Source organism: Panicum virgatum, chromosome 5K (assembly GCF_016808335.1).
Source record: "Panicum virgatum strain AP13 chromosome 5K, P.virgatum_v5, whole genome shotgun sequence".
NCBI classification, from domain to species: Eukaryota; Viridiplantae; Streptophyta; class Magnoliopsida; order Poales; family Poaceae; genus Panicum; species Panicum virgatum.
The window spans coordinates 3,312,794-3,455,001 of record NC_053140.1 but is presented as its reverse complement, the minus strand read 5'-3'; the positions used below and the strand labels follow the sequence as shown (position 1 = coordinate 3,455,001).

Here is a 142,208-nt window from a genome sequence, read left to right as displayed (position 1 = left end):
TGACAAGGGCATCTGTGTGTGGGTAGTTGATGAGGTTGACATCTTCTTCGGAGAAGGTGATCGGAGAGTGTGACCACTGGGTTCTCTTGGTTGGACCTTCGGAGACGATGCAATAGACTTGCCTGAAGTAGTCCCTGCGCTGCCTCTTATTTTCGAAGTCCAGGGTGGAACCTCCGGAGATGGGCATGATCATAACGAAGGATGGTAGTGCCGCGGGTTGGCTATTTACGGTTTGGTTTTCTTGTTTTGGTGGGTGGACTGGGGGTGGTGGTAGCTGCTCTTGAGTTGGTTGAACTTGGGTGGTGGGTTGAATGGTTTGCGTTTGAGGGTTTGGCTGCGGCTGCCAATTGTGATTGTAGTTGTAGTTAAACATAGTTGGACGGTATGCTTGTGTAAATGTGGGTGGTGGAACGAACGAATGTTGCGCGTACTGTATTTGTTGAGGTTGTGGAGTCTGAGGCCATGTAGTGTGCCCAACTAGCTTGGCTTTTTTCTCGGACTCCATTCTGTCAAGAGTCTTCTTCTTCTCCGGGCACTGGTTTGTTCTGTGGTCGGAGTCAGACCTATGGAAGTGACAGAAGAATTTTTTGGGATCACGCGAAGGTCCACGACCTCGGCCCCTTCCTCTGCCGCGACCTCTGCCTCGTGCCCCGGACGAAGTTTGCTTGTCGTTTGAGCGTTGGGGTTCCGACTCTGGCGGTGTTATGAAGGGACCGAAGGTTATCTGATCCTCATCTTCATGCGAAGGTTCCAGAGGTAAGATGAGTTGGTGAGCTGACTGCTTCTCTTGCTGCCATGTTTGCTGGTTGTATTTTTCTGCTTGACGCATGATTCTTCTTTGCTTGACCCTTCTGCGGTGGTCGGCGTCTGACTTCGCGTACTTTTCTGCTTCTGAATAAAGCTCCTCTAGAGTCCTCGGAGGCTCTCTTATGAGGTGGGAAGCAAGCTGGCCAGGCAAGAGACCCTCGATGCATTTCTCTATCGCATCTTTCTCTGGGAAGTTTGGAATTTGAGCCTTCTTTTGGACGAACCTCCGGAAGTAGTCATAGAGAGGCTCACGGTCATGCTGGGGGGCATTTGAAGTATTTCACAATGTTGGTAGTGAGCCTTCTGAAGCCCTGGAAGTTCTGGAGGAGCCTTCCTTTCAGCTGATACCAGTTGTTGATTGATTGCTGAGGCAAGTACGAGTACCAGTTGGCCACAGAACCTTTGCAGGCCATGACGAAGGACTTGGCCATGGTGGAGTCGTCACCTCCGGTCGAGGCAATGGTTGCTTCGTAGGCCATGAGGAACTGAGTTGGATCTGTTGTAGTGTTGTACTTGGGGACCTGTGTGGGCTTGTAGTCGAGCGGCCATGAAGTTCGCTGCAGAGCGACTGAGACTGGCGAGGTCGGGTCAAATGGGAGGTTGACCGGTGGTGGCCTTTGGTTTTCATTATGAGCGAAGGCTGTCTGGAGGATGACGCGGTTTTCTTGCTGGGAGGAACTTTCGGGCATTTCTTGGTATGCCCTCTGCAAGCTCTCAACTTCTGCCTCCATCTCTGCTAGCCTGCGTCTGGCCTCGGCTAGCTTGTTTGCCTGGTCCAGTGTCCTCTTTTTGGTGGCAAGCTGAGCTTCGATGTTCTTTTTCTTCATTTCAAGGGCCTTGAGCTTGAGTGTTGCTTCTGTGAGTTGATGAGCTTCGGTGTTTTCAGTGTTATCAATCGGATCTCCATGAAGAGCAGATTCGTTGGTGATGTCTTCAATTCGTGGGTTGGCTCCTTCGTGCTGCGGTTGAGGGCCATCGAGGATACGGCCAGGCTCAGTGGAGGTGCTTGTGGTGCCGGCAGTGGCTTTCTTCTTCGCTGGGGCCATCGTGGGTTGTCTTTCGAGCTGGAACGGTGAACGCCGCTGTTGGGATCTTAGCTTCTTAGATGCCCAGACAGGGAGCATGAACAGTATGAAGATGGCAATGAAAATAGGTGCTCAATTCTCCAATAATAGCCAGAAAATTCAACCATTTACACTGTGGGGGAGAGGGGGCTATTTATACCCTTAGGCTTTGGCCGGCTTTTCCTAAACTGCCTCCTTCCAACTCATTTACAGCTCACTTATAACCAATTTCAGGGTAAAATTACAAGGTTAGAGGTGTACAACTCCGACCTTCTCACGTATTAAGGTGTACAAACCCGACCTTCTCACGTATTCACGTTTTACACGCACGCCTGCACCAGGCGAAGGCTTTCGTTTCCTTCGGGGAGCTCCGAAGGCGATCCCTTTACCCGAAGGTCCTGGTCTTCGAACTTGTGCTTCTGAGCAACCGTTCGTCACCTTCGGCCGGACGAAGGCGATACCCTTCGTTACCGAAGGTTTTGGTCTTTGAGCTTGCGCTTCTGAGCAACCGTTCGTCATCTTCGGCCGGACGAAGGCGATATCCTTCGTTACCGAAAGTCTTGGTCCCTGAGCTTGCGCTTCTGGGCAACCGTTCGTCACCTTCGGCCGGATGAAGGCAATATCTTTCGCTACCGAAGGTCTTGGTCTTTGAGCTCGTGCTTCTAGGCGGCCATTCGTCATCTTCGGCCAACCGAAGGCGATATCCTTCGTCTCCGAAGATCCTCCAAACGAGTTAGAGAGCATTTCCGAGGGTGAGGGCTTGACCCGAAGGTCCAATCCCCAACACTCATCACCTGTTCCTGAATTCCCGGCGTCCCCACTTCCTACGGCCCTACCTGCATGCACATCCTGATTATTGATTTTTTTTTGCGGGTATCCTGATTATTGAATTGAACCCAGCTGTATTGAATGGAGTAAACAAAAAAAAAAAGTTTAAAAATCTGAACCAACTCGAATTCGGTTGAAATTCTCCCCAACCCAAACAAGCGGCTGTATCGAGAATTTGTGATGCTGCAGATCGACACACAAATGGATTCAGAAAATCAGAAGTAAGCGGGCGCGCACAGGCACAGCACAGCGATGGCTCACTGGCCTGGGCAGACAAATCGGAGTGGCGCAGTCGCCCTGATCCCGCTCGTGATCACGCAAGAAACCAACGTCTTGGACGCACGCGACACGAGCACAGCCCAAGCGCCCCCGTGGTCGGCTAGAGAGCCATCCAAAAACTAGGTCGCGAGTCACGAAGCTGTGCTGTTGGCTACTTCTTCTATCGATCCACCCGTGGGAGAGGCCGAGAGGGAGACCGTCCGTCTTGTCTGTCCTCTACTGAACTGAGCCCAACTCAACTACTCGGCAACGCATCACCACCGCATGCATACGCTTCTTGCTCACTGCTCGATGCGGCGAACGGATTCTCTGAAGCCTGAAGCAACAAGCGGCGGCCATTGGCAACCGGCGTCGCTGTCTCGTACGTGTGACTCGATTCAGCATTACGCAACAACAAAATGGTCGCGGCGGTTGTCTGTTTGATCTACTATTAGATGGCAATGGTCCGATCATTCCGGCCACATTCAAGATCGATGCTTCCCGAGTTCCCTTTCCTTGCTTATGGTGTTTCCTCGCATCGTGCAAACTGTGGCCTCGTCCTCTTCCCTCGATCGTCATGTACGTGCAAGCTTTCAAGTACACGAACGAAGTAACAGATCGAGAACGACATGGTACGTGCGTGCGTGTGTGTGTAAGAATGAGCGTGTCAGGGTCGCTACCTTGACCTACTACATACTACCGACTGCTAGCTAGCTGTTGGTTGCTGCTGCTTTTAATTTGCCACCGGATCTGATCTCCATCCATGGCCGTCGGTGTCGAGAGATTGCGTAACAGCCAAAGCTACCTGCACGTCGCCACCTTTGCGTGCCAAGTCGCCGTATGCCTCCAAATGCACACACACATGGCCATCCTACGTGGGCACGTCAGAGACCTTCTAGTTTTTCTTTTCATAACGTTAAAATACGCATGTATCATATTGGGTTTAGCAACAATAATTTCGCAGGATGCTACAAAAATTCAAAAGAAAATGCAGCATGTTGTCATCTTTTGGTCCAGTCTAATCAGTCCGTAGTTACATACTGGTCCCGGTTCGTTCTGTGTTGGTTCCTCAAGAGACCGGTCCAGGCACAGACAATGCAATGAACAAGCAGCACCGGCTCTTTTTTTCTTGCAGAGATTGATCATCTCCTGCATTCTGCTCGTCATCATCTATCCCTGTCCTTCTTGGCCGTCAAGATCACCGTGGACACTCGATGGGCTAATAACCATTTTCTTCTGACGTGAAATACAGGAGAGGGCATTGCAACGACCCATCGCTGTACAGCATGGGGACGTTCTACTTGTTGTTGAATAATCAAATTGTAGCCACCAAGGAACACCCAAAGTGGTTGCCTGCCCTCCAAAACAACAGAAACTAGCTAGTATGCAGCACCATCGGCCTCCTGGTCCTTTCCTTCTCCAAGGCACTGAATGGTGCATCCACACATCTGCTACTATTTTATATGGGCATGCCTGGATTGCCTGCTCATCTTCTGTATTATTTTTCTTTCGCAAACCGCTCATCATCCTCTGTATGAAAAGAATCGAGTAATTTTTTTCTCATGTTTTTCACTTTTAAGAATTTTTAGAATTCATCCTTGTTGTTGCAGGTTATGTGAAAATTAAACTAACAGTCGGGGTTGTATAAAAGTTGTCTAGCTCATGCAGTCAGGGATACAGGAGAAGAAGAGGGTGCGGAGGTGGAAGAGAAAGAAGAGGAGAGTCCACCCAATTGATAGTTGTATCTTTTGCTTTTTTTATTAAACCATTATATACATTTTTGCTCGAGTACTAGTATAAAACGCACGTGTACAAACAACACACAATCCAGCTAATGCAATCAATTACACATGTGTATATGCATGCTTTGCAAGGACAGGACCTGTTCCTAAACTCGCAGCACTGACTGATTAAAGCACATTATTATTTTTTTTGAAGAACCGGTAAGAGCACTGCCAAATCATTTAAAAAGAAGAAGCAGAATTTATTAGTTACTTAAGTCAATGTTACATAAAACAGGGAGCACTCATACTCAGCAGTGAACAAAACTAACATAAAAAAATTACGTGGCGCTCAGCGCTCTCAAAGTTGCTTACCTTGATGATTAGTTTAAGCCCAAAAGCCAGCTTGACTTGATGATTAGTTTGGTATAAAATCAGAAATTTTTGGAGGCATGATATTCTTTTCTGTTTCATAAGACCGTGATGGGAACACTCACTAATCATGCCCTCCTTTCGTGGAAGAGGAGAATAAGGCGCATTGCTAGTCTTTTATATGTCGCGGCTGCTTTGCATTATCATTGGTCCATTATTATTCGGGTCGCATGAACTCTATCAAATTCATGTCATCGTCCCTCAAATCCTGCATGCCATTACTGAATTAGCTCGTGCTACCTTCTCCTTTTCTTTTCTTTTCTCAGCTGGCGCGTGCTTGCAGTTTTGAAACCTTCATCCCATGTATCCTTGTCGCTCGTAGCCACCCTGCATGGAAGTGGACTTGGACACTTGGTGAATCGAACTAGATGGAACTCACCCTGCAAATGGTGTGGGTTCAAATAAATTTAATGGATTGGATTTTGACTTGGAGTGTATTTGGGTGGGTTGAAATGAGTTATATAGTTAATAGAGTGGGGTGGAACAAGTTCTATGCAAATACGGGTTGGATTGGATTGGGTTCGGTTGAAATAGATTCTTTGTGTAGAGTCGGACCCTGAAATTAAAACATCGCGTTCACACTATAAAATTTTATTGAAATTGACCGAAATTTGTTGAAAATGACTCAGTATGACTGGCAGCTACTCTGTGCAAAGCAGTGCGGCTAGACCTATATGTGGCCATGTGGGTCTCATGTCAAGAGCCGGACCCTGAAATTAAAATCTCACGTTCACACTATAAAATTTTATCAAAATTGACCGAAATTTGTTGGACATGACTCAGTATGACTGACAGCTACTCTGTGCAAAACATTATGGCTAGACCTACACATGGGCCCCATGTCAAGAGCCGAACCCTAGAATTAAAACCTCGTGTTCACACTATAAAATTTAATCGAAATGGGCCGAAATTTTTTGAGATGACTCAGTATAATTGGCAGCTACTCTGTGCAAAATAGTGTGATAAGATCTATATTATAATTTTTTTTGAGAAACGGGTTCTTGTTGGGTTGTAACCATAGTTTGGCTAATAGTTATTACATTATGAGCTCAAATGTTTGGGTTGGATTAGTGTGTGGTGGTGGTGGTTTGAGGTTGAGTGGGTTGATATAATTTCCCTCATGAGAATGGGGTGACGTGGGTATAGTTTGGATTCCAACCCTTTGCAGGGTGAGATGGAACAACGCAGATGAAATGATTGTATGGGAAAACAACTGAAGATTCAGAGAGCACCGGCCCCTTCTGCGCGGCCCTGAACTTTTGCGTGTTGCGTGCTGCTGTAAAGCGGAAAAGTTGGGAGCAGGCGCTCACCGCATCCGCATGAGCCGGGCGAGCTTCCACCATGCAATGCGTCGTGCCCATCTCCATCTCCACACCCCCTCGCTCCTTTCGCCAACACGCGCATGATCGTGGCACGGATCGGCACTGCTGCAACTGCTACCGCGACCACTAGCAATGTCCGCATCTCGGCAACTGTTCAGAGTAACCATTTCTGAAGACGAGCATTCTATCTGGCTGCCACTCTGTAAATGCAGTGTTCAAAACCTGAGCTCTCTGGCCACCTCATCCAGATCAACGCAGAGCTTTAATGTTGGCGGGTTGGTATGCATCACGAAAAGTGCACACGCAGCTGCGTCCACCTCCTTGGCCTCAAGCTCTTGGCCTTGCCTTGGTGAAGACCCGATCTGATCTGGGTACAAGGGCAAGGGGAGTTGGACCAGGCCGGCCTACCAGAAAAGTGACCGGTGAATCAAGCAAGCTAGCGCCCGGCACTGAGAGGCTTCTGCTCCCGATCTGAAGCGCCCATGCACTGCAGTCAGTTGCGATGCAACCCTGGCAAGCAGGCGTGCACGCCGCAGGCCCCTTTGCCTCCGGCAATCAGCGCCCAAAGAGCAAAGCGGCAGCGGCAACTTTTCCTTTTGCCCCCGCAAAGGCGCAAGGAACCAGCCATCATCGCGGTCGTCGCTTGCCTCGCAATTCTACCCATCCGTCGCCCATTTCTGAAAGATGGGCGATCGATCAACCCAATGATGCATCGGTTGAGGGGGCGTTTAGTTCCTAGAAATTTTCACCTCGAAATTTGTGTCTTCCCCTTTAGACACATGCATGGAGCGCTAAATATAGTTAAACAATAAAACTAATTGCATAGTTTAGATATACACGACGAGACGAATCTTTTGAGCCTAATTAGTGCATAATTAGCCATAATTACTACAGCAACCCACATGTGCTAATGATGTAGTCAAAGACTTCAAAAGATTCATCTCACAGTTTTCAGGTGAGTTTTGAAATTAGTTTTTTAATTAGTGTTCGAAAAACCCTCTCGATATCTGGTCAAACCGTTGACGTGACACCTAAAAAAATTTTGATTTGGGAACTAATCGGCCCCTGGAAACTGGACCGAGTGGTGCTAGATGCCAGTAGCAGCAGACAGTGGCTGGTCCTGGCTCCAGACTCGATCCTGAACTCAAGGAGCTTGACCAGGAAGCTTCCATTCCATGCATTCGCTCTCTGTTTTTGAACGGGCATGTATTCTCTTTTCCTTTTTGCAGATTGCAGGAGAAGACAAAGGGTGTGTTTAGTTTGCGAAAAGTTTACGAAAAAATTGTTGTAGCACGTTTCGGTTTTATTTGGCAATTATTGTCCAACCATGGAGTAATTAATCTCAAAAGATTCGTCTCGTCATTTACAACCAAACTGTGCAATTAGTTAGATTTTTTAACTATATTTAATACTCTATGCATGTATCGTAAGATTCGATGTGATGTGCGTCAGTGAAAAATTTTGAGAACTTTTCGCGGAACTAAACACAGCCAAACAAAAGAACAGTGTGGCACCACAAACTCAAAGGCCCGGTTCCCACTAGGATTCATAGTGCACACAAACCGAGAAAAAAATCTTGCATACATGAAGTGCTAAATAAAGTCTATTTGCAAAACTTTTTTAGGGATGAGTATAACTTTTTGCGACGAATCTAATGATGGTAATTAATCAATAATTGACTACAGTGATGGTACAGTAACCATTCTCTAATCACGTTGTTAAATGCCTCATTAGATTCTTCAGGATTCCTAGCGCAGAGTTCTGGAGTTAGTTTTGTAAATTGGTTTTATTTAACACCGTAATTAGCGGTCAAAGTTTCCTAGTACTCTCTAGTACAGAAAACCAAAGAGGGCCAAAGCGTTTTCTTTCCTTTTTTTTTCCAAAAGGTTTCAGAGATTCAGCCAGCCTGCCCGTTGTTTCATCTATCGTCTTTGCTCTTTAGTGCTACGAATACGTACCAGCAGCCTACCTACCGTATCTGGGAACCCGATTTTGTTCTTTCCGGATACAGAGACTGATGATGAACGGTACTTCTTTGGTAGCAGCCTGTGTATGCAGCTTCTCCGATGAGGATTGGGGCTTGGTGGCTTGGATCACGCGTGATTCAGGATCATTCAGCGATGGTAGCAAAAGCATGAATCATGATCCACCTCTCCGTTTCTACTCCTTTCATGAGTGTTATCCGCACGGCGTTCTAAGGCAGATCGTAATAAGGTTGATTAGCTGGAGGAAAAAGGGTCTCGGATGACCGCAGCTTTGTGGTTAACTTGTGTGAGTTCTGACGGACTTTGCTTCTGAAACATGTACTTATCTGAAAGATTGGTACTGAGTACTGACGATTTTTTTACCTGCAGGTACTGACGAGTCAGTGTTGGCACTCGTCTGCCAGAAAAAAAGATGAAGATCAAGGAATTACGGGCCCGGCCCATCAGCCGAAGAGAAGAAGCCTGCTGCTAAACTGAAGCTCTTGGGCCGCAGGCCGATGCATGCGGATGGTGAGCCTTTCTGAGCCGCCCTGGGCCTGTCGTCAAGCTCGTGTGGATCGATCGGGGCAGACTACTGTGTTTGGAGAATTCTATATATCTTCCGAAATTTTTTTCCTTATCCATCTTCCTCTGTTTGAGATTCGTGCAAATAATTCACATCGTTAGATTTTCATAACCCTAACACACACTCTCCTGCCTCCTACACCCGCCGCCGCCACCGGCCTCCTCCACCTTCGCCGCTGCCTCCGGCGTGCTGTCGCCCCTTCCTCTGGTGCGCCGCCGCCCTGCTCCTCCACTCCGATGGCGCCTCCGCCCCGCTCCCTTGCGCCGCCCCCCCTCTCCCCTGCACCGCCGCCTCCGCCCCCGCTCCCCTGCGCCACCGCCTCTGCTCCGCCTTCGCTCCCCTACGCCGCCGCCTCCGCCTCCGCCTCTGCTCTACCTCGCTCTACCGCGCCGCGCCCCACCGCCTCCGCCATGCTCCGTCGAGCCGCGCGTGCGCCGCCACCGCCCCCACGCGCGGGCTCGCCGATGCGTGTCGCCAGCGGCCGCCGGAGCCGGAGAAGGATCCAAGAGAAGGGTAGCGTAAAAAAAGATGAAGAAGAAAAAGATAAGGTTTAGATGGGCTTTGGTGCGCTGAAAATTTCAACTTCTATCTATCTTGTAGAAGATAGATAGGAAGCCCCACTGCGTTTGGTGGTGAGTACGTAGCCCACTGGCTGCCAGAAGCTGCGCGCGGTTTTTTTATTTTTATGTTTTTTATTTTTATTTTTTACATAAATATATTTTCGATTTGGAATTTTACAGAAATATACCCCGGCCGCCCCGTTGCCGGGCGGCCGGGACCTGGCCGCCCGGCAGCCGGGCGGCAGGGGCATATCCGCAAAAAAAAGAAGAAAAAAATTGCAGACAGGTCCCTGGGGCCGGTCGCCCGGCAGCCGGGCGGCCGGCCCCCCTGGCCGCCCGGCTGCTGGGCGGCCGGCTCTCCAAGGGTTGGCTGGTCCCCCACCCCTCATTTGCATCACTACAATTCCATAAACAAAGAAAAAAGAGAGAGGGAGGGAGAGAGGCGAAGCCCTGCCGGATTTTCGAGCCGGCGACTGCAGGTAACCAAAATTCTTCTACGCTATACAAATAGCATGATTGTGTGTCCAGATATGTCGAGCAATTATTTTTGTTGAAACAGTAGATTAGCAATCAATTTAATATCATGATTCTGTGTCCAGATATATCGAGCAAGCTTCGTTTTCAAGTTCATTATGGTGACGGATATATTTCTCATGATGCGTATGGAGTAGATTTATCAGCTTTTGAACGAAAAGAGTGCGGAATAGATAAAGCCTTAGAGAGGAGTTTTGGTTCCATACGCAAATGGCTTCACGAGATATTCAATGTGAATCCAAAGACTCGTTTCCTAACCGTTTAGAGTGTGACAAATTGGGAAACTGAAGGGGATTTATGGGAGTTGATGCTTATAGCAAACACCGAAGAATGGCGGACTTACATGCAAGCAGCTCTTGACCGCGGGTGGCCTCTTGCAATGCTAATTCAGATTCACCAGAAGGCAGCCCATTTCGGTGAAGGATCAACAAGTACATCATCTCATATGAACCAAGCAGTGGAACAAGAAAATGAAGATCAGAACATGCATGTCACAGAACCTGAGCCGCAAGGTATAGCTGATCAGGTAGGAGAAAAAGAAGATCAGAACGTGCATGTCATTCAACCTGAGCCGCAAGGTTTAGCTGATGAGGGTGAGCGGATACCTGGAATTGTGGAAGCTGTACAGAATGAAGACCAAGAGGCTCGAATGATGGAAGAATGTGGGGACCCATCAGACGATGAGGACTACCCGTTGCTAGGTGAATGGAGAGGCAAGGGTTTTGGAAATCCAGTGATACAGGATATTAGGAGTAATGAGTACGAATACAGAGAGAATGAGGTTGTGCAGGGGGCAAAATATCCTAGCATTGAAGCTGTGAAAGATGCTGTGAAGCTTTGGGCTATATCGTTGAGGAAGGAATTCAGAGTTGTCAAGTCTAGCAGCAAAGAATATGAGGTGAAGTGTGTCAATGGCGATTGTACATGGCGAGTACATGCCTACAAGGGTAAGTACAAGACACACTGGGAGTGTCAATTGTTACACCACATACATATAGATTAACTACTGTTGCTCAAACTCACCGTAACATCACATCCACTTTTGTTGCTAAGAAGATGTATGGTGTGATTCTTGACAAAATTGATTATGAGCCAAAATTGATAATTAGGGACATCGACGACCGTTTTCAATACAAAATCAGCTATGCAAAGGCTTGGCGGGCAAAACAAAAGGTGTTTGAGATGAGATTTGGCACATATGAGGCACATATGATAACTTGCCTCACATGCTGTCAGCAATTGTGCAGAGAAAAATCAAAGACTCCACATGTACAAGATGAGAAGTGTTCATGCATTTAATAGAGTTTCCACTGTACGCTCCCTGATTATATATATAATGGCTGGAAGAACAATCCAAGAACACAGAAGAGAGTGGTAACTCAAAATTCATATCTCACTGCAAAAACTGGAAAGTGTACTGAAAATAGAAGGGTAGTTACGAATCATAAATTTTCGGTTTGGAATACATTTTTGTAAACAATGCTACGATTACAAAGCAGAGGCCTAAGGCATTCGTACTACTAGATACTTGAACAATGAAAACCATGGCATGTGCAAAACGATAACCTCGTGTTGTGAGTAAACCTAACATGCCTTAGGAATAGTAAAATACCGGGATTACATGGTGGTGCTTAACTGAGTGCACCGGGGATATTTTCCCTTCCTAATAGCTTCATACCCTACTTCCTTAGCACGGCGGGCCCTCTCTCGCTTCCTCTCCCTATCAGCTTCACGTTCCTCTGCCTTCTGACGTTGCACTTCTGCAATCCTCTTCTGAATATCTTTCTAGTTTTTCTTGCGCTTCTCCTCCATCTGTTCTTCATGCAGCATTCGTTGCCACCTTTGTGCAGCCCACCTTGCTTGACGCTTCACGTGGTCCTTATCCTGCTGAGATTGCTCGGTGTCTAACCACTGCACGAAATCACATAGAGGCGGTGGAGTCTTTCCCCAAATCATGTTAGAAGTCATTACTAGATCAGAAAGTGACAAACTATGATAGTGTTTTGTAGTACCTTTGCTCGGTCCTTGCCGTAATGCTTGGGCGGGTCGTACTCGTAATTCTCGCACATGAAGAATCTCTTGCCAAAGGCGTCCCCCAAAACCCTTGATTTCATTAGTTTGCACAAGGATCCGCAAAAACACATAGGCACCTGGACTCCTTGGGGGACTGTTTCCGTCACCTTATTCCATGGAATGTAGGTGGATCCTGAGGATGCCATGGTGTTCAGCCATGGCAATCACAAGTGAGCAATCAGATTGCTAATATACTATATCAACGCTAATCATTATCAGTAACTATACCTAAATGTACCACTAATCACTCCTTATAATAATTAAACTGATTGCTAAATTATTTTCTAACATTTTCTAAAAAAATTTCTAACATTTTCTATAATTTTCTACAATTTTCTAACATTTTCTACAATTTTCTAATATTATCTTGCATTTTTTTTATTTTCTAATACTTCTCTAACAATTTTCTAGTATTTTCTAATACTAAACCTAACACTAAATGTAATATATCAACGCTAATCACTATAAGTAACTGCATCTAAATGTACCACTAATCACTCCTAACAATAATTGAACTGATTGCTAATCTACTATTTCAAAAAAAAATACAACATAATCTATTTATAAAATGTAGAAAATTTTAGTTACCTAAAGTCGCCGCCTTGAAAATCCGACAGGGCTTCGCCGCTTTGCCTCTCCCTCACCCCTCCTCTCCCTCCCTCTCTCTTTTATTTTTTTCTAGATTTTTAGTAAGCCAAATGAGGGTGAGGGGCTGCCAACACCTTAGGGCTGGGGGCCGGCCGCCCAGCTGCCGGGCGGCCAGGGGGGGCCGGCCGCCCCGCTGCCGGGCAACCGGCCCCAGGGACCTATCTACAATTTTTCTTCTTCTTTTTTTTTGCGTTTAAGTCCCTGCCGCCCGGCTGCCGGGGGGCCAGGTCCCGGCCGCCCGGCAGCGGGGCGGCCGGGGTATATTTCTGTAAATTTCCAAATCAAAAATATATTTTTGTAAAAAACGGAAATAAAAAATAAAAAAATAAAAAAACCGCGAAGCTGCGCTGCATGGAGCCAGCAGCATGGGCGATCCATCAGCTGGAGCCCGCGGTGCCCTGCAGGCTGCGGCACGGCCTAGCTGTGCGCGCCCTGTAGCTCCATGCGGCAGGCAGGCTCCGGCCATCCATCCATCACTGTTGCCTGGCGTGCAGCTGCAACGGCAGGCCTGGGCCCTGTTTGTTTCTCCGTAGTACTACTAGCACACATTTCCCAAGAAAAGAATCTTCAATGCATGGAGTACTAAACGAAATTTATTTGCAAAACCTTTTCACGGATGGGTGTAACTTTTCACGAAGAATCTAATGATAGTAATTAATCGATGATTGGCTACAGTGATGCTACAGTAACCATCCTCGAATCGTGCGGTCAAAGGCCTCATTAGGTTCGTCTCGCGAAGTAGTACAACGCTGTGGAGTTAGTTTTGTAAATTATCTTTATTTAGTACCCCTAATTATTGGTCAAAGTTTTTGTGCTACTTGTGCTAGGGCAAACTAAACAGGGCCCTGATCCATCGCAGCAGCGGCCCAAAGGCTGCTGCACCGCAGCCAGGCCTGATCCTGCACGGCGGTCAGGGCGCTGGCACAAACCCCGTCTACTGTGCCCGCCTGCCGCGCCTCACTCCCTTTCCAACGTTCGACACCGACCGCCTGAGGTGCTTGTCCCGTTGCTCTTGAGGTCGTCGTCTTCCGTTCCGTCGAACCATCGGCCCGAGGAGGAGGGTACCGGACCGCGGGAGCCATACGGCGGGTCTGGTACTGGTAGGTCCCGTGTACATACACACGCCAGTCGCGCGGCCGGCACAGCGCGCCGATGGGTGCCCGTTTCTCTAGCACTTGTTTTTTTCCAACTTCTCTAGCAGTGCCACCCAGGAGGCCAGCACTGCCACCCAGGACGTTCGTGCAGCACCCCCGCACGTTCGGAGCCATGGAATGGAAACCGCGTGCGTCGACGCGCGCGCACGTATGGTACAGGGCCCGTCCGGCCACGAATCCATCCACCGGACCAGATCGCCAGTTCGTATCTCACCAGGGTCCGTCCGTCCTGCACGCGGTCGATGGGGACTGGACTGGGGGTCGTTGGGGGCTCGGACGGTGGGGCCCGGCGGTCGCGAGCCAGCAGCGGCACCTGCCGGCGGGACGCCGAGTAGAGTTCGGTCCCGCACCGTACGACGCTGGTTCCAAGTCGCCGAGCGTCCGATCGATCATCCATCCGTAACTCACTCAGCAGGTCGTGCCTGTCTGACTAAACCTTCCGACCCGATTCGATCCGTGCAGAGAGTTTCTCGATAACTCGGAGGAAAAGATTAGGTAGCGAAATGCCGAAATGGCTAGCACGGGCTGCTTGGTCTCGGGCCGCCTGGGTCGGAGTGGGATTCCGGCGAGGACAGGGAGGCGACACGGCCACATTCCACAAGTTTGAAAAGAAGAGAACAATGGAGAACCAACCAACCATCGATCCATGGCTTCCAGTTTCTGCATCCCATCGCATCATCGGTGAGGGAAGCCGGTGGCCAGACGAGACCGAGACCTGACGCGCCCAATGCCGAGACAGGACAGGACTGTTGAGAGCGACGGAGCGAGCCGCGCCAAAACGAACCACCACCCACCGGCCACTGTACAAGCGTCCAAAAAAGGCTACTTCCTACTGGGGCCTACCCGCTACTTGGCGCTCTCTACCGGCTAGGCGCTCGCGAGGCGGCGGGCTACAACCTACAGGAGCAGGACGCCCTCCAGCAGGGGCCCGCCGCAGGCCAGCAGCCGCGCCAGCCACTCCTCGTTGGCCTCCCCGCCCGGCCCTACCTCCACGTCCGCCACCGTCGGCGCTTCCGCGCCGGCGCCGCCCCCCGCCGCGGGGACGGGGTCCGGCCACGGCCACGGCCACGGCCAGGGCACGGGCGGCGGGGGCGGCGCGCCGGCGTGGGTGTCGACGGAGGCCATCACCGTGGACGCCTCCGCCGAGAAGGACGGGCCGCAGCTCTCCTAGTTGCCGTTGATGGTCACGAACCCGGGGCCGGCCGGCGGCGGCGGGGACGGGGACGGGGACGGGGACGCGGCGATCTCCGCCTCCAGCCACCGCATCACCTCCGCCACGGCCTCCTCCGCGATGCCCTCGCCGCCGTCGCCGTCCTCCCCCAGCAGGCGCAGGTCCTTGTCGCCCTCCGCCGCACCGTCCTCCGCGCCGGCGTCGTCCTCCGCTACCTCCCCGCCCGCGCCGCGCTTCCGCTTCCGCGCGCCGGCGTCCTCCGCCTCCTGCACCTCCTCCTCCCCCATCTCGCGCACGTACGCACGACACGGCAACCGCCGGGCAGCGGGAAGTGGAGGCGGACGCGGGGAGTACGCGGTTGGTTGGCGGGGGTCGGCGCGGCACACGGCTTGGAGTTCGAGTTCGAGCCCACGAAGCGGGCGGCGTTAATATAGCCGGCGCGGCGACGTGGCGGCGCGCCCCGTGCCGTCGGATCGGCGACGTGGGTGGGAAACGGACGCTCCCCTTGGCCCCGTCCTTGTCGTACGCTAGCGAGCGCTTTGCATTGGGAACCCGTGCCTTTCCTCGGTACGGCTTTGGACGCGAGTGCCGGGAAGGCGGCGGCGGCGGTGGTGGGGTGGGTGACGTCCGACGAGAAGGGAAAGTCTTGACCGGACCAGACTGGCCGGCCACTTCACAGTGACCTGTGCGGGGGGGGGGGGGGGGGGGGGGGGGGGGGGGTCTGGGTGGTGCGTGCCAGTCAGGTTGCTCCGCCGCGAAGCCTTGCCGAAAACGATCCGCCGCGTCGTGCGCCGGGGCTTGGTGGCAGCTGGCAGGTGGCCTGATTTATTGCGGTGCGGGGTTCGCCGCGAGGAACGCACCGCACCCGTCACCGTCCCCGTTCACCGGCCGGCCGGCCTGACCTTTCCTCTTCGGTCCAGAAACGGAGCGCTAGCCGCTGGCGCTGCGTGCGCATTCATGGGCGGCGACGGCACGGCAACAGCTTGCAACACGTCCATCCAGGCAAGCAGTGCACTACTCGCGGTAGCTGTGCAGAGCTGCTGCTTTTGACCGTGAAGAACCATGTCGAGAGACCCGAACGGTGGTGACTGTGACGTCGCCGTCCAACCAGGCAACCACCGCGTCGCCGTCCGCTTCCGGCGAGGCCGGTCACAGGGCCGCGCGGCCGAGCTCGCACGCCCGCAGATCCGGGAAACCGACGTGGCGAGTCGCCCAGTCGGAACGGCAGCGCCTTTTCCTTTTTTCCCCCTCCTCCGTGTTAGAGCTCGCAAGCATGATCAATGGTCTGCCTTGACTTTCAAAAAAAAAATGGCCTGCCTTGCGCTTGCGTCGTCGGAGACGACCCGGAAGCTTCCCGGAAGGTGGTGGAGTGAATCTCGGCCCTGTTTGGTTTATAGTAGCATGAGTATTCTTGATAGGGATTGTTCCGGGAATCGGCTCTGTTTGGTGGTGCTAGGTTAGGCCTTGCAAACGGATTGGATGTTTCGGTGATGTAATAGATGCTTTGTTCTAGTTTTGATAGGGATTGCTCCGAGAATCGGCTCTTGCTAGTTCTTAAATCTCTGTTTTTTGTTATGGTTTAATTACCTGTTATACTCGCTAGGCCTAGTTACGTGTAGGATGTTCCGATCTAGCGGTGAAGCTATTACTGTCGTGGGTTGGATTAGCTAGATTCAATTGAAGCAAGTTTTCATAGTTATTTACTTTATCCACTGATATCTGGATATACAGATCAGATCTGACACCGGGACTTGATCGGTTCTTTGAAAGCCGATGCAAGAGTCGTCCCGGGGAGTCGACCACGGCTCGGACTAATATTTACACGTGTTTGTGCATGCAGGCAAATCGTTTAAAGCACGTTCGCACCTTCCTGATCAGGTATAGGTCAGGTGGCACGCCTTACATTCTTCGGAATCATCGGCGTGTGCCGGATTGCGGGCCGTTGTGCGAGGAAGCAGTGCCTGGCAGCACCCCGGCGACCTCCCGGCTCTTCGTGTTGCCTGTCGCTACTCGCCGGTGGGTTTTGACCGACAACAGCTGGTCCGCGCGGCGGCCGCTGTGTCCACTCCGGCCCCCTTCCCGTCGCCCTCGCCGGGCTCGGGGAGCGCACTGAGGCAGCCCTCACCGACGGCTTCGGAGGAGGAAGTAGGAAACCTCGCGCGCTTGCCGTCGATCTCGCCTATGTCTGCAGCGGTGGCGGCGGCACGAAGAAGTGGTCGGCAGTGTGGATGGAGCAGGCGGCGAAGTTGGATGGCGACGCGGCAGGCGAAGCCGGCGGCGGATAACTACACGAACTCGAGCTAATCTTGAGAGGAGCTGGGCTGGGTGAGGCATTTGCAGGCTGGCTCGCTGTAGTTGGGCTTATATTTGAGCCCTCAAAATTTGCAGCCCACCTCCCAAATGGAGAAATATGGGTTTTATTTGAGGCCGGCTGGAGATGCTCTTAGCCTCATATGATGCGTGCGTACGCGGACTGAGCGGCCGCTTGCGCGACTTGACTGGAGGAGCACGTCTGCAATGGCAGCATCTTATTCCCGACGGCAACGGCAGGCTAACTGCCCAAGGGCTTGAGTCCAAAATTGAGGAAAAACAGTTTCGTCTCTGTCTGATTTTTTTTTTGAGGGGGACGTCTCTGTCTGATGATGTGATGTGGAGGAGATGGGGTTTTAACTTGGGAGAGAGCGGCCCACTTCCAGTTTCCAGGCCTCTTCTAATGCTATTATGGCTCCTAGCAAGGCCCGGCCCAGTAGACTTGAGCAATTGGGCCTATTTTTGTGCACCCTCTAGTGGGCTGTCAAACAAAAAAAAGAATTGCAACAAAAGCCCCGCTGCCACTGTCAGCTCCACCTAATGATAATAATTAATCTAAGAAAAGCTCCAGCTAATGATGAGTCTTTAACTAAAAAAATTTGGGCACTGTCAGTCAGCTACGTCATCCAGCTAACCTATGAAGCGGACTTTTCACTGGCAAGCTCAGCACCTCAGGTCGCAACCCGGTGGTGCAGTGCAGCGGCGCAGTTGCTGTCCAGGGATGGCGACCATTCTACGCATCTCAAGGCTACTCCCCCATCTGATCTGGCCATCTCTCCCGAACACAACGTGGTTAGCCGCTGGTGCAGTGACGCTGTGGTGTGTGAGGCTGCCTTTCCCTTTTGTCGCTTGGGCGTGTTGGGGAAAGACGACGCAGGCAGCTTTAATGATCGTGTTGACCTGTAGTTAAGGGCTCGCCGATCCCGATTAACCAACCCTCGTCAATCGCCACGCACCAGTAGCTAGGGAATTCGTCTTCGCTAATCACAATGGGGCCTTTAACCCTACTGTGCTCCCTTTGCTTTGTTTTCTCCTAGTAAACTACTACTACATGACCAGTGTTTCTAGAACTAGCTAGGACCGAAACTGGCGACCAGAGGCGGGTGAATGAGAGCCGATCAAAATTTCTCCGAAATTCGAATCGTCGGCCTACGTCCCAAAATCACCGCAAGCCCTCCAACCCAGGTCAGTGAGAATAGCTATAGACCAGCTATCTCAAAGCAGAAGACCCAGGTTGCGGCGCGGAAGCAAAGCAAGTGAAACTTCACAAATTGCAGCACAGCACACACAGACCGCTCTGACCGGTGTACTGGACCGGTCTGACCGGTCGGGCTGGAAATTTTAAACTGCAGACCGGTCTCTCCCAGTCAGCCCGCCAACAAAGCTCCAAATGTCAAATCTCGAGCAAACGAAGTCTAAATCCAACGAAACTTGGAGGAAAGCTTCGTAACTACCCCGTGAACATATCCCCAAAGGATTTCACCCAAAAGATTCACGGATCGAGAGAAATCAAGGAAGGATCAAAGAGGATTGGGGTTTTCTCAAGAACACGAAATCGCCAATTCGTGAGAACTCTCGATTCCAGTAGGTTTAGCACATGGCTAGAAGGATTAGAATCGTCACAAAGAGTCCATCAAACCACGAATTCAAGGGTTGATCTCCTCCAAACAAAAAACACACCAAAAGAGGAGAATTAAACCCAAAACGCAAGAGAGAAAGGGAGGACGAGATGCTCAGCACACACAAGTGAATCTCAAACAAATTTCATCCATTAATCACCGAGGAATTCACATATACAAAGGCTAGAGCCATCCGCCCATCATCCACCCACTAGATTGAAGAGAATAGCTATAATCTAAACTCTCTTTGCGTTTGAAGCGTCCCCTCATAAGAGAAGACTTAAATGTGATACAAAGCACCAGTCCCACGAGGCTGATGCCACATTTATTACATCAGATGGATAGGTGAGAGACCGTGTCTTCCAGGTCTTCATCTTCTCTTCCAAGTCCTCTCATCCTGGCAATCCATGTGCGTCCTCTTCCTTTAGTCGGCGGGAAAAATCCCATAGGAGTCCGCTGGAGGTGATGTCTGTAGATCATTCGGAGCCGTCGCAGGGCCTTACGGGCGGCTTTCCGATAGGTATCCGGGAAACGGAATCCAGTGGTGGAGATGAACCAAGGGTCCACATCAAGGTAGCGGGTGCTTCTTGCTATGAAGATCATCAGGTCACACCGAAGAGTGCCCTTGGAGTCATACTCCCGGTAAAAAAACTCTGGCGGATCCACAACTCCAATGCGTTCCAGGCTGAGTATCAACAACTTAGGAAGGCCGGGCTCTGCGAAACAGATTCCGCCGATCCATCCATTGTCAGTCATCTGGAACAGGGCAAGAACCAAGGGTAAGTGCTTGTGTGAGGAAAGGATTAAGGATAGAAAAGTCCTAAAGTGAAAGGTCCTGAAAACGGGTTTCGCTCCTAGGGTCACGTCGTATGGCCAACCTACGGCTCTGATATCACCTAAAGCGTCCCCTCATAAGAGAAGACTTAAATGTGATACAAAGCACCAGTCCCAGGAGGCTGATGCCACATTTATTACATCAGATGGTTCAAAACCGTACAAACTTTGGAGGACACTCGATACAGATGATAATAATAATTAACCAGGCTACGACATAACACCAGACCGCGAACCACATAGGGTCTACTACGGGCTCAGAGTACTACGACAGCGGAGGCATCTCAACAGGGCCGGTTCCACAGGCAAGGTTGGGTGTAGAACGATAATCCTACTCGGCGTCGTCTGGTACGAAGTCTGGGTCTTCTTCTGTAAAAAGTAAGAGTGGGGTGAGTACAAACGTACTCAGCAAGTCCAACCACACCCACGGAGGGGGTTATAACAGAATAATATGCATAGGAAAAATCAAGGATAAGGTTACGATTTAATTTGCAGAAAAACGACATTTTATGCAGGGGTTTATTTTGCAGAAAACCTTTTAGAAATCAGTTTTGGCATTAACACGGAGTTCAGGTTTTAAAACTGCTACCGGACTCCCCGTCCGTCGTAGCACATGGCACAACTGTCGGACACAATTCCAAAGCAACTCACACCAGCCCATCCCAATGAAACACTAGTTATGTGACCACACCATAACTCGCCCAAGACCGTGGGCACGGACTATTCGAATAGATTCTTAACTCTGCAGAGGTGTGCAACTTTACCCACAAGTAGGATACCACAACTCGAACACCGTCGTGTCGGTGTAGATCCCAACATAGCCATTACCCACCATAGCTAAGCCTGACTAGCCATCACGGGATGCACCAAGGGGTCATTGACCGTTCACTTAGGTATAACCGGGCATAAGTCACTCGGGGTTTATCCCTTTTCCTTAGTCACCCGTTGCTCTCAGCTCTCCTGATGGCTACCACACCAACTAGTGGGATTTATGCTACGCCGTTGCCCATTCAACGGTCGAGTGGTTTGCACGATAGTGGAGTTAGGTGAGATGACACACCAACTCGGTCCTTAGACACGACAAGATGGATATCTCCCTTCTTTGCCCTGCCACACAGGCATAAGCACACCAGTCGGCAATTCACACAGAAATGCCGTCCATCCCGTCCATACTCATCTTTCGAAAATCCACGTTTTATCCCTTCCCACACGCACACATTTTCTTTATAAAATAAATTATGTTATGAGTAAAGTCCTAAGCGTTCTAATATCGATTAACGTCCAAGCAAAATCAGACATTAATCTATGTGGTCAAGGAATGGTCATCACAAATCAAGGGGTGGCTATCCAACCGTGTTTTCATGCAAGTAAAACATATGCAACCTTTTAAAACAGGCCATTGGGTTGCGTTTATAGAAAACTAGGACAGAAACATGCATCAAAGGATGGGATTGAACTTGCCGTCTTCGAAGCCTTCTGGGATGTCCTGTCCTTCGGGCTCGGGGTCGTGGAACGGGTCCTCGTTCACCTGCTCACAGTACTGCTCGCTGACGGGCTCTCCTTCGTTCACTCCGTGGTCTACAACGCACACAAACAAGCACACAATCAACACACAGAAAAATAAAGATTTGTCGTCGAGCTCGAAACAGGGACACATAAAATATAGGGCATGGAGTGATATTTTTGGGTGTGCCTCTAATGGCATGGTCAAAACTAAATTAAGAGAGGCGTGGTAAAGTTTTGGGTAGATCCGAGGTTGTTAGGCGCATAAAATGATAGGTCAAGGGAGCGTTTAGGACTTAAGTAGGGGTCCAGGGGCCTAATTGTAATTAAGTTTAAGAAGGTAGGGGCTTTGTTTGAATTTTGGAAATTCCTTGGGTCATTCTAAGAAAAGTCGGGGGTTTATTTGTAATTAGTTTCATATAGTTGCAGGGTCTTTCTTTAAATAGGGGAATCATGGGGCTTCTTTTGCAAAAGAGTGAAAGGGTCCTAAGATAAAAGAAGAAAAGCCCAGGGGCCTTTGGGCAAAACTGCCCTGTCCTCCCCTTCCTCCCGACCGAAACAGGGGAGGGGGAACAGGGGCGGCGGCGGCGTCTGGTCGGCGGCCCTGGGCCGCGGTGGCGCATGGGAAGAGGGAAGAGAGGGCCAGGCGGCGCTAGGGGTCGATTTCCCCTTTCCCATTTAGAGGAGGGGCCCTGCATAGGGGGTTCTGGCGGCCATGGCCATGGCGGCAGGCGGCGGCCGCGGGCAACGCCGGTGGGGGCAGCTCGGAGGGAGAGCTTACGGGGGAGAAGGGAGAGGGAGGAGCGAGGACTCCTTTCCCCCGCTCACCTTGGGCGGATGCGGCTCGAGGAGGTGGCGCGGCTAGGACCAGTGAAGGGGCGGCGGTGGCGAGCGTGGAGGCGGCGGCGCTGGAAGGGCAAGGAGGCGGCGGGCGGTGGCTCGGGATATGAAGCTCGAGGGCGACGCGAGGGTCCCCTTTATAGGGCAAGTGAGGCGGTGGAGGTGGGGGCAAGGCAGCGGCGACGTCAACGGCGGCGCTGTGCTAGGGTCGCCGACGTCGGCGCGCGCGGTGAGGCGGGATGTGACGCGTCGAGGAGGCGGCGACCGGCGCAGGCGGCGCTGTTCGGGCGTCAACGGCGGGCAGCAGCGGCGTGGGGCACGGGGGTGCAGGGCGTGGCGTGGCCGGTGCGCGCGAGCGCGGCCAGACGGCCGTGGCGTGTGCGCGTGGTCGGGCCGATGCGCGCGCACAGGGGCTGGGTGGCGTGGTTCGGCGCGCCGCGGTGCGCGCGTGCGCGTGTGCGCACGGAGAGGAGCACGGAGTGCGGGGCAGGGAGCAAGGCGGTGGCGGGCGGCGCGGCGGAGCCGGCGTGTGCGCCAAGCGAGCTGCGGCCGAGCGTGGGCGCGCGCACGAGGGGGAGCGGGGCAGGGCAGGCCGGGGTGCGCGTTGCGGCGGGCGCGTGTTCGCGATACCGCGACGTGGCGCGGTCGGCGTGCGCGGGCGTGGCACGGCCGGGGCGCGTGCGGCCGTGGGGCGAGTTCCGGGGCGAGCCTGGTGCGCGCGCGGCGAGCGGCGCGCGGGGGCGTGCTCGGGAGCGGGCCAGCGCAGAGGGGGGGCTGAGCGGGACCGGGCGGCGCTGGAGCGGTCGGGCGAGAGAGAGAGGAAGAAAGAAAGAAAAGAAAATGGGAAAAAGAAAAAGGAAAAGAAAGAAAAAAGAAAAAGGAGGGGAGAGGGAAATGGAGAGAGAGGAAGGGCGGGATTAGCGCCGACGCGATGCGGCACCGGCCGGCCACGCGCGACGGTCGCGTGCAACGAGTGCAGGCGGGATTCGCGGCGTGGTCTTCGGCTGGTCGGCCACGCGCGCGTTGCACGCAGAGGAGGATGGGACAACGGGTGTTCGGGACAGAGAAATGGTTCTCGGGATTTAGGGTTTAGGGTTTTTGAAGGATCTCGAGCTCAACGATGAAACACCACCTTAGCGCATGATTTATTTTAGTCAATTTTCGGGATGTTACAAACCTACCCCACTTAAAATGAATCTCGTCCTCGAGATTCGGCTGGTTCCTGAATAAGTGGGGAAATTCCTTCTTTAGAGCGTCTTCGCGTTCCCAGGTCGCTTCTTCTACACCGTGTCTGCTCCACTGGACTCTGCAGATTCGCACTTCAGAGTTTCTAGTTCTTCTGGTAACATTATCTAGGATCTTGATCGGTATTTCCTGGTACCGTAGATCTGGCTATAAATCTATTGTTTCTACTGGCACGTGTTCTGCCTCGGGTACCCTCAAACATCTCCTTAGCTGCGAGACGTGGAACACTGGATGTATATCTGACATTTCTTCTGGTAGCTCCAGACGGTATGCTACTGTCCCAACTTTCTTTAGAACTTGGTATGGTCCAATGTATCGGGGAGCCAGCTTTCCCTGTACCTGAAATCTTCGGGTTCCTCGAATGGGTGACACCTTGAGATACACGAAATCTCCTGGGTTGAAATTTACTTCCCGTCTTTTCTTGTCGGCATAACTCTTCTGCCGAGACTGGGCCGCCTTTATCTTTTCCCTGATCTCGGTGACTCTTTCTTCCGCTTCTTTTATGAGTGCGGGCCCGACTAGGGCACGTTCTCCAACTTCTGACCACATCAAAGGGGTCCTGCATTTTCTTCCGTAAAGAGCTTCGAACGGCGACATGCCCAAGCTTGCTTGATACCCGTTGTTGTATGAGAACTCGGCGTAGGGTAGACTCTGTTCCCAATCTTTGCCGTAAGTGAGAACACATGCTCTCAACATATCTTCCAAAATCTGATTTACCCTTTCTGTCTGACCATCAGTCTGCGGGTGATAAGCGGAGCTAAAGTCTAGCTTGGTGCCCATGGCTTTATGCAAACTCTTCCAAAATCTTGAGGTGAACTGGGTCCCTCTATCTGAAACAATCCGACTGGGCACACCATGCAATTTCACTATATTTTCCACATAAAGCTTGGCTAGCTTCTCTCCGCCGTAATTGGTTCGTACGGGTATGAAATGAGCTGATTTAGTAAGTCGATCCACTATTACCCATATGGAATCGTGTCCTTTCTGGGTCCTAGGCAGACCCACCACGAAATCCATTCCTATCTCGTCCCACTTCCAAACCGGGATAGGTAGGGGTTGCAACAATCCTGCCGGCTTCTGGTGTTCAGCTTTGATTCTCTGGCAAGTATCGCAATGGGCGACAAATCGTGCAATATCTGCCTTCATCCCATCCCACCAATATTTCTGTCTTAGGTCCATATACATTTTGGTGGATCCTGGGTGGATGGAGTAGGCCGAGTTATGGGCTTCGTCCATGATTATCTGTCTGAAGTCTCCCTTCTGGGGCACACAAATCCTATCTTTATACCATAACGTTCCCTTATCATCCACTCTAAAGTCTGGTGCCTTATTTTCTCCGGTCTGTCTCTGGATCTCCATCAGTCCCTTGTCCGATCTCTGGGCTTTCCTGATTCTTTCTTCTAGAGCGGATTGAACGTTCAACACTTGGCTGGAGCCTCGAGGGACAATATGCACGTTTAATCGTGCCATTTCCTCTTGTAAATGGTCATTCTTGGGCCCGTAGGATTTCCGACTTAGGGCATCGGCTACTACATTGGCTTTACCTGGGTGATAATGAATTTCCAAATTATAATCCTTGACTAATTCCAGCCATCTTCTTTGTCTCAAGTTCAAGTCTGGCTGGGTGAAGATATACTTCAGACTTTTATGGTCGGTGAAGATTTCGCACTTATTTCCAATCAAATAATGCCTCCAAATCTTAAGGGCGTGCACTACGGCTGCAAGTTCTAAATCATGGGTTGGGTAGTTCTGCTCATGAGACCTGAGCTGACGGGAAGCATATGCAACGACTTTCCCATCTTGCATTAGTACACAACCCAATCCTTGTCGGGACGCATCACAATAGATGACAAAATCCCGATGAATATCCGGCAGGGTTAGCACTGGGGCTGTTGTCGATTTCTGCTTCAACTCCTGGAAGCTCCTTTCACACGACTCCGTCCAGGTGAACTTCTTCTCTTTCTTGAGCAGTTCTGTCATGGGCCGGGCTATCTTAGAAAATCCCTCAATGAATCTCCGATAATACCCAGCTAATCCGAGGAAACTTCTGATCTCACTGACATTAGTTGGTTGCTGCCAATTGGAGACTGCTTCGACCTTCTCGGGATCCACTGCTACTCCTTCCGCGGTCAAGATATGACCAAGGAAAGCTACTTTCTCCAGCCAGAACTCACACTTGCTGAATTTGGCGTATAGCCTATGCATTCTCAGCTTCTCTAGAACTACCCTCAGGTGTTGCTCGTGCTCCTGAATACTCTTTGAGTAAATAAGTATGTCGTCAATGAAGACTACGACAAACTTATCTAGCTCGTCCATAAACACTTTGTTCATGGGGTTCATGAAATAGGCAGGTGCATTTGTCAGTCCAAAAGACATCACCGTAAACTCAAACTGACCATACCTGGTGACAAAAGCTGTTTTCGGGATGTCGCTTTCCCTGATCTTGAGCTGAAAATATCCGGACCTGAGATCAATCTTTGAGAAGTACTTGGCTCCTTTTAATTGATCGAAAAGGTCATCGATCCTAGGAAGGGGGTACTTGTTCTTGATGGTGACTTCGTTTAGTGCCCGGTAATCTACACACAACCTCATACTTCCGTCCTTCTTTTTGACAAATAGAACCGGGGCTCCCCAAGGAGACGAGCTTGGCCTGATAAAGCCAATTCGTTGTAGTTCTTCCAGCTGTTTCTTTAATTCTGCTAATTCTGAGGCTGCCATCCTATAAGGTCTCTTGGCTATAGGGGCGGTTCCAGGAACAAGATCAATGACAAATTCTATGTCCCTATCTGGTGGCATACCGGGAAGTTCTTCGGGAAAGACATCGGGGTACTCATTCACTACAGGGACTTCTTCCAAGGTCTTGGTTTCCATACTGAATACCATCGGGTTTGCTCCATTTTCCCGGGTGTGGCAGGTCACTCGGACTCCTTCCGGGTTCGTAAGGTGTACTACCTTGTCAGTACATCCTATGAGGCCATTGTGTTTGCTTAGCCAGTCCATTCCGAGGATCACATCTATCCCTTCTGACTTAAGTACTACTAGGTCCGCTAGAAATTCTACCCCACTTAAATTGATCCTTACCCGTAGACAACCCAGCTGACACCTGATGTCTCCTCCGGGCGTCCAGGTTAATAGGGGTGTTTTTAGTAGTACTGTAGGTATTTTATGTTTCTCCACAAAACTCGAAGATATGAATGAGTGTGATGCTCCAGAATCAAACAGTACTGTTGCAAGAGTTGAGCTGACTAGGTACTCACCGAGTACTACGCCCTGGGCTCCTTGAGCTTCCTGTGCGTCGATGTGGTTGATACGGGCTCGTCCAAAAGACTGCTGAGGTTGCCTCTGCTGGTTGTTGTTGTTGTTGCTGTTGCCGCGGAGGGGTACTCGGTTGGCACCGGTCAGCACTGGCTTGGGTCCGTTCACTGTGTTGGAGAAAGCTGAAGTAGCTGGCTTGTTCTTGGCATAAGGGCAGTCGGCGATGAAATGCCCTGTCTCTCGGCAGTTGAAACAGGCCCTCACATTGCTGTTGTTATTGGTGACCTGGCTTGCATTACTCTGAGGGGCCCTCATGGTGTTCTGGCTCCTGGGCTGGGTGTTAGGGGCCCGTGGTCCTGTCACTTGAGACTGAGTTTTGTACTGCATTGACGCTTGGGACCTTGGTGCGTTGTAGCTGAAGCTTCTGGGCTTCTGAAAACGATCTTGCTGGCGTGACTTACTCTCCAGGAACTTGCGCTTGTTCTCTTTTCTTTCCTCAATCTTAGCCCTCTCGGTGAGGATTGCCTTGTTCATCAAGGTGTTGAAATCAGGGTAGATCTGAGGAGTGAGCAGGGTCCTGAGCTCTGGGCTTAGTCCCTTCTTGAACATATCCTGCTTCTTCTCGTCGTCGTTCACTTCATCTGGTGCATATCGAGACAGCTCCATAAACTGGTGAGTATATTCTTCCACCGACATACTCCCCTGCTGAAGTGCGCGGAACTCATCTGCCTTGCGCTTCATGGTGGCCGAGGGGATGTGATAACGGCGGAACTCCCTCACGAATTCATTCCAGGTGATGGTGGAGGCATCTCTGGCAGCAGCGCAGTAATTCTCCCACCAGGCTAAGGCAGTCCCGGTGAGTTGATGTGCAGCCAGAAGAACTTTATCTCGATCCTGGCACCCAAATGGCTCGAGCTTCCTCTGGATCACGCGGAGCCAGTCATCTGCATCCAAGGGGTTGCTGGATCCAGCAAAAGTGGGTGGCTTGGCCCTCAGAAAAGCTGTGAGCTTGTCATTAAAGGTCTGCTCTCGTGGCTGCCTGTTCTCTAGAGCATTGGCCAGTGTCTCCAGTATGAGTCTGGTTATGGATTACTTGTGCCAGGTCCACGAAGGGTGGTGGTGGTGGTGGTGGCAGCTGTGCACCAAGATTTTCTCCTCTGCCCTGACTCACTTCTTGTTCTTCCTGAGGATGGTTTTGCCCGTCAGGGTGTATTCCTGCATCAGCAGCTGCAGGGTCCCTGACGCGGGAGGCCCTTGTGATGCTCCGGGAAACCATCTGCAGAACGAGTGGATTGGGACTAAGATTAGGTGATGTTTAAGTTGTTTAAGTCGTATTTTTGAAAAGGCAGTATCTATTTACTGCCGGCAAGCACACAATCAACAAGCAATCATCACAAACAACAAGCACAAGCAACTTTATTACAGCAAGGGTGGTACAACAAGGGGCAAGGCCAAACGCGTACTACACGACCGGGTACACAACTACAAAAGAAAAGGGGCACAGATCTTCTTCGGACCACACGGCTTCATCCCTTGACGGTCGCTAGCACTTTAGGCTGACTCATCGGCTTGAGTGGGTTCCTCCCTCGGAAAGGAACTCACGACCTCCGGGGAAATGAGTGGTCCCGGTTCGCCATCCTCTAGACCTCCGTTTTCCCGGGGTTGCGTTGCGGCTTCTCTTACGGCGGCGGCCGTAGACCTTCCAGGATTCTCGGGTGGGGCTAGTGGGTTTCCAACGAGTGGTCCCCATCCTATGACGGGCGTTCCGAGCAGAACATGGTCTTCTCCTATTGCCGGGACTGGGGTTCCACTACTAGCCCATTCTTGCATACGCCGGTCTCGGGCTTGCCTGAGGCTCTCCTGAGCAACTGCTTCACTGCTGACCGCTGCTGCGGCTCTTGCCTCGGCTTGGACTGCTCGGATCTGCTGCAGTCTTAGCGCGAGCTCTGCTTGCTCGGCTCGATGGGTCTGTTCCCTCAGCAAGTTGGCTTGCTCGTCAAAGAGCTGATCCAAGGAGGCTAGGTAGGTAGCTACTTGGTACAGGAGGACTTCTTCATGACGGCGCCGTTCCAGGCTTCTCATTAGAGCTTCCCAAACTGGTGTCCTGATGGCTGGTGGGAAGAACCTCATTGGTGTGGGGGTGAGGTGTCCTTCGAAAATCCGGCACAGATAACGAAGTGCTTTTCTGACGGCTAGGGGATAGGTGTCCTGGTGCCTAAACCCTGTAGCAGTCACTCGCCATGACTGGATGTCGGGGTAGCGGTCACTTCTGGCGATGACTAGGATCACCCTGCAGCGGAGAGTGCCGTGATGCTCGTACTCTCTGCTGTAGTACCTTGGGCGCTCCGTGACTCCAAGGCTTTCCAGGGTGTTGATCAAGAGGCTGGGGAAACCAGGTGCAGCTTGGCAGTCCCCCTGGGTCCAACCTTCCTCAGCCATCTGAAAATAAAGATATGGTGAAAAATTTGCACAATTATTTGAGGTACACAAAGGGGTAGATGGTTTTTATTTATGGCATCATGGGGGGGTACAACTTCATGGGTACATGATTATTATTAGAGCAAAGGTCCTAGCTTGGAGACAACTCCTATCATGGAGACTCTTCCTCGATCCTAAGAGGGCGCTTCCTCAGTGGGAGATACTGATCCATCATGTCATCCTCGGTCTGAGTTCCTTTATCCCAGTGGGTTTCTTCAGGTTCTTCTTCTTCAGTTTGAGTTCCAACATCCCAATGGGTTTCCATGGGCTCTTCCTCTTCGGCCTGAATGCCTACATCCCATTGAGCCTCTTCGGGTTCTCCTTCTGCGTCTTCTTCTATCCATCCGCCTATTCCCCAGCGAGCCTCGTACCTCCGCATACGAGCTTGGAGAGCGGCTAGCGAGTCCTCGGCGCGTGTGGCTCTTGCCCGCTGTTCTTCCAGTTCTTCCTCTTTTTCATCCATTTGGACTTGGAGGGCGGCTAGGGAATACTCGGCATGTACGGTCCTCGACCGTTGTTCATCCAGCTCCTGGGTTGCCTTTTCTGCTCTGTGGACTTGCTGCTTCAGTTGTGCTGCTTGCTCGCGATAGAGCTCATCCAGGCCGGTGAGATAGATGGATAGGTGAGAGACCATGTCTTCCAGGTCTTCTTCTTCTCTTCCAAGTCCTCTCATCCTGGCAATCCATGTGCGTCCTCTTCCTTTAGTCGGCGGGAAAAATCCCATAGGAGTCCGCTGGAGGTGATGTCTGTAGATCATTCGGAGCCGTCGCAGGGCCTTACGGGCGGCTTTCCGATAGGTATCCGGGAAACGGAATCCAGTGGTGGAGATGAACCAAGGGTCCACATCAAGGTAGCGGGTGCTTCTTGCTATGAAGATCATCAGGTCACACCGAAGAGTGCCCTTGGAGTCATACTCCCGGTAAAGAAACTCTGGCGGATCCACAACTCCAATGCGTTCCAGGCTGAGTATCAACAACTTAGGAAGGCCGGGCTCTGCGAAACAGATTCCGCCGATCCATCCATTGTCAGTCATCTGGAACAGGGCAAGAACCAAGGGTAAGTGCTTGTGTGAGGAAAGGATTAAGGATAGAAAAGTCCTAAAGTGAAAGGTCCTGAAAACGGGTTTCGCTCCTAGGGTCACGTCGTATGGCCAACCTACGGCTCTGATATCACCTAAAGCGTCCCCTCATAAGAGAAGACTTAAATGTGATACAAAGCACCAGTCCCAGGAGGCTGATGCCACATTTATTACATCAGATGGTTCAAAACCGTACAAACCTTGGAGGACACTCGATACAGATGATAATAATAATTAACCAGGCTACGACATAACACCAGACCGCGAACCACATAGGGTCTACTACGGGCTCAGAGTACTGCGACAGCGGAGGCATCTCAACAGGGCCGGTTCCACAGGCAAGGTTGGGTGTAGAACGATAACCCTACTCGGCGTCGTCTGGTACGAAGTCTGGGTCTTCTTCTGTAAAAAGTAAGAGTGGGGTGAGTACAAACGTACTCAGCAAGTCCAACCACACCCACGGAGGGGATTATAACAGAATAATATGCATAGGAAAAATCAAGGATAAGGTTACGGTTTAATTTGCAGAAAAACGACATTTTATGCAGGGGTTTATTTTGCAGAAAACCTTTTAGAAATCAATTTTGGCATTAACACGGAGTTCAGGTTTTAAAACTGCTACCGGACTCCCCGTCCGTCGTAGCACACGGCACAACTGCCGGACACAATTCCAAAGCAACTCACACCAGCCCATCCCAATGAAACACTAGTTATGTGACCACACCATAACTCGCCCAAGACCGTGGGCACGGACTATTCGAATAGATTCTTAACTCTGCAGAGGTGTGCAACTTTACCCACAAGTAGGATACCACAACTCGAACACCGTCGTGTCGGTGTAGATCCCAACATAGCCATTACCCACCATAGCTAAGCCTGACTAGCCATCACGGGATGCACCAAGGGGTCATTGACCGTTCACTTAGGTATAACTGGGCATAAGTCACTCGGGGCTTATCCCTTTTCCTTAGTCACCCGTTGCTCTCAGCTCTCCTGATGGCTACCACACCAACTAGTGGGATTTATGCTACGCCGTTGCCCATTCAACGGTCGAGTGGTTTGCACGATAGTGGAGTTAGGTGAGATGACACACCAACTCGGTCCTTAGACACGACAAGATGGATATCTCCCTTCTTTGCCCTGCCACACAGGCATAGGCACACCAGTCGGCAATTCACACAGAAATGCCGTCCATCCCGTCCATACTCATCTTTCGAAAATCCACGTTTTATCCCTTCCCACACGCACACATTTTCTTTATAAAATAAATTATGTTATGAGTAAAGTCCTAAGCGTTCTAATATCGATTAACGTCCAAGCAAAATCAGACATTAATCTAGGTGGTCAAGGAATGGTCATCACAAATCAAGGGGTGGCTATCCAACCGTGTTTTCATGCAAGTAAAACATATGCAACCTTTTAAAACAGGCCATTGGGTTGCGTTTATAGAAAACTAGGACAGAAACATGCATCAAAGGATGGGATTGAACTTGCCGTCTTCGAAGCCTTCTGGGATGTCCTGTCCTTCGGGCTCGGGGTCGTGGAACGGGTCCTCGTTCACCTGCTCACAGTACTGCTCGCTGACGGGCTCTCCTTCGTTCACTCCGTGGTCTACAGCGCACACAAACAAGCACACAATCAACACACAGAAAAATAAAGATTTGTCGTCGAGCTCGAAACGGGGACACATAAAATATAGGGCATGGAGTGATATTTTTGGGTGTGCCTCTAATGGCATGGTCAAAACTAAATTAAGAGAGGCGTGGTAAAGTTTTGGGTAGATCCGAGGTTGTTAGGCGCATAAAATGATAGGTCAAGGGAGCGTTTAGGACTTAAGTAGGGGTCCAGGGGCCTAATTGTAATTAAGTTTAAGAAGGTAGGGGCTTTGTTTGAATTTTGGAAATTCCTTGGGTCATTCTAAGAAAAGTCGGGGGTTTATTTGTAATTAGTTTCATATAGTTGCAGGGTCTTTCTTTAAATAGGGGAATCATGGGGCTTCTTTTGCAAAAGAGTGAAAGGGTCCTAAGATAAAAGAAGAAAAGCCCAGGGGCCTTTGGGCAAAACTGCCCTGTCCTCCCCTTCCTCCCGACCGAAACAGGGGAGGGGGAACAGGGGCGGCGGCGGCGTCTGGTCGGCGGCCCTGGGCCGCGGTGGCGCATGGGAAGAGGGAAGAGAGGGCCAGGTGGCGCTAGGGGTCGATTTCCCCTTTCCCATTTTAGAGGAGGGGCCCTGCATAGGGGGTTCTGGCGGCCATGGCCATGGCGGCAGGCGGCGGCCGCGGGCAACGCCGGTGGGGGCAGCTCGGAGGGAGAGCTTACGGGGGAGAAGGGAGAGGGAGGAGGGAGGACTCCTTTCCCCCGCTCACCTTGGGCGGATGCGGCTCGAGGAGGTGGCGCGGCTAGGACCAGTGAAGGGGCGGCGGTGGCGAGCGTGGAGGCGGCGGCGCTGGAAGGGCAAGGAGGCGGCGGGCGGTGGCTCGGGATATGAAGCTCGAGGGCGACGCGAGGGTCCCCTTTATAGGGCAAGTGAGGCGGTGGAGGTGGGGGCAAGGCAGCAGCGACGTCAACGGCGGCGCTGTGCTAGGGTCGCCGGCGTCGGCGCGCGCGGTGAGGCGGGATGTGACGCGTCGAGGAGGCGGCGACCGGCGCAGGCGGCGCTGTTCGGGCGTCAACGGCGGGCAGCAGCGGCGTGGGGCACGGGGGTGCAGGGCGTGGCGTGGCCGGTGCGCGCGAGCGCGGCCAGACGGCCGTGGCGTGTGCGCGTGGTCGGGCCGATGCGCGCGCACAGGGGCTGGGTGGCGTGGTTCGGCGCGCCGCGTGCGCGTGTGCGCGCGGAGAGGAGCACGGAGTGCGGGGCAGGGAGCAAGGCGGTGGCGGGCGGCACGGCGGAGCCGGCGTGTGCGCCAAGCGAGCTGCGGCCGAGCATGGGCGCGCGCACGAGGGGGCGCGGGGCAGGGCAGGTCGGGGTGCGCGTTGCGGCGGGCGCGTGTTCGCGACACCGCGACGTGGCGCGGTCGGCGTGCGCGGGCGGGGCACGGCCGGGGCGCGCGCAGCCGTGGGGCGAGGTCGGGGGCGAGCCTGGTGCGCGCGCGGCGAGCGGCGCGCGGGGGCGTGCTCGGGAGCGGGCCAGCGCAGAGGGGGGGCCGAGCGGAACCGGGCGGCGCTGGAGCGGTCGGGCGAGAGAGAGAGGAAGAAAGAAAGAAAAGAAAATGGGAAAAAGAAAAAGGAAAAGAAAGAAAAAAGAAAAAGGAGGGGAGAGGGAAATGGAGAGAGAGGAAGGGCGGGATTCGCGCCGACGCGATGCGGCACCGGCCGGCCACGCGCGACGGTCGCGTGCAACGAGTGCAGGCGGGATTCGCGGCGTGGTCTTCGGCTGGTCGGCCACGCGCGCGTCGCACGCAGAGGAGGATGGGACAACAGGTGTTCGGGACAGAGAAATGGTTCTCGGGATTTAGGGTGTAGGGTTTTTGAAGGATCTCGAGCTCAACGATGAAACACCACCTTAGCGCATGATTTATTTTAGTCAATTTTCGGGATGTTACAGCGTTGGAGTCCTTGGCCCTAACCTAGAGCAGAGGCTGGGAGAAGGAAAAACTCAGAGAAAACAAAAGACTCAAGAGACTCAACCAGCCACGGGCTGGTGGGGGTATTTATACCCGGCTGCTGCGGCCAGACCGGCCAGACCGGTCCAGGGGACCGGTCAGACCGGTCGGGTCAGCAGCACCCTGCTGTACAGCTTCGATCGATGGCGGAGCTTGTTTCTTCGACTCGAAGTCTTTGCTACGATGCCGCCACGTCGACGAAGATCCGGTCCGCGGTTTTGGAGGGTCTGCGAAACCCGGGTAGGTGGCCGGTTTTGAGAAAACCGCCAAAACCTCACGCGCGGGAAGATTCCCGCCTCCACGCCGTGACCCTAGACGCCGTTCCCGCCTCGGCCTTCTGACGGCCCTAGACGCCGCCCGACGCCCGTCACCTCCTCGCCCGCAGCGAGGCCCTAGACGCCGTCGACGCCCGTCGCCTCCGTCAGTCCCGAGACCGACGCCCGTCACCTCCACGACTTGGCGTCTTCAACCGCCGTCCGCCTCCTTGGTTTTGTGGCGCAAACCAAGAAACTCGCCTTCCGTCGCCGCTTGCGCCCTCGATCCAGGAGTGGACGCTACAGCTGCCGCTCGGTCCGAGCTCCGGTCCAGGCTGCCCTTCACCGCCGTCCACTGCACGGTCCATCGGCAACAGCACCTCCACGGCAGCTCCCCGTCGACACTCGACGCCCGTGTACCTGCAATCCAAAGACTGACGAACACCACCGCGAGGAAAGCGTGGAGCCTCAAAACCTCCTCCAAAGCCTCGGTCCCGTGGTCCATAGCCGTACTGAAAACGACCAGGAGCACGACCGGCAAAACGACCACCCGCTGGAGCACGGTAACCACCACCGTCTCCCTGACCTCCACCTACACGGCGCGCCCTAGCATCTCGCCTATCACCGCGCCGAGAAGGACCATGCACCCGAGCAGAGTACATGTCCGCATTCCGTCTCTCCTGCTCTCTCCTCACAGCCTGCTTCCTCTTGAAGCAAAACTCCTCCAGGTGACCTTCCCTGTCACAGAACTCGCAGTGGTACCTCACCTCACGCTTGGGAGGTGGAGGCCTAGCTTGCGGACGGGGAGGAGGAGCCCTCTTCTTCTGGGCAACCTAGGCTGTGGCAGCAGGGAGCGTGTCGAGGGGATTCCTCAGCTCATTGGGCTTTGGAACCCAAACCTGCTTCTGTGGAGGTGCTTTTTGTGGTTCTTTCAGCACACCATCCGCGGGGTCAACAAGCGAAGACTGTGTGCTCGTGCTAGCAGTGTTTCCAGCAGCCTTGCCAATCTTACCATACAACCTGTCAAAGTCTGACTTCGTGTATGTGTAACCGACCCCAAACCCATCACCACGCTTGAACTGCTTAATCATCATGTGCAACTGCGGCTCACTGCTAGAAACCCAACTCAAAATCGCCTTAAGGTATGTGTTCTCATTCTCCAAGTTGGCTTTCTCTACCGCAAGATTATCCAAATCAGAGATCAAACCAGGATAGACAGAGCAGTCAATAGGTGGGCTAGACTCTACGATCTTAGTCTTTCCAAAAGACTTGATCAAAGCGTTCTTCTCCTCTAGCTCCAACCTAAGCGTGGGACAAAGCTTGCAAGCACCAAGCAAAGCAAGCCTAGATCTAAGCTCCTCTAGTTCACAAACAACAGTAGCAAACTTGGACTGCAAAGAAGCTAGATCAGACTTGAAGATAGGACACTCATCGCATTCAAGCACAACACTGACAATAGGAGCGTCCTTGACAAGTTCAAGCTCATGTTTGGCCTTGGCTAGCTCGTGAGACACGTCAGAAAGCGAAGTCTTAGCAACATCTAAGTTCGCGACGTTCTCATCATGCTTGGCACGGAGAGCAACAAGATCGTTCATGTGAGATATGCAACCAGTGCACTCATCCTCACTAGATTTCTCCCTAGCACAAGCCAGCTCAGCCCTAAGCTTTCTACGCTCTCTAGCTGCTTCCTTAAGCAGCCTCTTCTGGTTGTCGAGAGCGGCGTACAACTCCCTAACCTCTGTATCAAGCAGGTCGATCGTGGAGTTTACCTCTGAATCGCTCTCGGATCCAGGAGAAGAGCCGGAGTGCGTCGGTGTAGCATGTCCACCACAAGATGCACGAGCACCATCGGCTTCGCCCGCCATGGAGCAGAAGCTCTTGCGCCGACCGGCCGCCAAGGAAAGGCCGATGAAGCCGGTGGCTTCCTTGTCCCGCTTCTTCTTCTTGTCGTCGTCGTCAGAGGTCGGTGAAGAAGAGCGGTCGGTGTCGGAGCTCTTGTCGAGGTCGCTGAGCTGCGCCAGGAAGGCCTTCTCCCGCTTCTTGGCCTTGTACTGGAAGCGTTTCTTGAGCGACTCCTTGTCGAAGCGTCCTCCCCGGTCACGACTGCGGTGCTTGTGGCGCCGACGCTCCTTGTTGGAGCCTCCCTCGTCGCGGTGGCGGTGGCGGTAGTAGTCGAAGGAGTTGTTCTGGCCACTGCCGGACTTTTTGGGGCAATCAGCGACGAAGTGGTTCAGATCGCCGCAGTTGTAGCACCCGGGGTTCTTCTTCCTCTGCCTGTTGTGGTAGACGCGCTGGAACTTGCTGATCAGGAGGCACAAGTCGTCGTCGCCCAGCGTCTCCAGCTGCTCATCTGAAACAGAAGGCAAAGAGGCAAGAGAAAAGCCAAGAGCATAGTTAGCGTTAGAGCTCGATCCACCTGGCCCAGTCACAAGAGCGACGCTCTTGGAAGGAGGGGCACCATTGAGCTTGGCTCGTGTCTGGTTATCCACCTCCGTGGCCTTGAGCTTGCTGAAAAGCTCATTCACGGTCCGAGTCTCATAGCCTGCAGACTCAATGATCGTGTTCACCTTGAGATCCCACACAGAGCGATCAAGTGCGTAAAGCAACTTGAGGGCCTTCTCGTGCTCTGTGAACTCAAGGGTACCAGCAGATCTGTTCGCATTGACCTTGTTCACAATCGACTGAAAACGACTGAACATCAGGTCAATGCTCTCACCCGGCTCCTGTGTGAAGTTCTCGTACTCACGCCGGTGAGTCTCGAACAGTCTGGCCTTCACCTGAGGTGTACCCTCGTGGTAGTTCTCAAGGCACGTCCAAATTTTATGGGCTTCCTGAAAACCCTGGACGCGTGAGAACTCCGCACGAGAAACGCCAGCGAACAAGACATTGACGGCCTTGGCGTTAGCCTCGTGCTGGGTCACCTGGAGCGGTGCGGTCCGAACAGCAAGTACCTCGTAAAGGTGGTTCGTGGTAATCTCCCAGACCTCGGCTCTCATGCTCTGCAGGAAAGCTCTCATGCGAACCTTCCAGTAGGCATAGTACTCGCCGGAAAACACCAGGATCTTACCAAGACTCACCATAGTCCTCAAGTGGTTTTCGAACCGGTTAAGGTATTGAAAACCTCAACCAAGCTCTGATACCGAAATTCGAATCGACGGCCTACGTCCCAAAATCACCGCAAGCCCTCCAACCCAGGTCAACGAGAATAGCTATGGACCAGCTATCTCGAAGCAGAAGACCCAGGTTGCAGCGCGGAAGCAAAGTGAGTGAAACTTCACAAATTGCAGCACAGCACACACAGACCGGTCTGACCGGTGTACTGGACCAGTCTGACCGGTCGGGCTGGGAATTTTAAACTGCAGACCGGTCAGACCGGTTGCACAGACCGGTCAGACCGGTCTCTCCCAGTCAGCCCGCCAACAAAGCTCCAAATGTCAAATCTCGAGCAAACGAAGTCCAAATTCAACGAAACTTGGAGGAAAGCTTCGTAACTACCCCGTGAACATATCCTCAAAGGATTTCACCCAAAAGATTCATGGATCGAGAGAAATCGAGGAAGGATCAAAGAGGATTGGGGTTTTCTCAAGAACACGAAATCGCCAATTCGTGAGAACTCTCGATTCCAGTAGGTTTAGCACATGGCTAGAAAGATTAGAATCATCACAAAGAGTCCATCAAACCACAAATTCAAGGGTTGATCTCCTCCAAACAAGAAACACACCAAAAGAGGAGAATTAAACCCAAAACGCAAGAGAGAAAGGGAGGACGAGATGCTCAGCACACACAAGTGAATCTCAAATAAATTTCATCCATTAATCACCGAGGAATTCACCTATACAAAGGCTAGAGCCATCCGCCCATCATCCACCCACTAGATTGAAGAGAATATCTATAATCTAAACTCTCTTTGCGTTGGAGTCCTTGGCCCTAACCTAGAGCAGAGGCTGGGAGAAGGAAAAACTCAGAGAAAACAAAAGACTCAAGAGACTCAACCAGCCATGGGCTGGTGGGGGTATTTATACCCGGCTGCTGCAGCCAGACCGGTCGGGTCAGCAGCACCCTGCTGTACAGCTTCGATCGATGGCGGAGCTTCTTTCTTCGACTCAAAGTCTTTGCTGTGATGCCGCCACGTCGATGAAGATCCGGTCCGCGGTTTTGGAGGGTCCGTGAAACCCGGGTAGGTGGCCGGTTTTGAGAAAAACCGCGAAAACCTCACGCGCGGAAAGATTCCCGCCTCCACGCCGTGTCCCTAGACGCCGTTCCCGCCTCGGCCTTCTGACGGCCCTAGACGCCGCCCGACGCCCGTCACCTCCTCGCCCGCAGCGAGGCCCTAGATGCCGTCGACGCCCGTCGCCTCCGTCAGTCCCGAGACCGACGCCCGTCACCTCCACGACTTGGCGTCTTCAACCGCCGTCCGCCTCCTTGGTTTTGTGGCGCAAACCAAGAAACCCGCCTTCCGTCGCCGCTTGCGCCCTCGATCCAAGATGGGACGCCACAGCTGCCGCCCGGTCCGGGCTCCGGTCCAGGCTGCCCTTTACCGCCGTCCACCGCACGGTCCATCGGCCACAGCATCTCCACGGCAGCTCCCCGTCGACACTCGACGCCCGTGTACCTGCAATCCAAAGACTAAGCGCACGATCACACCGCACGGTTGACAATTACACGATCACACCGCACGGTTGACAATTAACCCATCACAAACAGGATAGAGTACTCTGGTTTCTCACTAGCACTGCCTATAGTTCATGCGTCTCCCTCCCCACAGGTCACGTCACGTAACGCACAGGATCGAACTGCTCTGCTGCCCCAACCTCACTGTCCTCCACATGACAAAGCAACCATGATTTGATATCTTTTAGTATTTTTTTATCTACGTATAAATTTTAGTCAAACACTGGCGAGATCAGGCTCACCGACACTTCCCAATTCCCTACTGACCCCCATTGTGTCGCTTGCTTTGCCCATTACATTGTGGCAAATTGAAAATTCAGACCAAAGCTTTGTTCACTTCATCTGCAAATTGAATGATAAACACACAAAAATGGGGAGAGTACAGTACTAGAACTACACTTGCATGTCACTACCAATTATACATTCGGATAATTTGGATTACATAGTTAAAGTAACAACAAATCATCAAATTGTACTGGCACTACCAACAAGAAGGTGAAAAATAAGGAAAAGTACTAAAAAAAAATGAACAAATCGTTCAAGCCTCACACTGCAGAAATCATAGCCTCCTCCTTTCGCTTCACCGCATCACTTCCTGGCTTCGCTCCCGGCTCCTCCCCTCCCCCGTCAACCAAATTTTGGTAAAATTCAAACACAAAAATTTACAACCACCGACGTTTGATTCCTGCTACGGTTTCCTACTGGAGAAACTTCCTTCAATCAACGTGAAAAGGCAAAGCCACTTTTTTTTTTACCCGAAAATTTTTGCAATGCGGCTCCTAGGAGGTTGGCGACGTGACTAGAAGGTCCACTTCCAGATCTTGACTCGGATCCTGACCTGGCACACGCGCGCGACGGTGGCCGCCGGCGCGGGCGGCGCCGGCGCGTCGTCGACGGCCGCGGGCGCAGGCGCGTCCGCGGCGGCCTTCGCGAGCTTCTTCTTCTTCGCCGGGGGAGGCGGCGCGGGCGCGGTCACCTTGATGCCGTCGCAGTGCACCCGGATGCCAATCTTCTTGGTCTTGAGCCCGCCCACCTTGACGCCGGCCTTGGTCTCCAGGTCGACGGTGATGGGGAACTCGCCGGACTTCTTGATGTCGGAGCTGGCGGTGGGGTCGATCGCGAGAGCGGAGGCGGAGACGGTGGCCTTGATGACGGTGATGTTGCCGGCGTCGTGCGCGAACCCGGACACGGAGGCGTCCCCGAGCGGGACGGCGTTGGCGGCGGTGGCGGCCGTGACGGTGAAGTCGTCGTAGAAGTAGACGAGCTTCTTGTTGGGGTTCCTGGCGGTGAGCGTGACGTCGATGGCGTCGGTGACCGCGGGCGCCGTGGCGGTGGAGGAGACGCTCAGCTTGGTGACGCGCGCCACGGTGAGCGTGAAGGCCGGGCGGTGCGGGCGGTACAGGAGGTAGAAGGCGCCCCCCACCACGGCGGCGATGAAGGCGAGGAGGAGGATGATGAGGACCGTCCAGAAGAAGCAGCAGCAGCAGCTGAACGGGCAGGAGCGCCCGCCGCGGCCGCGCTTGGCAGGCCCCTGCTGCGGGCGGTAGATTGGCCGCTGGTACATCTTGGGCGGGCCGCCGGCGCCGTTGCCGGCGGCGGCCGGGGGCTGCGGGGTGGGCTTGCCGTTGGAAGACATTGCCGCCGCCGCTCCGCTCAGCAAGCCGCAGGGGGGATGGGCGAGCTGCGGTTCTTGGAGGGCGCGGTGTCACTGCGACTCCGTGACCTTGGCGGTGAGGTGTAATGGAGGAGAGAGATCTATAGGCGGAAGGGGAGACGAGGAGGAGGTGGAGAAGGTGAGGGAAAAAGGACAGGGCACCTCACGGATGGTTCGACCTCACCGAATCATTTGTTGCTGGCTTGCTGTTGCTGCCGCTTACCTCCTGATTGGTAGCAGGTATTTCCCCCCCGGAATTTTTCTGCTGCCTTGCCAAACCTGGAGTATTTGTAGCTTTATCGCTGTACTATTATAGTATTCTACTGCAGTAGCATCAAGTTTGGTTGGGCAAGTCAACTCAGCTTATTCTGCTGATGCGTTGCCTAGTCAAGTGTTGGGTAAAATATCATCAGAATGAGACAGTTTGGTAAAACTGAAACATCGTCTGAAGAAAATGGTTTGGTAAAACTTGCCTTCGAAAAATCGTGTCCCAAAATCTTGATGACATTCGAGTTGTTTCTTCAAGATCAACCTGTCGAAGTGGTGTCGTTTTTATGTTCTTTCAGCGTGCTCGGCAACAGGAGCAGAGCAACTTATATCTGTACGAATTAAGTTTCCAAGGAGGGAGACACGGCACCAATGCTTGCTGTTGAAGGTAAACACTGCAAGCACCAAAGTGTGTCTTCACCTCCAAAACTTACTATAAACTGTAGAATTGCAAAGTTTCTCTTGAGTAAATGAAAGAAGAAGAAAAAAACAGAGAGAAGTAACCATCCCTGTGTCTCTGTTTGACCTACGGAGCGCAGAGCCTAATAGAAACTCCATGTGGAGCTGAACCAACAGCCACGTGATTTGTGTCTGAGCAGAGATTTCTGGGATCAAGCTCCCAATTAGTAACAAATTCCAAGTCCAGGGATGCATGCCCAATTTGGCCAACTAATTAGCACGAGCGCCTCTCACTCTGCTCGAGCTGTCGAGCGGAGCCGTGCCAGTGGAGCGCGTCTCATGCGCAGCCCGCTGGTCGCCCCCTCCTGTCATTCCACTTGCACCTTTTTGTGTAGGAGGTGGTCCGTGGTCAGGTGGAAGCACGCATAGTACATTATTTTGTATCAAAACTCAAAAGAAGAGGGGAAGAAGTTAGCTATTTTTAAGTTGTAATTTCCCAAAATAGATATCATCATTGATCCATTGTCAATTTCACAAATGTTCAAAAGCGCACGTTTCGTACTACTCCATCTGCAAGAATTAGTCGAGTTCGAGCTAGAGCTACGTCAAGGCCTAGTGTCTACTTAAATCAATTTATTTTCAGTTTAAACTTAAAATTGATATTGAAGGATCGGAACGGTCGGAAGTGAAATGAGAGATTTTAAAAAAAATTCTCCTCGATAAGAACAAAGCCAATATTCCGAATTCAGTCAGCTGGCCCAACCCATCCTAGTATATATAGGCGTCTGATAAATGTTCAAAACACCTTCACATGAAGTACACAACCCAAATATCCCTTAGGATAAAACCGTTTAAGTTTTTTTTTCCGGAGCACCAGATGGATATGCCGCCTTCACGACTTCGCTTCGTCTAGACGCAAACTTCGTGATAATGCCACGTGCTCTCCATCACTGCCATCTGGCCGCACGGGACGCGTTTCTAGTTTTGATGGCCAAACCGATGAATCTGTCATCTCCACTTGGTCGCCACTCAGCCCAGATATCGACGTGTGTTTGGCTTCCGGTAATTTCGAGTAGTTTGTACGTATAGAATTTTCCTTATGAAAATTAGCACGGTTTATAAAGCTCGCCGTGCCCCGCGTATATAAATGCAGTCAGTGTTGAAGGGGTAGTTGAGCCGTATCTGAAATTAATGGAAGAACCGAACAAGAAGGTAATCTCGTGCTCCTGCCTTCTACTCGGATCCTTCCTATGAATTCAATGAGCATGTCACGTAGTAGTATACGTACAAAATTCAATGAGCACACACCCCCTCCCTGCTTGAATTCACATCAGGGGATGCATGTCTTGTTTCCCAACTGTTTTTATTTGTTTAGAACGCAGAGAACACACTGTTAGCCCTGAAAATGTTTTGTACGCGCAAGAACTGTGTTTACGCTATCATTAGTTTTAGTTAGTGTCAAGTTTTAATCAGACTGATGATTAAGCTGAGCACTACGTGTATCCGGAGTGCTGTAGGCCAAGCATGAGGGTCCGTGTGCCCGGCGTGTCCAGGTCACGTTTGGCGCACAATCCAGCCAGCAGCAGGACACGCTTACGTACCCCATCAAGGCAGCAATCACCGTCGCACTAACTACCGGAGCGAAAGCGATGCAGGCTAGGGAAGAAAAACATCTGGCTGTGTTTAGATGCGAAAAGAAAAGCTGAAAAGCACTGTAGTACTTTTTGTTTGTATGTGGTAAATATTGTTCTACCATAGGCTAACTAGGCTCAAAAGATTCATCTCGCAACATACATTCAAACTGTGCAATAAGTTGTTTTGTTTACCCACATTTAGTGTTCCATGCATGCATCATTTACTATATTTAATGTTTCGATGTGATTTCGATGTGACGAAAAGTTTGAAAACTTTAAAAACTACACACAGCCCTTCTCGCTTTGCTTAATTTTGTTGCCTCCAATCCATTGTCAGGTGCCGCAAGCAGCTGGGGTTTCTTGCTGGTGCGCCGTCCCCTGCAGTCCAGCTGTGGCATGGCTGCTCGTCACCTGCTCGCGCCTGAAAATCGACGTCAAGAGGTACTACTGTATTGGTTGCTAATTGCGACCTCTAGTGGCAGCTACTCCACCATTTTTAAACATATACTCCATCCGTTACAAATTATAGGCCGTTCAATTTTTTTATTTTAATTTTGACCACTCGTCTTATTTAAAAATTTGTACAAAATATCATTTCTTTTGTTGTGGTTTGTTTTATCAATACAAGTTCTTCAAAAATAATTTTTAAAATATCACTTTTTTGTTATGGTTTGTTTTATCAATACAAATTCTTTAAGAATGATTTAAATTTAGTTATGTTTGCATAAATTTTTTGAATAAGACGAGTGGTGAAACTTAGTGTCAAAAAAGTCAAACGACCTATAATTTAAAACGGATGGAGTGTGATATCTAGGACAAGTTAATTAGTTCAATTTTAAAATAACTAATTAACCTGTCCTAAAAAAATGCCCTAACGATGGGAGGAATATTACGTACTAAAAGCTAGTTGGGGCATTGCGTATTTCATGCATTTTGCTCAATCATGTGGTGACAAATGTTATCATATATAAATGACCAACAGCTAGTGCGGATGCCCTATTTAGCTTTGTATTGCTATTGTATCCATGATGAACAACGAATCTGTATGTTAGTGACGTCTTACTTGAACTGCACCAAACGCCGCTGTTTCAGTACACAATTAGAGTGGCAAGTTTGGTTTCAGTATCCATACCAAACGAATTAGTATTCGGCAAAAATAAATGTCGCGACTACCGGAGAAAAATATGGGCAGTTCTGTTTTTTAGAAGAAAAAAACTTGTCCTAAAGATGGGAGGAATACTACGTAAAAGCTAGTTCGGGCATTGGAGTGCATTTCATGCCTTTTGCTCGATCACGTGCTGACAAATCTGACATACAAATGAACCAACAACTAGTGCAGAGGTCTTATTTCAGCTCTGTATATTGCTCTTTTCTCCATGAACAAAGAATATCTGTGATAGTGGCGTGTTGCTTGAACTACACCAAACGCCGCTGTTTCAGTTAAACTGTTTCTTACAGCTGTAGCCCCAAAGTATTTGCACTTGCTTCGATGAAAAATGCTGAAACACCAGATACACTGAGGGTCCATTTAGTTCGCGAAATTTTCTGAGTTTTGACATTGTAGCACTTTCGTTGTTATTTGGTAATTAATGTCCAATTATAGATTAATTAGACTTAAAAGATTCATCTTATACTAATCAGTTAGACTATATAATTAGTTATTTTTTTAAATTAGATTTAATACTCTATATATGTGTAAAAACATTTGATGTGATGAGTACTGTAGAAAATTTTTTGGGGGCGTGATACACCATGCATGGGCAACCTATATATCCAATCCCTGCAGCATCGCATCGCGGAGACGAAGGTCCATGGTTGGAATTGGATTGAAACGCTAGCTCAGCAGGACAAAACTTTTAGCAGACAAGTAGCTTGACAGACATGGCAGCCTGTATGTGCCGTCTCACAGTCAAACTCGGCAAGCAAGCAGTTGTTTCAGCCATTACGATGGGACTAGCAGAACTCTACAAGCAAGATAGCAGTTGAGGCTGGACAGGGGAAGCAGTGACACCGTGAATTTTTTTTTTCAAAAAAAACGAATGCATGTATGGAGTACTAAATGAAGTTTATTTGTAAATTTTTTTTACAAATAAATGTAACTTTTCGAGACGAATCTAATGAGTCAGGTTCCATCATGATTGGCTACAGTAATATTACAGTAACCGTGTCTAATCATCCCCTAAACGAACGGCCAAATGACTCATTAGCTACAGTACTGCTACAGTGTCATAGTTGTTATAGCAGAGGTGATTTCGCAATTAAATTTTATTTAATATTCCTAATTAATGGTCAAAGTACTGAAAAAATTTTATAAAAACTTTTTCAGGGGCCATCCAAACACGCCCAAAGACTGTGGGGCCGCGACGAGAGCAGGAGGAACAAGGCAATGCTTTGGTACCCTTGGTGCGGGCGATGATGCTCTCTCTCGTAGCAAACTGTTCCCGTGAATCTTGCTCATGTGCGCTTCCAGCTACAGCCTATGGAGAGAATGTTTGCACTTGCTTGGGGGAAAATGCTCAGACATTTGCCTTGTCAGTTGTTCATACAGTTGGTGAAGGCGTGAGACACATCAGATACACCATGGGCATCCTGGACCACTTCACCAATTTCTGCAGCATCACATCACGGAGACGAAGGTCCATGCACGGTTGGAATTGGATTGGAACGCCGGTAGCTAGCCAGAGAAAACTTAGCAGACACGTAGCTTAAAACATACAGGGCTGGGCAGGGCAGCCTCACTTTTTGTAAGGTTCTGTGGGAAAGCGGCTCGCTGTTCATTCAGCTGAATAAAGCGGCGTCGAGAATATGCAAAGCGGCCAGTGTAGATATACGAGAATAAAATAAAGCGGGACGCGTATGCAAATAACCAAGGGAAAGCCATCGTTGCCAAGTAGAATCTTGCAATGCGCACGCCTGAAAACGAAGAGAGTGAAGAGTGCTAGATGCATGATAGAGGCATGGAGCTGCTTAGTTTTGCAGGCAGAAGAGGTAATTAGGGTTGGAATCAGGATAAGCAACCAGGCATATGTTTCAGAGTGCGATCCAATGGAGAAAAGCAATTCCCGGAGTTAGTTTGTTTATCACAACTGATTGCAAAGCAGGAATGCCACACATGCTGCGGTTACTGTCAAGAAAAGAAAGTTGATTGGCCCATGGTTTCAGTTTCCTATCATATGGTTCCTGAGAGCATCCATCCACAGCAGTCTAGCTAAAGATCAGGAGAATCTTTCGTAAAGTGGCATCCTGTTGACGATCGTGCTAAAGTTGCGGCAACAATTATCTCCATTTCCATCCATCCCTCGTGCGACTCTATATAGCATCCGCTCCATTCCTGAGCTTCACGAACCACGGCGAGAAGCCTTGTCGATCAGTTGTTCATAGCAGCCACGACGACGAACACCGGCCTTACTTGGCGGCGCACACTGCACCATGGGCATCCTGAACCACCTCTCCCACCTCTGCAGCTTCACGGAGACGAAGGAGGCCCTCAAGCTCCGGAAGAAGCGGCCGCTCAACGTGAGAATAGATCATCATCATATCTGTGATAATTCTCTAATTAATTTGTGTCTCGATCTCCATCGATCGTCTGATGAACTGCTTGTTCCAACTGACAATGCAATGCAATGAACGAAACCTGCAGACGGTGAACATCAAGGTGAAGATGGACTGCGAGGGGTGCGAGCGGCGGGTGAAGAGCGCCGTCAAGTCGATGCGCGGCGTGACCAGCGTGGCGGTGAACCCGAAGCAGGGGAGGTGCACGGTGACGGGGTACGTGGAGCCGGCCAACGTGCTGGCGCGGGTCAAGGGCACCGGCAAGAACGCCCAGATGTGGCCCTACACGCCCTACAAGCTCACCTCCCACCCCTACGTCGGCGGCGTCTACGACAAGAAGGCCCCCGCCGGCTTCGTCCGCAGCGCGCCGCAGGCCATGGCCGACCCCGCCGCGCCCGAGGTCAGGATGATGACCATGTTCAGCGACGACAACGCCAACGCCTGCGCCGTCATGTGACCCAGCACCGATCAGCCGCCGCCCGGAGACGCCGCGCCGCGCCACCGCGCCTGCGCGCGGCGAATCACGCGTCTTGCTGCGGGAGCAAAACACATGAATCAGTGGGCCTTTTAGAAATAAATGTTGTTAATTATGTAATATATTTTTGTACTAAAGCTATTTGGAGACATAAATGTTATTAATTTTTTTATGTAAATTTAGTCAAATTTAAAATTATTTGACTTCTCACGAAGTGTTAGTTATATTAATAAGGATTAATTTACATATAGATCCCGGATTGCGATCAATAATAGCGATCCAATTTAGAGGCGTTTTAAAAATACTTAATCCGGTATTTTACAAAGGGTTCTCGTGAGATACATGGGTCTACAATACATATCTCTCGCTCCCGTCGTCTATCTCTACTGGGTATCGTGAATCTAGGGTTCCACGACCCGAGATTTGATGACACACGACATAGAAGGCCCCAACTCATCGCCGGCGCCCTCCGTCTCTCGCCGCCTCCACCGAATTTGGGGATCTAGGGTCCAAGGGAAGAGGGAGGAGAGGGAGGAATGGAAGCAAACGCCGGTTAGGTGCAGCCCGATTCGAGTTAACGCGACGTGCAGGGGCAGAAGTGACAATACGAAAGTACACCGACTGCAGGTGGGCTAGAGAGCATTTCAGCTGTACAAAATGATACGAATTGGTGTATTCGAGAATTGTAATGGCACTACGCTAAATAGGTGGGGAACATATAAGATGCAAAATCAATTTTTTCTTGCAAACCGTGTAAACTTCAATCTAAATCACTGGATCAACTTCGAAGAGCATGAGGGATTGAATAATTTTACAATTAATCGTGCGTCTCTAATCACATTTTTGCAAATCCTTTTTAATATTGATCCGGTGGCCCGTGAAGTTTAATCGTAGAAGCGCGCCGGAGCAGCCCGCGCCGCCGCCGCCGCCGAACTCTGCTAGCCCCGTGCCGGCGCGCGCCACGGGCGAGCCTCCGTTCGCCATTCGCACGCCTACGCTCCCTCGGCCCCCGCGCGAGCCGCTCACGGCCAAAGCTCCGAAAAAATCGGGACTTCTCCGTCATCGCCCCCGACGCGCCGCCGGGTCTTCGATCCTCTCCGCAGCGCCACCGCAGGGTGGTCCTCGTCGCGCACTCGCGCTCCTCACCTCCGAGACGGAGCCATCTTCCCCGAGCATCAGCCACCTGCCCGTGTCTTCCACCTCTAGACCATGCGAGATTGCGAGGCCTGCTTCTCCCCAGTCTAATCCACTGAAGAGCACTGAAGAATCTGTTCCGTGCCACTGTGACCCGCATACCGAGCATGGCGAGAAGCGCCGCCGCCCGGCTGCTCGCCTGCTCCGCTCGTCCCTTCCTCCCTGGCCACCATCACCACCACGCGCGCCGCCCTCTCCTCCTCCTTAACTCCCGCTCCTCCTCCAACCTTCCCCGCCCATCGCCTCCCCGAGATCCCGGCTCCTCGCTCTTCCATGAAATCTCGGACCTGGTCGCCTCTGCTGGTAACGGCGCAGCATTACAGCCTGAAATGAATGACGAGGCGTGTCGTTATGATCGCGGAGCCGTTGCTGTGCAGTGCGCGGAAGGTGCTCGAGGAATTGCCCCAGAGAGTGCGACTGCGGCTTCCAGCTCTGTCTTGCGCAGCATATCCAACATGGGCCACCAAGATGGCCTTCCTGATGACGGGAGTCAACCTTCTGACACTGCCGGTAGTACAGTAAATCATGACACTGACAATGTCAGTGAGTCTGTGCACAGGATCATGGGAGTTCTCCGGTCCCAGGTACCCGGATCGTCCATGGAGAAGAGGCTGGAGAGCCTTGGGGTTACATATACACCGCAGCTTGTTAACATGGTGCTGAAGAGGTGCTTCAAGGTGAGGCAACTGGGGTTCTGGTTCTTCCACTGGGTGAAACGACTCCCGGGGTTCCGCCACACAACAGAGACATACAACACGATACTCTACATCGCGGGTGAGGCGAGGAGCTTTGCTATCATGGAGGAGCTGGTAGGCGAGATGGATAGACAGATGTGCACCAAAGACATCAAGACACGGACGATCGTATTATCCAGTTATGGGAATGCAGGGCATATTGGCAAGATGCTGTCAACCTTTGAAGCGATGAGGAAATCGGGATCCATCGAGATAGATAGTAAAGTCTATAGGAAGGTTCTTCATGCTTTGTGCAATGCTCAGAAGCCTGAGCTTGCTCTTGAGTTCTACAAGGATATGCCCAGGAACATGGAGGTGGGAACTGGCACTCTTCGACTTCTAATGTGTTGTCTTGCAACATCAGATAATGCTGCTGAAGCTGTCTGTTCTATCAGAGATGATATGATTAAGGGTATGAAGCATCCAGAGGAATACTGCTACATGGAAGCTCTACGGAGCTTTTGCATCGCAGGAAAGGTAGAGGAGGCATGGAAAGTCTTTCAGCAGATGAAGAGAAAGTCAATGGCTAGTCCATCTGCATTTCAGAACCTCCTGAGAGGGCTCTGCAAAGCAGGAAAAATGGCTGAAGCTCTGCAGATCATAGAATACATGAAAGGTACATTAGGTATAAACAGTACAGCATTTGCTTTCCTCATCGATGGCTACCTGAGAAAAGGAGAGCATACCAAGGCACTTGACTTGCTGCGGGTAATGGGAGAGCATGGATGTGTTCCATTGGTATCATCTTATACTCAGCTCATGCAACACCTATTTGCAATTGATCAGTACGAAGAAGCATGTGGACTGTTTGAAGAGATGCTGAAAAATGGTGTCGAACCAGATATTGTTACATTAACAGCATTGATTGGTGGGCATGTTCGTAGCGGACATATTTCTGAAGCATGGGATGCTTTCAGGAATATCAATAAGAGTGGTCAGAAACCCACATTGAAAGCCTACACTGTGTTCATCCAAGAGCTCTGTAAGGCTGCCAGACCCCTTGAAGCTGTAGAACTTCTGAAGGAAATGCTGGAATCTGATTTCAGACCTTCGCAGGGAACTTTCTGCCGGGTAATTTCTGCTTTACGTGACAAATTTTATTTGGAAGAGGTAAGTAATGTTGAGAGGATTTGGGCATCTTTTAATCTGCGAAGCTCTAGAGATGGTCCGCAATTCAAACCATTGGATTGCATTGACACTGTTGATAAGTCTCGGAGGCTACACAAGTCTAATCCAGAAGATAAAGAACTGGGATTGGAGTTCATTGACTATTCTTCGGATCAAAATGGCAAGCTCTCCGGTTTCAAGCTTTCTGATGACACACATAAGAAAGAACAAGAACAGGACTACACTGATGGAGACGTCGAAACAATATGTCAGATTCTGTCATCTTCCGATGATTGGGGCTCAATGCAACAGGCACTGGAGATGGGATCAGTCCATTTCAGTCCTAACCTTGTTGATGCCATTCTGAAGCGTTGCAAAAGGAATAGTCGTGCTGCTTTGCAATTTTTCTCATGGGTTGGGAAACAATCTTACTACATGCCAACAACAAAAACATACACTACAGCTATGAAACTTGCTGGCTCTGCAAAAGATTTCAAGCACATGCGGTATCTTTACAGAGAAATGTTAAGGACTGGATGCTCCCCAACTGTGGATACATGGAATGTCATCGTCTGTCAGTATGGCAATGCTGGTCTGTCTGAAAAGGCATTGGAGACATTCCGTGAAATGAAGCGACATGGGTTTCTGCCCGACAAGACTACTTACCAACACCTGATAATGTACCTTACCTGCAGTAAAGGACGGAAAGTTGATGTGGCAGCCGTCATCTTCAAAGAAATGTGCCATGCAGGCCATACACCTGATAATGATACAGTTTTCAAGTATATTTCAGCTCTATGTGAGTGCAGGAAAATAGCTGAAGCAAGCAGCTCAGTAGTATCCTTATGTGAACGAGGATTTTCTGTGCAGGTTGCCTATTCTATATTTCTTAGATCATTGTGCAGGGCTGATAGAATGGAGGAAGCTCTCAGTTTGTTCAATTGTATTGAGAAACATGGTTGTTCCAGGGATCAATATATGTATGGGAGTCTCATCCATGCATTGCTAAGGAGGGATCAATTTGAACATGCTGTTGCCAAGCTTACAGAAATGAAGGAAGCAGGGATACCTCAAACCACCCATATGTATACCTCATTCATCGTTTATTACTTTCAGAAGAGAGATGTTGTCAAGGCTTTGGATGTGCTTAAGGAAATGGAAGAAAATGGATGTGAGCCCACAGTTGTCACACAGTCTGCTCTTATCCGTGGCTACATGGGAATGGGTATGGTTTCAGAGGCTTGGGATGTTTTCCAACAAATGAAGCTGAAAGGACCTGCACCAGATTTTGGAACCTACTCTATGTTCATATCATGCCTCAGCAAGGCAGGCAGATCGGAGGGTGGGTTGCAGCTGATTCATGACATGTTGGAATGTGGTTTCATTCCCAGCACAGTAAACTTTATGACTGTTGTCCATGGTCTAAATATGGAGGGCAAGCATGGGCTAGCTGAGTCTGTGCTCCGGTCAAAATGGCACTTGAGGAGGCAAAGAACCATCTCATATTAGTTTATGTTTCTCTCATGCTCTCAAATATATTTTGGGAGTTCCAAGTTCCAAGTTGGACAGCAACATTCAGTGTCGGTTGTGTTTTAAAAGGTTATTTGTTATATGGCTTGAGGTCTCACGAGCTACAAGACAGAATGAGACTAAAAGGAAAAATCACGATGCACCTCCATTAATGCCTCAAGGTAATGTAGGCTAATGTCTGTTTAAACATTGAATACATTTCACAGTGCTGGCAGCTTTCATGTATTTTTATTCCTGTCCAGGACATCCAAGCTTTCCTACATCCCCCATCCCCTTCACCAGCATCATCGAAGTATGTCGAAGGCCTTGTTTCTTTGCCTCGCTTTTTAATGCTTTTTTCCTCATGTCAATACAAATTTTCTAACTGCTGGATTTTAGGGCATCATATTTCTCCTATAGCCCTACTCTGCCTCCAACCTCTCCCCTACCAGAGACAAAAGCACCATCAGCTCATCCTATTTGGGCATCACATCCGCCACCACCTAATTCTGGTACAGTTTTGCATATATGTTCTCGTGCGTTTATCATTTGAAATTGGACCTGATATTACCTGTATGGTGTATGATATTTGTTATTGCTTGCATGCTGAGCTTGTGAAATGCAGATTGCAATCATCATCATGCCCAGAGCCTAACAGATCCACTTGCTGGAGCCCCAGACCCCCATGTGCCTGTGTTCTACCAATCAGATTTGTCGAAGTGTTGACCTTTATTCATTCTTTCCATTGGTCTCTGATTTTGCTGAAGAGGGTATCTTCTGGGGGTAAACATGGCACAGAGGCAGGTCTGTGTAATTTGTGCAAATGTTGGTGGTGATCAACCTGACAAAGCAATGGTTCTTGTTGATCTAGTACCAATGCAAGTGAAGTTCAACAATGCTACAGCGTTTTCAGCTTTTGAAAGCTTGTGGAGCAACAACAAAAAAATCTTTAAAACCTTCAGTCTTTGGGGACTATGAGACTCTGTATATCTAGGTTTGTGGTCTTGATAGTGCTTATTTACTGTCAAATCTATTTAATGTCATTAGAATCACATCAACATACAGTGGACAATGCAGTGTCACTTAAATCATGCGCTATCTCATCTGTTGAATTGTTGAACATGTTGACGCGGTACTGATTTTAAGGGCAATGAGTTAGCGAGTAATGCCACTGCCAATCTTACCATGTTATTTGCAGAGTTGTAAACTTGCTGATGCTAATCAATATTTGAATAGAATGGGAGTCACCATTAGGGATATTCTGTGAAACTAGTCATAATTCATTATCATGTTATTTTATCGTACTAACTTTTTCTTGGAGTTATTTCATGCATACTATCCATGTGCCTCAAACTTAACAAGGGCAGCCTTTTCCCCCTCCTTTTTTGATAGGTGCATGTACCGTATTGAAAATGCTGATATAGAACAGAGGACCAAGTTCCTCTTTTGGTATTCAATGATTCTTTTAGGGTCAACGACGTGCTATGTGGTGAAGATGAGGAAGGCCCTCCGTCTCATATGGTGAAGACCCAAGATTGGATCATCAAGCTGTGAGGTTTGATTGCACTTCTGTAGTCGGTGCTATTTATCCTACTAATATCCTAGTAACCTCTTTTGTTGACTAATATGTTTAGCGGAATCCCGAATGCACTGTCACACCCTGAAATTTTTAAATTTCAGGATGTGATTAAAATTAAAAATAAAACAATAATTTTCTCATAATTTTAAAATTTTCTCAACATTTATTTTTCTTCACAGGGAATTTAGTAAAAATAAATAATAATTGGTTGTTTTTTTAAAATCTAAATGAGGTTGTTTGTTTGCATTCATGCAGCTTTGCATTGTTTTATTTCTTGTGGTTTGATTTGAATTTAAATTCGTGGAGTTTAAATTCAAATCGAATTTGTTGAATCTTTTTGCAAAAAGAAAAATAGGAAAAACCCTTTTCGGCCCAAACCAGCAGTCCGGCCCGTTTTTTTTCCTTGGCATGCAAGCCAAGAACTCTCGACCACCCCTATATAAGCACCGCCCCTCCCCCTCCTAATCCCCTGCTTATTTTCCTTGCGCCGTGCATCTGCAATGCCGCCGGCCCTAGGCCCTCCCTTTTCCCTCCTGCGCCCTCCTGCATGCGCCGCTTTTCCCTGTGTGCCATGCATCTGCCTGTGCTCTGCCCCTTTGCCTGCATATACACGCCCTGCGCTGCTGCTGTGCATGCTCCTCCCTGCCGTGCAGGAGCCTGCCGCCCAGGACCAGCTGCCCCCCTGATTCCCTGCCTCCTGCATGCTGTGCTCTGCCGCCTGCTCTCCTGTGTTGTGCTGCCGCCCCTGCTCCTGTTCTGCTCTGCCCACGTTCTGCACTTGCGTTCTTCTGGTCACAAAGGACAGCAGCACGTCACCCCCTGCATGCATGTGCGTTTCATCTGCCTCCAAGACCGGACAGAGCCATCGCCTCTCCTTTCGATTTCGATTCCGGTCGCCTCATGCACCTCAGCCTTGGGTAAGCGGTTTTCCCCTCGATCTCATCGTTTTAGATCCGATTTGACCCGTTCTTGTTACATTAGTTTTGTTTTAGCGTAATCTATCGTTTAATAGCGCTTTTGTATCGTAGTTCCTGTTTTAAATTAAATATAGATTTAATTTGATTAAATGTTTTCTCATCCAGTTTTCCTAATTAAAAGCTAATTAGAGTTGTACACCGATTTTCATAATTAATGTTAATTGGATTAATACAAATATAAATGTTTCTTTTAATGTAACTTGATTAGTTCAAATCACAGATCATAAAGTTTTACGCTAGACGCTCACAACACTCTTTTATTTGCTAGTTAAATAGTTAACCAGTTTAATTCATACTAAAAATTGATAAATAAAATGTGACTAAGTGTACTCGCCTTTACAAATATAAATCAATATGATTTAGTTAATATGGATATTTCTTTCAGATATCGTTTACATGTGTTTCCTAATTAAAATAAATCAAGCTTATAGTTTTCTATTCGGTTATAATATAAATCTTCCGATAGCTGTTTCTTTTCAACCGTAGCTTCGTTTTCCGCGTTTCTTGCGTTTTCGTAACCGTAGCACCGAGCCCTATCCTTTAGTGTGTTCTTTTAAAGCCTTTCTTTGTTTTGGTGTATTGTTCTTAGATGTATCTTCTTGTTTGCTTGTATGTTTGCTCCATGATTGCTCCGAGTAGAAGGATCGCCGTTCAAAGATTGAAGATCAAGAGTTCCAAGTGAGAAAAAGCTGAAGAGCAGTAAGAGTAGCTTTTCGTTGGAGAAAGGCAAGTGACCTTAACCATACTTCTATCTATGCTTTATTTACAAGATGATATGATTTAATTGGAACATGGAGAACCACCCAAGAAAACAGTACAACCACAATACTATATGGCTCTGGTCTTGGCTGATTAATTAGAGACTCTAGCTTGTGACAATCTTACCGAAAGGGCAAGAGGGGATGCATCGACGGGGTATAGCTCGGTCCTCTTGGGGCAATTGGTATTGTTTAATGGTCCTTTGGCAAGGTATCACCTCATTAGGACAGTGTTATGACCGCTTTGGCTTGAAACCTTAGCGGATTGTCATGGGTTAGGGAATCTTTGTAAAGACCTCGTAGCGTCCCTATGCAATCACACCTCGGAAGTGTGGTATTGTGCCTAACTAGCACATTGTGTGGTTGGGTTCAATGTTCTTCGGAACTTTTACGCGAATTGTGGTGAAAGTGTACAACCTCTGTAGAGTGTAAAACTGATATATCAGCCGTGCTCACGGTCAAGAGCGGCTTGGACCCTCACATGATTAATAAACTTAAAGATGGATTTAAATCATTTTCTGGTTATTTCTTGTGGTCTTGCTGAGTACCAACCATAAGTGTACTCACCCTTGCTTACTGCTGCTCAGAAGGAGAAGGTGTATAAAGATTTTGAAGATGTTGCTGAGTTCTAGGCATACGCAACCCCCAGTCGATTGCCTGTGAAGTATGAAGTCTTCGTTTCTAGGATAAGCTGTATAACTCTGATAGTCTTTTATTTGTTGTATTTTCTCTTTTACGTGATACTGTTACTGATTATTCACTTATGATGTCTCTATATGTATGAAACTTGATCCTGGCATACATATAGCTATGCATTCGGTTTTCTTTTAAAAATCGGGTGTGACATGCACACGCCTACATCTGAAGCATAAGGCCAGAATTGATCGAGGTATTCATCGTGCAAATGTTTATGGTCGGTTGTAGCACCCATAACTTGAACGTGCTTATCGAAGATGAAACCTTTTCTTTTTTCTTTTTTGATCTTGATGAAACCTGTTCTTGATATTGTGATGGATGGACGAACGTATTTACCTTCTTATGCCTTAAGGCAGCATTACAACATTAGTACTTCCGTTGATTTCTTTTCCCCTTCTTTTAGAGGACAATTTATTGTTGAGGATAGTCGAAGCTTAGGATATGTTCATATTTCTAAGGAATACAAGGGAAGAATTGGTGGTGTGACACCTTTTTTTTGTGATGTTCATGCACATTAAATGAGGTGTGATATAGGAAAAAATGATGACATGGCAAGGAATTCATGAAGAGAGAAGAAATGAGTTTCATCTAGATGAAACTTGGGTTACACTGTTTCTAAGACTATAAAACTTGATGAAACTAGCATTGGGGGTTAGAGAGTTTCATCTCATCTAATTTCACCCAATCACGTTCATAGTGATTGAATGCAATGATTCGTTTATGAAACCGTGAACTGAAATTACGCATTGAGAGACCTCATTTCATTCATAGTTTCAAAAGTCTTTTGTTGATGTGTTATTTTTGATAATCGTGTATTGAAACTTTGCACTGGGATTAGCCTAAGACATCGTGTCTACCACCAGGTTTAGCAATTGTTGCATGCTAGCGCTCTTGAGGGGTTGAGGGGAGAGCTGCCGGCTCCATACTACTGTAATTTTTTTTTTTGACATGCAATCTTATTTTTTCACACATACATCCCCATCCACCGAAGAAGGCATACTATGTTTGTTCCCAAGCTTTCCTCCCTCTCTCTCAACCTGCAGGAGCCTCAGCTGCCGCACCCCATTCCCCCAACCTGTGCCGGCGCCGCCAAGCCAGCTCGCCAGTCCGTGCCTCTCTAGGCGACGAGGCCCCAGGCTTCGGCGGCTTGGCGCGTGCTCCCACCGGTCCGCGCGGCCGTCCAGGGATTCGTCGATCCTACTCTCCAGAGCAGGGAATCGGAGATGGCTGCCGGCTGCCTGCACTCCGCCGCTAGCTTAAGCTTTGGTGCTAAACTGCTAATTGTAATTGTGAGCAAGGAGAAGATGAGATAGAGAGAGACCACGTAGGCTGATTTAGTGTCTACTGGGTAGTGCCAATTCACAGAACTAGACCATTCGGCGCGTGATGCGTGCCCTATCATATAAACAATCAAAAAGCACGTAAGAAAATAAAAGGCAATGTTATGAGTTACTTGGCATGCGCATTCTAGGCACATAAACACATCCGAGGAAGTTATAATCGAAGGTGATTGTTTGGCATTTAGATGATTAACATCACAACACATGCATCCACCTTGCCTATGTGTTTGTTCGGCACTTAAACGATGAATATTACATCACATTCATTCAGCTGGGCTACCCTACCGATAAGATCTGAGGTGTCCGTCCGGCAATTTGAAACATAAGATTATAGTACATCCGATCACCTAACTATCCTACCGTTTTTTTGGCATCTGTCTGGCATCAAGGACATCATAGCTAGAGCACATCCGATCACCATAAATGGTATAACCAGTATCAGTAGCTACCAAGCAGCCTAGCCGGTAGCTTTTGATACTAACTTGAATTGTCTTTAGAAGAGAAACCTAACCAAAACGCTACACATGTTGCAGGCACATGCCGACGAAGATGATGCGTCGACGCAGACTAAAGACGCCCAAAAGTTGGCTGCAACACGGAGCGGCAAAATGAGCACGAGCCTGTCTGCTCATGCTTCCTTGCTGGGGCTGCAAAATGACAAAAGTTAAATTCCCAATATGTATCTAGCATGGTGATGTAAAAGAAGCACGCAAAACACGTTGGAGAGTCCTCATGTAATGTGTAAATAAAGTTACTTGCCACATTCTGCTATAATATACTGGAGATATTCTGGGTTAGTTAGAATAGCCAGCTCATTCCAGGCTTAGCACATGTATCCTAGGAACATAGAATTTACAGCGATGAACTTGGTTTGAGGGAGTGCATCGAGAGAACTCTTAGCAGTAGCATAGCAAGTATATCCACCTAGGCTATCATTTTCAAATTCACATCTAACCTGACATGTCTAGTTCATTTGAACATCCACATATCAACCAAGTGTTCTAGAAAAGTAAGCACCAGCTAGGCAAATTATTTGTTTCATAAACTCAGCAAGCAAAAATGCAGGATGTATATGTTTATATCCATCTTTTGGTCTATAAATCAAGAAGGCTCATGGAAGCTTTGCAGATCAGGTTCCAGTTTGTTCATGAGCAAAGGTATGTGATCAGATATATAAGCCTCGACCACATAACTGGATTGAAAGGAACATCAGCATATTTGCCAGGGTCTATAGGCTAGGCTTTTAATTTAAAAGAGAGACATAGAAAGGGCACCTTTGCTGATCAGCAGAGGCCGCACCCCCGCTACTGCCACCGTCGTCTTCCTCGGCCTCATCATCAATGAGGAGTTTGTTGGCCACGTTTCCTTTGCTTGTTGAACGGGACCTATAAGCAGCACTATAAGCATTTCTAGAAAGGCGTGTGTCCACGTGAGAATTTGTAAGGATGCCTCACCTTTTCCTAGTGGATGTCTTCTGTGGCACCAGAGCACTCTTAGAAGGCTTCACAACAGGATTTTCAGACTTGTCCTATGATGACAGATGCAAAGGCGATCAGGAATGTGTGGTGTAAGAAGCAGCAGGTAGTTTATAACAAATCGAGGAGCGCATACCTTGTAATTAGCTGTGCTCTTCACACTCTGTGGAGTCTGCGGCGCATAAGGCAGGCCTGACCGGGGAGGCATTGGAGGCATGGGTATCAACAGAGCAGGCAGCAAGTGGCGACATAGGAAGAGCCTAGTTCTGGTGAGAAGCGCCATGCACGCTGGTGGTGGCACCTTCTGACAGCATGAGTGAGGATGTTTGGGATGTGGTTGGCATGGCTGGATTGATAGAGCCTCCTTGACCGACTTCTCCAACCACTGTGTTCACTTGGAGTGTTATGGTGCCGGAATCTGTGGTGCTATCAGTAAAACTGACTATCCATGTGAACGTCTTCTCAAGCAGCCTTGTAATCTCATCTGGAATGAAGTCAGTTGGGTTTTCAGCCACAAGGGTGTCAGCCGATTTCCTTGTCAGTCGCTGAGCTTGCCTCCCAAACAGAATGAACTCAGCAGCATTTGTGTCGTCACCAGTTAGTATGGATAACTTGAACCTATCGACGCTAAGATCAGAATAGGTAACAGAAAGTATCTGATCAATAATAATGAGAAGTTCAAATTCAGATAACTAACCTTGGATTGGGTATCCCAATGTTGTTACACTTAGCATTTGTGCACTTGTAGGAATCACCATGGCGTTTTGCTGTCTTCATGCATTTTTTGCACGCATTGTACCACCAGTTGCTGCCGATCTTCTTTACATCGACAGTGACTATAAACTCAGTTTTCTGCATATAGTAGCATGAGTCAGAAGAGAACAAAGGCTACAATAAATTGTTGAATGAGACTAAACCTAAAAGCTTCTAATAAAACCCTGACAGTAGAAGTGCAGTATGGAAGCAGCATGGAATGCGTGAAGGGATTGAAGTTTGCACCTGGAACTCAAATGGATTGAGATCTAAAATCTCATAGAGCTTTTTTTTTCTGAGCAGGTTCTTTTTGGACAGCAACACTTGAGCTCTCAGACCAAGCAATTGGCTTATACCCTGCTGTGGCGCTGTTAGGAATGATGAGGCATTAGAAGCTGCTGAATAAATACTGGCAATCTAAAAATTCAGCTGTGTAGATGAGCACATCACCTAGCTAGAAGTTTCTTTGTGTCAGAAATGTCAGGATTGATGTACCACTTGCAAGACGAACTCCCGGACAAGGACATACCTCCAAAGCTTTTGACAAGAGTACCAACAAACAACACAACCTGTGGAGAAGTCTGGCCATCTTTGAGTATTTGATCTGTTGGGAAAGCTGTGGCACGCTCTGACCAAAGCACAACATCTAAGAGGATGTTGCTGCAGCATTGATGAAAGGCTTAGTTAGAGATAGGCATTTAAACAAAATCCTATAACTATTGGTGGGGCAGGATCTATAGGCTATAATACAATAGCAAAATTAGCCTGAAATGGCAGAATGTGCATAAGTATATATTGATGAAAGGCTTAGTTAGAGATAGGCATTTAAACAAAATCCTATAACTATTGGTGGGGCAGGATCTATAGGCTGTAATACAATAGCAAAATTAGCCTGAAATGGCAGAATGTGCATAAGTATATATTGAGCAATAAAATCACCTTGGTGTCTGTATAGTGACGGTCCTCTTAGTGTTGTCGCCCTGCCTTAGCTTTGTTTGTGTTGTCCCAGTATTTGAAATGGCAGTTATGACTCCAATAACGTCTATATGGATAAATAGCCATGGGTTAAACAGGGTACGTATGGAGGAATATACCGCATCGATACTGTAAAACGAATGCACACAACAGGAAAAACTTTGTTTACCTGTAAACTGTGCCCTGCTGTCCATACGTGCTTGAAGCTGTTCTTGTGAGGCAATTGAGTAGGCATACATTGGGAAAGCAGGAGGAACAGCAAGGATTTCTTCCACCTTGGTCCATTTTGTGAACACAAGCATTGGTCATTTTCTACTGGCTTGTAGTAGATGTTGGAAGCTCTGACCCGAAAGTAGGAGAAGGTGTGGACACCGCCTTCCTTGATGCGGTTCTTGAACAATTCATCAGCTGGAGGATAGACCTGAGCATGGATGCTATTACCCTATTAGGGGAAAAAATAAACAGCTCATAATTACTGGTTAACAACAGATAAGAGAGGCTGGAGGGGTAAATTAAGGAGCAGATCGGAGGTGCTTACCTCCTCATCAATGAGGACCATGTCAGCATGAAGGAGTTTTGTTTAATTATTAGTTTCATAGAAGTTCCAGAACCTGGAAACGTGAACGCACACGCGATCGCTGCAGTTCCCAGTCAAAAGGTTTGGGAGAAGTAGGTCAGCCATCTGCAAACACAAGAAAACAGTGTGAACATAGGCAGCTAACCTGAACAGAGCATGAGTAGCAAATATGAAGGACAGTAGCCAATCAAGAATAGGACCTTAGCAAAATTGCAAAGAACCATTGTCTATTCGTATTAGGCATAAATCAGCAAAAGGCACAAGGGTTTCTTGCGCAGTAGAGGTCTCAAAATAGAATCATATAAGCCCACAAAATCTATGTACAAAAAAAAAATTGCACTGCAAAAGTCTAGGCTGCTGCCGCGTCAGCGGCAGCAAGAACCTCTTGATACACCACATTGCGAGTCTGAGATCCACACGTTCCATCATCGTGTGTAATTTTGCTAAGGTCCTATTCTTGATTGGCTGCTAAGACCCAGTCATGGCTAAACAAAAAGAACAACAGGAAGCATGCAGTAAATATTTAATAAGACATGCACACGCGCAGTAGCTACTCAGATATAAATGCATAGGGAAAGACTCCAACATAGAAGACGGGCAGGGGTAAAAGAAGCGCAAGACCAGGAGAGAGAGGTGCACATAAAGAGGGGGAATGGATCGCATATAAAAGAGCTGATATGAAAGGAAGGCAAATACGAACATGACTTACCTTCACAAGAACACGCTGCAGCAGAAGCAAAGCAGGGACCAGCTTGTGCCCAGCAACAGCAGCCTAGCAACCATATAGCAGCACACACATAAATACAATTTGGTAGCTGCAGAACATATATAAATAAAATTTCATATCTGCAAATTGTCCTATAGCGGGCAAATAACAAACTTTTTAAAAAGGCTACCACAATAGCAAGACACAGGAAGGGAGAAGCCTCATACTTGCAGAGGCACAACCTCTGGACATGTCAAGGCCGTAGCCATAAGGCCTGAATATATCAATCTAAGGCTACAAATCTATAAATTCTGTTTGGGCAAACAGTCTTTAATAGGTTGAACATGCAAAGAACCATTAACTCTAAAGTCTCCAACAGCAAGGAAGTCACCCAATAATGGAGAAGCAAACACTACTAATACATTTCAGAGCATTCTGTGCACTAATACATTATTAGCACATGAAATTAAATTAACAGGTAACTCAGATTTCCATTAGTTCATATTACACAACACACATCTCAAAAGCATGCACCCCATTGATTTGTCTCACACCAAAAGCAATTGAAGGGCAAGAATTTGATGGTGCATTCTAATGCAACCACCCAAAATCTGTCTCTTTTTTTAGCAGACAGATAGAATTTCTATAGATCTGTCAAATGGCAAAATCATGTCCCAGAAATGCAAACAAGACAGGTCTAGTCAGATGCTAAGACAATCATCACAATGTAGGCATAAATTTGCGTAAATAAACTCAACCACGCCTTGACAACCTGGTACACATGATTTCTATGCAAAATTAAATAGATCAAAGTAAGAGTCACCATATCATCACAACCACGCACAATCTATAAAAAGCCTATCTTGGCAGATATTTATTTGTTCTAGATCAAAACTATCCAGATGCTAAGTGCTAGGTCTAACAACTCTTTAAAAGGCACCACCACAAGAGCATCATACATGGTTAAATACACTGCATAGACACTACAATAAACAGCCAACCCATATTGAGGAACACACGAAACAAACCACGCCAAAGCATTTGTTCAGAGACTGTGACAATAAAAGTTGTACATAAGACCACTTGCACAAACTTTGCCGAGGTGATCCTCAGACAAGTTCTTCCAAATGAAAGATGCAGCAAGAACCACATATAAGAAAAAAAGATCACAACATAAAGCATCAAGACACGATAGCTCTCTATCTAGCAGCACACACACATAAGCTCCACAGGACACCCAGCTCAACAAAAGCAATTGTCGGTGTCCCGACCCGGGGGCCCGGATTCCAACTAGTAAATGCTGCGTGTTTCCTCGTCCCAGATGATGATGCAAGAGGCAACACAGTAACACACGATTTATCCTGGTTCCGGTCGCGGGGCCGTACGTCCAGCAAAGGGGGTGTGCGAGGGCACTGTATTATCTTGCACCCGGAGTGCTTGTTGTAGGGGATACAAGTGAGGCGAGAGAGGGAGGAAGGCTCCCAAGTCTCTGCTAGAAGAGGGGTTGAACGTGGCGAATAGGAAAGCCGGAGTGTAAGTGATGATGGATCACGTCGGGAGGCCTTTGAGCATAGCGTAGCGTCCCAGCGTGCCAGAGAGAGAGAGAAAGAGAGAGAGAGCCAGCCCCCGTCCAAGGAAGCCCGCCTCCTCCTTTTATAGTTACAAGGAGGGGCGGTGCACAATAGTGGGGGAGCGTGGAAATCGTCGTTTCCCCCGAATCGCGGGGGTACAGTGGTCGGATACTGTAGTAAGTACACTGTGGGGCATGGCGCCCGGCGAGGCGGTCGTCATGGATATCGTCCTTGGTCCTGCGAAGATCGCGCCGGTCGTCCTGCCAGCCCCTGCAGGTGGCGTGGTTGTCGCTGATGTATGGTCGTCTATATACGGCGCGGTGGTGCTCAGTGGGCCCTGCGGACTAGGGTCCTGCATGCACCAGCGGTAGCGGTAGCGGGACGCGCGGCGGCCCCGGACCCCCTGGTCGGAGTGCGGGCGGGCACACTAGGAGGTCCGGGGGACACGTGGAGGTCCCGGACTCCTCAAGGGGGGAGGTCCGGGGCTCCGTCCGTGCGTGCTGAGCGCCCCTCTCAGAAGGACACGTGACGTCGCCGGACCCCTTCCCCAGCGAGGGACGGGTCCGGTTGGTCGGTGTAGGCAGAAAAGTAACAGGAGCAGTGCCGAGCCTGTCTTGTCCCGCGTCGCAGATCCCACAGTGCTGCTACAGCATCCGGGGTGGTGGAGCGGTGACCGAAGTCAGCGGATGGGACCCCGATCACATCCACTGTGGGAATGGCGGCCTGACGCCGCCTGTCCTGGGTGCCGTGGCGGAGTGGCTGACCTTTAATGCCTTCGTACGGCGAGCGGTTGGGCGGCGGGGCCGTTCGTCCTTTGTGCCGAGGGGTGGCCTCGAGCGAAGCGGGGATGAGTTACCCGCTCGAGGGTAGATCCACTACCCTCGAGCGAGGCGGAGACGAGTCACCCGCTTGAGGGTAGATCCGCTACCCTCGAGCGAGGCAGAGATTGTCCAGCGGGCCCGAGTGGGACCCTCGAGCGAGGCGGAGATCGTCCCGCGGGTTCGAGGGGGAAGCGAATGGGCTGCACGCTGGGCTTCTTTGAGTCCTTTCCTTTCTTTTAGATTGGAAGGAGGCCGTGGGCCTTCGTGGGCCCGGTTGCCTTAACATGTGTTTGCGTTTTAAAGCGATCTTAGTACCCCGATTAGGGTGTCCCTAATCGTGGTACCCGACAGCAATCATCTAATAGCAGCAGGGAACAACAGCACAAATGAAATCATTTAAATCTAAGGAAAGACAGAAGCTTAGATGTATAGCGAGCGTCCCTTGAAGATCTGTAGCGCAGGCAAACCCAACGCGAACGCAACTTCCTAATCGGAGAGAATCCAAGGGATCGTGCATCAATCAGAAAAAAAGTGGCGGCATTAGGGAAATCATGCAAGGACCAAGGCAAAGCATGCCAGTAGGAAGCAAGAGAAGGCAGTGGAGGAGGACCTACCTCTCCCAGCAGATCGAGGTCGAAACCCTAGGTGACGTGCGCCATCACAGATCCACCTCCTGCAGAACACGATGACGAATATAGACATCAGGCTAGGATCTAGCAACGTGCAATCAAAGGAAAGATCGGCGATAGAAAGAGGCGCATGGGCTCACAGATCTCAGATTGCAGAGCAGATGGGAAAAGCGGCCGGCAGAGAGGAAGAACACGAGGAGGAGAGCAAGAGGGAGAAGAAACGGGGGAAGAGGAGGAAGAGGAAAGGGCGCGGCTCTTATCTCGGTGGGAAACGGGCCGGGCATCGAGCTCCGGGAGCACGCCGACGCGACTGGACGTCGAGAGAGCAGCAGAGGACAGGGCGGACAGGTGCTGCCTGCGCACTGTTCCGGCGGGGAGGGGGGCACTGTTCCGGCGCGGTGAGGCGAGCAAATCCAAGGCGGATCCGCCCGCGCCCAGCTGGAAAGGCGCCGCGTCTGCCGCAGCCTCGCACCCGGGCGCGGCTCCCTTCCCCCGCCACAGGCAGCCGGGCTCCACAGCGAGGCGCCCCCACCGATTAGACGGCGGATGAGGGCCGGCCGGCTGCGCGCCGCTCGCTCCCGACGCGTCGCCGCCCGTGCTGCGGTCCGCCCCGGCCCTATCCACCAACGCGGTGGACGCCCGCTCCACCCTAGTCGCAGGGAGCTGCAGCCGCCGCCATCCGGGCTCCACCGAATGGCAGGCCCACCGGGCAGCGAGCGCGGGAGCCCATGTGCCGTAAGCACTGTGCGGAGCGCGTGCTACCTCCCACCGCGCGGAACGCACTGCGGCAAGGCGCTGCCCCCGCCAAGCGGGCTCCACCCGATGGCTGGCCCACCGGTCAGCGAGGCCGGGCGCTTACGCGGCCACTGCCACCGCGCGGAGCACGCGCTCGCTCCAGGCAGCAGCTATTAACAATTTTTATAGTAACCGACCGGACCATGAAAATATAAAGTGGAGTACAAAGGGGGATTTGGGCCACGCCTAGGGCCAGTTGCCAGGCCCGAATCCGCCCCTGCTACTGTATAATAAGGTGATATTTGTTTTCCAGGGTCAATCTGTTTATAATTTTTTTGATAGATGAGTGCTAATCCACGAGACGAATTTAACAAGTCTAATTAATTCATGATTTGCTACAGTAACCATTCGCTAATTATAGATTAATATACCTCATTAGATTTGTCTCACAGTTTAGCCCCAAAATTCTGCAATTAGTTTTATAATTAAATTTCATTTATTATTTTTGAATTTAAATACTAAAATTCTTTTTATATGACATGGTCTATAGTTTAGCCTTAGAAATCGAACAACCCCTAAGTAGGCAGAGACGCCATGCAATAATCCGCCCAACCCTACTGCCGAACGAAGCATGGTGTCTCGTCTGGCTGCAGCGGCAACGGCGGCGGCTTCCTCCCCCTCCCCTTTGCTCGCCGTATCTCACGCGGCCTCGCCAGTTCTTCAGGTACGAGCATCCTTTGCACTTTCCAGATATCGGAACCGTACACACCGGTTGTCGGCTCGTTGATTGGGCCCGTTCTTAAACACGCTTGCCAGGTTCATACGATTTAGTTTGTGAATCAACTGTTCGTGATTGCGGATATGTTAGTGTAACGAACATGGCACCATTTATGCCATTTCGAGTGATTTTGGTGATCGAATGACAACACAACACTTGGACTAACATAATTGTTAAGATGATCGTTCTCAGGCTTTTAGGTTCAAGTGATGACAAAGAGAAAGAGAAGATAGGCGTAGCAAGGCCTGAAGGGCCGCCAAACGCCGCCCCTACGGGGGTCGAGGGGGAGCCGCCCCTCGCGGGTCTCAGGGCCGCGCCCTGAAAGCTCTTCGGATCAGGAGCACCGGAAGAACCGATGCCTAAGCATCGGTGCATCCGACGCTTGTCGGAAGAACCGGCGCTATGAAGTTTGGTGCAAAAGGGAATCGAAGCCAAGTCAGCCTATAGGCACCGGGTGAACCGACGGGTCAAAAAGGGGGCATCGATGCATTGGGCGTCCTATGTTCCAGAGACGATGTCAAGGCTCAGGAGAAGTTTCTTCAGCACCGGTTCAACCGACGGAGCATCGGAGTATACCATCGGTGCAATGACGTTGTAAGGATCGATGGACCAATAGGGGGGGTGAATTGGGCCTTTTTCAATTTCTAAAACAAAGTAAAGCAACCTTAACCTATGCAAAGCTAGTAGGGCACCAATTCACCAACCGAATAACTAAGCTACCTACACAAGCTAAGAGAGATAAAAACAAAGTAAAGCCTAGCAAGGTAGAGCTAAGATATGATCTCTAAGTCAAGCACATGAGTAAATTGCAAGAAAGAAAAAGCTTGAATAAAGAGAGTGGACAAGAGACGACCGGATTTTTCCCCGTGGTATCGATGTGTTGGCACACACCCCTAATCCACGTTGTGACACTCTCAAGGAGTCTTGTCACCTCCCACGTCACCGAGACGAGGGCGCTCACTAAGAGTCTCCGTTCACCATCCCGGCGTGGTGAAGATCAAGCCACGTACAATCTTCTTCTCCGGGCTCCCACAATCCTTGGCAAGCTCCGCGAGAAAACACCTCGATCACCAAGATCGCCTAGGTGATGCCAATCACCAAGAGTAACAAGCAAAGGCCTTCACTTGAGCAAGAACCGATCACCAAGAACGGATGCACACTAGCTTCTCTCTACTCAAGTCCTTAATCTTGCTTCTTGATTGATTGAATGCACAAGTATGTGAATGATGAAGCTCAAGGTGGCTCTTGACTATAGTATGAGTGTATGGATGTTGCCTGGTGTCAAGAGTGGGCGAAATGACCCATTGGAGGGGTATATATAGGCAGCTCACACAAATAGAGCCGTTGGAGAAAAGCTGCCAGAAAACTGCGTAGCGCCGGTTAATCCGACGTCCCTCCATTTGTCATCGTCGGTTTAACCGGTGAATGTAAACTGCCTCTTCTGAAAACTAGCCGTTACAACTTGGGCAGATTGACCGACGTATCATCGGTTTAACCGGTGAGTGTAGTTGTCCACTAATCAACTGAAAAACCAAGTCTCTGGACAACTGCACCGACGTTAACTCAAACCTATCGTCGGTTTAACCGGTGAGTACAACTTTTGAAATCCACTGAAAAACCATCTCACTGGTCAATTGCACCGACGTCTTGATTCAAACAACGTCGGTTAATCCGGTGAATAGAACTTGAATTGCCCTGGAAAAACCAACTCTGGACTAATGCACCGACGTTAAATTCAAACACGTCGGTTTAACCGGTGTATTGAATTTGTCCATATTCTGCTGACTTCGTTTAACCGACGTATAGAAAATTGAGAGCGTCGGTTAAACCGGTGTATAGACTTTTTCTGATTTTGTCTTTTCTGATTTGAGTCTTGAATGAAATCCAAATATTATTGAGATATAGTTTGAGAACCACTTATTTGAACTTCTAGAAACCTGAGTGACCATAGTGTGCATCCATTTTCAAATGACCATGTCCATGCTCAAGTTACTAAGCCTTAACCCCTCTTAATAGTGCGATCACTACAAAACTATAAAACCTATACTAACCTAAGTGTCCTTCTCAACTTTGTGACACTTAGGACTAGAAAGATCCTTAGCTTTGACATATATAAATTGAAAACCGAGATCGCCTTTTAGAATGACCGAAATTGAGGGGCCTCTTTTGACATATGACCAAATGAGCGATAATGATCTATTAAGCTGCACAAACTCATTAGTCACAATAATGATTGTCATTAATCACCGAAACATACCTTGAGGGCCTAGATGCTTACAATCTCCCCCTTTTTGGTGATTGATGACAACACAAACATAAATAACGAGAGAGCGAGAAAGATAAAGCAGGATAAACACAAGCAAACTCGAAAGCAGGACCAAAAAGCTCAATGGCTCAAACGAAATCCATAGATATGTCTCAAAGAACGGCATACTCAAACGACAAATGTACATATCCATGAATTAACACCAAATGAGATACAAAGAATCAAGGTCCTGATAACTACGAGCTCTCTCTAGCTCTACCCTCCCCCTAACTCTGACTCCCCCTGACTCTCTCCCCCTTTGGCGTCAAAGCACCAAAAAGGCGAGCTACTGGTCCGGCTGTCGTGGTACTGCAAGGAAGCGGTCCGGGTCATCATCGTCGTCATCGTCGGACGGTGTACCCTCGGTGACAGACGGGAGCTGCTGGTCAGAACTGCCTGCTGGATCTGAAGTGACTGGGGGTGTAGCTGTGGTAGATGCTCGCGTGCTGGCACTACCTGGAAGAGGGTCCGTAGAAGTAGTAACCGGCTCAGCAGAAGATGTGTCAACATCTGAAGTAGTGAGTGCTGAAGCTGCCGGCTGTGACGGCTGCTGAAGCAAGGAACCCTCTCCTCCTCCCCCTGAAGGTAGTGTCTGTGGTACGACGGGGAGGGCGACTGACTGGACTGCTGAAGGAGACTCCTGGAAGATTGAAGTCGCTGGCAGTGGAGAGAACAGTGGACGACCGGCAGACCCAAGTAATGCGGACATCGAGAACGTGGTCTCCGGTGTCGCTGAGGTAGCTGGAGCTACAGTAGGGGCTGGAGCTGGTGTAACGGCAAGCTGAGGTGCTCCAACACCCTGAAGGCCTGGCTGTCCTGGCTGCTGCGGGGCGAGTCCGGTGTGAGAGTAAAGCTGTGAGATCATCCCGAACATCGCCATCATCCCCTGCTGCATCTGTTGAAACTGAGCGTCTGTCCTTTGTGAAACTCTGTCGATAAGCCCGACAAAACGCTCCTCTGTCGCTGCACGCTCTCGGGCTGCCTCTCTCTGAATAGCAGCAATTTGAGCCTCATGGGCTCTCCTGGCCTCCTCCTGAGCAAGTCTATCCTCCCTCTGCTGGGTCATGAGCTACTGTAGTAGTGAAGTGAGCTCGGACGGCTAAGTCACCTGAGACTCAGAGACTGTAGCAGCTGCTGAAGTCGGAGGAGCTGGCTCTCCTGAACCTCCTGCCTCGTGATCGTGACTGGCTGGGGCAGCTGAAGGAAAGTACTCAACGTCGTCGGAGGAGTCTGACTCAAGCTCAGACCAGTGAATCTCATCATCTCCCCCGGGAAGCTGTGCCTCTGCTGCTAGGAGTGCCTCATCCTCCTCTGCCACTCGTGCCTGAACCTCCGGTGACAGTCGAGCCATCGCTGCTCTATCTGCGTGTCTGCCCCTCCTCCTGTCCTGTGGAGCTGTGGGTCGGTAGACAGGGAACCTGGGAGCCTCGTCGTGACGGTAAGGGGCACTGATGGGTGACTCTGCTGGCATTATCATAGAGCATATGTAACTGATCCAGTGCGCATAGGGAAACTGTCGCACCACACCCATCCCATCAGTGATCACATCCTCGATCTCAGCCAGAATAAAGTCAACTATATCAAATGGCTCGTGAGTGAGGATGTGTAGGAGCAAGAGCTGCTGCAAACCTATGAACCCCTTTGGGTAGCCACTCCTCGGTAACAGAGTCCTCCGGAGTGCCATGTGAACAGCGTAAGCCTCTGGGGTCAGCAAGCTCGGCACTCTAGCGTAAGAGGCTGGGAACGGCTGGCGGAAGCACTGAGTGATCGCCTCGTGAGAAGGAGCAATCCCGCCAACCATCGCCCTGCGGGGTGGATCTGAGTCCCCGTAAACCCTCTCGTGCAGCGAGACGTCGACCAGGTCAACTCCAAGTATACCAGCAATGGTCGCCCTCGATAAACCAAAGTCCTGCCCTCCAAACATGAAGTGCACGGCTCTGCGCTCGGGGGCTATCCAAGCTGTAGCATAGAACACTCTGACCCAGTCCTCGATATAACGGTTCTGCTCCATCTCTAGCAGCCTGGGCAGTCCTCTGAAGTGAGCGAAGTGTGCTCTCACATCTGCTCCCCCTGCGGCTGTCCTCAGTGAGACCCAGTCAAGAACCCTGTGCTGAAATCCGGTGGCCCCTCCGCTGGAAAGTCTCGTAGAAGCTGGCCTGTAGCAGAGTCCAGAACCTCCTGTCGACTCTGCTGTCTCGGGTCACTGGGAACCAGACCTCCTCGTCAACACTCCACCTGAGCCTCTTGACCTTGGCCGCATTGGCTCGGGTCAAGTTCTGGAGCATCACACCTGGCTCCAGACGCACAACAGTGTCCATACGGAACACTGCGCGCTCGGCCTCTAGGGCCTCGGCTCTGCGAGCTGCTGCTGCTGCTGACCTGCGGGGCTCCTGTGGCTGGTGTCCTCCCCGAGTCCTCGGTCCAGTGCGACGCTCTGTCGCTGCCGGGGAACCTCTCTCAGACGACTGCTGTGGAGAACTCTGCCCCTCTGACTGTGCTGCCTCTGAGTCAGAATCTACAGCTGTATCTGACTGATCTGACTCTGCTGCTGCTGCTGCTGCTGTCGCGGCTCTGGTGGCCCTGGCACCTCTTACTCTGCCGATACCCCTGCCTCTGCCTCTGCCTCTGCCTCTGGGGTCCTCCCTGATCTGGAACGGACGAGCACGGCCTGATGCCTGCTCCTCGGCGGCCTTGGCCACCATCTCGGCCCTCTCGGCCTCCTTCTCTGCACGAGTCCGCTTGCGAGCGGGCTTCTCGACCACAACTTCCTTACCCTTCCTCTTCTCGCGACCCATCTCGAACAGGCAATATGTCGAGCACTTGGCGAGCACTGATGGGCTGCGGCTGCGGCGTGAATGGCGTGGATGCTTGGAGACGTGGAGGCTGCGGCTGCGGCGTGGATGGCGTGAAGGCATGGAGTACAGTGGTGCTTGGCGATGGAGGCACGTGCGGCGGTGAGGACGTGGTGCGGCGGCGGCGGCTACGCGCACAGGCGGCGGCGCAGAGCGGTTGCGCGGGCGGCGCAGGCGCGCACGGGCGGCGCTGGGCGAGCGCGAGGGCGCGCCGGCGGCGGCTCGACGTGCAGGCGAGCGGCGGTGAGTGGTGGCGGCGCGGAGGCGAGAGGCGGCGCGAGAACGAGGTCAAGCGGCGGCGGCTGGAGTCGGGCGAAACAGAGAGGAAGAAAACCAGGCGTCCGCGGGCAAGACACATATATGACAGGTGGGCCCGCGATTTTCTTTAACACCGGTTGATCCGACGCGTAGGGTTTGAACGCCGGTTGATTGCGTCGGTGTAGTTCACCCGAGACTTCTGCAGATATGTTTTTGAACGCCGGTTGAACCGATGATGCCAAAAGTGAACTCGTCGGTTGATTGATCAAAACGCCGGTTGATTGCTTGGTCTGATATGCAATTATGATCACCGGTTGATCCGATGCTCTGACTTTTGAATACGTCGGTTTGTAGCGAAAATGGCCTCTCATGCCATATTTCAATATAATGTTTTGGCGATTGATGACACACGCAACACTTGAACTAATATGTTTGCTTAGATGATATACTCAGGCTTTTAGGTTCAAGTGATGACAAAGAGAAGAGAGGCGAAGCTAGGCCCGAAGGGCCGCCCCTCGCGGGTCTCAGGGCAGCGCCCTGAAACCTAAAAGAAATCAAGTCACCGGTTGAACCGACGCCAAGCAAATTACACACGTCGGTGCATTGACTTGAGCACGTCTGGGAGTTTTAGTATCACCGGTTAAACCGACGTAAGGCAAAATGTACTCATCGGTGCAATGACAGAGATGGCCTGCGGGCTAGGGTTTGGCACCGGATGAACCGACGATAGGAAGTTTGAATACGTCGGTGCAATGGCAGAAGCAGACCAAGGAAAATGCATACATCGGATGAACCGATGATGCACCGGTTAATGGCGTCGGTGCAGTTGTCCAGAGAGTTTGTTTTTCAAGGATCAGATGACAGTTGCACTCACCGGTTTAACCGACGCTAACATTACATACACCGGTCGATTGCGTCAGTTGATTGCCCGTACACGTAACGGCTAGTTTTCAGTGGGCAGTTTAGTATCACCGGTTAAACCGACGATGGCAATTTGGGGAGCATCGGATTAACCGGTGTTAAGCACATTTCTGGCAGCTTTTCTCCAACGGCTATATTTGCTTGTGCTGCCTATATATACCCCCAAGGCCGCACCATTTGAGTGTGCTGGAGTTAAAAGAAGTATACTAGAGCTAAAGATCATCTCCAACCACCATAGAGCTTCATTGTACATCATATAGGCTTAAGCACACTTGTTAGAGTGCTTAGTGCTTAATTAGGGATTAGTTCTTGCGAGAGCTCCCTTGAGAGAAGTCTTGCTGCGGCAAGCAAACACTTGTACTCGTCGTGTGACCCTCCGACTTGGTGTGGAGTGGCAACGACACTTTGTGCGGGGAAGGAGGCCCCTACTTGGTGTTAAAGCTCCAAGATAGTGAAGACGGTGCCGTGGTGACGCTTCGAGATAGACGGTGGCGGTGACCTCGTCTTTGTGACTTGGTGTCACTTAGCCTTTACTTGTCGGGAGCCTTGGAGGCGTGGCAAGACGGTGATCAAGCGAAGAGACTCGGTATCACACTTGTTCTTTGTGAGCAAGTGGCCGTGGACGTAGGGAGGGACTTTGGTGTCCTAACCGAACCACGTTAAATCGTGTGTCTTGGTGTCTTCACGGGAGTTTGCATATCCTCTCCCTTACCGCTTTACTTACCGCATTACGTTTCCGCATTTACTCTTTCTTGCTTACCTTTACTTTCCTAGTTAGTTTGATTAGGATTGGCTATAGGTTGCAAGTCTTTTGGGGTAAGTAGAGGGTAGCATAGATAAACCTTAGTCATAACTAGCATGTGTAGGACGTGTTAGGTTTATCTTATGCAATTAGATTGAGCCCTAGGATAGAAAAGCGATTAGCGACCCTATTCACCCCCTCCCCCTCTAGGGTCGAACACCCCGGTGATCCTTACACGGTTGAACGCCTGAAACTTGACTGAGCTGAGCCACAACTTAGTAACGCCGGTTAAACCGATGGGTAGAGATCCTTTGAACGTCGGTTTAACCGGTGAAGGCAAAAACCCCACACTCAGCTCACTCTTCTATGCTAAGTCCAATAAACTTATAAGATTCAAATAAACTCAAGTTAATGGACTTGCATAGGCGACTTTACCCCTCAAAATAAATAGGGTAGCACACTTGCTTAAATAATTTTCTTTTTAAACAAAAAGGAAAAGCCGCAAGAGAGACAAAGCGCCAAATAAAATGTATGAGCCTTGTCATAGGAATATTGAAGATAGAGAGCTTCAAACTCATTATGACATGACTCACTAGGCAAGAACGCACCTAACACTTTGCTCTTTTCACTTTTCATGAATTAAGATCTTGTATATGAAACAAGTCTCATTTTCATCAAGTGATCTCCTTTGTGACCCTTACGCATGCAATGATGATGCAAACTATAACCACATGCGAAAGTAAAATAAACATGAAGTGCACACCTATATGACAAGAAATGCATGACAAGAAATTAAGATCTACTTGTCAAGTTTGAACCCACGGGAAGCTTCTTCATGATGAGCCTTTCTACAAGCCTAGAGGAAAACAAGTGGACCACCACCTCTAGCTAAACCCTTGCTCATCACTATCTTACCATGGTTAGACAAGTGTCCTATATGTATGCATTTTTCTATATGACATGGCAACTTACATGACGTTTGCCGCATCTAACACACTAAGCTCATTCCTTAGCCTAACAAAGGTGCTCTCGTCTAATGGTTTTGTGAAAATATCCGCCAATTGCTCCTCGGATCTCACACCTTGAAGAGATATGTCTCCTTTGGCTTCGTGATCACGCAAGAAGTGATGGCGAATATCAATGTGCTTTGTGCGAGAGTGTTGAACCGGATTCTTGGCAATTTTTACGGCACTTTCATTGTCACAAAGGAGTGGGATCCTATCTAGTTTCACACCAAAGTCCAAAAGGGTTTGCTTCATATATAGGATTTGGGCACAACATGCACCGGCCGCTATATATTCCGCTTCCGCGGTGGACAAAGCCACGGAATTTTGCTTCTTACTAGACCAAGAAACTAGAGAACGCCCAAGCAAGTGGCAACCCCCGGAGGTACTCTTGCGATCCACACGGCTTCCGGCAAAAACCGAATCCGAGTATCCCAAGAGATCTAAACTAGCGCCTTTGGGGTACCACAAGCCTATGCTAGGGGTGTGCTTGAGATACCGAAGGATCCTATTTACAGCCGAAAGGTGTGACTCCTTTGGGTTAGCTTGAAAGCGGGCACACAAGCACACACTAAACATTATATCGGGCCTAGATGCGGTAAGGTAAAGCAAAGACCCTATCATAGAACGATAGAGGGATTGATCAATCGGTTTACCGTCCACATCCAAGTCGAGATTCCCATTGGTTGCCATGGGTGTCTTGATTGGCTTGCACTCATCCATCTTGAACTTCTTCAAGATATCTTTAGTATACTTTTCTTGATGGATGAATGTCCCTTCCTTCATTTGTTTGACTTGAAAATCAAGGAAGAAGGTCAATTCGCCAATCATGGACATCTCGAATTCCCTAGACATCATGGTAGCAAACTCATGGCTTAGTAAATCATTAGTTGAGCCAAAGATAATATCGTCAACATAAATTTGACAAATGAAAAGATCCCCGTTGACGTCTTTTGTGAACAACGTGGTGTCCACCCTCCCGGTCTTGAAGCCTTGCATGATTAGGAAGTCACGAACCTCTCATACCAAGCCCTTGGAGCTTGTTTGAGCCCATAGAGTGCCTTGTACAATCTATAAAAATGGTTAGGATTCCTCGGATCTTCAAACCCGGGAGGTTGCTCAACATAAACAAGTTCGTTAATAACGCCATTTAAGAAAGCACTTTTCACATCCATTTGATACAACTTAATGTTATGATGTGAAGAGTAAGCAAGAAGAATGCGGATAGCTTCAAGTCTTGCGACCGGAGCAAAGGTTTCACCAAAATCCAAACCTTCGACTTGAGAAAACCCTTTTGCCACAAGTCTTGCTTTGTTGCGTATCACCACCCCATGTTCATCTTGCTTGTTTCAAAAGACCCACTTGGTGCCGACGATGTTCTTGTCTTTCGGAGGAGCTTCGAGGACCCAAACTTCATTGCGGATGAAGTTGTTCAACTCATCTTGCATGGCCATCACCCAATCCGAGTCCTCAAGCGCTTCCTCTACGCTAGTGGGTTCAATACAAGAAACAAACGAGTGATATTCGCAAAATGAAGCATGTTTAGAGCGAGTTCTTACTCCCTTTGATGGACTACCAATGATTTGACCAATTGGATGATCCTTGGAGATGCGACCATGCTTCACTAGCGGTACTTGCGTGGATGCTTGTTGGGGTGGATCATGGGTGACTTGTTCTTGTGGTGGAACACTTTGCTCTTCTTGTTCTTGAACTTGGGGTGTTGGCGTTGGCACATCTTCTTGAGGTTGTGTATCATCTTTTTCTTGATCTTCATCCACTTGGGGCGCCGTGGAGGTGCTTGGTGTAGATGAGGAAGGTCCTCCCCCTTGATCATTGCATTCATGCACCTCTTCCGGCTTGATATCCCCAATGGACATATTCTTCAAAACTTCATCAATCTCCTCATCACCTACATTTTCATAGCCAACAACCTCCTCTTGGGAGCCATTAGATTCATCAAACTCCACATCACATGTTTCTTCAACTAACCCGGAGGTTTGATTGAATACTCTATATGCTTTGGAGTTTGATGCATAACCAAGAAAGAAACCTTCATCACATCTACTTTCAAACTTACCGAGCCTTTTCTTCTTGTAGATGAAGCATTTGCAACCAAAGACTCGAAAGTATGATATATTTGGTTTCTTCCTGGTGATGAGCTCATATGGAGCTTTCTTGAGGAGTCGGTGAGGATATACTCGGTTGGATGCATGACACGCCGTGTTGATTGCTTCCGCCCAAAACTTCTCGGACGTGCCATAATCATCCAACATTGCTCTAGTTAGGGTGATGAGTGTCTTGTTCTTTCTTTCCACCACTCCATTTTGTTGAGGCGTGTAGGTGGCGGAAAACTCATGCTTGATGCCCTCTTCATCGCACCATTCTTCAATCTTCATATTTTTGAACTCGGTGCCGTTGTCACTCCGGGTCTTCACAATTGAGGAGTTGTACTCCCTTTGAGCTCTTCTTGCAAAGGTCTTGAAGATTTCCGGAGTTTCACCCTTATCGCCTAGAAACATAATCCAAGTGTAACGTGAAAAATCATCAACAATTACTAGGCAATAGAGGTTACCACCAATGCTCTTGTATGTAGTTGGACCAAAGAGATCCATGTGAAGTAGCTCGAGCGGCTTGGAGGTAGACAACATCGTCTTGATGGGATGATGTGTTGCAACTTGCTTCCCGGCTTGACATGCTTTACATAGCTTGTTCTTGTCAAACGTGACATCCTTCAAGCCGGTAATCATCCCTCTCTTGTGGGCTTTCTTGAGGTTGCTCATGCCAATATGAGCAATTCTTCTATGCCAAAGCCACCCAAGAGAAGACTTGGTGAAGAGGCATGTCATGGTACTTGTTTGCTTTGAAGAGAAGTCCACTAAATAGATGTTGCCATGCCTAAACCCCATGAATACCATTGACTTGTCTTCTTCAAGAGTTACTACAACACCATTCTTGTCAAAGGTACACGTTAGTCCAAGATCACACAATTGAGTAATAGAAATAAGATTAAAACTAAGTGCTTCTACAAACAAGACATTAGAAATGGATAAATCTTTAGAGATAGCTATTCTACCCAAACCTAAAACTTTTCCCCTTGAGTTATCACCATAGGTGACATGTTCATGATCGCCGGGGTCTTCAAGGGAGGTGAACATGCTATCATTGCCGGTCATATGTTGAGAGCAACCGCTATCTAGTACCCAATATTTTCCACCGGCTTTATAGTTCACCTACACACATGAGAATTCACTTTTGAGTTTTAGGAACCCAAACAAACTTTGGGCCTTGCACATGTGTGACAAGAGCTTTTGGGACCCAAAGTTGCTTGGGGAGCTTTTTCTTTGACTCCTTAGTGAGTTTGCCAATGAATTTGGCCTTCACCTTGCCCTTCACTTTACTCAAGAGAAAATGGTTATTTTGAAACATTGAAGAATAATTCTTGGGTAATTTAGGAAGAGGACGTGATGGTAAAGTGCACTCCCAAGTGTGGTGCCCGGTGACTTGGCAATGTTGGTAATATGATCCAACTTCCTTGATGAAGCTAATCTTTATCTCCGGAGAAGGAGTAGTGGCTATGTTTGGCTCCGGAAATGAACCAAGACCTCTTTTGCCATAGTCACGGGTATTGTTGAAGAGAATCTCTTTGTGGATGTATTCTCCTCTTGAGAGCTTCTCCACACTACTCTTGAGGCTTGCAATTTGATCCATCAATTCCTTTTCCCTAGAAGGTGCAAGCTCGGGCAAAACATTAGTAGCATTTGCATTAATGAGTAGGTCATCACATGAAGTAGAAGCATTGACCTTCTCAATAGTTTCATGAGCAAATTTCTCAAGACTTGGGTCAATTGCTTCATAGGCAAATTCAAGTTCTTGATACTTGTGAGCCAACTCCCTATGCTCTTGTTTAAGGTTTTTGTGGCTCTCTTCAACTTGCTTAGCAAGTACAAGTGACTCATTGTGCTTTTTAAGCAAGTCATTGTACTTGCCAAGCAAATCGGAGTGGGCAAGCTCTAACTTGGCACGAGTGCTCTCAAGAACCTTGACTTTGCCCTTTTCCCTCTTGATAACGGATGTATACTCATTAATGAGGTTAGCAAACTCATTAGGGTCAAGCTCATCATCACTATCATCTTCACTCTCACATACCTTAGAGTTACCTTTGGCCATGAGGCACATTGGAGGTGGAGGTAGTGATGGTTCTTCATTTGTGAGGGCGATGGTGACTATGTCTTCTTCATCACTTGACTCTTCGCTTGACGAGACATCGGTCACCCACTCTTGTTTTTCCACCAAGAAGCTTCTCTTGGTGTGCCCTTTCTTCTTTGGGAAGAGCTTGGTCTTCTTGTCATGGCTCTTTTTCTTCCCAAGTCTCTTGTTCTTGTTTTTCCTTTCTTCTTCATCATCATCGCTTGAATCATGGCGATGCTTGCTCTTGTTGTCCTTGTTTCTTTTGTCCGGCTTGGGGCAATTTGGACGGATGTGACCTTTTTCTCCACAATTGTAGCAAATTTTGTTCTTGACATCCATTGGCCGGAACATTCCCTTTTTTGAGTCAAAGTTGAAACCCTTCTTATTGATCTTGTCATTCAAGCGGGTGAACTTCCTCATCATGAGAGCAAGCTCTCCATCATCTTCAACATCGGATGAGCTTTCATGATGATCATCTTCTTCATTGCTTGAGCTTGAATCTTGCTTGATCATCTTGAGCTTGCGGGCTTTGTTTGCCTTGGTCTTTAGAGCAATTGATTTGCTTGAAGTTGGCTCTTCGGACATACCAAGGATACTCATCTCATGAGCGCGAATTTCGCCCACAAGTTCTCCTACTTCCATTGTGTCAAGATTCTCCTTTTGAAGCATAGCATTGATGATGTTATACTTGGGCTTCGGGAGGAGCATGAGAATCTTGCGATTTATGGAGGCACTGTCAATTTTGGATATTTCAAGTGCATTAATGTCCTTGACAATGACATTCAAGCGAGAGTACATATCATTGCAATTTTCATGAGCTAGCATTTTAAAAGAATCATACTTAGCTCTAAACAAGTGATATTTTTGCTCACGAACTTTAGTGGAGCCTTCATGAATTTCAATGAGCTCCTTCCAAATATCACTTGCTAAGTCCATGCCATTAACTCTAGCAAAGACTTCCTCACTAATGGCTTCGAAAATTGCATTTCTAGCCTTGGTATTCCATTTTAATTGTTCGGCGGTGGGAGTTCCGGTGAATCCGGTCTTAGTGGCCAACCACACTTCGGGGACAATCGCATCAAGATATGCGGCCATGCGAACTTTCCAATAAGCAAAGTTCTTGCCCTCGAAGTGGGGCGGCGAACCACCCATCTTGGCCATAGTTCTAGGCGGTGAAGCCTAATGATCCAAATGAGCAACGAGGCTCTGATACCAATTGTAAGGATCGATGGACCAAGAGGGGGGTGAATTGGGCCTTTTTCAATTTCTAAAACAAAGTAAAGCAACCTTAACCTATGTAAAGCTAGTAGGGCACCAATTCACCAACCGAATAACTAAGCTACCTACACAAGCTAAGAGAGATAAAAACAAAGTAAAGCCTAGCAAGGTAGAGCTAAGATATGATCTCTAAGTCAAGCACATGAGTAAATTGCAAGAAAGAAAAAGCTTGAATAAAGAGAGTGGACAAGAGACGACCGGATTTTTTCCCGTGGTATCGATGTGTTGGCACACACCCCTAATCCACGTTGTGACACTCTCAAGGAGTCTTGTCACCTCCCACGTCACCGAGACGAGGGCGCTCACTAAGAGTCTCCGTTCACCATCCCGGCGTGGTGGAGATCAAGCCACGTACAATCTTCTTCTCCGGGCTCCCACAATCCTTGGCAAGCTCCGCGAGAAAACACCTCGATCACCAAGATCGCCTAGGTGATGCCAATCACCAAGAGTAACAAGCAAAGGCCTTCACTTGAGCAAGAACCGATCACCAAGAACGGATGCACACTAGCTTCTCTCTACTCAAGTCCTTAATCTTGCTTCTTGATTGATTGAATGCACAAGTATGTGAATGATGAAGCTCAAGGTGGCTCTTGACTATAGTATGAGTGTATGGATGTTGCCTGGTGTCAAGAGTGGGCGAAATGACCCATTGGAGGGGTATATATAGGCAGCTCACACAAATAGAGCCGTTGGAGAAAAGCTGCCAGAAAACTGCGTAGCGCCGGTTAATCCGACGTCCCTCCATTTGTCATCGTCGGTTTAACCGGTGAATGTAAACTGCCTCTTCTGAAAACTAGCCGTTACAACTTGGACAGATTGACCGACGTATCATCGGTTTAACCGGTGAGTGTAGTTGTCCACTGATCAACTGAAAAACCAAGTCTCTGGACAACTGCACCGACGTTAACTCAAACCTATCGTCGGTTTAACCGGTGAGTACAACTTTTGAAATCCACTGAAAAACCATCTCACTGGTCAATTGCACCGACGTCTTGATTCAAACAGCGTCGGTTAATCCGGTGAATAGAACTTGAATTGCCCTGGAAAAACCAACTCTGGACTAATGCACCGACGTTAAATTCAAACACGTCGGTTTAACCGGTGTATTGAATTTGTCCATATTCTGCTGACTTCGTTTAACCGACGTATAGAAAATTGAGAGCGTCGGTTAAACCGGTGTATAGACTTTTTCTGATTTTGTCTTTTCTGATTTGAGTCTTGAATGAAATCCAAATATTCTTGAGATATAGTTTGAGAACCACTTATTTGAACTTCTAGAAACCTGAGTGACCATAGTGTGCATCCATTTTCAAATGACCATGTCCATACTCAAGTTACTAAGCCTTAACCCCTCTTAATAGTGCGATCACTACAAAACTATAAAACCTATACTAACCTAAGTGTCCTTCTCAACCTTGTGACACTTAGGACTAGAAAGATCCTTAGCTTTGACATATATAAATTGAAAACCGAGATCGCCTTTTAGAATGACCGAAATTGAGGGGCCTCTTTTGACATATGACCAAATGAGCGATAATGATCTATTAAGCTGCACAAACTCATTAGTCACAATAATGGTTGTCATTAATCACCGAAACATACCTTGAGGGCCTAGATGCTTACAGACGTCAGCGCCCAGGAAAAGATCCTTAAGCACCGGATGAACCGGTGATGCATCGGAACAAAGCATCGGTTCAACCGGTGGTCACTGCATCAGCTGTCAGTACTTCAACGGCTACTTCGGTTTATGAGTGATCGGAAGAACCGACGCTACCCCTGCCAGAGGCATCGGTTCTTCCGGTGATACGCAGATTTTCAGCTAACCATTGGAGCAACGGCTACAAGACTTGGTGGCCTATATATACGCCTCACCCCGGCCATTTGAAGTTTGCTGGAGTTGCTGGACATCCCACACACTCCAAAGAACATCTCCAAGCCATACAAAAGCATCAAAATCATATCCTTAACCCTTAGCACACTTTGAGAGTGTTGTGTATAAGATTAGCTCTTAGTGAGTGAGATTGCAAGGCTTCAAGCCTTTGTGCTGTGGTTCATTAGTGAACCAAAACAAGAGCTTGGTGCGCCGGCACCTTGGAGCGTGAAGCTCGCCGGCAACGTCATCGACCCTCCGACTTGGTGTGGAGCGGCGACGACACTTTGTGCGGGGGACGTGGAGACCCCCATCCTTTGTGGAGAAGCTCCTTAGTGGAACCCGGGGCCAAGGTGACCGTGATTGTGTTCACGGAAGAGACTTGGTGGTCAAGTAGCAATACTCTTAGTGAGTGCTACAACAACGTGGATGTAGGTGTGCCTTTGTGGCTAACCGAACCACAGGATAAACACCCGCGTCAAGAGTTTGCTATCTCCTATCCCGCTCTTTAAGCTTCCGCATTTCATACTAGCAATTTGTGTGCCTTTACTTTCATAGAATAGTTTTTTGATAGGAAAGGCTATAGGTTGCTAAACTCTTTTGGGATAGGGGTTTCACACTAGAACAATCTAGTTGCACATCTAGATAGCATATTTTAGTTTAAGTTTTGTGCAAACTAATTGGAGCCATATGTCTAAGTTTTTAAAATGCCTAATTCACCCCCTCCCCCTCTTAAGTTAGAGCATCCGATCACTTTCAGTTAGATAGGCCCGATGCGATCGTATTGATCTTAGATATGGATGAATTTTAGCGCCTTGTTGTTTTGGGGTCAACATGCCGCTGCCCTATTTGGCTTGCATTGTTGATTCGGTCGCCCTTTGTGTGCTTGCGTAGGTCACGGCACGAAGGTGAACTTGTGGGAGGATCCGATGAGCCCTATGAGGTGGAAGGCATCTCACGTGAGTACCCCTCAGGAATCTTATTTAGTTCATCGCAGCTAATGGTATTGATTGAGTTTTTTATGTTCATCCTGGTAGGCATAAAACTAATGACACGGACATGTTTTCGCATGCAAATTAGTCCAGTAATTGCTTTACTTGCATGACATAGCATAAAAAACGATGCATTTCCATTGATAAGTTTTCTCTATGTGCTGCTATAAATTGTAATGTTGTTTGTCGGATCTGCTTTGCATTGTGTTTCCATCAATCAGTTAAACTTTTCTTGCTTTATGCTCTATGTTGTTGTTCATGCATGCTATTCTGTAATAATTTAGCGCAACTCCAGTAGGACTATTAAATGGGCTGTCATTTCCATATTTACTTAGTGGGTGCAAAAAATTAATCTCCAGCAGGCCTTCCAAATGAACTGCCATTTTGGTAGGCTTTCCAAATCCCCCCACCCCCCAAATTTGATAGCCCTCTATATGGACTGCCAACTATGGGCCATCTATAGAAGCCCAATTTACTCGGCCTGCTGGAGTGGAGGCCCATTTTGGGTGAGTAAAATTTAGAAGTGGGTTTCTAAATAGACATTTGCTCACCCAAATTTAGAAGTCCTACTGAAGTTGCTCTTATAAGTTGGTACATCCAGAACTTTTACATCTGCTTTAGGTATGCAGTTTATGATAGCCACCGTTACTGTGTGGGGTGGTTTAGTTTATGCCGGGTTCGAGCTTTTTGATCCGGAGGAAAGAAACAAGAAGGTATTTTTTTTAACACTGATTATTTATACAAGGCTTTAACTGTGCTATATATAAGTTTGTTATTACCTGATTTTATGATAACCAGATAAGTGATAAATGCACAGAAAGCAGAAATATTAACTGTAAACAAACAGTAGCCGCATATGCAATGAAAATCGGCAATCATTGAGTCAAGTGGCATGTTTATGATGTTCTGGCTTATTTTAGTGGAGTTTGTGATAAGACATATACATCCACTTGTGATTTCATTTTTTTACAGTGAGATTTATAATTTTTAAAATCTAATTCTGTTACAAAAATCTGATACTCACAGACACTGGCAAAGGCAAAGGCGCTGGCACTGGCAAAGTCTAAGGCAAAGTAGGCTGTACTGGAGGAAAAAACTATTTTGGTGGCAGTGAAATAAAGGCCGTGTTTAGTTGCTCCATAAAGTTTTTGAAAAAACATCTTTCTATGTTTGAAGTACTAAACATAGATTAATCACAAAATAAATTACAAAACTCGTCTGTAAATCGCGAGACGAATGTAATGAGCCTAATTAATCCGTCATTAGAGGTTGTTTACTGTATCATTACTGTGGCAATTTAGCGCCTGATTACAGCCTAATTAGGTTCATTAGATTCGTCTCGCGATTTACAGGCAGCAATCGCAATGCGTTTTTTATTTCGTCTAGATTTAAGTCTCCATGCAGGTGCCGGAAAAAAATTTGGAATTTTGATTTTTGCAACTAAACGGGCCAAAGTGATGTGCATACCATAGGCAAAGTAGGTTGTACTGGATGAAAAATCTATTTTGGTCAGCAACTCCTTATACCAGTCTTTCTGATGCATGATGAGTAGAGATTTCTTTGATCCAGTAGATAAATATTTTTATACATAAATTTGGTCAAATATAATATTGTATTACTTCGCATTATATATATATATATATATAGGATATATTTTATGGGCGGTGGGAGTAGGCCCGGGAAATAGTACAAGGATGTTGCTTGCTGTTCATTATCGAGAATCCTGTTAAGTTTTTCGTCTGCTTGCTGCTTGCTGCTTGCGTATATGTTTTCTGATGCAAGGCTAGTCGCTATGCCAGGTTGTATTCTTCTGATGCAAGGCTAGGCTCAGCACATCTACCTGCATTCCCAGCTCTGCAATGCATACTCAGAACACATTGAGTGCCTTATAATTTGAAGTTCAAATTCAATGCCTTTTAATTTGATGAATTTAGTCTAAAAGAGATTATAAAATGACAAATTGCAGTTGCAAATGCACTGCATCACCTGAAAATTGTCATTTTATCTCGTTTGAACCAGATCCGATTTGAACCTCATATTTTGCCCATATATATAGAGCATATCACCATCTATAGGCGTGTGAAGTTTAAAAATGCTTAACGACTCCTAGATATACTTGTGTATTTGCACCATTTGCAATTTTCACAAATCTACACAAGTTGGCTCCTGATTATGCAGTAAAACTGCTTAGTACATTTTCAAACAGCATAACGACAAAACATGCTTTCAGGAAATTGCAAAATATATATATATATTGATTTGATACATGGAAGCAGATGTCGGTGGTAAACAAAATACCACTTTTGAACTTAGCCTAGAAACTGAAGCAAAAGATGATGACTTCGCACAAGAGATGAACTCATATGGTTGCTGCATCCCTTAACAGACATGCTCTTGCCTTGTATCTGTATTATATTTGTAAATCCACTGGTCTCGGGCCTTGTAAACCATATGACATTAAGCAGCAGGAACCTTCCTTCCATCTTCAATGAAGAAAATGGCAGACTCAGGTACCTGAAAAGAACAAATGTGATGATAACTTAGCACTAAACATTACTGCCAATTCTTAATAATTACCAGCACATGGTGACTACTGCAACCATATTATGCGCACAAACTCCTCAGAAATCATAGATTATTTTTTTCAGCAGTTTTACATCGCACATGTCGTATCTAGTCATTCTTCAGACAGAGTTCACTAGATAACAGAACATAGAAGTCAGAATGACTTATTATACTCTTAAGGAAAAAGGTATAACAACTCTATTTTGCTTAAACAAAATAAGTATATTTTCACAAACAGGAACCAAGCAAGATCTATGGAAGGAAAACATGTAGTATTTGTGCAACACCAAAATGAACTACGAAAAAAGGGGTTCCTTTATGTCTTAAGCATTCTGATAGAAAATGAAAAATGACCAGAAAACACATGGATCAACCTCATTACATCTACCACCTAATGGAACTTTGGTTCTCTAATCCTATCCCAATCAATGAGCAGCAAGTGCTACTCTTCCACCTTATAATTGTGGATGTATATTATTTAATCAAATTTGTTTCATTACTCAATGCAAATATAATAATTAAATTATCATTTTTCAGCAATTTTACATGGCACGTTGTCATATCTAGTCATACTTGAGACATAGTTCAGTAGAGAACAGAACACTGTCGTCAGAATCACTTGTTACTCTAAGAAAACATATAACAACAATATTTTGCTTAAAACATAATATGTACACTTTCATCAAATTAATTAAGCAAGATATATGGAAAGAAAACCTATAGCATTTTTGCATCACCAACATGAACTAAGACAAAAGATATATGTTCTTGCCTTAAGCATTCTGATAGAAAATAAAAAATGAACAGAAAACCCATGGATCAACCACATTCCGGAAAAAAAAGACCACCCAATTGTATTTTGATTCTCTATTCCCATTCCAAACAACGAGCAGCAAGTGCTGCTCTTCCACTTTATCAGTCTTAGGTATATCATTTAACTACATTTGTACCATTTCTCAATGCAAATATAATTGTTAAATAACATATTTAGGTGATGTATTCCCACATACTGTTGTGACAATGAATGGCGTGTATAAGAAAATTATAAGGTGGATACAGTATCAAAAAAACATGCATGAAAACAAATAAAAGATGTAAACATAATAAAATGCAAAGCTGATGGATAACTTACATCAGGCCACGTATCTGTAATAAACTCCACAATATCATATGATATGTCACCTTGAACATCAATCTGCTCCTTCTCAGTTGGGCCCTGAAGAACAGACCAAAGAAGAGATGACTCAACCATGCTCAAAATCAAAAGCTAGAGTAACATCATGAGCCACGACAGAGTACCTTAACAACGGAGGCTCCAGTTGCAAACTTCTTCCCAAGCTTCTTCGATGCATCACTCAGCTTTACACCTACAGGTACAGGGAAGAACAAATAATAAAAAACATCATACTGCAAACAGCAGCCATCAATATAGCAATCAATTCTACTGTGCTGTCATGCCATTTCACTCATACAGGTTTTTATTTAAACTAGAAATAACTCACCAAACAATTCAAGTCCTTTCACCACAGTGACGCATTTGCGCTTGTTGCGGACAATCTTCTCCATCACAACCTCCTGCTTGTCCTGCACGTCGAAAGAGAATATTGTCAGCGATGAAGTTGTATTATCTGAAAATTTAAAAATGCTGCACACAGAGACTTCAATTGGTTTAAACTCAAAACGGGAAGACAGTAGTGCAAAAATCATTCACAATGAGTACATTGCAACCCAAACTAACCAGCACAATAGCCAAATAGGTTACCAAATTACATATCATCACTTGAATTGTAAGTTGTGATGGCAAGTAATCAAATGTAAACGCCAGTGGTTCAATTCTAACCAACTAAAAAATGTGGGAACCTCACGGGGAACCAACCTTTTCCTTGAAGACATTGGCTACAGATACCTCAATTGGCTTAAACCCAGCAAACAGTAGTACAATAGCACTGAACAAAATGAATATATCGGCAAAAGCAACAGTATATTCAGCACAGAACAGAAGGATATCTGGATGCTCCAATGAGGTACACGCTCACAAAATATCACTCAGAATTTCTGAACTCCAAACTAACATTTAACAGTAGATTTAGCAGGCCAGTAATCATGATGACTCAATTGTAAGAAGTGTGTGTGGGAACCAACCTTTTTCTTGACCTTACCACCAGGAAGGCGTTTCACCTCCTCCGGCTTAGATGCAGAACCATCCCCTGAAACAGAAAAGCAGCACACGTAGATTAGAGATCAGTTTTTCAACCTTCAAGAGGCTCACAGATCGAAGGTTGGCGTCCATCATCCCCTTAATCTCTAATCACTATCAAGACGGGCAGAGCAGGAGAGGACACAAACCTGCAGCGCTGCTGGTGGAGCCGTCCGAGATCCCCACGCCCTGTAGGCGCTCCCCGACCTTGTCCACGTCCTTGTCGCCGCCGCCGCCGCCTGCGCGCCCGACCAGATCAACCACGAATTAGATTAGGCCGCACCAGAGACAGCGGGGAGCGCGAAGGGGGAAGGAAGGCCGCGGGACGGACCGGACGAGGAAGAGGCGATGAGCTCGTCCGGGTAGACGCCGGGCGCGTGGGCGCGCAGCCAGGGCTTGCAGCGCTCGAAGTCGGGGCCGAACTCGCAGTACTCCGCGGGGAGGCCGCAGACGCCGCAGTAGAGCACGCGCACCGGAGCCGGCTTCTCCGCCGCCATCGCCGCCGCCGCCGCCGCCGCTGGTTCCCGCGACTCGATCCGGTGCTGCGGAATGCGGCGGCGATTGGATTCGATTTGACTGCGGGGATTCGGGGAATAAAGGGCTCGGCTCGCCAACTTGTGTGCCCTGCCGCCTGCCTCTCTCTCTGCTCGGTGCGCTGCTCGCCTGGTTGTCTTTTTGGGCGGATTCGGACGAGATTTTTTCCCCTTTCCTCATGGGAAAAAAAGGAAAAATTGATGTCAAGGCCCAAGGGGATGATTTGTTACTGGGCCCTGATGGGCCTAAAGAGATGGACGAATTTCTCGATGGGCCGGGCTGTGTTCTTTTCTTCTTCAGAGACAGTGTCATTCATTCGTTTTTGTGTGTGTTTTGTTTCTGATTAAACTTTGCACACTCGTTTCGCAAAAAAAAAAAAAATGCACGCTCAATTCATGGCTTCAGGCAGCAAGGTATTTTTCTACAGACGTACTAAATTTTTAATTCTTACAGAAAAATGATGCTAATGCTTGTGTACCAACACGAGATGTGCAATGCCAAATTGTCCATTCACAGACACGAGCAGATTCGGAGCTCCTGCTGCGGAGCCGAGTTGAGATTGAACGGGTTTGTCCACCGCGGTGGAGGCTGAGGAAGAGCTGTCGCTGGCTACGGAGGAGGTAGTTCCGGCGGAGGAGGCGCCCATTCGAGGCGGCGGATGCGTGAGGCTGTGTTCTCTGATTTGTCAGAAGCTTGTCCATGGACGCGTCAGCTGTATGCGAGCCCAGAGAGCTTGTCGAGCACCTTCGTCAGTGCTGCATCAAACCCGTCAAACTTCTTCGCGAGCTCATCCATGGAGGTGGTCATCGGCGCCTCAAACTTGGTCAGCTTCCGGGATGGCGCCAGATCGAAGAACATGCAATTCGGGAAAAAAAATTTAGGGGAGGCGGCTCTAGATACCAATTGTTACGAACTGGGATAGGAGGAGAGGAGAATCAAGAGGAAAAGGATAGCAATCAGGAGAATCTGGGAAGGATTTGGGGAAGATCTCGTTCAGAGTTCGGTTTTCTTATTCCATAACCGTCCAGACGCCAGCCGATTACAACGGAGGCCCACCGGCCAAATGGGCTCAGCCCAATACAACCACAGCACGCACGCGTTCGCTGGTTGTAAGACTGACCTCAGCAGCATGTCCCCAGCCGTCCGCGTCCGCATCCTCTCGCGCGCCTCTGCACACGTGGCGTCGCCCCCGGCCCTGCCGCGTCACCCCGCCCGCCCGCCACGTCAAGACGTTGCCGCGTCCGCCCGCCCGCTGGTGAGGTCAGCCTAACAGCCACATCCCACTGCAAGAATTGCCGGCGCTGTGATAATACAAGTGCCACGAAAAATGCCAACTACTTGCTCTAGAAAAATTGCGATGCGAGCGGGGCACTCGACGAAGGGAATATCTGGGGCTGATTATATATTACCTATTGCTTCCCTTCCCAATCGAGCATGGCACGCAGGGCGAGTACGTCTGCTGGTTACTAGCACGTTCCAGCCACAGGCTGAGGGAGCATGTGATTAGTTGTGTTTGATTTGATGATTGTTTTTACTGAAACAAAGATTTGATAAAAAAAAACCAATATGCGTGGTGTTCACGTGACAGTAGGTTAAAACTATGCATACGGTTATTAAATGTTTCGTGGTTGAGCCTCGGCATGTGGACCCCATCTCCCATGCTTCTAGAAAATCATATCCTTGCGTGGTTTCATAGGAACGGAGAGCTTAACACCAAGATTTAAATTTGAATTATTAGTGATGAAAAGACATGGCTTCTAGATGGAGATAACATGATACAGAGCTGATGGTTCACACTTCACGAGATGGCTCATACTCATGTCTTGGTCATGGCCAGCTCATACACATCTGTATCCTAAATTAATCTGGTGGCGCACGAGAGGGCCCACCTGCCATGATCATGAGTTCCACGAGAGGCATACCATATGCAGCCATGCACGTATATATATACTCCGGCGGCTCTCAGTGGCGTATATATAACTAGAATTTCAGTCTAGGGTAGTCCAACTTAATATAAAATTTTAATAATAATACTTATATAAATAAAGAGCTTATCAATACCGACAGTCTAAAATAAACAATTTTCAAAATTTGCTTACTGTTGTTGTAGTGGACACCACCACAATTGATCAAGCGTGCGTACAGTACAGATAGGCGTCGTGGCTCGCGAGCCTCCGGTAGTCCCTGGTATGGCACCACTATGCTGGCCGCTAGCAAGGCCTAGCTAGCTGCCTTGTACAGTTGTCTGCTGCTGCGCTGCTCTCGCTCAACGACTCGGCTGGGGCCTCCGATGCTCCATGCTCCGATTTCAGTCAGTGCCACGCGGTTGCCTCAAGGAAAAACTGAATGCAGAACATCGCCACAACGAAAGGAGGCAACGAACACCAGATGCGGTGTCTTCTTTCTTTTTTTTGAGGAATCAATTGATGTGAAAAGGCTAAATAGTAGGGGTAATGTGCCTTTGGCTGGATTCCTAGCTAGGGTTGTCCATGGCCCACCCGGACACCCTACAGCTCCGCTCCTGGCGGCTCGCTGCTTGATCAGTTGACCCTGTACACCTTGCATGACATGCACATGGCACATGCTATACCATTTTCATGAGTTCCACGAGAGGCATACCACACGTTACTCAAGCGAGTTAGCGCAGAGCTATCCCAACAAACCATGCTGCTGCTTGTCAAGGAGCCTAGGCGGACTACTCTTCCAGATGAAGTCTGATTAGTTTCAAACGTGTATCCAAGCTAGTTGGCCCACCTGTTACTGAATATCTATCTATCTTTCTATACTATAAAGAACGAAAATAATTGAAATTAATATGTAAGCAAAACACCCCGTACCCCTCACCACAATCTCACTTGTCAGATCCTGATCCAAGGTGTGAGTACCGTCCAATTTGCACTCGGTTTAGGTGAAAATTATTGATTAATCCATTAAGATAAGAGTTAACACGTGTCCGTCTCTCGACACACCACGTGTTAATCTACATCTTAGAGGCACTTAATCAACACAATTCATCTAAAACGATCGCAAATCCGGTAGTCCCGGTTTGTGCTCCAACATACATCCAGAATCCAGTATATGCACATACCGTTTACAATCAGGTACATCGCCACAGAACCACAAAGAGCAGTTTTATATTAACAAAGTTCATTACAGGTTCGATATATGAGGGTTCAAACTATCTTCCATTACAAGCCTTGGGCTCACAAAGGCCATATTAAACAGAACTTAGAATTTATTATATTTACATGCTCTCACGAAGCTCGATTACGATAAAGACTTACTAAAGTAATGATGTCTTGCTCAAGGACATCATTACAGCCACCATGACCTACTCCTCCCCCGCGTTTGGATCAGCGGGGTAGAAGTGACCGAACACCACTTCCGGTTCACCTGCAACTAGATTTAGAAAGCAACCTGAGTACAAAAGGTACTCGCAAGACTTACGCGATTAAAATAAGCAAGAATTATGCAAAGGCTCAATTGAAAGCTTTAGGGTTATGTAATTATTGCATAGCAAGAGCTCTCTAAACTATCACCTAGCAAGATTAATTATTTTTGCCCAAACCCCAAAAGTTTTAGTTGATTAAGAGCATAATATATGAATGATCATAAAGGTAACAACAACTATTTTCAGCACAACCGGATTTCTACGAAGAGTTCATAGGATAATGAGCTTGCTCATAACCGAGAGCGCGGCAATTCGAATTGATTAAAATCTTGCAAGGGTGTACTACTTTACCCACACGACGTGAGGACCATGCGGCTCACCCAACCGATCACGTCGAGCAAGGGGGTACTTCCGTCAACCGTTCCCAACAAGGCTCGATCATTGAACTTCACACCTAGCTTACGCGTGGAGAACTTAGTTCCACCAGAGATGCCTCTAAACTTTCCTACTCACAAACACCCCTAAGCCTCCCTGCATAGCCCTTGGCCACGTATCTAGGACTACACATTAATGATCAAGTCAAAGAAGGTAATTGGCTCATCCGTACCATTTATTTGGATGTGGTAGCACGGAAAATTGCTCAAAACCAACGTCATCCACGGATGGTCCTCAAACGATCCAAGCGGACTATGCCCATGAGACTCCATTCTCTAGGCCCTACCATTCCGCTCGAATCTTGGTACTACCAAACCCTTACAACCAAGCCGAACCAGTGCAACAAGGATAACCGGCAAGTGTGATACTCCAAAACATCTTTCCTAGCAACCGATATAAGTATTCTAAGCAGGGCTAAGCATCTAGTCAAATTAAGTAGTTCATTGACTAACAAGTGACAAGGACACGGATAACAATTCAAGGAAGGGTAATGCAAGAGAGTAGGTACCAAAATGCAATACATACATACTATATAACCCAATAATACCCGAGTGAGATAACTAAACTAAATCAGATTAAATAGGTGCAAGGACATATGCTTAGCTGCTTGCTTTGGTTAACTTCGGGCTCGACCACGAATGGGACTCCGGGCTCGGGCTCAACGGACTCGACGGGCTCCATGGGTTCGACCTCCGACGGTTCGGTCACTATAATGCATGAATGCAATGCAAGAATTAAGAAATGAACTTACACAACAAGCATAAATCTCATTTTAAATTGAGCATGCAGAGGACATCACCAGGAACTCATGAAAATTAGTTTTGCAGTAAAAGCATTTCCTATAACTAATCATAAATAGATCAATTTTCAGCCACTCTAAACAAGTAAATCAGAAAAGTCATGACAACAAAACTAAACAAATCCAACAAAATTATCATAGATACTAGTCATGAAAACAAAGCTAACAAAACTAGTTTCTCCATTTTATCACTTTCCAGCAAAAAGTTCTACCTTAAAAAATTTTCGGACAGAACAAAAGGAAACACACTAAAACTTTAACAAACAGCAAATAAACATATGTTAAAGTTACACCATTGGAAACTATACTTCACACGGAGTCTAACAAAATTTGGTTTGGAATTTTTAGAGCAATACACAAATAAATAAGTATTTTAATCACTTTTTCAAGATAAAACCATAGATAAATCTACAACAAAGTAACATGCAAAATAATATTTTTCTTGAGTAGATCTAAGCTATAGGAATCCAACAAAATAAGTTTCATATTTTTCTGAGCTATACACCAATTTCTATGGATTTTGAAAAAATGATGCTAAAATAAACATGCTTGAAAACGCTAAGCGCACCCAGCAGAGCCGGCCCAGACGCTGACAGGCGGGCCCCACTGGGCAGGTGCCCCACCCAGGCTGGGTCAAGGCAAGGCCGGGCCTTGACCGCGGCGCGGGCGCTGCGACGGCAGCGGCGGCGAAAGGCGGCGAAAGGCGGCGCCGGCGAGGCGGGGCCGGAGAGGGGCTGGGGGCGCGCACGGCGTGTTTTAGGGTGAGGCAAAGCTCACCCCACAAGCGGACGGCGAGGAGAAGTGACGGGAGGTCGCGTGACGGCAGCGGGCGGCGGCGGGCGGAGGGCGGCGCCGGCGGCCCTGTACGGCGAGGGAAGGGGCCGGGTGAGCACCCAAATCGATTAAGGAGAAGGGTGAGAAGCTCCCCATGCGAGGAATCGAGGAGGGGTTCACCGGAGACGACGAATCGCGGCTGGCAGCGGAGCTTCTCGCGGCGGCGTCAATGGAGGTCCCCGGGTACGGGGTCAATTCCGGCCGGGGTTGGGCTCAATCTAGTCCGGTGAGGGGCAGGGGAGACAGAGGGCGAGGTGAGGAGGCCGTGGGCGAGCGGAATCGAGGAGCGGTGGCCGAGGTTGGTCGAGGCGCCAGCGGCGGGGCAGCTCTGCTCGGGTCGTGCGCGAGGAAGAAGATGAAGAGATGGGGAACGCGGCCACATGGAGGATAAGGTCGACGGCGAGGTCGCGGATAAGGGCGTGCACAACGCGGGGAACGACGATGGCCGACGCGTGGAACGAGGTTGGACGCCGGCGAAGCTGACACGCGGCACGCCGCGATGCGCGCGCCAGCGCTCGGCGCGCTCCACGTTTTGGGGTCGTGACACATGGTCTGAAGGTGCAGACCCATGATTTTTTATGATCCAAAATGATTCCGCCGAATCTCAAAATTGATGCCATGTACCGTGGGGACGATTTGTTATTGGGCCCTGATGGGCCTAAAGAGATGGACGAGGACGAATTGCTGGATGCACCGGTCTGTGCTCTTTTTTTTCTTCAGAAACAATGAAACAGTGCCATTCTTCCGTTTTTCTCCTTCAGATTCATTAACAGTGTCATTCATTCGTTTTTTGAGTGTTTTGTTTCTGATTAAACTTTGCACACTCTTTTCGCAAAAAAAAATTTTGCACACTCAATTCATGGCTTCAGGCAGCAAGGTATTTTCCTACCGACGTATACTAAACTTTGAATTCTGTATACAGGAAAAAAAATGATGCTAATGCTTGCGTACGTACACCTAACACGTGGTGCGCCATGTCAAATTGTCAATACGGACACGAGAGCAGCTCTGGAGCTACCTACCGCAGCTTAGCCAGGCCCAGGGTCCAGTCCAGGGAAAGTCCGGCGAACTGCTCGCGCCGGCGGCGGCGGCACTGCAACACTCCAGTTCCGTGCTCTGCATTCTTCTTTTACGGCGGCTGGTCGGGGGAACGACGGAGGATCGAGCTAGGAGTTCGAATTTGGTGGGACTCCGGCCGGATGAGAGCTCTGCACGTGTTTCAGCACGCCACACTGTACGAAACGGCTGACAACTTGACATCCCAGTGCCAGAAACTGATAATAAAACTGCTTCTCTAGAACCAGAGGGGGGGGGCACTGGACAGCAGGTCCCACTGCATGCAACTATGCAAGTGGTACGCCACACTAGCACGAGTACCTGCACTGCACTAGAAAATTTGCGAGCGGGCGGGGCCACTCGAGGAAGGAAATATTCGGGGCGGATTTGCTTGTTTAATTAACTTCGTAATCGATGCCACCATTGGCCAGGAGGCCCAGCGCATGCAAAACGAGTGGTCCGTTTAATTGCAACTAGGCCACGTGGAAACGCCCCGATCTTCCCGCATGAGCCAACCACGTGGGAACGTAGCACGATATTTTTTTTTAATTTTTTGCCAGCATCTGGTGAGCTTGGCTGGGAAGCGCTGGCTACATGATCTCGCCGGCCTAGGACCCGGGCATCTAATCAGATCACCAGCATTTTGCATCCGTCGGATCTGGTTAAGCTGGATTCACCTGGATTCACCCAACTAATTGCGCCCTTAAATTAAACGGAACCAAAATTATTGGCTGTTTATTAATACTAGTGGAGATGTACGTGTTATAGGCATTTCCCTTCAATCAAGCAATGATATCATTTATTTTTCTTTATTCTTCTTCCATAAAACAATGATGTCAATTATTATCCTCCCAAAATAAACAATGACAAGAATTATAGATGAATGCATGACGTCACTTATTTTTCTTCCAAAAATGATATAAGATTTCTATACCTTGTAATGTACGGCCCCACCACTAAAGTCATCAGTGTAAACAGTCAATCTGTCACCAAAATCTGGCTTCACCGGCTTCTCCTCACACCTTAAGTTCTAAAAAATTCTTAGAATTACCACGGTACGATAAGAAGCTTTTTTGGTAAATATTTTAAAAAAATAGTTTCAACTCCATAAAAAATAATATAAATATTGTCGGGAAATATTTCTATACTTCGTAAGTCCAATCTCAATGGGAGTGTTATGAGAGTGTCATAAACATTAAATTTGCTGACATGGCAAAAGAGAGAGAATTGAGAGTGTCATGGGATGTGAGTAGAGTGTCATCCCGGCTCGGTTACTTAGTTCGTAGTTTTGGTAACTGTGTGATGACAATCTCCACTGAGACTAGTCTAATATACAGCCCCACCACAAAAGCCACCTGTGTAAACAGTCGATCTGTCACCAAACCCTGGCTTCACCGACTTCTCCTCACCCTTTACGTTGTAAAAAGTATTCTTAGAATTACCACGTTACCATTAAGGAGCTGTGTTGGGAAGTATTTTCACTCCATAAAAATGTGCTTTCACCATTGAAGCCAAAGCTAAAGCAAAATTTAGAAGGAGACGAGGCCCAACCAAACAAGCTGTCACTCTATAATTTAAGGAATATGTTAACAACCAAAAAGAAATTATTGGCATAGCCACGAATAAGCACAATTTAATAGCTACCATTGAGAAGAAAACTATACATTGGCAGCTGCATTAGTAAATTTGTAGATTCCGTACACGATACGTGATGGGGAAAGATACAACAGCCATAAGACAATATAGGTATATATATGTTTTTTTTGGACAACTTTCTGGCTTGAAATTTGTTCTTTTTACATCTCACAGACAAAGTCGAGTGTGGATAAAATATTTTACAAAGTTGTGTAACATCACATCATCTACTTGTGTGATTTTTTTGGTGAATTTATACGACTTTTTTTAACGAAGTTATGGTTTTCACGAAGTTATGGTTTGCACTAGATATGTTCTCATATATGTATGTATAAAATTTTAAAAATTAAAGATTAATATAAGAATAAAGAAAAAAACTATTTTCCGCGCTATTTGCGCGGCCAGCCTGCCAGTTTTTCAATACAATCCTAACGCCTCCGGCGTTGACCGTTCGTCTGTCGTGGCATGCTGTCGCTGTCATGGGTGGCCTGAGAATAATATACTAGTAGTAGATAGTAGTACTTCACTGGTGCTGTCGCCATAAAGACGCAGCAACAACAACTACTACTTACAACTTGCAGCGGCCGAGACGACGCCACGGATGGGCAGCAGGAACCAGCAAGGAACTTTCTCCGCGCGCGCGCGCCGGGCGCTGGACTGATGACAGGGACCAGTTGACCGGAGGAGTGCGCTAGCCGTGGCGGCCATCCAGGGGCAGAGGCGCATCTGCATCTGCTGCCATGCCATGGCATGCCATCCAGCGGATGGTTACTGTAGTATTACTGTTATAAATTATAGATTAAGTAGGCTCATTTAGTTATTGTAGCATCACTGTTGCAAATTATGGATTAAGTAGGCTCATTAGATTCGTCTCGTGATTTACAGTCCAACCATGTAAAAAATTTTGTAAATAGACTTTATTTAGTACTTCAAATTATGGCCCTCCCTCTTCTCCACATTAAAAATTGTGGCCTAAATACACTTTGTGGTGTATGTGTGACCGTAGATGCACACTTTTGACAAGTTCATGCATTTATTCATGTGTTGTACAATTTGTTGGACTAAAGTGATACAGCCGCATAAGTTATTATATGACGAGTGCAATTTACTCTTCTTAAAACTACATCTGTGCACAAAACCATGAACAGTCTCAAAGAATTGAATCAAAACTATATCTCACAAGAAACAAAGAGCATCTCGATGGAGACGCACAACATATTTACCATGGATTTGTGCATTGGTTTCCATGTGGGGAAGAATTTGGGGGCGGCGCCGGAGAATCTGCATATCCGAGCCAATTTGGGGGAGGCGTCGGAAAAAGATGCATATCCGGGCCGGCGTGGGGAGGTGCCGCCGGAGAAGCTGCAGCCGGCGGAGGAGCTGCAACCGCCGGATTACAAGTGTCGTCGCCGCCGCTGCCGCCTGTCATCGTGCCGGCACCGCGGGCCTTCACCAAGCCACCACTGCGGCCCTTCTCGGTGCCGCCGCCACCACCCTTGACAGGGCCGCCCAGCGCACGACATCCGCCATGAAACGCTCCCTACTCTCAGTGCGCGTTTCGTTGGCGTTTCTTCGACTTGGAAACGTGCCCGACTCATTCCATGGGGATGAAACAGTTCCCATCTCTCTCCTATTAATTTTCTTGTCATGACAACATTTTTGCTGAGGTGTCCACTTAATTAATGACATGATATCCTCATGAAATCCCATTGAGACTGGCCTAAGGCATTCTGGATTGAGAGTGGACCCAATGATTTTAATTGTGAACCGTTTTCGGGTCTTTCCTATGGCTGGGCAAAATACCCGATACCCGAAACCCGAGCCCGAAAAAATCCGAGCCCGAGCCCGAAAAACCCGAGCCCGAAAAACCCGAACCCTAATTCGGGTTTCAAGCCACGGTACCCGAAATTATTACGGGTAATTCGGGTATTGGGCCACGGTACCCGAAATACCCGAACAAACCCGAACAAGAAACCAGCCCAAAATTATTATTCATTCGGCCCACTCATATTTTGAGCCCAGCCCACCAAACCCTTCCTCTTCTACTAACCCTAACCCTATCTATCCCCTCAGTCCCTCGCGCCTCCAGCCCCTCATGCCGCCGCCGTCCATCCATGGACTCCACGCCCAGTGCCCACCCCAGCCGCCGCGCCGGCCGCCCTGCCACCACCCCGGCCACCGCCACCGCGCCCAGTCCCCGCCCACACCCCGGCCGCCGCCGCCGCACCGATCCCCAGCCCCCACCCCGGCCGTCGCCGCCGCATCCACCCCCAACCCCCACCCCGGCCGCCGCCGCCGCATCCACCCCAGCCCCCACCCCAACCGCCGCCGCCGCATCCACCCCACCCCGAGCAGTTAGCGGCTCAGCGCCGACGCAGGCGCCGCCCCCGCCCCCGCCGGTCTCCTCGCCTCTCAACGCACGCCTGCACCATGGAGACGCTCTCGGCGTAGGCCCTGCTCCAGCCGCGGGGCGTGACCGTGCCGCCGCCCCCGCCGCCCCCGGCCGCCGGTCTTCGCATCACCACCTCGCCTCCCGACGCTCGCCATGGAGACGTACAAATTTCGGGTAGTTCGGGGGTAACCTGAACCCGAATTTCCGGGTACCCGAAATGTTGGGTTTTCATTATTTCAGGCAAATTTCGGGTTACAGATTTCAAAACCCGAAATTCTCGAAACCCGAAATACCCGACCCGAATGCCCACCCATAGTCTTTCCCATCATAAAGACATGCATGAAGCCATACAAGGGAGGTGCATGGGAAAGTTGTAACAGGCCATGGAAACAGCGGCGGGCCGGTACTGTAGCAGACCGGGCTGTAGCTCGCGTACTGTAGCCGAGTTGGGCCGGGCCTGATGTCGAGTACTGTAGTTCGCGCACTGTAGCACGTCGGGTTACTGTAGCATCGCACACACTGTTCACCGCGGGTATTGTCCCATACTGAAAACCGAGTGAGAGCCAGACCAATTTAAATACCGAGCCTCGAGTAGCATATTAATTCCGGATCGATTTTTTTTGCGCGAAGCGAGGACGAAAGCGCAAGAGGATTAATTAGCAGGTGTGGTTTACTCAATGTCTAGAGTAGATCTTAGCCGTTTTTCCGGGCCGGGTCGTTACAGTGGTATCAGAACCGACTCTCGCGGTTTCACGCCACATACGGGCAGAAGTGCGCGTGCATGAGCACGGGCACGTGGGGGCGCAGATGCGCGGGCATGAGCACGGGCGCGTGGGGCGCAGATGCCAAGGCATGTGGACGGGGTTGGTCTGGTACTCGACGTCCCGTCGAGTCCTAAGGGGGGATTGATTGTAAGTTTGTAACAGCCCATGGAAACAGCGCCGGGCCGGTACTGTAGCAGACGGGGGTACTGTAGCTCGCGTAGTGCAGCCGAATTGGGCCGGGGCTGATGCCGGGGTTACTGTAGCGTCGCAACACTGTTCACCCGGGGGCGGGCCTGATGTCGGGTTACTGTAGCGTCGCAAACACTGTTCACCCCGGGCCGGGCCTGATGTTGGGTTACTGTAGCGTCGCAACACTGTTCACCCGCGGGAATTGTCCCATATTAAAAACCGATTGAGAGCCATAACAATTTAAATACCGAGCCCCGGGAAGCATATTAATTCCGGATCGATTTTTTTTGCGCGAAGCGAGGACGAAAGCGCAAGAGAATTAATTAGCAGGTGTGGTTTACTCAATGTGTAGAGTAGATCTTAGCAGGTGTCGTTACAAAAGTGCATGCTACTTTAATAGCACATATTTAGTTATTTAAATAGAATTCCAATGCTTAATAATTAGAGGTAAAATAGTCTTTTCTATATAGCCATGATCCGTTTTAAAAACTCTAGAATGCCTTATATTTAGGGACGGAGGGCCGGAGTACTAGTACTACTACTCGCGGGAATCTCAGCCGTTCGTTGGTTCAGACAACTTTTTCCTGCGAGTAAAAATAATTAAGCAACATGTGGCATATCATGGCAAAAATGGCAATCCAGACCTTGGCGCCCGTCGTGCATTGAACTGAACGCATGCACCTTTAATTTCCAACATGGCAACGTGCATGTACGGCGTATGTTGCGTGTAAACAAAAAAGAAAAAGAGAAAAAGCTAGTTGAACGGACGAAGAATTGAAGCAGTTAGGAAAGAATTGGGATGCAGCTAGCTAGCGGTCGTGGAGAATTGGAGATGGATGCAACGGCGGCGGCCGTCCGGGAGTGGCAAGTTGATGGACCAGAGATGGACGAGACGACATGATTAGCAGAGGCGAGACCGAGCATGCGTGCGCCGATGGAGCACGCTCGGGCCAAGAGGGGGTGGAAAATCCCGGGCGCAGAAGCCAGAGCCCCAGACTCTCATCTCGTCGGGTAGTGGATCGGAAGATCGAACAAGAAGAAGAAGAAGAAGACGCTTGGTTCAAAAGCCAAGTAGTTAAGGTTCAGCTAGCTTTTCTCTCCTCTCCTCTCCTTTCCATTTTCCTTCCCGGCCGGCCGCAGCCGCACAGCCAAACCAAATTGACCGGAGACTCCATCCATCGATCCCTCCCCGGCCCGCGCCGGTCGCGCACCCTGACGTCCGGGCCTGCAGCACGTGCGTTCCGATCCCCCCGGCCCGGCCCGGCCGGCCAATACCAATCGTCTTGTTTATTTCTCCATGCCGCCTCCGAACATGGCTGTATCTTCCTGATAGCTATAGCCTGCTTGTAGCATCATCACCCTACCACACCACACCACTAACTACCTCTATATATACCTGCCCAATCCCGCTGCAGCTTTGCTCGCTCCAACCATCTCCATCCATCTAGCAGCTAGTTAGCTAACCACCTCTCACCTCTTCACTTCTCTGCTGCTCTCTCTGCATGCACGGTGCTGAGCATCGGCTCATCAGAACTTGATCGTCCCGGCCGGCCGGGCTAATAATCCAGCTAGCTAGGGTTCTTATCAATTATTAGGAGAAGAGGAACTGGCCGCAGGCTCGATCTTGCTGGCAAATTAAAGAACTAGCCGATCGATCGAGAGGCATCAGCATCAGCGAGAAGCCTTCTCGGTCGGTCGGTCGCCATGGATAGCAGCTGCAGCAGCTGGCTCCATGGCTACATCAACAACGCCGGCAACAACGGCTTCATGTGCGGATACGCTGCCGGCAGGTACTTGCTGCATGCTTAGAACGGGCTTCATGCATGTCATGTGGGCATCATCATGTCCATCATGATATGCTGGTTCATATGCATGGGTTTCATCCATCGGGTTGACCGTTGATCTCTTCCTTAGATTGTTCTTGCATGCTTTGACTGAGCTTGAGTGCTACCTCTGAACTTGCTTGCTGTTTTTTATTATCTGCAACATCATGCTGACCAATCGTCACTACTCTCTGCACGCACAGCTGCGCCCCTTCTGCCGGGCTGCAGTACAGGGAGGAGGAGGAGGAGGAGCAGCAGGAGCAGTTCCTCATCAACAGCTCGCACCAGATTCAGCACCACCTGAACCAGGCAAGTCTCCACTGACGAACCATGCAATCTTTCACACTGCAATTTCATCAGACGCGCGACGGCGTCCTTGATCGTCGATCAGCTAGCGCAGATTCGTACACGCATCATGGAGAGTAACATTCATCTCATGCGCGCAGATCAACATGCGCATGAACATGGACGACGACGAGGCGTCGGTCTACGACGTGCCTGCTTCCAGCGACGGCGGCGGAGTTTCCCCACCCATCGGCGTGCACAACCACCCGATCGGCGTCGACGGTGGCCATGGCCTCCTGATCGCCGGCAGCTTCCCGTCCTCGTCGGCCTCCTCCTCGCTCTCGCTGCCCTCCGCGTCGATCTCCTGCAGCCCCGAGAGCTCGGCGCACGTCCTCGCCACGCCGGGGAGCAGCCAGTACCTGGAGGTGTCCTCCCAGGTGCCGTTGCCGCCCGCGGTGCCCTACGACCACCACGGCCAGTACGCCAACCTCCACGTCCCGGCGGCGGCGGCGGCAATGGCGCCGGCCACCAAGACCAACACCGGTGCGTTCAAGCGCTACGCGCGGCACCTCGGCCCCAAGAGGCCGCCCAAGCCGGGCGCGTGCGGCCAGAGGATGTTCAAGACGGCCATGTCGGTTCTGTCCAAGATGCACGCGGCGGCGAGGTATAGCTCCCAGCAGCAGCAGCAGTACTACTACCAGCAGGCGGCGGCCGCCGAGGCGGCGGCGCCGGCGCTGTCGGTGAACCAGCTGCAGCACATGTTCTCCGAGCGCAAGCGGCGGGAGAAGCTCAACGACAGCTTCCAAGCCCTCAAGGCCGTCCTCCCCCCTGGCGCCAAGGTACTCCATGATTAATTTCTGATCGTGCATGATTGAGCTGCTAGCTAGCTTCTGACGAACACCGTACCGGACACATTTGTTTGCTCATCGTTTAGTTTGTTACGGCATGCAGAAGGACAAGACGTCGATACTGATCAGGGCAAGGGAGTACGTGCGATCTCTCGAGTCCAAGGTGGCCGAGCTCGAAGAGAAGAACAGGCTGCTCGAGTCTCGGCTGGTCCGCGGAGACGACAGCAGCGACGACGGCTCCGGCAAAGACGCCGCCGCCGAGGACTCCGGCAAGAATAAGGTGCATGTCGAGATAACCAGGGCGGCCAAGGAGGTGCGGGCGACGGCGGCTGAGCCGCCGCGTGAGCTCTGCACGCTGAAGATCGCGGTGAGCTCGCCGTGCAACATGACGGACGTGGCGGTTCGGACGCTGCAGTGCCTGAAAGAACAGATTGGCGATGGCGTAACCCTGGTGGCAATGAGCACGAGCGGGAGCGCCGCTGAAGCTTCGGAAGCCAACACCAACAACTCTCCACGAGCTGACCTGACGTTGCGGATCAAGGTATAAACAGCTATACCTATTGCTAATTATTAAGCACTATGATAAACCCTATGATATGATGCATGTTATGTTGGACAGATCATCATCATCATAAAATAATTGTGCTGAAGTTTGCCACTAATAAGATATACGGAGGCTGCTAGCCACCAGCTAGCTAATAAGTACATACTAGTTTTGGACATATATAGTAGCAGTGTGCAGGCGCCAAGTTAACCAATCAGGAAGGGTCAAAATAAGAAGAATCTTTCGTTGACTAAATGAAAACTAAGGGGCCGGCCCGTGCATGCGGATTCATCTCCAACGGGTCGGAGTAGTTCATGCAAATCCAGCAGATAATAATTAGTAAATTATTAAAACCTGAGAGCGACGCTAGGTAGCTGGCTAGCCTGTCGAATTATTAATTAAATAAAGTTATTTCTCCTGGCATTGTACTACTACTACTAATGGCGTGTGGGTCGTCGTCGTCGTTCTTTCGGGCCGATCGATCGATGTCGCTCTCTAATTCCTTCCATTGTTTGTTGATTGGTGTGTCGCAGTCGCCGCCGGGGTGGGAGGAGCAGCCGGTCAGGGACGCCGTGGCGAAGGTCGTCGCCGACGCGCTGACGCCGCCGTGATCAATAACAGCTAGTAGCAAGCAGCAACACAGCGAACGCCGCGCCGCCGTACCTACCAGCCCATGCACTTCCGCGAGGCTTCGTTCCTTACGCTCTCTGGCCATCGTCCGCTCGTGCGTGCGGACACTGCCCACTCCACAATCGAGCAAGAGGCGACCGCCGCTGATAACCGAGACGACCCGTTCTTCGGCGAGACACCAGCCGACCAATAGCTACGAGATCGAGGGGAGGTCATCGGTGGAGTGCTTGCGTCATCAACAACTCAATGCAATGCAAGATTATTATATAGCTGGTGTGTGGAGCATGCATGCGTGCTGGTGCTGCATACGAACAAGTGTCATCGGTCGATGGTGACGACGTACACGTACGTGATTACGCGATGCACAGTGCAGTGTAGTAGGCTACTAGCGCTGTAATAAGTAGAGTCGTCGTACTAACATGATGGTGTGGTTTGTGCTTATTGTCAACCTAGGAGCTTTCAACCGTTTGGACTTCAGATAGATTATATCAGAGGGGATCAGAGTGTGACGCGACATCTATGTGTTAACGACCAAAATTGGCAGCAACCTGTACCGACCGGTCTGACCGGTGCGCTCAAGCGGTCTGACCGATCGAAGCGTCTGTAGCCGGTCTGGCACGACTGACCGGTCTGATCGGTGGGTCTGGCCGGTTTGACCGGTCTAATCGGTGGGTCTGGCCGGTTTGACCGGTTCAAGTGGAATCCGAGTACAACTAGGGTTTTTAATAGATTTAGATCTTGTAATAAGATTTCTTACGGGATAAATCCATCACACCCTATAAATACGCTCCTGCGTGCGGCGCGAGCGCACACACTGCACACCCCTCCGATCGAGCAAGAGGCGACCGCCGCTAATAACCGAGACTTGTTCTTCGGCGAGACACCAGCCGGCCAATAGCTGGGAGATCGAGGGGGAGGTCATCGGTGGAGAGCTTGCGTCATCAACAACTCAATGCAATGCAAGATTTATTATTATAATATAGGTGGTGTCGAGCATGCATGCGTGCTGCATACGAAGAAGTGTCATCGGTCGATGGTTACGACGTACACGTACGTGATTACGCGATGCACAGTGCAGAGTAGTAGGCTATTAGCGCTGTAACAAGCAGAGTCCTACTAACATGATGATGTGGTTTGTGCTTATTGTCAACCTAGGAGCTTTCAACCGTTTGGACTTCAGATAGATTATATGAGAGGGGATCGAGATCAGAGTGTGACGCGGCATGTATGTACTTTTACTAATTTCTTATTCGGTAACCTTCTTACTAGCTAGCCGCAGTGCAAGCTAGCAAATGAGCAGGTCGTCCATGCAATTAAGCAAAGTCTACAAAAAAGTTCTACAAAAATTCTATGCTCGCGCAGTCGCGCTCCAATTCGTTGATTCCGAATTGCCAACCAAAGGGCTCACACCATTGATTCGGAATTGCCGCTGTTGTCGTATTGGTCGAGGGTCACTCTGGGCGGATGCTTTGTCGCCGTGATTGGTTGGATGGGTGGTTGATTTGCCACCTTTGTTTGTTGTAGATCTTACACCCTTGATATTGTCGTATCCTTTAGCAGGTTCAGTTTTGTGGTCGTGACTGATTTGTAGGTTCGGGTGAGTCTCTTCCCCGTCGTTCTTGCTACTATTCTTTTTTGTTACTGGGGTCGCCTGCCACTTGTTTGGTGGTTTGTATCCGCCTTAACAGTCTCTATCTATTAAAGTTTGTAATGGTCGTATTGCTTTCTTCTTAATGAAATAATACGGGCTTGTTTGGATTGCACCCTGAGAAAGCGCCCTGTGCCAGGCAACTCATCCAGGCCATCAATTTTGTGCGCCTGGGGCCAGGATGGCTGCCTGGCAGCAACTGCCTGGGTGAGGCCTTCAACCAAACAAGCCCTACGTGCTCAGTCATGTTCGCGAAAAAAGGGCACACACGGTGGGTGCATTGTATGTTACATGGTTTGCCGTACGTCCATGCATGTCACCACCATGTTATTAGTAGAACTTAATTTGTAAACATATTTTTTATAGCTCAGCAAGTAGCATTTACTGCTCACAAGAAGATATATAGGAGGACGTGTCCTTTTAGTTAGGAGGAAAAGGGGATGTTCTCTCCATCTTGTCGCGCATTGTATTATGACAGAAACATGCTTGAAAACGAAGAGGCTGACCGCCGGCCGCCACAATCGCCGGACCGTTGCCGCCGTAAGCAAGTACAATGACGGATGGCGATTCCCGCTGACAAGAGTGCCCTCGCTATCAGATCATCTCTGCCCACCAGTACAAGGACTGTCACCCCCGCTACCAGCCTACCACCGGTCAACAGCGCCACCTGCGCGTGTGTCCACACACACTCAAGAAGAGTATACACCTAATCAGTTACTAAACAAATTTTTAGTAATGACTACTGCGCGTGATTACTGAATATTATTTTACTAAATCACAACTCAGTTTATAATTTTTTATCAGTTCAGCTAGTGATTTAACTACTGGGTGCAGAATAACTGCTACACCTAAACTGTAGAGCTATTCTACACCCAACTAATTGCTACTGAATATATTTTCAGTAACATTCGTTGGGCGAAATTTACTGACACCCTTTTACTGATGTGATTCAGTAATACGGCAACTCAGTTCAGTACTTTCTAATCAGTTTGTTCCGTAATTTTACTGCTTAATGGTTACGTGTAGAATAACTACTAAACCGTACCTAAGGTGTAGAATAGTATTACTGATCGCTCGAGTCAAGTGGAGTAAGTTGCAACGTAACAACCTTTGCTACGTACGTGCCCTTGCTTGGATCGGTAACTTCGGTTAAGCAGGCGCGCCTTTGAAGTCTTCTCTGAGACCTCCCATGCGCTTACCTCATCATAGCGGCTACCTTTGACGATGCTCGCTAAAAATAAAAGGAGAGAAAGAAAAACTCTCCCGTCTGCCAATTGCTAACATGCCCTTCTACATTGTCTACTCGAAAGCAAACTGCACTACGAATTCTCTACAAGCTTGCAACAAGGCCGTATTGTTATTTGGTGTAGTCTTGGCAAAAGTAAAATACCCAGCCACGAAGATCATTCGCTACGTGGAAAATCACCCGGAAAAAAAATGGGGGAACATGGGCAGTAGAGCAGCCTGTTCGCTCACGCAAGAGACCTGTACAAGTACAAACCTACCCGGGGCCAGACATTTTTCTGCAAAGAGTAATCAAATATTTCGGCATTATTCAGGTGTGTGAACCAATCATTGCATGCAAAATATTCTTTCACACCAAGTCACTAAACCATACTCCAGTAGAATGAATAGCGTGCTGTCAGCATCCAATGGCATCATACGAGGCCCAGTAGCCTCCAGTTCCATTATTTAGTCTGCGTTAGCAGCCAGGGCAGCTGATGGTGGCTAGATGGTATATTCAAGGAACTTCTTCAGTGAACTAAATTTCTTACTCCATCTCTATATACATTTTGCTCCACTTGATCGATTCTCGGCGCAAATCATGCCGGTCGATACATCTTAAGATTTGCAGCAGCCCGCACATGCTTAAAATTGTCTTTCTGTTTTTTTTTTATCTAAGTTGGAACTTTTCATAGGGTTTCATTTGCATCAGCAGCCAGAGCAGGGGACTACATACAAGGAACCTCCTCTTCGGCGAACTACTCGCACCGTTTCACCATTTTGAACCATTCATCTTTCATAAGGGAATCCATTTTGAACCATTCATCTTCCATAAGGAACTTTCTTCCCCGATTCTCTATATCAACGGTGGAATCAAATGATTTTAAGTTACCCAAATAAACATGCTTATTATGTCTGGTTATACTACATTGACATGGACACAGAGACGAAGTCCGGGTACAAACATCAAGTTGAACATTCCAAGGTAAATATGAGGGCACAGTTTCTTGGCCTTCAATTCATGTCTAAGATTTGCACCAGGGCACGTGATGATTAGACCTCTATCGTAACGTTTTGTGTAAAGAAACATAGGCACTGTTGACCAACGAACTTAATGAGTGAGTTCTACTACGTTTTCCCTATAATAATAATAATAGTTATCGCTAAGGGCCGGGGTAAATAAATCCCGCCAGGGCCCAGGCCACCACGTATACGCTATAGAAAACCAAGTAAAAGGAAGCTGCCTATGAAGTACCATCTTGCATTGATTGGGAATGTGTGCATGACTTCGAATCAACGATTCGTGCATAAAAGTAAACGGAACTGAAGCCCTACTGACCCTTACATGCTGCTTCACTGCAAGTGTGTGCCGCTGGCCGCAACCGGCAACGACTGACCTGAGCTTTGATGTGCACAGACACAACAGACTGTTCAAACTGAAATAAATACCGTACGCGAAGTTTTCTTATTTCGTTGGAAAATAATGCCATTCCTCCATGTACATTTCTCAAGCAAGAGGACATGGTAAAGGATAGGGAACCTTGACCAAGACTCTTCTGCATCCCAGTGCTTTAGATCTTCCATCCTCTTTAGTATGATGACCAGTCCACTGCCGATCGACCAACCGAGCTCGACAACGAAGACTAGTCGGTAGTGCAAAGCTACTAAACTTAAATTTCTGAAAGCAACAACAATGCAGATGGTCAATTATTCTCAGCTAGTAAACTGCAGTGCGATGGCAAACATGTCGTCATCCCCCTCATTAGATATAGCAGTTGCTGGAATTGATCCCAGCTCCGATGTTTCCAGGAAGTTCCTAACTCTTGAGAACAAAATGCAAGTCAGTCATGATCTTGCGCTTTACTCTTGCAAAGATTAGTATTGAAAGTGAAGTACCTGTTAACTCCGATATGATTCCTTTCAAAGTTCTTTTATTTGGTGGTCAAAATGGTATAATGGACTGGCTAGCCAGCAGGACTAAGTAACATCAGTAGGATGATGACAATTCAGTATAGTTCTGAAACAACTATTTGATTGCGAAAGTGCTTCTTGCAGCTTGCAATAGCCTGGTAAGACCATAACTATAAGATAATTAGTTCAGTGGGGCACTTGTATTTACTGGCAGCGCACACTCAGTTACCATAACAGTAAGATAGATAGCACTTCAGTGGGGCACCCATGATAAATAAGAAGTTTTGGGTAGTAATAAAGTCCATATCTTACCGTATCTGTCTCGATTATTACTTATCTCGCGCGCGGGCAAAGTGCAGCAACACGTGCCCCACTTGTTAAAAGCGTATTTCAATTAGGACAAAGAGTAAAGATAAGAAGGGCATATTGCCACAAAGGTACATAATGCTACAAAGGTACAATAAAGATAAAGAAGTCATCATAACATAGAACTGACACGAAGAGGAGACAGTTCCATTAGGCAACAAAGCTTTGAGTGGAAAATATAAAATGCTCTCCCCCTCGACTCTCACTCTGCTTTAGTGCTTTCCTCAAGAAAAGAAGTACTTGGAAGTCATGTGACCAAATAATTCAATTATGACGCCATAGAAAAGGCAATGCAGTACCTTAAAAATCTCCTGGTCATCGTAATAAAAACTATCTTCCAGTCATGCATGACAGTTTGACAGGTCTATGTCAATACAACGCAACGCAATTAAAAACTAGATATATAGCTCGTTTTTTCAGTCGTACGAACTAAGTGGTAGTCTGGTAGGCATGTGCATCAAGTAGAAAGTTTGCACGGGAAAGCAGAAAAGTCAAGCTAAGTGATTTGACATTGGGGGCAAAATGGTCAGTTGTTTTATTCAATCTTATTAGTCTCAATAACCGCCTAAGTCTAACGGATTTCCTCATCATTTCCAAAATAATCTCCGACTTCCAGGCCTTGTTTCTGTTTAGTGTATATCAGAGCTTTGACATCCAGGAGTTTTGTGTTATGATCTCTCCAAAACTCACTATCATATCTTGCTTGATTTTGACTCACCTGTTACAATGAATGAAACTAACGCCGATTCCATTCTAAACAATACAGATTTATATATTCTTTCGGTATCTTTCTGTAACGAACATGGCACCATTTATGCCATTTCGAGTGATTTTGGTGATCGAATGACAACGCAATCAATGAGACTAATGGTTTTGTTAAGAGAACATTTCTAGATCCCAGGGATGAAGTAAAAAGGCCATGCAAAGTAAAACACGAAGAAAGAACTCAAAGAAACACTGAATTGGACGAGTTCTGCAGAAATCAGTAGCACCGGAAGAACCGATGCTTAAGAAACGCTGAATTGGACGAGTTCTGCAGAAATCAGTAGCACCGGAAGAACCTAGGCATCGGTGCATCCGATGGTTGTCGGAAGATCCGACGCCCTGCTGTGTGGTCCAAGTCTGTGCGCCTCTAAAGATTAAGTGAAGCAACAAGTGAAGCACCGGATGAACCGATGGTGTCAAGAGAGACATCGGTGCATTGGATGTACTATATTCCAGAGACGATGTCAAGCGCGCAGGAGTCAAGTCTTCAGCACCGGTTGAACCGGTGATGCATCGGAACAAAGCACCGGTGTAATGACGTCAGCAGGAGAGAAAGAGGCCAACGGCTAGTTGAGTGCTGTAAGTGACCGGTTGAACCGACGCCATGTCATCGGTTAAACCGGTGGGGTCGCATACTACGGGTCTGAGAGTGACCGGATGAACCGACGCTACCCCAGGCAGAGGCATCGGTTCATCCGATGGTACGCATATTTCTGCTAACCGTTGGAGCAACGGCTCCACGACTTGGAGGCCTACATATATATGGCATCCCCCGGCCATTTGAAGTTTTCTGGAGTTGCTAGAAGTCACACACACACCCAAGATCATCTCCAAGCCATACAAGAGCCCATTGATCATATCCTTAGCTTTTAGCACTAGCCTTGTAAAGTGTGAGTGCTAGATTATCTCTTAGTGTGTGAGATTGCAAGGCCTTGAGACTTTGTGCTGTGGTTCTTTAGTGAACCAAAAGAAGAGCTTGGTGCGCCGGCCCCTTGGAGCTGTGAAGCTCGCCGGCAACGTCATCGACCCTCCGACTTGGTGTGGAGCGGCGACGACACTTTGTGCGGGGGACGTGGAGACCCCCATCCTTTGTGGAGAAGCTCCTTAGTGGAACCCGGGGCCAAGGTGACCGTGATTGTGTTCACGGAAGAGACTTGGTAGCCGAGTAGCAATACTCTTAGTGAGTGCTATAACAACATGGATGTAGGTGTGCCTTTGTGGCTAACCGAACTGTTTGACGTATTTTTGTCATGATAAATTCAAATGTCATGGGTTAAGCTCAAGTGTTTTACCAAGAAGCAAGAAGCTTGCACGTACGAGCATGGTTCCAAAATACACTTACACGTATATTTTATTTACCAAGTGCTGCTACACGCATGATAAGCTGCCAACCAATAGCTATCCACACAGTCCAGTACGGATTAGCCGGAAGCTTCGAGAAGCTCCTCATCACGTGGCACTTTGATTGGTTGGTGACGAATCTAAGTATATCTCGTGCAGCTTACTCGGAAGGATTGCAACAGAATTGTAGCGGCGCAAGACGCGCAGCCTGCTGCTCACCATAACCTAATCCCTGCCTATATAAAGTCCCCAGGGGCTCACGCTGAAGGCCTTCTTTTTCCTCGACGGGAGCAGCCGGGCCAGGAAGCGAGGGGGCGAGTCGCGCCCCAGCCGATCGCCATGCCGACGCCGTGCACCTCTGCTCGCCTTGACGAGCGGAGAAGCCAGGGAGGCCGGCGAGCTCGCCGTTCATCATCAGATCGCCGCCCGCCCAGAGTCGAGAGATCGCCGGCCGCCGTCGTCCCCATCGAGCTTGCCATCTTATCCAGGGGAGAGGCGCACCCCCCTCCATCCAAGGTGTAGACGATGGCACCTCTTGCTCGCCCTGATGAGTGGAGAAGAAGAGCCACGGGGAAAGAGCCACCAGGACGCCGTCTACCGCTCGGCCGCCGGGCATGGCGCCGCAGAGCAAAGGAAGATCGATCTTAAAGCAAAGCCGAGATGCAGATGGACTACGACTACGAGGCTGCCATCCACGACTTGCTGGTAGATCGGCACCACGCCGGCGACGCCCCCACCATCATCTTCGTCTTCATCATCGTCTGCACCAAGCCGCCGGCGACCTCGTCCTCCTGTCAAGCCTACAAGCCCGGCCACTGGACCGGCAACGGCGGCCGTCGAGGCACGGCACGACAAGATCAAGTCTGGCACCAAGCCAACGATGACGGTGTCTCCGCCGCGAATAGGGTTGAAAACGGTCGGGATAAATCTCGTTCCGTTCCGTTCCGATTTCTACATTTCACCGATCCGTTTTCATATTTTCGGACAAATTCGGAATCAATACGAAATACGGGATGTCAAATTCGAAAACGGGACGGAAACGGTTTGACCTATATTCCGATCATTTTCGTATTTCTCGTATTTGATCGGGATATCCCGTTTTCACTAATTCGGGATATACCGTTTTTTCAGCTTAAGCCTAACTAGTTTCAAACCCAACCCCTTAGGCCTTGATGTCCCCGCCTCCCTCCCTCGCCCGCTGCCTCTCTCCGCCTCTCCCTCCAGTTACCATCGCCAGCCGCCTCTCTGGCTCTTGTCCCCTGAGGCCTCAACTCCGGTGTCTAGTCGTCCTCGGTCGTCGCCAGCCCCTCCTCCGGTTGTGAGTTGTGGTTGTGACTATGTACCGTCATTTGTCTATGTATTTTTATGTACTCATGTCGAGTTTGTTTGATGTCTGGGCACGATCGTACGGGTCGGTGTTTCCGTTTTACCTTTCCGTAGACCGTTCGCTTTCGACACTTATCCGTTCGAATTGGTTCGTTTTCGATATACCGTGAGTCCGTATTCGTATTCGTGTTCGACTTGTTCGTTTTCGATATCGCTTTCGTATTAAAATGTAAAAGTGAAAACGGTAACGGGGTTCTCCCGACCGATTCTGACCGTTTTCAACCCTAGCCGCGAAAACGCCGGGATGACGAGCGACGCCGAGTCGGCTAGTGGATGCCGGCACCAGGCTGCCGCAAGACGTCGTCACGCCGAAGGCCGAGGGGTTGCGTGCACAGAGCCAAGGAGCCGATCTGCAACTTGGCACGTGAGTACGAGCTTCGTGCCTCCATGCAAGCCCAGGCTGCCATAAGTGCAAGGGCACTTTGCTGTTGGCGAGAAGCTAGGAAGCTACAGGGTGTTGTCTTGCCTCCACGGATCGTCCACTTCGTCTACCATCCACTGCTACGACGTCGACTCGGTCCGGCGCCACCCCTCTGCATCGACAACCACCTCAGCTCGGCTGCCAGCGGAGCGGTGCCACCCCTCATCATCGACATCATCTCAGCTTGGCCGCCGGCGTAGTGGCGGCAACCCCCATCATCGACGACCACTTCGGCTCACCCGCCGACGTAGCGGCGGCACCCTTCACCGTCACAACAACCGATGCCGGCGACACTGACGTGAAGACGCCGTAGCGCGGCCTGCGATGAGGCCGGCGCCACCCCTCTGCATCGACAACCACCTCAGCTCGGCTGCCGGCGGAGCGGCGCCACCCCAACCGCCTCAGCTCGGCTGCCAGCGGAGCGGCGCCACCCCTCATCATCGACATCATCTCAGTCTCAGCTTGGCCGCCGGCGTAGTGGCGGCAACCCCCATCATCGACGACCACTTCGGCTCACCCGCCGACGTAGCGGCGGCACCCTTCACAGTCACAACAACCGATGCCGGCGACACTGACGTGAAGACGCCGTAGCGCGGCCTGCGATGAGGCCGGTGCTGTACATCAAACCTGCCGCCAAACCAGGATGACGACGGCGTGGCCGCGAAGACGCCGAGATAAGAAGCGACGTCGAAACAGCGGAAGATGCTCGCGGGCTGTCGCAAGACGCCATCGTGCGCGCTGGTGACGCCAGGACGGCCATAGAGCTATGAACAACTATGGCGCCACTGCAAGGCTATCGGAGGTGCTAAAAAGTGTCTAGGCTCATCCATGTCAACAAGCACTAGGTGCTATGTACGAGCTATATACCACAAGCAAACAAAGAAGCAATGTCATGCTGCATGCACGGACCTGCGCGTGCCACAAGCTAACAAGCCGGTTATGAATCCCTTGCTTCACGACTACCTTGACCACGATCAAGCTCTGCCACGACGTCGACTCGGTCACAGTTTCACGTGACCACGCATCGCCGACGACTTATGAGGCCAGCACTGACCTGGAGCCGAACTTCCGCTGACGGCGCCGCCGCGAAGGCGCCCGGGGGTACAAGACGGCGGATGACGCCGACGTCAGGCTGCCGCAAGACGCTGCCGCGCCGACGACCCGAGGAGCCGTGCAGAGCCTGAGTAGGGGAGTACGTGCGCCACCTCAGTAAGCCACATTAACAAGTGCATCTACGCAACATCCGACACTGGCAAGGCGGACGACCCGGGCGAGTGGGTGGCGTCAATGTTCCAACCACGCCACACATGCTCATGGGTTGGCGACACTCCCTCCCTCTTCATCAACAACTTCTACCACCTCGACCGAGCTGCTGCAACATCGATCCGGTCCAGCTTCAAGTCTTCTCCAAGCATCCACAACCTACTACTACGACTACCACGCCGTTCGAGACCGACGAGGCCGAACGACACGGGTGGGCGCTGCTGATGCTCCAGCTGCACTACACCGGCTCATGGACACCGACGAGGCCATGACGATGCCGACGCCCCACCTCTACACCACCACCATCATCATGCATGGAGAACGTGAAGCGAAGACCGAAGACGACGACCACAGCAGCTTAATCGGAGGTACTCCGGCAAGCTAGTCTTGCGGAGGTAATTAACCGGGAGCTTTCCGAGGCCCCGGGAACTAGAAGACCACTTTCACCCAAGTTAGATTTGCCCAACGGCAGGCTATGGAGCGCGCACATATGTATGGGAACCTATATTTGTATTTTACAAAAATATGAATAAAGCTTGTGTTCCCTGTCTCTTGTTTCTTTTGTGTATTTTCTATATACATTGGCACGCCCGCATCTTCTTTATTTCCCACGCAGAGAGAATCTTGTGTGATTTTTCTCTCAAAACACGAACCACGGGATAAACACCCGCGTCAAGAGTTTGCTATCTCCTATCCCGCTCATTAAGCTTCCGTATTTCATACTAGCAATTTTTATGCCTTTACTTTCATATAGTAGTTTCTTGATAGGAAATGCTATAGGTTGCTAAACTCTTTTGGGATAGGGGTTTCACACTAAAACAACCATAGTTGCACGTATAGATAGTTTGTTTTAGTTTAAGTTTTGTGCAAACTAGTTGGAGTCATAGGTCTAAGTTTTTTAGAGTGCCTAATTCACCCCCTCTCCCTCTTAGGCTAGAGCACCTGATCCTTTCATCATCCTTCATCAGTGTAACCTAACCTACTGCTTGTTGGCACCTGTGTTGATTGGCAAAGAGAGTAGAATGAAGCAAGGTTCTATGCATTTGGATCAGTCGCGAGGTGCAATGGAGAATGGACAAGAGCCATTTTTTTCTTCTTTCCAACACTGTCACTCCAGCAGAGTCCAGCTTGGACGCGTCGAATCTGAAATCGCCTGGCCTGTACTGACACTCTAGCTGGGTATTTCCTCTGATTATTTCGACGCTGCCAGAACGAAGCACCGAGACAGCACGAAGCTGACATTCCTGGCCCTCAAATTTTGAAAAAAAAACAATCTGCTGCCGAATCTCCCGAAATAAACCAGCGCTGCAAAGCTAGATGCTTCGATTCCTCGACGCCATAGCATCATCATCGGCAACATCACCGGAGAATCTCGGGGATTCAGGGGTGGGGTTAGAACGCGATGAGATGGGCGGGGACTCTACCTCGATCAGGAGAGTCAGGCGCAGCTCGAGGGAGTCAGCGGCGTCAGGCGAGGGGACCGCGAATCGGCGAGGCGACCGCCGCGGCACCGTCTGCCGCCGGCCGCCGGGCCCGGGGGGATCCGATCCGCCAGGAGCGCGCGGAATCAGAATCCCTCCCGCTTGCTGCTCTTGGGCTCCCCCTTCCCTACTTTGAGGAGGGAGAGAAGGTATGCAAATTTCGCTCGGCCCGGCCCGGGCCAGAAATGAAGCGTACATACTTATGGGTGGATGGCCCATACAAACAGAGATTCGGCCCAATCTCAGAGTTTTGGCATGGAACATTTTTTTTAGAAAACTCAAAACCATGGCTTAATTGTTGGCACATTCTCCTTCCGTAGCGTCGACAAAATTTCCTTTCAATTCCTTCCATGCATGAGGAACGCAAAATTTCCACAGCTCGATTGTTGGCACGTTGCTTACATCACCTGCCTTATATCGGCAAACCGGCGTGGTCACCTCACAGGGTGGATTCCAACAAAATGTTTGCACACATCCTTTTTGCCATTACACTTGTGCTGTGCCCACCATTGCCCTATGCTCCGCACCAGACGGCCAACCACATGCCACGCTCGACGTTCACCGCGCCGCGGTAGCCACGGCTCTGGCCGGCCCCACTTGGAGATAGATGGCGTCCCGGTCACCATCTATCTCGCTATCACGATACATTGAGCTATGTAGTTTGATGCTATGTGAAATATCATTCGTTCGTGCGAATTAATATTTAATTTATTTGTTAGGTTTAAATTAAATCCAACTGCTCGCTCGAGAAAAAAAAATTGATGCTCGTTCCCCAGTTGGAGATATTACGAATCTATATTACTCCCTCCGTTCTAAATTAGAAGACATTCCAACAATTTTGGAGAGTCAAATTTTTTTATGTTTGATCAAATTTATATGATAGAATAATGACATTTATTATATAAACTAAGTACCACTAGATTTTTTATTAGTTATATTTTCATAGTACATCAATTTGATATCATAAATCTTTATATTTCTCTCTATAACTTTAGTCAAACTTGAGATTGGTTTGACTCTCCAAAATTCTTGGGATGTCTTATAATTTGAAACGGAGAGAGTATATGAGAACAAGCTTAGAAAAACTGTGTTGCATTGAGAGAGAACACGATAACGCTAGCATAATTTAAAGGCGAAATTGGAAAGCAAGCATGCTGATCGATCCGCATGTGTACCATGCATATATAAGTCTCCCATGCATATAGCGATTGCATTTAATATTGATTGATTGATGATTGAATCAGTTTAATACTAATATAAGATATGGCGCATGTTGATCGATCATGTTCTATCTGCTGGATAGGATTTGGATCCTCTAATGGACAACTGGAGGAAAGATAATTAAGCATGGAAAGAGAACCAAATGAAAGCCTGAAGTGACGAGCGTTTGAGAAAAAAAAAGAAAATAAATTAAACTCTCCTGTGACTGTGACATGAGAATAGTTTAGAAGGAAACGTGTTGCATGCAAGGAAGGTAATAATGACAACTAAAGCTAGCCTGGAAGCAAATCACCCAGATCTGCATGTGTACCATATATATATAAGCCTACCATGCATACAGCACTGCATTTTAATAAAAGTGTTGATGGTTGATGATTGAATCACTTGATTACTGATATGGACATAGGACGGTTGGAAAGTGAGCGCTCTCGCCTCAGCGACGTACGAAACGCCATCAACTATAGATTGTAATCACCCAATCCAGTCAGGCAGGTCACCTCACCATTGGGAAGAGTTCATCAACTTTTGGCACGCATCTCATACATGCAGCGGCGAATCTAGAACTTTTAGTTAGGGTGGTCCAATATTTTTTTTAGATATATTAGTGAATAAGGGCATGTTCGGAGAAGCTAAACTTAAGTGCTAAATTTAGCATATACTAGCACTTATGTATATGCTAAAGTTTTTTGAGTCTTGGCTAAAGTTTTGCCCATCCTATTAACACTTCCGTTTGGATGAGTTAGTACTAAAGTTTAGCATTTTCACACATTAGCACTTGAGTTCAAACGAGCTCTAAGTCAAATTAGGTCCTATTTGGATTCTAAGTGCTAATGGGTGAAAGTGCTAAACTTAGTCACTAGTGTGTCCAAACAGGAGTGCTAATAGGGTGGGCTAAGGTTTAACCAAGACTTGAAATTTTTAGCAAAGGTATATAAGTGCTAATGGATGTTAAAATTTATCATTCAACTTTAACCCTTCCAAACAGGCTCCTTAACCTTATGTTAAAAAAAAAGCAATTTCTGATTTTTGATCTTCTCAATACGACCCGGCCCACCCCTAGATACGCGACGACTTAGCCCGATTCGTTTCTATACATAGAGTATAATAGGTTTTGATACCGCGTTACATATATAATTGCGCTTTTCATTTATTGTTGGTTGAAGGAAATGAAATGAAATATTTGTTAGTTATGGAACCTATAAGATCCATTTTCCTGCTTGTGCCACGCACGTAAGTTCCATTTCCCTACTTGTGACGACAGTACGTCGCTTGGCACCGGCATCATCGTAGTCCCTCGGATGATTTTCATCCGTCTGATTAGTTGGTAGCCACTCGGTTAATCAGCGCCTTGCGATCAATCTGTTCGCCGCTCGGTTTTCCAATCTCGGCCGCAAAACCCACTGCCAAAACTACCGACGCCATCAGCTCTTCCAAGACTGCCCCTCCGGCTGAGCTCACCTTGCCGCTAGAAATTTGCCGTCACCCGGCCGTTTCCCATCAATTATAACTCGCACCCACACAATCATCAACAACCTAGCAACCCGTTTGTGCCATCTCCAAGCAGAGCCATCCACCGCCGTCGCTGAGCACCATCCTCCTCCTCCTCCTCAGTCTGCCGCCAAGCCATGGGAGAGGGGTTGCCGGTAAGCAAGGGTGTCTCGGTGACTTGGGTCAGTTCTAGCGGGTCTAGAGGGGTTTAGGTCATGCGTCGATAGAACCAATATGAAGTTAGGGGGGAATCTTTCCCTCTGGGAGCCTGCCCCCGTCCCCCCGCCTCGGCCCCCCGCCCCCCACGCTCTCTACCCTCGCCGCCGCCGGAGCTGCCCGCCGGAAGCCCGGCGTGCAGCGAGGAGGGCGGCGGCGGGGCCATTAGCTCGTCCCCTTCCACCTCTTACTCCCCCAATCTCTTCCCTCCTTCCCCTGCTCTCTCCTTGTTGATGCACCGTGAGCACGGCCGGCGGCGAGATCCAAGTCGTGGCTAACCGGATCCGCTCGGATGGCGGCTGGATCTGCGCTCTCCCGGTATTTCCCGGTCGTTCCCGCTCGTCGGCTTCCTCTGCTGCGGTCGGCAGTGCCTCGACGCGGCGGCGGTGCGGTGTCGGCGGCGGATCTGCTCTCCCGGTGCCTCGGCGCGGTGGGATGCGGTGTCGGCGCATGGCGGGACGCGGCGGCGGCGATCTGGTCGCGGCGGTGGCGCCTACTGTGGCTTGGCCGGGGGCACGGCGTCTGCAGCAGCTGGGGCGCCGGCGGGACGCGGCATCGGCGCAGCGGCGGCGTCTGCTACGGCGGCGGCCGGCGGCGGTCTGCTGCGGCCGGGGCGGCCAGTGGGGCGCTGCTACGGCGGCTACCTTTCAGCCGGCCTTGCGAACCTGGATCCTCACTGTGCCGCCTCCGGTCGCCAGCCGCGGCCGCCGTTTCTGGCGCCCCCTTCACCGGATCGGGCCTACCCCGGGTTGGATCTGGGCTCCTGCGACGGGTTTGATTGGGGGACGGCCCTCCACTCGCTGGGGATCCTCCCTCGCCGGGTTTGCGGCGTCCGGTGGTGCCCCCCAGCCGGGCGCGGCTCTCCCTCGTCGGAGCTCGCAGCTGCAGGTGGCGGCCTGTCGCCTGCCCCTCGCCGTGTGACGGCCGTCGGCTCTGGGTTGGAAAGGGGTGGTGGCGAAAGCCTTGGATCTGCTTGCGGACCGATGACGACGACGCCCGCGAGCGCCGTTTACCTTCTTGAAGGCGTCATCCTTCCGCCCTTTTCCTCCCTCGCCAGCTTGCCTTCCGGGTGAAAACCTAGACCATATTGGTCGGACGATGACGGCGCCTGTGGCATCGTTTCCTTCATGAAGGCGTTATCTTGGAAGCTTTGCTGGCGGCGGTCATCTGCTCTCTTCTGAGAGTTTCTGCTTCTGCGCCTGCCTTCGTTTCATTTCATCTGCATCGTCTAGGTCGCGCTTGGTCATCGGATTCTCTTCGCTGGGGGATGCTTTGCCGCCGTTCCGGTCTGGCGGATGCTTTGTCGCCGTCAGTCGCGTTGGTTTAAGTTTGCTTCGGGTGGATGCTTTGCCGCCGTGGTTGGTTGTGCGGGTGGATGCTTTGCCACCTTTGTTAGGTCGTAGACCTTTGCACCTGGACGTTGTTGTTTCTGCTTGCAGGTTCAGTGGTTGGATTCTGGTTAGAGGGGTGGGTTGTGCCCTTTGTCTTCTCTGTTTTGCTCTGCTGTTATTCGTGTTATCATTGTTTTTTCTCGTTTGTGTGTATGTTTTCTCAGTGTTTTTCTATTTTTAGTCCTTTGTGCTCTTGTGCTGGTCAGCTCGACCGCATCGAGATTGTGTCTGTAACTGCTTTCTTCTTAATGAAAAATGTGCTCAGGCACGATCGCGAAAAAAAAGTCATGCGTCGATGATGCAGTGGCCGTCTGTCTGGCCCGCTCCGCGCCCGGATGGCCGAAACAAGCGAACGCCGCCTCGTCCGCAACATGGCCACGGGAGCCGCTGCGGAGCACTATGCTCTAGCCGTCCCAGGGTCTGGCTGGCGACCGTGGCATGAGGAGTGAGGGGTGGTGCTCCTCGGGCCATTGGCCGGCGAGGGGAGGATCCGAGATGGCCGGCCGCTGTGGCCAAGCCACGGGCTGACTGCAGCGGCGATGTTCCGTGTCGGTGAGGGGGCTGCGCAGTGGGGTTGGGGATCCAGGAGTTGCAGGGTGAAGTGGGGAAGGCCAAGGACCCGGGCTGGCCGCCCTGACGAGATGGACGAGTAGAAGCAGACTGCAAGCAGTAAGCACCGGTTAAACCGGCACCCAGTATATATAATGGGTTGGTGCAACAGATAGTGCAATTGAAGGCCGAGTGAAGAAGAACGGTACCAATGCGATAGGTTAAAACGACCATGGGTTCAGAGGCATCGGTGCAACGCTCAGAAGATCAAGCAAATATTCCTACAACAGCGGTTAAAACGACGGCATGCAAATTGAGCGTCGGTGCAATACTAATACGAGTGAAGAAACTCCTATAGCACTAGTTGAACCGACGGTTCAAGGAGAGGCATCGGTGCAATGGTCTCACCATTGTCCAGAGAGCATGGTAAGGGCAAAGTGACAAAGCCTCCACGACCGGTTGAACCGACACTGTTGTGTTATAGACGTTGGTGCAATGACGTCATCAAAAGGTAAAATCTTCACTGTACATTTGTTTGCATATTTAGTTGGACTCTGTGACAACAGTGTCCCTACAGATTTGGTTTATCTCAGTTATGTTTGAATACTTATCGGTCGTTGATGTGTTTGTTCATAATTTTTTTCTTCTCACGGGCACTCATCTATTATATGCTATATAGTGGAGATGTATGGGCACGTATTTAATTTCATTCCATCAAACAACAATATCATTTATTTTACTTCTAAAAATAATACACATCTTTTCTTTTCTTTTATAAAACAATAATGTCAATAATTATCCTTCCAAAATAAATAATGAAGTTACATGTGCAAATAAAAGTAAAGTGTGTACCAAAGAAAAGTAATAAGTGAGTACAAGAGGTGGGTTAATGAAAGTGAATGGTGTAAAAGTTATTAAGATTTTGGTAGAAACATTTTTCTTATATATCATAAAAATGAATCTCCATTCCTTTCGTCAAACCTCTGGACCTAGAAAGTGGATCCTCTATGAGGATTACGGTAGACCTAATCTTAGTGAGAAAATATTTCGTTGTTTCAACTTTTATTATAGTTTATACATTCAATTATTTTTTCAAATAATTTGACTTAAACATGTGTTTGTGGCCGTGCATCTTCACTGGTTATTTTTTTTCGCGACCGTGCCTGAGCATATTTTTCATTAAGAAGAAAGCAGTTACAAACACAAACTTATGCGGTCAAATAGAAGTTGACCAACACAAGAGCACAAAGGACTAAAACCAGAGAAATACTGAAGAAACACACACAAGCGAGAAAACACCATGACAACACAGAACAGCACCCGAACCCGCGAACCTAGCCGAACCCACACAATTGAACCTGCTAAAAGAAACTGCACCGCTAAAGGAGCAAAGATCTGCAACCCTAACAAGATGGCAAAGCATCTACCCGACCAACCAACAACGACGGCAAAGCATCCGCCCGAAGGGAACTCCAGCCAAAGACGGCGGCGGCAAAGCATCCGCCTAAAGAGCAGCACAGCGGCAAAGCATCCGCAACTAAAGACCAATGCGACCTTGACGATGCAGAGGAAGCTAAGCGAGGGCAGGCACAGAAGTGAATTGTCTCCGAGAAGAGCCGTAGACCACCACCGGTAAGAGCTTCCAAGACGACGCCTTCAAGAAGTGAGCGACGCAAAAAAGCGCCGCCATCGTCCGACCAACATGGTCTAGGTTTTCACCTGGACATCTCACCGAAGAGGTGGGTAAATGGGAGGAGAGTGACGCCTTCAACAAGGTAAGTGACGTCACCGGCCCGCAAGCGAACCAAGCCTTTCGCCTTCACCCCAAACCCAACCCGAAGCCGAAGACAGTAGATGCCGCCGCGCAGGGACCAGGTTGACGCGGCGCGGGGGAACACACCAGCACCACAACTAGGCTGAACAACGGGGGCAACCAACCGGATGGGGAAAAGGACGTCGGCCGCCCCAAGCCGGAGGCCAACCGCGGGCAGCCATCCCCACACTAGACGAGACCCGCAGGAAGGGCGGCGGCGCGGCCACAGCCCCCCTGCCACCACGGGGTGGCGGCGCGAGAGGGGACCTGCCCCGAGCGAGCGGCGGCGCGGTAGCAGCCCCCGGCCACCGAGCAGGCGGCGACGGCCGAAGGCCCCCAAACCCCAAGTGGCAGCGGCAAGGGCAGCACCCCACCAACCGAGCCGGCGACGGAGCCGCGCCCCACCCGAGCGACTGCGGATCCAGCCACATGGGGCCCGGATCTGGCGAGGCGGCCAAATCCGGCGGCGGCGGAGAAACGGCGAGGACACAGACCAGGAGGAGGGAGGGGATAGAGGAGAGGACGAGAGGGCGCGGGCTGGGCTGACTTCAGCTCAGCCGCAGGCCGCCGCCGCCGCCCTGACGGTCGCCGACGGCGGCGGCCACCGGAGGCGGTTAGTCGGGGGGGGGGGGGGTGGCGGGCGGCGGCGTGGGGTGCCCCTGTGTCACCTGAAAGAACAACGCATCTTCACTGGTTATCATGTAAGAACCGAAAATAATAGATGAAAAATAGATTGAGAATCCTACAACTTTGTTCTGCTGGTTGCCGGCAGTAGTACTTCTCTCATACCAAATCAGCACCAACCACCAACCAACTAACAATATTTTTCTTCATGCTAAGAAAGATGGTATGACAGAAACCGAAGCCATCTTTGAGCATCAACATTGCCTACATGGTGACCGTAACAATATAAAAACACAGGTCCCGGCCATCACATTTCTCGAACTCAAAATGTACAGTAGACTTTAGTCCGGATTTGGTACATGGGAAAAGGAGAAGCTTCGAACCAAAGATCACAAAAGTGGGCGTGAACAGCATGTTACAACTCAGCTCCTGCAAAACACAATGGGGATTTGTCAGACTTCAACAAGAACACAGTGAATGCTTAACTTCATGATTCATGAGAGAACAGAAAGGGAACACCATACTAAGAAGACCATAGGCCATCATGCATTCCAATTTTGAAGTTCACTCAATAATACTAGTTTCATTATCTCTCGATTTCATTTATTTCCATGTCTCACAATGATCTTTCAAGTCAACTTGATAGGTCATCAATCAAACACAGCTCACACAATCTCTTAGCCACAAATTTAACTGATAATAATGTATGTGCAGGTCAATGGAACTTGACACGATTATTGATATTTCATTTCTGGGTTGTTGTGTGAATATTCAACAAAAAAATACTCTTATATCATATAATAGGAAAACATTGTGCATATTCGTTTTTTTTAAAAAAAATCAACAGAAGATCTGTATTTCTGTATGACACTTCTAGAAAAGTTTGTAACTAATCTCATTAAACGTATGGCAATAGATGACTTTCATCCTCATTTGCACTCAGGTTCAGGCAAGGGTTTATGGAATGCATATGCTCAGTCAATTATCATATCATATGATGGAAATAACTGCAACAAAAAAGAGAAGGCAAAATAGCCGAAATCGTCCATGAACTATCGTGCTTGGCTCAATTTCGTCCCTCAAATATGAAAACGTCCAATTCAGTCCTCGAACTATCCAAATCCGCCCAATTTCACCCATTCGATGATGTTGGCACACCATGTTGGCTCATCTCGTACCTGCCCAGTGAGCTAAGGTGTAAAAATACCCCCTTTACCCTCCATAGAGCCGCTCGCCCCTAGATAGGATAGCTTCCGTCAATTGTAATGTTTGTTTGATATCATTATAAGCATGTCTCCAGTTGAAATAATTAAAGTAGTTATTCATTCAAAGCGACAGACCATGCCAATGTTTAATGCAAATGATACATGTGTCATGCACTGGGCACTCAAACTACATGATGCTCTATTGCTCTTCTAAGATGACATTATGTGTTTTCCTAATTTTTTTTTCCAGAGGAGCTGCTTTGTCCTCCACGGCCAGTTGAAGTGGATCGAATCTTGGATGAGCCAGTTCCTCCTGAAACATTGATGGTTGCCTTTGCAGATGTCCCAGCAGCCATGCCAGCACTAGTCTTGATTATAAAAGATGCATTCCCACTAGCAGCTGCCTTTGCTGATGCTTGTGCAATGAAGATGAAGGCGGCCATTGCTGGGACTAAGTTTTGAAACAAAGGGCGAGCTGCTAGAGGCGGACAGAGGATAGGGACGTGCAACCTCTAATTGATGGAACCTGCCTGGGTGTGAGCTGCTCTATGGAGGGTAAAAAGAGTATTTTACACCTTAGTTGATTGGGCAGGTGACAAGGCGACCAACGTGGCAAGCAATATCAGCGAATGGACGAAATTGGACCGATTTGGATAGTTCGAGGACTGAATCAGACATGTTCATAGTTGAGGGACGAAACTGAGCCAAGCAAGGGACAAATTCGGCTATTTTGCCACAAGAGAATAAGTAGGAATGGAACTATATGGATGTCAAAGCAAGTTTATGATGCATCTGAACAACATGCCCCATCACAAATAAGGAAAGTGCCATCGAAATCTAATTATTGTAAGTCCATAAATCATGGTTGCTAGGAACTGGAAAAATGAACCTGGAATGCAAACTGTACATTTATTGGAAAGAGATCTAGTTAATAAGTTCCGAAAAAACATGGCTGCTTGGAAATAGAAAAATGAAATGGAACAACAGAAAATGTTTCTCAAAGCAAGCCAGCGCACCAGGCCTCGCAGAAGTTAGACCAATTGAGCTTACATTCTAATTTTGAAGGTTTGTTCCCAAAGTCAGCAGCCTCGGCAAACAGCTAAGCAGCTTGAATTAAACTGTTGATTAGCTGTACCTCTCTAATGCCAAGAGCAAGTGGGGATGGAGCTGCTCCCAACCCCTTCCCAAGCTTCTGACTCTCAATAAAATTAGCACCCTAATGGCCCAGGTTTGTCAATCCAACCATCCCCAAAACTGCTGCCCCACGTCCAAACCATTTGGCTCGAGCTTGCAGTGACTTTTCAGGCAAGCTGATAAACAGATATACAATTGGCAACTACCAGGGGGCAGGGAAAATATTAGATGCGAAAGGGATGACATGATGCAAAGAGTTATTTTGAATGCTTTGGGGAAGATTAAGATGATAGTGACAAGTGCTTGGGATGATGCTACCTTAGCATATTCTCAATTGAACCTAATTCGGCTAGACATTTTCAGATTTCTCACATGTCATGTAGACACTTAGGTTTCTTCATTTCGTCATTACAGGGTGTCAACATACCCTGTACATATAAATACAAAAAGTCTCAATCTATGTTTGAAAAGGGGGAAATTATCAGCTGACAGTCTGGGAAATTCAGAGAGTGGAGAGGGCGACGGAATGACAATGACTGATGATACAGCATATGAAAACCTTCGGCGAGGGGCAATCGATTTGACCATGCAGTGCTTCTTCAAGACACTAATTGAAGTCAACACAATTGCACATGATTGTGCCAATCGGAGCTCTAATTGCACAATTAGCTGCTCTAATTTATCAAAGGCTACAGCACAAGTAAAATTCGTGGAAAGAGAAGAGAAGCATTAGTCCAAGTGCCTCATGTCCAAGAGCGGATGGCAACTACCAACAGCATGACAATTGACAAGAAGATATCGAGTCATTAACAGATCATACACCAGCATTAAACAATCATCTTAATGGAGGACGGACAAGGAAGACGAATCAGAGGGCGGGGCGATCTCACACCTGACCTAGTGCGACGGCTGCTGAGGCACCGGCGCGTACCAGCGTCCGACCTCGTCGTCGGCGTTGTCCTCCGCCTTGTGCAGCGCGGCGTGGAGGACGACGAGCACAAGGCCGATGAGCAGCGAGGACAGGATGTTGGCGGTGGCGTCGGTGAGCAGCAGCAGGCCGAGCGTGACGACGGCGAGCGCGGCGAGGACGTAGCCGTCCGCGACGACGCGGCCGAAGAAGACGAGCGGGTCGTCGCGGAGGAAGTAGAGGACGAGCCAGGCGAGCATGCAGACGAGGAAGACGATGAGGGAGACGGGGTGCCAGAGCAGGGAGAGGAAGACGACGACGAGGACGACGATGGCGTAGTTCATGGCGAAGTGGGCGAGGTTGGCGCGCACGCGGAGGTAGGCGTCGCCGAGGCTCGGGGGCAGGCCGATGGCGTGGATGTCCCCGAGCTCGCGCCAGGGCCGGCGCGTGGCCAGCGCCGAGGCGCCGCGGGCCTTGGCGCGGGAGATGAAGTCGAGCGGGGAGGCGCCCCCGAGGGGCGCCCCGCCGCCCGCGGAGGAGGAGGTGGGGATGGTGCCGTACTTGGACATGGCCGGCGGCGGCGGGGGGGATTGGATCGGATCGGAGTGGGGAGGCCGGGAGGGGATCGGGGAAGGGGGGAGAGACCGGAAGACGATGGGATCAACGAATGGGCACGCGAGGACGATGCGATGCCGTACTGGAGGGGGTGGTCCACCGTCCAGTGCCAGTTGCGCTTGCGCGACACGGGAACGTTAGTTTCCGGAGCCTACTAGGCGTGGACCGGCGGAACCAAACCAAACTGTCCTGGATGGATGGCAACCGGTGCCGCTGCCGGCTGCCGCCGGGCTTGGGGTAGGTGCATCGAGCGGTCGAGACCAGCCTGATGATTATTATTCTAGTGCATTTCAAGCTCGCCCATGCATTACCAAAGCATTTTACTCACACGCAGTAGAGAGGTAGTCTACATGTTTACGAAAATTAAATTAAAACCAATGTTTTCGTATCTTTGTTTTTAACGAAGACGGGGTGGGAGTAGGGTGGATGTGTTTAACTGGTTGGTACAATTTGAAGGCAGCTGTAAAATGAACTTATGGGGGCCAAATAGCATGATCATGTTAGATCATATCTAATCTGTGGAAATGTATCAATACTAATTAAAAGGAATTGATCAAGCATAGGGGGTAATGTGCCACCTTAATCTAAATCATTACTGCTGTATCTCGTAGACGTAGAGTGTACGGATATACACCAAAAAAAAGTCTTAGGTAGCAATACAGTGGTTAGGATTGTACACAACCTCTTTGGTAGCCACACATATATATACTTTATTTACGCCTCTCTTACCGTGAGGGAGAATAGGTTTTCTAAAATATTCCTAGAATACTATATTTATTGATATTGAAATTTTCCTAGAAAACAAGCATTCTTAAATGTTCAGATGGGCAATGTACTGTTTCCCAACAAACTGGTCCACGGGCTCTATAATTCCTGGACTCTCTCGAGCCCACGACGCTAGAGGCCCGTCTAGCAAACACGACCGTCGTCCTCATTGTCAGTCAGATCCGGTCCACTCACTCACCTCTCCAAAGGGAAAAAAATCCAAGCCCATAGCAGCAACAGCATCATCAGCGACGGCGATGGCGTCTCCGCCCATCTCCGGCAAGCTCCGGACCCCAGGTGACTCGCCGCCCCTCACCGCTGCTCTCCTCCAGCCCTCCGTGCCTGCATCCCAACGCCTCACCGCCTCCCGCCTCCTGCTCCTCGTCACTGCCGCCTTCGCCGCCGCCGCCGCCGCCCTCGGCGCCGCCACCGCCTTCCTCCTCATCCTCCGCGCGGCCGCTCTCCAAGCTCCAGAAGCCGGTGGTGCTGCTCATATCCTCGGATGGCTTCCGCTTCGGGTACCAGTTCAAGGCCCCCCTCCCGCACATCCGCCGCCTCTTCGCCAATGGCACCTCCGCCGCCGAGGGCTTGATCCCCGTCTTCCCCACGCTCACATTCCCCAACCACTACTCCATCGTCACCAGCCTCTACCCCTCCTCCCACTGCATCATCAACAACTACTTCCCCGACCCAATCTCAGGGGACCACTTCAGCATGGCCAACCATGATCCCAAGTGGTGGGGAGGGGAGCCGCTCTGGGCCACCGCTGCCGCCCAGGGCATGCTGGCCGCCACATTCTTCTGGCCGGGTTCGGAGGTCCAGAAGGGTTCCTGGAACTGCCCAGACAAGTACTGCCGCCACTACAATGGCTCGGTGCCATTTGAGGACAGGGTCGACACCATCCTTGGTTACTTTGATCTCCCGTCTGACGAAATGCCACAGTTCCTAACCCTGTACTTTGAAGATCCTGATCATCAGGGGCACCAGGTGGGTCCTGACGAACCGGCAATCACTGATGCGGTTATCCACGTAGATGAGATGCTAGGATGGCTCATTGCCGGTTTGGAGGCCAGGGAGTGTTTGAGGATGTGAACATTATATTGTTGGGGGATCATGGTATGGTCGGAACATGCGATAAGGGTAGGACAAGTAGCACAAACTAGTATGGAGGTAGCACAAGTAGCACAGCTAGCATAACACTTGTTTGGTTTGTGCTACAAGTTAGCACAAAGCAACCAATTTTGCTGCATGCACACAACATACCTTATATTGGCCTATGAAAAATGTCAGATTAAGTATTACACATGGAAAAAAATCATAATATTTCCGTTACAGTACAGAGATCTCACAACTACAGTATTGTAGAATACAGTCATGCACACACATCATTATTGCGGTAATAAAAAATGTCCACACATGCACACCGATCATAATTGACATATTCAAGAAATAGAGACAAACATGACAAACATAACAAACAAAGGTCACAAACGTGAAGCCAAGAGGCAGGCGGCAGCTATCTCATCACGCAGTGCATTCATGTTGCCATCTTCATTTACTAGCGCTGCTGTACCGTACTCCTCTGGTTCATCATCATTTTCATCCGTCTCTGGCAATGCCACCTCTGGCTCGTCCCTACTGAAGTCTACATCATGACTGTCATTCTCTATAATGAAGTTATGCAGCCCACACACAAGCCAATATGATTTGTGTCTGTTTGCGCTCAGAATAGTGAGGGAGACCCAACAATATGCGCCACTTCATCTTTAACACACCGAAGGATCGCTCTATTACCGCTGAGCTCGAAGCATTGAGGTCGAAGCCGGTCACTGGATGCGGCGCCAGATGGTGGCCGGCGTAGGCCTGCGAGAGCGGGAAGTGGCCGTATCCGCCTGCCGTCGGGGGAGGGACCGGCGGTGGCAGATCTGTGCCGGGAGGAGGCATCGGCGCTTGGCCTGACCCTTGCGCGCCGGTGTTGGACGACGAAGCGCAGTCCCCGCCGGCAGCATGGTGGGTGTCCCCCAGGGAGAGGAAATCCCACACATTGCCATCGTCAGATCGGGCCATGACCTCGGTCAGGTAGTGGATGGAGCCGCTTGTTCAGCCGATCTAGTTCCCGGCGTCCGTGGGGATCGAGGAAGCAGCGCGCGTGGTGGCCTCCAGCGGGTCCCATCGGCGGCGGCGGGAGGCGTTCCTTCCGTGGCGCGCGCGTGGGGTAGGGGGCCCGGCGCGGATGCGCTCCTGCGTGGCGGTGGGCGCGGCGCAGATGCGCTCCTAGGGGCCGGCCGGCGCAGATGCGCTCCTGGGGGGGGCGCTTGGCGGTCCTTGCGGCGGGGTGCGGGGGAGGGGTCGAGGGGGAGCGCTGGGGGGCCGGATGCGCTCCTGCGGGGCGGCACTCCTTGCGGGGCGGGGGGGGGGGGGGTAGCGCTGGGGGTCCTGCGTGGCGGTGGGCGCGGCGCGGATGCGCTCCTAGGGGCCGGCCGGCGCGGATGCGCTCCTGGGGGGCGGCGCTCGGCGGTCCTTGCGGCGGGGGGCGGGGGAGGGGTCGGGGGGGAGCGCTGTGGGGCCGGATGCGCTCCTGCGGGGCGGCGCTCCTTGCGCGGGGGGGGGGGGGGGGAGCGGTCAGAGCGCTGGGAGTGTTGGGTGCCCTAACCCGTGTACACAATGCTGCGTCCGGCGTTGGCCCCACTAGCCCAACAAAGCCTATGTCAGCCCGTCTCGTTTGGTTCCACCCGGGCTTCCCGTGCTACCCGTGCTACACCCGTAACCAAACAGGGCCAAGAAGCTTGTGTTTTTGAAGAGTTGGCTCCATGGATTGCGCTGGAGAAAGATTGGGTTCTGTCAATGACGCCATTGCTGGCAATCAGGCCGCCAGATGGTGTGTCCCCGGCTGAGGTTGTGGCCAAGATGAACTAGGGATTTTTTTATTTTTTAATATGATTTTTTATTGAAATTACGGAATAATACCTTGGATGTGAGAAATTTCAAAACTAAGTATATTGTCGTCTGTCCAGCAGACGAAATTCAAATTTCGTCGCCCGAGAAGACGAAATATATAGATTTCGTCCGTTCAACGGACGAAATTAATATTCGTCCACCCATTAGACGAAAATGCATGGAATTAGACGAAAATACATGTAATTTATGATTTTCGTAGGCGAAACTAAATTTTGTCTACCCGGCGAACGAGAATAGAGATTTCGTCCATTGGGTAGACGAAATTTATTTTTGTCTGCCCATTAGACGAAGTTTAGTTAGATTTTTTTTATTTTCATTTTTTTTATGGCTCTCAGAACTCCACAGCAGCCTCGTCAGGTAAAAATGTCCGTGCGTCATTTTTTTTACCCCTCCACATGTTTCTTTGCTGATGTCTGATGGAACAAATCGATACTACTCTGATCTGATGTGTGATGATTGCAAATTGAAAGCGTGTGCTACGTGCATAGGTAATTCCTGCTCCCTTGAACAAAATAAAAAACTTGGCAGCAGACTGATCTGATGTGTGATGATTGCAAATTGAAAGCGTGTGCTACGTGCATTCCTGCTCCCTTGAACAAAATAAAAAACTCGGCAGCAGAGTAGTATCGATTTGTTCCATCAGGCATCAGCAAAGAAACATGTGGAGGCAAGGTAAAAAAATGACGCACGAACTTTTTTACCTGACGAGGCTGCCGTCGAATTCTGAGAGCCATAAAAAAAGTGAAAATAAAAAAATCTAACTAAAATTCGTTTGATGGGCAGACGAAAATAAATTTCGTCTACCCAGTGGACGAAATCTCTATTTTCGTCCGCCGTTCGTCTACGAAAATCGTAAATTACATGCATTTTCGTCTAATTCCATGCATTTTCGTCTAATGGGTGGACGAATATTAATTTCGTCCGTTGAACGGACGAAATCTATATATTTCGTCTTCCCGGGCGACGAAATTTGAATTTCATCTGCCGGACAGACGACAATATACTAGTTTTGAAATTTCTCAAATCCAAAGTATTATTCCGTAATTTCAGTAAAAAATCGTATTAAAAAATAAAAAAAATCCATGAACGAGGGGCTTGGGTCTGGTAAGGTGGAGAATGGGGAATATATGAGAATGTACTTGAAGGAGAATTTGCCTTCTCGCCTGCATTACTCAGAGAATTACAGGATCCCACCAATCATCGGGCTAGTAGAGGAAGGCTATAAAGTGGAGATGAAACGTTCCAAGAGGAAGGAATGTGGAGGGGCACATGGGTATGACAATGCCTTCTTCTCAATGAGGACCATCTTCGCGGCACATGGACCTCGTTTCCATGGGGGTAGAACTGTGCCCTCATTTGAGAATGTGGAGATATACAATGTCATGGCTTCCATTCTCAATTTGAAGCCCGCTCCGAACAATGGTTCAGCTTCTTTTCCTGGCACGATCCTTTTATCGAGCAAATGAGCATGTATACACATCTGAGCTGTGGTTTCAGGAGTAAGGCCATGCTGCTGCCTGGTGTTCTCTTTTGGTTGTTGTTGTACCTGTTAAATTAGACTTCTGTCACTAGCAGCTGTTCACTGTATCTGAATAAAAATGCTGCTAGTAGAGAGTATCATTTCTTTAGGGACAACATTTGGTAACACGATTCATGTCAAACCTTTAGTGGCTCCCCTGTGCTGGGTTTTTTTCTCGAGAGTTCATTTGAGCTCTGTAATTTCTGCTTGAGATGATGATGGTGATGCTCGTCCTATTGATAACATATGGATGGCTCCAAGTCTCATGGTACACCTTTAGACCTTTGTATTTCATTATGATAACTTTGTTGGGTCTTATATCATTTCTTACCTGGTAATGTGCCAGGCTTGAATATGCATAATCTCATAAATATAGATGTACCCAGTTACACATCCCAACATATAAGTGTAACAAAAACTTGTGTGTGGTAGCATATGATATATGCGAGCAGTGAAAAGTCCTTACCACCTTGCAAGTTCACCAGTTATTTGCCATACTATCTTACTGTTTGTACTTTTTTATAGGTATTCTGTTCCTATGTTTGTGTGCTTCCATCGTCATTTGGTACTGTGCTAGTAAACAAATGTTGCAACTGCTCTTTGTTTAGCTTCTATGATGAAAGCCACATAGCGAGAATAGAGATCTTTCACTTATATATATGATCAAAGTAGGGTTTCTCATTTCTCAGATTATCTTGTGGATACTGATACAGTATGAATGGATTGCTCCATGCCACAAAAAGTTTTTGCAAGATTATTTGAAGTTGGGGATCTAAAAAAAAGATTATTTGAAGTTGGGCTGAAGGCTAGTACGTAAGAGAGTTGAATGTACACTGCTCCAACTTGGAGTTTTCATGACTGCATTGTAACATAATAATTTGTTCTCTGTGCCTGTCTCCTAACAGTTCTTTCTGTTTACAGTTGAAATAAAATAACCCAAGAACTATTTGTCGGCAACTCTCTGAAGCACCATTTTTTTCATGCAGTTACTGTTTTTGTCTCGCTGTGACACTGGCCATCCTTTCTTTTGTTTCCTGCATGTTTGCTGTTTTTTGTTAATATTATTGGTTTCATTTGCTGTGCTCAATTGAGACATGTTTGTTCATTCTGATCTGGACTTTAGTATTTTTTGTAGTGATTTAATAAGAACACTCTTATTTTCCCTTGTTGGAATAGCGAAGCCCTGATAATTGATTGCTACAGAGTTGTAATGTCCTGTTTTCTTTTTTGCATGATAATTTGGAGAAATTATAGCATTTAAGCTACTCCAAAATTTGTTGTAGGAGTAGTTTATTTTAATTTAGTCACTTGCTAGTGGGTCTGCATGGTTTTCGTTACATTTAGATCTTGTTATCTCCATATGGAGTCTCCATGGATATAATTACTACCTTCTTCTTGGACCTCTTGGCAAGGAGGGCATCTCTCAGCCATCCAGCCTTTGAAATGTGATGTTTTATAGAACATTGCTCTGCTATTTTCCTGTTAGATATTTTGTTTCTTTTTGTGTATTTGTAACCAGAAGCTTGTCTTCTTGTTTATCTTATCTGCCTCAATACTTTGCCTTGTTCTTCCTTCCTCCTCTTGCACATGTTTTATTAATTCTGTTTATGCGCAGATGATATGCTTGCTAGCGTTAACATGAACACATTATTCACATGAAGGCCTTTCTAGTTAACTTGAATGTGCATATTCTATCGGGAAAGATTGTTCAGACTTGGTTGTGCTGAAAGCACTGTATTGTATCAACACATCTTTTGGCATGCCTGGTGGGACCCGACGATATCATCATGAATTTCCCAACGGAGATGTTCGAGCAAGCTATGAAACAAGCAATGATCAACTGGACTAACAACCTGACAAGCACGACAAATAATACAGTCAAACATGTGGGTGCTCATAAAATTGTTCATCAATTTGATTATCACACCTCACAGCCGATGGTTTATCAGCATCAAACATCAGCTCAGACAGGTGGTCATCAATATTATGCATCGGCTCCGCAGCCGATGGCCGGTCAGCAACCATGGTCAACGGTCCAGCAGCTACAGTCGATGACTCATCAACAACAGCGGTCAGGTAGCTGTTGGCCGCAAGCATCAGTTCTTCAGCCATCAATCCATCATCAGGTCCAATCGGCTATTAGGCAAGAAAAAGCTCAATGGGAGGAGTTTGCACAGCTGATGAGGGTCAACGAAGATTTGTTTTCGTTCTGCATGGCCAAAGTGGACAACGAAAATAAATGTGTCGAGTCTGAAAAGTTGAATTCCCGAATGACTGATAAATCAGGAGACACAGATTATAAAGTACAAAATTCGGTTAGCAGATCCAAAGACGAAGACCAATGTGAAGAAGAACATAGCTTTGAAAAGCCTCACGAAGAAGAAGCTCCAGCAATTAAGAAGGAAGAGGCTAAAATCAGCTTGACTGAATGGGTAAAGAATATAAAGCTGACTTCATGCCCATACGTCAAAGAAGAACCTGAGAGGTCTGGATCAATGGAAATTGTTATGCTTGATGGTCATCTGCCAAGGATGGTCAATATTTTATTCTTCCAGCCTGAAGTGGTCGATGGATGGATGGAGGTTGAAGAGGCAAGGAAGATGTTTTCTTGGAATAATTATTGCCCACCTCCCAAAAATATTATTCAGGAATATCGGCTGCTTGGAACTTGTCTTCCGTGGAAGCCAGGTGATCAAGAGCAAAAAAATATTGCTCAGAATTATCGGCTACTTGGAGAATATTTTCCCCGGGATCCAGGTGGACAGAGTTGCTACTGCACCAAATACCGCAGCCAATAAAGATTGATTGGCTAGTAAGTGCATATAGGATTGCTGATCTGGAGATTAGATATAATATTGAATGAATATTGATCCAATGGCAAGAAAAGAGTTGCATCGGCACACAGGCATTCAGGAAAGGTGTGCCGATAGCTTCATGATAGTTGGTACATCTATCGGCTCCATGGTGGAACACAATCATATTATAATATTAATATTGAAAGCTGATGAAGATTAGTCTATCGGCTATATGTTACTTAGATGGATTTGGTATCAGATTACGTCATTTATTTCTTGGTGCATGCAAATTCATTTGTTTAAACAAATCGGATACATCTGCTTCAGTTGTTGATGTCGATAGCCGATGGAATTGTCCAGGATAAATACAAAGTGGTATATAAAGAAATATTTATTCAGATGATGGAGTAGCAGAAAAGATTTGCTATAACCTGGATATTGAAGTCACTATATTATTTTATTGGCAAAAGAGAGGCCGGTGGTATATCGGCCGATGACTATGGCCCAATCGGTTGAAGGCTTGAGGCCGATATATGTGAATATACTAAGGCGTTGGGATTTTTATTGTCTCCTTGATGACCAGTGAATACTACTATATGACGGAAATTGATTGGTTTTATCGGCTGGCAAGACGTGACTCTATCGGCACAGATTTTTGCTTTACCATGCAAGCAGCTGATTAAGGGACCAATCAATTACTCATAAATAGCGGGTTGTCAAGGGGACAGAAATTAACCAATGGATAAGAAGGCAGCTAGAAAGTTAATCCATCGGCCGTCTCGTTTGATCATTGGCTAATAAGCAAATATGTACATGAGCCGATGTGTTTATCAATTTACTCCCTCCGTCCGGAAATGATCTACGTATTTTGACTAGGAAAAGTCAAACTTTATAAACTTTGACTAATAATTAGTTAAATTATATGTATAATTAGTTTATAAAATTTATGTCAATACATATGTATTCAAAGAGGTTTTGAGATGACATTGAGTTATTCGTAATTGACATTATATTCTAAGAGTGATTAATAAGTCAAACTTTACTTCGAATGACTTTCTCTAGTCAAAATATGTAGATCATTTCCGAACGGAGGGAGTACAAAACAGCCGATGGGAAGATACAGCTCATGGAGGACCAGCTGATACGAATAGCCAATAGAGCCGATATGGTGTTTCAGAAAAAATATATTGGCCGTTTATGGGTTTGTCTCCGTATGTGATTGGCCAAATGATTAGTTTAGTTCGGCCGATTTGAGATGAAGTGATCAAAACATTGGAGACTAGTTATTTCAATAAATGGCCAGCCGAAGAGTCATGAATATGGTATGCCAAGTTCAGGTGCCAAGATTAATCCGAAGGGGTTAAAGGGACAGAAGATGGTGTACTTATGCACCGTCTCAAAGGCTAGCTCTATGAAAATACAAAGCTGATGAATATAACACTGATTGGCGCAAGTGCTATGGAGAAAGTATGTATCAGCTAGATAAAGGCCAAGAAGGTTTCTGCTTCTGGTCCTTTTGATAAATTTCTTGGCGAATGCTTTCAAGTTGCTTCATCAGCTCGAGTTCATTCAACTTCAATTGCCGCCTCTTGTTCTCTATCTGAGAAGGCATAAAGAACTTCAATGCAAAGAGGCTGAGACAAAGCATCCATGAAATCCAAGTGAATCTGATCCTTAAATTGCAGAGGTATATTGCTTAGTATTTTCTGTCAGGGTGATGACAAGCTTGTTGAGAGCCAGTCGATCGAGTAGAGAAGTAACAGCCGACCATGTGTAAAGCCGACGAACTAGAAAGCAATTAAATTGATGCTTTCACCTTCATCGGCTAGCTGTTCTCATCTCCATCGGCTCCAAGACGTTCCATCGGTCAATGGAAAATAAACAGGAGATGAATAGGCCGATGGCTCCTCTGTTTGGAAAAACAAATTGCATATATCCGGAATCAGATATTGAAGGGATATAAAGCAGACATAAGGCGCAAGGCAATGTGTAAGCAGAGCCATTAACTTAACCTTGCGTACAACTTGTTTGCTGCAGAAAGAAGTCGGAAGATATAGTACACATTGTCATTGTGGCCGATGGCCGATTTCAAGATAGAAAATTTCAAGTGAAAGAAGCAAGCTAGCAACGGCAAGGGTGTGGGCATACGTCTTGCACATGTGCGTGCATGCATCTCCGCGAACCCAAATTGGACATAACGATGTTGTGATGCTCAAGGAGCTGGCGCATCGCCGATGAAGATGATGCCGCCGCTGGGATATCAGACCAGATCACAAGATGGAACTGCCGAAGGTGGGATATCGACGGCACAAACGGCGGGCGTGACACAGCCTAGTTTCTACAACACAGTTGATGTCAAATGCATCGGTGGCTCTGATTGCATCGGCCTTGATGATTGAACAAGTCACGTATTGGCTGGATTACGAAGCTGATGAGTTTGTTACCGAGTCTACCCCCAGCAGAGCACTATTAAAATATTAAAAGCTGGTGAGCTATTTCAATTGGCTATGGGTTAATCTGTTGAGTCTGAGGGTGTCGGCTGATTGGTGCTGGCATTATCATCAAAAGCCAATAAGTTACTAGTGAAGCCGATGGTTTCGGAGAACATGAAAGATCAAGTGACCGTACTGTTGTCAGCTCGCATGATTGTCAATGGGGTATTAATTCTTTAATGGTAATTGAAGATCACGGCTGTTATATATGCGAGCTTGAAAATTATCGGCTTGGCGTGGAATATTTTAAATGGCCGATGGACTCACTAGCCGGCATTTAAGGAGTATCGGCTCATGCAAAATATTAAGCCGATGAAGAGGAAGCTAGCAAGAAGATATCAGATATATGGAGTCCTCGTTGCTGCGAAGAGCCAGCGGCCGATAGATATTTTATATTGCATCGATGGCAGTGGCTACAGCGATTGGAAGATTGCCAATGGCTTCCTAATCGATGGGTCCAGAATCTTTCACCAAATCACCAATGATGATCGGCAAAGAGACGATGGCCCAAATAACAGGAGCCGATCGTACAGTAGTCGGCTAGCGGGAATTATCTCACACACGATGAAGCCGTCAGGGGTGTGTACGTGGCCGATATCCAAGCTATATTGCATAGGAGGAGGTATATATATATATATATATATCACGTATATAGAGGCACCGGCCAGTGGAAGTCTCTTTTATTATCGGCTAATGAGACGAAGTTAGGAAGCTACAGATACAGTAGGTTTTATTAGGTTCGGATTCTGCAAAAATAACATGCATGTCCTGAGAAAAGATGGAAAACTTATTTCTGATCGGATCAACTTTCAGAGAATAACCTGATGGCAGCCTATTGAAGATGACTTCGTCCTTATCAAATGAGGGTTTCATGATGAAACAGAAAGAAAAGCTGATGATGCAGTAGGTGAGGCAATCGGCTAATTAGCTTTTGAAGTTTCTATTCATCGGCTCATCCTGAATGATCCATGTAGCCGATGAAACTGTGATTCGAGACAGCTGCAGGATTGGAGTCCAATACGAGCAAGTCAATACTTGTGCGGTGGCATGTACATACACTCCGCGAAGCGAGAGGCATTGTGGCTGGTTGCTTACTCTAACCCAGCTCGGGTAAGCCGATGGGATCACCTGATGAACCGATGCTCGTCACTTGACTGATCAACCATTGTGTTGTATACGAAAAATAAGGTCAATAATTGCAAATTCAGAAGGGGTCGTGGATTCAGGCATTGGCTAATGGAGATGCAAGAAGCCGATGATTAGCCGGTGCTCTAGTTATGCTGCAGCCGATGATTGTTGAGCATCAGGGACTGATTATGATGCTGCCGCCCCACTGCCAATGCTGGTATGCTCAAAGAAACCTTACTTTTTACTGCAAAAATACTTGGAGTTTTTATTTTGTGAAAAATAAAAAATAGCTTAGCTCCGCAATGATATGTAATTCCTACCAGAGCCATATATTGACATGTCTTTAAAAATCTCACACATATGCTGCTTGTTTTGCATTGAGCTTTGTCAAATTATTTGTGACCCTTGTGAGATTCGTTTCATGTTTTAAGATCAAGATCACGTACACTCCATATATTCTCATGCTGACTTCTAGACTGGAAGTTACGCAAAAACATGCCTGCCATTCACACCAAAATACTCCATCGCTTTAACATGATTCTACATATTGCAAAAGGAATATGTGCTATGCGAAAGAAAAAGAAAAAATATCCGTGCCCCGAAGCATGGGAAAAAAAGAAAAAGGAAAAGAAAGATAGCCCATATCTCAAAATAAAAGATAGAGTCATGCAGAAAAAGGTGCGAGTTTCATCTAGAAAAATTCCACACACATGCACATCTTGATCTGATTGTATGACTTGTTTTCTCTATTGAATCCAGTTTTTGACTTTGCAAAATATGTAGTACAAGTATGTTTTCTCTTCATTCCCTACCCTGAGCTCCACCAAAAAGTCTTATTAGAAGAAGGGAGAGGAAAGAGGCGAACCAATGCCTTGGTAAGGAATCATACACATTGAGCAATATGAGAGAGTCATTTGAGGAGTAAAATTTTATTTTGATTTTAATAGAAAATCTTTCAAAAACCCAAGTTATTTAGCAGGAAGAATATGGTTGACTTGATTCTTCATGTTGGCTTTGAAAAATTGTGATAAAGAAGCTTGAACAAGGGCATCGGCTATGAAAGGGCAGCTTCAGAAAAGCCGAGGTCTCAAGTTCCTGAAGTGGTCAAGCAAATTGAGACATTGGATTACAGAGTTTCGAAGCATGAAGTCTTCATACTCCGAAACTGGGGGGCCTGTGTTGACACCGGATTTTGGTAAATCCAATGTAATTTGAATTATGAAGTAATCGGCTCTTTGTGTTAATAGGGAAGCCGATAGTCAACAGCTATTGCCGATGAAGCCGGAAGCATGGTAGCTGGGAATTCACGCGTAAAGGCAATTGAAGCAAAAGGTTAACAAGAATTCGCATACGGATAGCAGCATAGGAATTAGTTGGCTTAATCTGGCCAAATAATCATGGTGACTAGCATGAAGATCAAAGCCACGGAAGCTTCATGTACGGGAGAGGCTAGAGGATTAAAGGAAGGGGATTACGTGAACATGTATCGGCAAGAGATATGTGCGTACAAACAAGGGGCAAAGATATGGCTGGTTTCCATAATTAAATGTATGTTGAGATAATTGCCTGCCAAGTGCACGTGGAGGCAAAATAAAAGAACATGGAGGCCAGCGTGTATACAGCATATGCGAGAGCCCGGGATGGACGGATCGGCAGGAGGCTTCGTTAGCACGAATTCTACAGAAAGGGAAAATAGAGTTCATGTATCTTAATATTTCTTTTTAGGTTAGATTTTTGCTTGTCAGTCAAGTTAGCCTAGGCTATAAATATGTGCCCTCGTCCATTATAAAAGGTTTATCACACGATCAACAAACAAACTCTACTTTTTACTTGCAATTTACTTTTCGGCGGTTTCGCCACTTTTCTTTTCTTTTCGGCGAGTTCTTTTGAGTTTATCAAGGACGCATCACATTCGAGCGATTTGATCTGCTGGTAAGTTTTCGTTTACCGAGTAAATCTGAGCTTTACCTTCCGGGCGCATCGCTGTGGCTTCGTTCAGATCTATTCAAAAGTTATCGAGTTTATCTAGGATTTGACTTCCGGGCGTATCGCTGTCGTCTCGTCTAGATTTATTCACCAATTATCGATATCGGCTAGATTTGTAGGTTTTCCTACGCTTTTTGGCCATTATCACACCTAAAAACATATTATATCGGCTTTAGGTTTTGCAGCAACACTTTTGTTATCTCAAGAGCCGGTTTAGATCTGTTTTTAGTTTACATCATCTGAGTTATACATTCGTAGCATAAATATTGTTACACACGCATAATCGGCTACTCAAAGCCGGTTTTACCGTCTAGTGCATCAGCTGATCCTGCCGACGCACTCGTTTATTACACGCTTGCATTTAAATATTCTTTTGTCGTGTATTGTATCGACAAAGCTTGCCGATACACCTATCTGAGGGATAATCGGAACTCCAGCCGATACACCCTTGAATTTAACGTTTACTCGGTCTCCTTGTCAATCAACAGGTTAGATTGACTAGCACGCTTGGTCTACTTTCCGTGCTTGGCAAACACTTACCCTCGGATTCCAGTGCGTTGATTTTTGCGTCAACACATCTTTTGGTAAATCCAATGTAATTTGAATTATGAAGCAATCGGCTCTTTGTGTTAATAGGGAAGCCGATAGTCAACAGCTATTGCCGATGAAGCCGGAAGCCTGGTAGCTGGGAATTCACGCGTAAAGTCAATTGAAGCAAAAGGTTAACAAGAATTCGCATACGGCTAGTAGCATAGAAATTATTTGGCTTAATCTGGCTAAATAATCATGGTGACTAGCATGCAGATCAAAGCCAAGGAAGCTTCATGTACGGGAGAGGCTAGAGGATTAAAGGAAGAAGATTATGTGAACATGTATCGGCAAGAGATATGTGCGTACAAACAAGGGGCAAAGATATGGCTGGTTTCCATAATTAAATGTATGTTGAGATAATTGCCTGCCAAGTGCACGTGGAGGCAAAATAAAAGAACATGGAGGCCAGCGTGTATACAGCATATGCGAGAGCCCGGGATGGACAGATTGGCAGGAGGCTTCGTTAGCAAGGATTCTACAGAAAGGACAAATAGAGTCCATGTATCTTAATATTTCTTTTTAGGTTAGATTTTGCTTGTCAGTCAAGTTAGCCTAGGCTATAAATATGTGCCCTCGTCCATTGTTAAAGGTTTATCACACGAACAACAAACAAACTCTACTTTTTACTTGCAATTTACTTTTCGGCGACTTCGCTACTTTTTTTTTCTTTTCGGCGAGTTCTTTCGAGTTGATCAAGGACGCCTCACATTCGAGCGACTTGATTTGCTGGTAAGTTTTCGTTTACCGAGTAAATCTGAACTTTAGCTTTAGGGCGCATCGCTGTCGCTTCGTTCAGATCTATTCAAAAGTTATCGAATTATATTTAGGCTTTGACTTCCGTGCGTATCGTTGTCGTCTTGTCTAAATTTATTCACCAATTATCGATATCGGCTAGATTTGTACGTTTTCCTACGCTTTTTGGCCATTATCACACCTAAAAACATATTAGATCGGCTTTAGGTTTTGCAGTAACACTTTTGTTATCTCAAGAGCCGGTTTAGATCTGTTTTTAGTTTACATCATCTGAGTTACACATTTGTAGCTTAGATCTTGTTACACACGCATAATCGGCTACTCAAAGCCGGTTTTGTCGTCTAGTGCATCGGCTGATCCTGCCGACACACTCGTTTATTACACGCTTGCATTTAAATATTCTTTTGTCGTGTATTATATCGGCAAAGCTTGTCGATACACCTATCTGAGGGATAATCGGAACTCCAGCCGAACGCCCTCGAATTTAACGTTTACTCTGTCTTCTTGTCAATCAACAGGTCAGATTGACTGGCACGCTTGGTCTACTTTCCGTGCTTGGCGAACACTTGCCATCGGATTCCAGTGTGTTGATTTTTGCGTCAACACATAATAATATAGTAGTAATTCTGTAAACTTCTTAATCTGCTTGGTTTCACTATCTAAGTGACTACTGGCCACATGTAAGGTATTCGCATGAGCCAATTTGTGTTTTCGTTGTCATGGGTTAATGACAACAGTAGATGCTGCAGAAGCAGGTGCAGTGGGAGGTAATGTTCTAGGTATGGTTTGAAGTACCCTACCAGTTAGCTCCTCAGAGGGCAAAACTGCATCAAGAAAAAAACATCTTAACTGTCATCTAAGCGCACATTGTTGTATTTATACTGAACTTATTTCCTTGAAATAGTAATTGATGTTGTTATCTATAAAATATAAATCCTTCAAGTTAAAAGGCATGAAATTGGAATGTTTTATGAGAATTGTTGCTGACAATCACTGTGCTGAAGTTTAATTCATTTTCTTCTGACTATTTTTCATTTGTTCATAACAAGGGCGAGGGTCCAGGAAAACAACGGCATTTATGAATTCCTATAACTTCAGCATCATTGGGTCCAGAGTAACGTCGATGAGATAACTTGGATCCTATCCTCCAATTGTGCAGGGCTGAAGCATACAAAGATTGTTGATAATTTTGAAATGGTAACACTGGTACTTGTAC

General features: G+C 48.5%; 7 protein-coding genes, 2 long non-coding RNA genes and 1 pseudogene across 16 annotated transcripts; 4 read left to right on the top strand and 6 right to left on the bottom strand.

The window, feature by feature from the left end:
• Positions 1–14,572: 14,572 nt before the first annotated feature.
• Positions 14,573–15,104, bottom strand: LOC120710428 (vasodilator-stimulated phosphoprotein-like). The gene has a single exon (XM_039996115.1). The coding sequence runs from the start codon at positions 15,074–15,076 to the stop codon at positions 14,849–14,851; it is 228 nt and encodes a 75-aa protein (XP_039852049.1). The 5' UTR covers positions 15,077–15,104; the 3' UTR covers positions 14,573–14,848.
• Positions 15,105–39,125: 24,021 nt separating this feature from the next.
• LOC120705710 (NDR1/HIN1-like protein 6) lies at positions 39,126–40,701 on the bottom strand. Its single transcript, XM_039990195.1, has one exon. It carries the CDS (start codon positions 40,444–40,446, stop codon positions 39,610–39,612), a length of 837 nt encoding a protein of 278 aa, XP_039846129.1. The 5' UTR covers positions 40,447–40,701; the 3' UTR covers positions 39,126–39,609.
• A 5,259-nt stretch (positions 40,702–45,960) lies between these two features.
• Positions 45,961–46,969, top strand: LOC120705709 (heavy metal-associated isoprenylated plant protein 20-like). Its single transcript, XM_039990194.1, has 2 exons — positions 45,961–46,280; positions 46,405–46,969. Exons 1-2 carry the CDS (start codon positions 46,194–46,196, stop codon positions 46,771–46,773), a joined length of 456 nt encoding a protein of 151 aa, XP_039846128.1. The 5' UTR covers positions 45,961–46,193; the 3' UTR covers positions 46,774–46,969.
• A 717-nt stretch (positions 46,970–47,686) lies between these two features.
• Positions 47,687–52,986, top strand: LOC120705707 (putative pentatricopeptide repeat-containing protein At5g06400, mitochondrial). 3 transcript variants are annotated; one of them, XM_039990193.1, is made up of 6 exons: positions 47,687–51,517; positions 51,599–51,648; positions 51,735–51,847; positions 51,961–52,329; positions 52,728–52,890; positions 52,970–52,986. In XM_039990193.1, exon 1 carries the CDS (start codon positions 48,093–48,095, stop codon positions 51,333–51,335), a length of 3,243 nt encoding a protein of 1,080 aa, XP_039846127.1. In that variant the 5' UTR covers positions 47,687–48,092; the 3' UTR covers positions 51,336–51,517; positions 51,599–51,648; positions 51,735–51,847; positions 51,961–52,329; positions 52,728–52,890; positions 52,970–52,986. The 3 variants fall into 3 exon arrangements, with proteins under 3 accessions (XP_039846127.1, XP_039846126.1, XP_039846125.1); XM_039990192.1 differs by having other exon boundaries at positions 52,728–52,980; XM_039990191.1 differs by lacking the exons at positions 52,728–52,890; positions 52,970–52,986 and having other exon boundaries at positions 51,961–52,594.
• Positions 52,987–57,959: 4,973 nt separating this feature from the next.
• On the bottom strand, positions 57,960–58,343 carry LOC120710427. The gene is made up of 3 exons (XR_005689891.1): positions 58,297–58,343; positions 58,140–58,213; positions 57,960–58,070 (listed from the first exon to the last, which is right to left on the bottom strand). It is a non-coding gene; the product is annotated as an uncharacterized LOC120710427 (long non-coding RNA).
• Positions 58,344–58,550: 207 nt separating this feature from the next.
• Positions 58,551–59,526, bottom strand: LOC120710426. Of its 2 annotated transcripts, none has more exons than XR_005689889.1 (4): positions 59,364–59,526; positions 59,160–59,281; positions 58,858–59,012; positions 58,551–58,778 (listed from the first exon to the last, which is right to left on the bottom strand). It is a non-coding gene; the product is annotated as an uncharacterized LOC120710426 (long non-coding RNA). The 2 variants fall into 2 exon arrangements; XR_005689890.1 differs by having other exon boundaries at positions 59,160–59,270; positions 59,364–59,525.
• A 24,712-nt stretch (positions 59,527–84,238) lies between these two features.
• Positions 84,239–87,521, bottom strand: LOC120705706 (translation machinery-associated protein 22-like). Its single transcript, XM_039990190.1, has 7 exons — positions 87,209–87,521; positions 87,027–87,116; positions 86,823–86,887; positions 86,183–86,264; positions 85,980–86,047; positions 85,813–85,896; positions 84,239–84,629 (listed from the first exon to the last, which is right to left on the bottom strand). The coding sequence occupies exons 1-7, from the start codon at positions 87,372–87,374 to the stop codon at positions 84,573–84,575; spliced, it is 612 nt and encodes a 203-aa protein (XP_039846124.1). The 5' UTR covers positions 87,375–87,521; the 3' UTR covers positions 84,239–84,572.
• Positions 87,522–100,319: 12,798 nt separating this feature from the next.
• LOC120709425 (putative transcription factor bHLH041) lies at positions 100,320–103,284 on the top strand. The gene is made up of 5 exons (XM_039995057.1): positions 100,320–100,696; positions 100,933–101,038; positions 101,176–101,853; positions 101,966–102,403; positions 102,940–103,284. The coding sequence occupies exons 1-5, from the start codon at positions 100,611–100,613 to the stop codon at positions 103,015–103,017; spliced, it is 1,386 nt and encodes a 461-aa protein (XP_039850991.1). The 5' UTR covers positions 100,320–100,610; the 3' UTR covers positions 103,018–103,284.
• An 18,969-nt stretch (positions 103,285–122,253) lies between these two features.
• On the bottom strand, positions 122,254–126,099 carry LOC120705705 (PRA1 family protein F3-like). Of its 5 annotated transcripts, none has more exons than XM_039990185.1 (2): positions 125,376–126,098; positions 122,254–122,573 (listed from the first exon to the last, which is right to left on the bottom strand). In XM_039990185.1, exon 1 carries the CDS (start codon positions 125,957–125,959, stop codon positions 125,381–125,383), a length of 579 nt encoding a protein of 192 aa, XP_039846119.1. In that variant the 5' UTR covers positions 125,960–126,098; the 3' UTR covers positions 122,254–122,573; positions 125,376–125,380. The 5 variants fall into 5 exon arrangements, with proteins under 5 accessions (XP_039846119.1, XP_039846122.1, XP_039846121.1 ...); XM_039990188.1 differs by having other exon boundaries at positions 125,381–126,098; XM_039990187.1 differs by lacking the exon at positions 122,254–122,573 and adding an exon at positions 123,445–124,911 and having other exon boundaries at positions 125,376–126,099.
• Positions 126,100–127,027: 928 nt separating this feature from the next.
• LOC120705704 lies at positions 127,028–131,194 on the top strand (annotated as a pseudogene).
• The last annotated feature ends 11,014 nt before the right edge of the window (positions 131,195–142,208 follow it).

Excerpts from the sequence above, each read along its gene's own strand:
- LOC120710428 (XM_039996115.1), bottom strand. The coding sequence starts at position 15,076 with ATGGCCTCCGTCGACACCCACGCCGGCGCGCCGCCCCCGCCGCCCGTG.
- LOC120705710 (XM_039990195.1), bottom strand. The coding sequence starts at position 40,446 with ATGTCTTCCAACGGCAAGCCCACCCCGCAGCCCCCGGCCGCCGCCGGC.
- LOC120705709 (XM_039990194.1), top strand. The coding sequence starts at position 46,194 with ATGGGCATCCTGAACCACCTCTCCCACCTCTGCAGCTTCACGGAGACG. Across the intron at positions 46,281-46,404 it reads GGAAGAAGCGGCCGCTCAAC|ACGGTGAACATCAAGGTGAA; the intron begins GTGAGAATAGAT and ends CGAAACCTGCAG.
- LOC120705707 (XM_039990193.1), top strand. The coding sequence starts at position 48,093 with ATGGCGAGAAGCGCCGCCGCCCGGCTGCTCGCCTGCTCCGCTCGTCCC.
- LOC120705706 (XM_039990190.1), bottom strand. The coding sequence starts at position 87,374 with ATGGCGGCGGAGAAGCCGGCTCCGGTGCGCGTGCTCTACTGCGGCGTC. Across the intron at positions 86,265-86,822 it reads GTGGTAAGGTCAAGAAAAAG|GACAAGCAGGAGGTTGTGAT; the intron begins GTTGGTTCCCAC and ends TTCGACGTGCAG. Across the intron at positions 86,048-86,182 it reads GAAAGGACTTGAATTGTTTG|GTGTAAAGCTGAGTGATGCA; the intron begins GTGAGTTATTTC and ends CTGTACCTGTAG.
- LOC120709425 (XM_039995057.1), top strand. The coding sequence starts at position 100,611 with ATGGATAGCAGCTGCAGCAGCTGGCTCCATGGCTACATCAACAACGCC. Across the intron at positions 101,039-101,175 it reads TTCAGCACCACCTGAACCAG|ATCAACATGCGCATGAACAT; the intron begins GCAAGTCTCCAC and ends TCATGCGCGCAG. Across the intron at positions 101,854-101,965 it reads TCCTCCCCCCTGGCGCCAAG|AAGGACAAGACGTCGATACT; the intron begins GTACTCCATGAT and ends TACGGCATGCAG.
- LOC120705705 (XM_039990187.1), bottom strand. The coding sequence starts at position 125,959 with ATGTCCAAGTACGGCACCATCCCCACCTCCTCCTCCGCGGGCGGCGGG.